A 144,179-nucleotide genomic window follows, 5' to 3' on the forward strand; every position below is an offset into this window, starting at 1 on the left:
GGTTTAACAGAGTAGATGTGAAGAGGTGGATTAGACTGGCTGGAGAATCTAAAATGTATAACCACGGTCAAGGGACCAATCATTTGATACTCAGAGGAGGAGGGATTTCTTTACTCAAAGGATTGTGAATCTTTGGAATTCTGCCCAGAAGATTGTGGATTTTCAAAGATTGAAATGGCTGGGATGGACGGATATTTGTCTCCAAGAGAAATAAGTGAAATAGGGGTGAGCAGGACAATGGAGTGGAAAGCCAAAATCAGCCATGATCGTTCTGAAAGTTAGAGCAAGCTCAGTGGGTTGTATGATCCACACCTGCTCCCCTCTCACCTTGTTGTGTACCTAATTTAAAAATATAAAGAGATGCAGATTGAGAGCATTTTACGCTGTTGCAGGTAAATTAATAACACAGGTAATTCACAACACAGAGCCGAGTGAGACACAATTAGTATTAGACCCATTTTCTGGGAAACCTACCCACACATTTTGATAAATGCTGCAGTCCTAAGTCTGCATGAGATGACAAGATGGTGTAGAAGGTCGTTCAAATCAAATCTGAGTGTGCAAACGTTAAGAATTCAGTGAAGTTGTTCGATTACAAGAACATTGGAATTGTGCGTAAACGTTCTGGCAACAATTGATTCTGTGACACTGTGATCCAGGAAACACTACACTTCATCGAACAGGCATGAAGGACAAAGAGTGCATTAAAACAGATTAACAACAAACAGATTACAATAACTCACCGGGAACACCAACAGCTGCGAGAATCGGGTAGTAAATCTCTTTTATCAGCAGAATAGTCGGCTGCCCCATTTTCTGTGACAGTGGATGAATTCTGTCCAAGCTGAAAGTCTTTGACTCGTACACAGGCAGAGGCACAGGAAGGGAGCTTTATATTTACCGCACATCAATCATCCGGGGAGTCAGTCACATTACATCATTAGTAGCATTAGTGACAGTCACTGAACAAATAGAATCAATTAATTGTTTATTCTGATTTCTGATATTTCAGAACAAATATATTTGAACTTGTAGTTGTGCAGTTTAAGAAAATAACCTAAAATGAAAAAAATAGATTGAATCATAGAATCATACAGAACAGAGCGATCAAGCCTGTACCGATAAACAACTCCTCTCAATCTGAGGTAGACAATTTCACAGGTTCAGCACACTCACCACTCGCTGGGTGAAGACATTTCTCCTCACCTCAGCCCAAAGTGGTTTCCCCAGATCCTGAGACTGTGACCCCTTGTTCTGGACTCCACCGCCATCGGGAACATCCTTTCTGCATCCGCCTTGCCTAATCCTGTCTGATAGCTCGAGACAACACACTGCAGACTCCCAGTAACAATAAAAATGGGCTTATTAATAGTCGGCAAAGTCAACAATAGACAGCCACAGAGATGGAGTGGGTCTGAAGGTAGGGCCAGTCTTTACCCTGGGTTGGTTCCACTTGAGAGTTCGGTGGGCACACCTGGTGGTTGGCTGCCGGCTTTTCTTCTGTCTTAACACCGTAGATCCAAGGTGTTCATTCTGACAGTTCTTGACCCTTCGTGTTCCTCATTTTCCTGCAAAGCTGGTGAGGTGTTCAGAGTGTTAACTATATTCTTTTTAGTTTTGATGCTGCTGTTGGCTAGTGTGGTTGTGTTGGAAGGTGGGCCGCCCAGGAGGAGGAGGAGGAAATGCAACGGAGGCACCGCATGCGGTCTCGAGTGTACCGACGTTGCCTGTCGTTCGAGGACCTGCCGGACCGGGCATGCCGTCGAAGATTCTTTCTGAGCAGAGAGACGGTGTGACATATCTGGCAGATCATGGTGCACCTGGCATCGTGGGGTTATGGGGGAAGTCCGTTAGCCATCAAGGTGACTGTCGCCCTGAACCTTTACCCCACAGGTTCCTTCCAGGCACTGAGTGGGGACCCATCCAGGATCTCACAGAGCTCAGTGCACAGGTGCATCCGCTCTGTTATAGAGGCCCTATCTGCCCAGTGAGCAGAATGCATCCATTTCAATGTGGACCAAGCTCACCAGGATTCCTGGGCAACGGAGTTCGCTGCCATCAATGGGATGCCCTGGGTCCAGGGGGTGATCAACGAGATGCATGTCCCCCTACATGAACCTGCAGATCACAGGCCACTCTGTACCTGCTGAAAGGTTGTCCCACTCGATAAACATGCAGCTGATATGTGACCATCAGATGCGCATTATGCACGTCTGCCCCTCATACCCCAGCGGTGTGCATGACGCCTTCATGACACTCAACGATTCCTGACATGTTCGAGACGCACCCCAACGCCCACCGCCCCCCACCCCCTCCCCCCACACCCTGGCCGGGGCGGCTGGCTCCTGGGCGTCACCGTTTATCCATTACAGTCGTGTCTGATGGCGCCTCTCCGGAGGCCATAGACCGACGCTGGGACCTGCTACAACGACGCCCATGCAGTGACCAGGGGCGTGATCGTGCAGCGCTTAGGCCTCCTGAAGATGCTGGGGGCGGGGTCACCATATGGATCCACCCCAGCTCCAGAAAGTCCTGCAAGACACAAGACAAAACGCATGATAGACCGCGGGCCGGGTTGGAGTTCAGAGGTAGGCGTGGTGGGGGTGAGGGTGAGGATGGTGGTAAGCGTGTGGGTGAGGGTGCTGTGGGGGTGGAGGTGAGGGTGCTGTGGGGGTGGAGGTGAGGGTGGTGTGGGGGTGGAGGTGAGGGTGCTGTGGGGGTGGAGGTGAGGGTGATGTGGGGGTGGAGGTGAGGGTGGTGTGGGGTGAGTGTGGGATTTAGGGTGAGGGGGTGTCAGGATGGTGTTGGGAGGGAGGTTGACTCAGGGGGCAGGAGAAATGCAACTCCGCAAGGCCTCACCCTCACCCACAGCCGACCTCCACTCCGGCGACCTCCCTTTCACCTGGACCACTGACCATGTCCAGGGCCCCCTGCTCAGCCACAGTGAGGGGCCACAGGTACGGCGGCCCCCCTCCAGTCTTCTCCCACTTTCGGTGGTTATGGGCAGCCTACTCCTCGCGGGGGAGGGGGGGGGGAACAGAAAACGACACTGTTACACAGTCCGCCACATGCAGCCCAGGGGGTGGATAGCTGGTGGCCAGGGCACCAGGCCATGGTGGCTGGTATGTGTGCCGGCATGTGGTGCAGGTTGGGTGTTCGACCGTCCTTCGGGTCACGGGGGTGTTACGGGTGAATGGGACAGGGTTAGTGCCGGGGCAAAGTGCTGCCTCCTCACCCTGGCCTCCTGAGGAGGTCGTGCAGTTTCTTCCTGCACTGCTGACCGGTCCAGACAATGGTGCTGGTGGCTCTGACCGCCTCTTCCACCTGTGCCCAGGGACAGCGAATGGCGGTGGCTGGCAGTCTCCTTCCTGGGCTGGGGTACAGGGTCACCCGCCTCTCATCCACCGTGTCCAGGAGAGTCTCCAGATCGGCGTCCGTGAAACAGCGTGCCACTCTCCTCCCGCCATCTTGTTGGCTGGGATGGTGTGTCGGGGGGAGTGAAGTGTGAATATGCAGCTGAAGCTTGTCATTCTCCTGAGTGTCAATCGCGAATCCAGGGAATACCACACAGTTTCTCATTGGAATCGATTGTGTTCCACGTGGTGCCAGTGTTATTCCCCCTGACAGGCACAGTTTCGGTATAGATGCGGCGACAGTTTTGCTGTTGTAGAACTCCGCAAATCCTGGCCCGGCATCAAAACTTAGTCTCAGGGACAGAGAATCCCGCCTCCTGCCTTTCACCTCAGATTGTACTTCAGCTACAGGTTATTCCACAGGTTTTAGTTGGAAAATACAGCCGGCTGGATTCTCCGATTTTCAGCCGAGGACCTGACGCTGGCGTGAGAACGGTGGCATTTTAAGACCGCAAAATTGGTGCAAAATGGCCACCGATCCTCCGTTTGGTTGGGGGGGCGAGGGGGCAGGCAGTGTGGAGCACCAGACTGCAGCTGCGGCCGGAGTATTTCTGGGTCCGTGGTCGCGCATGTCCACGGTGGCGGCCTGCAGCAGCCACGCCGTGCAAAATGGCGGCGGCCATGCGCGGATACAGGCTGCCAAATAATGCACCACTTTTGGCCAGGCTTGCCACCCCCGGACCACCCACCCCCCAGTGTCCCCATCCCCTGCCAAAGACCCCCTGCCCGCGGATCGGCTCTCCCCCGACTGTGGCAGCGCTGGTCTGAGTCCACAGCCGCCAGGCCGAGTTCCCAACAAAAAATAGCGCACGTGACCGACGGCGTCGGGAACTCGGCCGGTCGAAGGCGGAGTATCGGGGGGGTTGGGCCTCAGGTAACATCCTGAGGCCGTCGATACGGCGTGCGGCGGAGACCGGAGCATCCCGCCCAGCATCTCTTAAAGAAGAGGCATAAATATACAGCAATCCATTGTAAACGTGAGCTTGGAAGGGCAAAATTCAGCAGAATGGCACAACATGGCAGAGAGTGAACTCCAAGGTTCTCCATTGCTGCACGCTGCCAGCTATTCAACCATGGCAGCCACACCATCCAAATAGATGGCAGCAGACTCACTGAGACACTCCCCTCAATCTTCCTGCACCACATGGTGCACCCAGAGGGAATAGGAGGGAACTAATGAGGGATGAGCACATCTGCATATTCTTACCCCATGAAGGAGGGGATGCTGGCCATCATTGGGGCATCCGTTACTGCAGCCATGACCAGCAGTGGGGTTAAAGCCAGTGAAGAATGCTTTGACTGGCACAGTGGTTAGCACTGCTGCCTAAGGCGCTGAGGACCCGGGTTCGCTCCTGGCCCTGGGTTACTGACCGTGTGGAGTTTGCACATCCTCCCCGTGTCCATGTGGGTTTCACCCCCACAACCCAAAGATGTGCAGGTTAGGTGGATTGGCCATGCTAAATTGACTCTTAATTGGAAAAAAAAGGAATGGGGTACTCGCAATTGATATTTTAAAAATAGAACACATTGACACTGCTGTCAAGGCAACGGGGTATGGCATTCTGTCGGCATGATTTTGGCCTCACGACCAATTCTTCATCCAATCGCCTTTCTCGATTCTGACGTCAACCGACGGAGAATTCTGTCCAATGGGCTTCAGTTAAGTAAGATGATGTAACTAATGGGAGGAGCTGAAGTACCAGGCATCTTGCACAAACACAGTTTAGTTTTAGATTGGGATGTGATCAGAAGTCAAGCATCTGCTCCCAATGCAGATCTGTTGAAGATCTGTCTGTCGACAGACTAGCAGTTTCTTTTTAACACCTTAGAGAGTTGATTGTTTTAGACCTGGAAGTCAAGGTATGAAAGGTGTTTCATATGACTTTCGCTACAGATCGTACATTGTTCTGATAGGGTCAGATCTCTTTCTGTAAAAAAGTCAAAAGATCTCTCTTTCTCAAAGTGGAATATGCAGACATCTCTGCATCACAGGTTTTCCTGATTGCTAACTGTATTTAAAGTGGATTGAGATCTGAGATGTTTTGTTTTCTGAATAGAAGTAAATATAGCAGTGAAAGATTATCATGTCACTGTATTGATTAGCATTGTTTGATAGGTAACTGTAAGCATTTTTCTTGTTTAATGTTAATGATATTTTAATACTGCATCAGTAATAAAGTTAGTTTTAATATACCAGATCCCTATTTTGCTGTATTCACTCCTGGAGTGAGGTGCCTATTCCTGATGGTCTCGTAAAATTACCAAAAAAATTAGGTTTTCTGTCCCGTATCCGAGCCACTGTTGTGTTCCGGTCCACGATCCTAATAGGAGACAGAAAGTGATCAGACAGGAAATAAAGCTAATGGTGGCCTGTTTATGTGTTAAGGATGTTGTGTTAGGGTTGTGCCCAGAGTTAATGATCGCAATTGATAAGTTAATGGAAGTACTGACAGATGAAATAGCAGATCTAAGCATGAAAGCAATATCAGAATACAGGAAGAGGCCCTGGCTACAGAGAATAAAAAGAACGGACTTTGCGAGATTCTTTTCACAGATTTCAGGGAGACAGAGGGAGAAGAGATAAGGCACAGTGCACTGTCTGTAGCCACCAGAGACATTGGAAAGCAAGGACCATCTGAACTAAGGTATCAACTGCTTTCCTTTGTTATGTATAAACTTTGTTACCCAATTAAAGAGCTTTGTACCTGGGCCCAATCCTGCCCTATCCCCGTAACCCCACTTAGTATAGAAATGTAGAATCCCAACAGTGCAGATGGAAACCATTTGGCTCATTGAGTCTGCACCGACTCTCTGAAAGAGCATCCGACTTAGGCCCAATACCCTGCCCTAACCCAGTTACCCCATTTAACCTTTAGACACTAAGTGTCAATTTAGTATGGCCAATCCACCTATCTTTGATGACTGCTCACAGTGAAGACCAGAACAGTCACTCAAGGGGATGCGTCCAGTTAAAATGAGAAGACTCGGATGTGAGGAAGGGAAATGTTGAGTCAGGATTTTTGAATTGGATAAATTCTGGTTCCATGGGGATAGTCAACCAGTGGGAACCTCAGGGACCTTGGGAATAAGGACGAGATATAAACATTGTCTGGGGAAAATTTGAAGCAAATTTGCGGGCTTCGGGACTTAGATACATAAACCTCTCTGGTGGGTCTGACATTTTGGTCTCTCCTTCCAATCCTATCTTTCACCTGTCACTTGTACCCAGTTCAAATTTACGAATGATGTGAGTTGTTGTTTGAGGGGTTGTGGGAGTCTGAGAGGCCTTGAGTGAAGCAGAAGATTCAGGTACAGCCAATCCGCTAATAGCCAAAATGTGGCAAGAAGCGTAGGTTCGAGTCGGGGAGAGAAGGTGGGATAGAAATTATGTTATTTAGTAGGGGCGAACCACGACCCCAACTCCAGAAAAGAACGAGGTGATTGGGCACTTTACCCTGTCTTGATCAAGGATACAGAGCCTATTGGCAGCTTCTGTGGTGCACTGGTTATCACGTCCACGGGACATTGTGGAAGTTACCCAGTTTGATCCCAAGTGAATCACAGGTGTTGCAGTGCTTCCCTCCTCATTGTGCAAGACTGGATGTATGTCGCTCACAGGGAGGTGGGTGTCAGATGGGCTGGACATCCCTGGGGTCTCCTGGGCGGAGATCCCTTGGCTTTGTTCCCGTTGATCCTCTTCCCATCGGGTGCCCAGGGGCGCTGGGCCCCTCTATGGGATAGAGGAGCAGCTGAAGAGAGATCAAGGAGCCCCGCTGTCCTCTGGCGCTGACCCTTCTGGATTCCCACAAGTGCCTGCACAGTGCAGTTTGAAGCCCTGCACCATGGAACTCATGGCCTCAGCCATGAAGGTCATGAGTTGAGCCATGGAGCGGACATTCCCACCATTAATGCAGGTCCTGCAGCAAGGTCTCCACTGTGGATGTCACCCTCACAGTGTTGGTCTCATTGCATTGATGAAGGCACCACCTCCTCTGTCAGACAGGCAATAGACCTCCTCCAATGGTATTGCAGTCCAAGGAGAGATGCTATCGTTCTTTCCTGATCCTCATGACTCTGCCTTTACAGTTCCAGCAGTTCTGGGATGTACGGATCCAGGGGGATGTCATTGACCAGGGCTCGGCAGAGTCCGAGATTCTGGCATCACTCTGAGTGCCGGTTCCCTGGGATGTCTATGCCTCCACCTGCTGTGAATCATCAGGTGTGAGGTGACCCAGAACCCTGCCTGATAGCTATTCCCACTGTAAGGCTCCTGCCAAAATCCTTGCCCATTCTGTGTTTCAGTTTTGAACATATCTTGTTAGTTGCCTTCATAGATCATAGAAAAATACAGCACAGGACAGGCCCTTCGGCCCACGATGTTGTGCCGAACTTTTGTCCCAGATTAAAAACAAATTAATCTACACCCCATCATTCTACCGAGTCTGCAGTCTTATTGCTAGCTACTGCAATATTGATACTTTTGCTTAAGCTACAGACATTAGGCAAAATAATGAACTAAGCCAGGACTTCCCCTTTCTGATTTGTGGCAGAGCCCATGATGACAGTTTGATAGACTTGGCAAGCAGCCAATCAGAGCACTTAGATTCTGAGATGTCCCCTATTCTTGCTTACGATTGGTGGATCCATTCAGAGCATTCCAGAAGAAAAGTGGGTCATGGAATGAGCTTGAATTTGTCCTGAGTTCTGGAAAGCGATTCGGCCAGGTAGCAGCTTGAAGGCACTCTCCATCTGCTCTCTCACCCATGTGATTTAAGGGGCACCTAGCCAATCCTGTGGAAGGCACTCCTATATTAAAGACTGCAGCAGTAGCCAGAGAAGGAAACTACAGGGTTGAAAGGTCACAAACAGGTTCTCCTACCAGGTTTGTAATAATTTAATCAACTGTCTGCAAAGCTGGGAAAGCCCTGTCTGAGGATTTGATTCATGATACAGCCTGAATTCACTGGTATAGAGCTCCAGTAATATCTAAGAGAGATGGAGGCTCCATCTGGTGGTTGAGGGCTAGAATTACACTGACTTGAATCTCCTGTGTAAAGCTCCATCTATTGGCAAAGGATAATACTGCACTGACCTGAATCACCTGTATTAATCAATTCCCAGAGGGTCGGATTCAGGAAAGACAGGAGCCCACAGGGACCACAACCTCAGCAACAAAGATTCATCCCAATCCTTTCCCTTCATAGAACATAGAACATAGAACAGTACAGCACAGAACAGGCCCTTCGGCCCTCGATGTTGTGCCGAGCAATGATCACCCTACTTAAACCCACGTAACCCGTAACCCAACAATCCCCCCATTAACCTTACACTACGGGCAATTTAGCATGGCCAATCCACCTAACCCACACATCTTTGGACTGTGGGAGGAAACCGGAGCACCCGGAGGAAACCCACGCACACACGGGGAGGACGTGCAGACTCCACACAGACAGTGACCCAGCCAGGAATCGAACCTGGGACCCTGGAGCTGTGAAGCATTGATGCTAACCACCATGCTACCGTGAGGCCCCTTAATTTCCATTAATTTCATCCTTTACTGGCCCCTGCTCTATGTTTATCGTTTGTGCATCTGAGTGGAGGGTAGGATGGCGTTTTGCGAATAGGTAGACTGGTGGGTCATTGTTCCATTGTTTCCATTATCTGTCCATCTTTTACTCTTGTTATAAATAGAGTTTGTTAAAGTTTTACTTCAAAATCTGGTGTCTGTAACTCATTGGAGCAGTCAAGGGTTAAAGATCTCATAACCTATTGGTTAATTCACTTGTGTTGGGACTCAGGGGACTGTGGAGCCGGAAATGACCGCGCCCCCGCCCAGGGTGCCGTGATCACCACGGTGTGAGTATCTGGGCTGGTGGAGATGCGGTTGACATGGTGACGTCTGAGAATTCTCCCTCTAAGCTGCTCAGGTCAGTGGTATCCAGGGGACACAAGAATGGTTCTGGCTCCTCGATTGTTTGCCCTGTAAGAGAAAGGAGATGGCATTAGTACATTAGTATAGGGTCTTGGTGAGACCACATCTGGAGTATTGTGTACAGTATTGGTCTCCTTGTGTAAGGAAAGATACACAAGCATTGGAAATAGTTCAGAGAATGTTTCCTTGGCTAACACTTGGTATTGGCAGGTTGTCTTCTGGGGAAAGGTTTGACAGGCTGGACGTTTATCCGCTGGAGTTTAGAAGAGTAAGAGGCACCTTGATTAAAACATAAAAGCATGTGGGTTCTTGATAGGGGGGGATATAGAAAGGTTGTTTCCTCTTGCGGGAGAATCTAGATCTGGAGATCACTGCTTAAAAATAAGAGGTCATCAATTTGATACAAAGATGAGGAAATTATTTGTCTCTCAGAGGGTTGTGAGACTTTGGAACTTTCTTCCGAAAAGGCGGTGGAAGCAGAGTCTTTGAATATCTTTACGGAAGACGTAGATAAATTCTCGGTAAGTGAGGGGGGTGAAAAGTGATCGGAGGGTGGCACAGTGTCGCAGTGGTTAGTCCTGCTGCCTCACCGTGCTGAGGACCCAGGTTCAATCCTGGCCCCCAGTCACTGTCCATGTGCAGTTTGCACATTCCCCCCGTGTCTGCGGGAGTGTCACCCCCACAACCCAAAGATGTGCAGGTTAGGTGGATTGGCCACGCTAAATTGCCACTTAATTGGAAAAAAAAGATTGAGTCCTCCAAATATATTTTAAAAAGGTGAAAGTTGATTATGTGCAGGCGGGAATGTGGAGTTGAGGTTACAATTAGTTTAAGTATTTTTATTGGATTTTAACACAATATCAAACATAACACAAGACAGAACAATCAGAGAAAAAGGAAATAAATCGCAACAATTGAAATGGCGCATTATTTACAGGTTGTCACAATGTCTGTGACCCTTGTCCCAGTTGTCGCATTTACTTCTTTACAATGGAATACATACAAGGAATGTTAGGATGGATTCTCCGTCAGCCAATGCCAAAATCAGGAATCGCGACTGGGCGGCGAATCAGTCTTGGTGCCAAAATCGTGGCCGGTGCCAGGTTTCCACTAAATCACGATTCCCCGTTGTCTCGAAAGCGGGGTCAATGTGTTCCATTCGGCACGTACAGTAAACGCCGTTGGTATACCATTAGCGGGCCTGATCTGGTGCACATGGGGGGCGGGATTCTCCCAACGGGTGACTAAGTGCCGACGCCGGAGGGAAAACCGGAGTGTTTCACTCTGGCATGGGAGGCCACTCTTCTCCCTTATTCTCCCATATTCTCCCACCCCCGGGGGGCTAGGTGCGGCGCCGCATCATTTATGTGCGCCAGGCCTTTGCACCGCGTAAAAGCGGCACCGCGTAAATTATGCAGCCAGTGCCGCGTAAATAACGTCACCCGCACATGCGCAGGTTGTCCGCCACCAACCTGTGCATGCGCGATTGCCGTCCTCCCCGCGGGTGCCCCGCAAGAAATGTCGGAGTGATCTTGAGGGGCGGCAGAGGAAAGGAGTTCGGTGGGCACTGATCGTGGGCCATACCCCGTTTGATCGCCCCCCCGGTGCTCGATCCCGCTCCCCCCCCGAACAGGTTGCACCCGCAGCGTTCCCGAGCTGTTCACGCTGGCAGCGACCAAGTGTGGTTGGCGCCGGCGTAAACACGTCATATTGGGCAGGCCGCTCGTCCCTTCCGGGCCAGAGAATCGCCGCTCGCCTGTTACAAACGGCGAGCGGCGATTCTCCAAGCGGCCAGCCGTAAATCTCGGCGCGTTGGTTTGGGGGGTGGGAGAATAGCGTGCGGGTGCCGGAGCGGGACTCGCCCTGCGCCCCCGCGATTCTCCCACCCGGCGTGGGGGGGGGGGGGGGAGAATTGGGGCCGGGGAGTGGGAAATGGGAAAGGACATCGGTGACAGTCGCCATGAACCTTTATGCCAGGGGGTTCTTCCAGGACTCCTCCAACGGAGCTGACAGGTGCTGAATGCTCACCGCCTATCCCTCAAGCAGTCCCCGGCTCTGTGACCACATCCCCACAATCAATAGGACCGTTAGTTCCAGAAGTCAGAAACCCATGGTGGATTCGGACCGCGGAGCTGGACACAAAAAATAAAGTCCCCGATCGGCCGCACTCAACCCCTCAACAAACATTCCCCGGCCACCGATAAGACTCCCGCTCGCCTCTGATCGGCCCGAACCCCAACAAGGGCAGCCGCGGACTGAGTCCGCAGCCGCCATGCTAGTTTCCCGACCCATTTGGAGAGCTTGTGCAGATACGGTGGGCCAAATGGCCTCCTCCTGCACTGTAACAATGTCATTCTGCTTCATGGGTTATTTTTTCCCCCACACAGACTTCTTATGATTGGAATGCCTGATAGGGAAGAGGAAGTAGAATCTACCCAAACTTTCAAAAGGGCACCGAATAAATGCATGAAGGACGAATAATCATGGGGACAGAGCAGGGGAGTGGGGCTGATTAGATTGCTCTTTTGAAAGAGCCAGCAGGCGCAAGATAGACAAAATGGCCAATTCACCTTTTTATTTCTCTCTGGCTACACCATCGCAGTGAGAAAACTGCTGCACTGTTTCAAGGGGAGAGAAAGATCTTTGTCATCAGATTACAATTTTGTGCATGTTTTTCAAACTTTATTTCCCTGGGTCCACATTTGACAACCAGAAGTGTGAAAGGGGAGCCTTCTTGGTCCACGCAATCTCACTCCAATTAGGTTCACAGGAGAAGAGAGCAATGTACAAATCAGGTGGAGACTTCAGCCAGTTCCTTTGTTCCGTCTCCATCTTTTGAAAATGGAAAATCCAACCTTGTAGGTCACCATTAAGGGCAATAGGTACAAAATGCTTATTTTACTCAGCATTGGATACTCCTGGGAGATGCTACTCCAGAATGCTGACAGCCTCATGGGCTTTTTGGCATGTATTTAATGTGGTATCACAGGTCAGCTACAGCAGTCATATTTTCATTTGGAGTCAGCTATAAGATAATAACTGACTCTGGGATCTCAATCTCAAGAGGATTTTTTTCCCCCACCAATTCTCTTTCAACATCTGAAACTTCTCGTCTCATTTGCCAGCACTTGCTAGTCCAAAGATGTGGAGGTTAGGTGGATTGGTCATTTTAAAGTCTCCTTTGTCGGCTGTTCACTGGAGACTGGAGCTCTGTACAGAGCTAACACTAGCACTGCTCTGTCCTGCCCTGGACTTTCCTGGGCAGCTCTCTCCAGCAAATTCAGTTGTTCCATGAGTGTGATCCAGGAAATTCCGGTCACAATAACATAGGGGTGAATTTTACGCCACTCCGCCTCACGCAGCACATTTGGAATTGGGGGGGCTTTTAAAATTAAATGGGTGGCCTGCCCACCTCCCCAGCCAACCCTCCCCTCCGCAGCTGGGGTTTGTAGAGTCTGCCAGGCCAGCCGGCCCAAAATCCCCAGGCCTATCTGAAGTCCAGTATCCATGACCTTTCTCCAGTGACTGCATGTAGTTCCAGCAGTGGCCACAGCTCAATCCAGACACTGCTGAAACCAGAGTCTGCCACCAATTAGCCAGCAGCTCTCTGGGGCAAGGTTTCTTTCCAGATGGGGACAGATGTCCCACTTAAAATCAGATAAAACTGTCTGTAACATATTATCGGGCTGGCTGGACACCAAGGAGCTCTTCAGCCGAGGGAGTGAGGAGCGGGTGATCCACCATTCTGTAACAGTTTCAGGCTAGAGAAGGTCTTTGGTGCAACTTGTCCACCTGACAACACATCGTATTCCCTTTCTAATAATTCAATCCCATCTGCTGACAAGTACGCTAAATTGAATATTCCATGTTAACCCATCTAATTCCTTCTTGAGACAGATGAAGGTTATTTGTACTCATTTTGCACCCTTTGTGTTTAAAGTCTGTGCATGACAGACAATCTAAATTGTATCTAACTTGTCTAAAGCTTTCACAATTTAAAACACTTGTATCCTTTCTCCATCTTTTTCCACGAGAGAACAGACCCAGGATGGTCAGTCATTCCTCATATATTATTCACTTTAGTTACAGGATATGACATGTGGTTCTTCTCTGTGCACGTTCCGATAACTGAATATCCTTTCTGACATACACAGAATAAAACTGCACAGGCTAATCCTGCAGATGTGGACTCAGTCCCTGGATCTATATGTTATACCCCTTGCTACAATTCTACACCTGGTTAACATGCAACCTGCAGCAGTGTCTTAAGGATATCAGGGTTTAGTCCAGTGAAGGGGACAGAATGAGAATGATCGTAATGGAAAGCATGATGCTGTGTTGTGCCAACCCACATCTACCTTTCTCAGACCAGGAGACCTGGGAGTAGGGAGATTAAAGATAATGGGCTTGATTCTCTGACAGCGGGATCCTCCATTTACCAGCAGGACACTCGCACCCATGGATTTCCCAACAGCGAAGGATAATCCAGGGAGCTACAGGCCGGTGAGCCTTATGTCAGTGGTAGGGAAGTTACTGGAGGGAATTCTTCGAGACCGGATCTACTCCCATTTGGAAGCATGTGGTCATATGAGCAAGAGGCAGCATGGTTTTGTGAAGGGGAGGACTTGTCTCAGTAACTTGACAGAGTTTTTCGAGGAGGTCACAAAGATGATTGATGCATGTAGGGCAGTGGATGTTGTCTACATGGACTTCAGTAAGGCCTTTGACAAGGTCCCTCATGGCAGACTGGTACAAAAGGTGAAGTCACACGGAATGATAGGTGAGCTGGAAAGATGGATACAGAACTGCCGAGGTCATAGAAGGCAGAGAGTAGCAATGGAAGGGTGCTTTACTAATTGGAGGGCCGTAACTAGTGGTCTTCCGCAGGGATCAGTGCCGGGACCTTTGCAGTTCGTAGTGTATATAAATGATTTGGATGTAAATGTAACAGGTCTGATCAGTAAGTTTGCGGACTACACAAAGGTTGGTGGAATTGCGGAGAGCGATGAGGACTGTCAGAGGATACAACAGGATTTAGGTTGTTTGGAGACTTAGGCGACGAGATGGCAGATGGAGTTTAATCTGGACAAATGTGAGGTAATGCATTTTGGAAGGTCTAATGCAGGTAGAGAAAACACAGTGAATGGTAAATCCTCAATAATATTGATAATCAGAAAGATCTTGGTGTACAGGTTCACAGGTCACTGAAAGGAGCAACACAGGTGGAGAAGGTAGCGAAGAAGGCATTTGGCATGCTTGCCTGCATTGGCCGGGGCATTGACTATAAAAATTGGCAATTCATGTTGCAGCTGTATAGAACCTTAATTAGGCCACATTAGGACTGGAACCAATGTCCTAGGGGGTGCTTTTGCTAACACTGTTGGGGAGGTTTGAAACTAATATGGCAGGGGGATGGGAACCAGATTAGGAAGTTTGTGGTCAGTAAAGAAGCAGCAACCGAAGCCGGTAAGGTACGAGATAATAAACTCCATGTGACTAAGGGGAAGAGTCGACAGGGAAGAGATGATGAACACAATGGGACAGGTGGTCTGTCGTGCATTTGTTTTAATGCGAGAAGTGTAGCAGGTAAGGCAGATGAACTTAGGGCTTGGATCAGTACCTGGGAATATGATGTTACTGGTATTACTGAGACTTGGTTGAGGGAAGGGCAGGACTGGCAACTGAATATTCTAGGGTATAGATGCTTCAGGAGGGATAGAGAGGGAGGTAGAAGGGGTGGAGGAGTTGCATTACTCTTCAGAGATGATATCGCAGCTGTAATTAAGGAGGGCACGATAGAGGATTCGAGCACTGAGGCAATATGGGTGGAGCTAAGAAATAGTAAGGGTGCAGTAACATTGTTGGGACTTTATTACAGGCCTCCCAAAAGTGAGCATGAAATAGAGGTACAAATATGCAGACAGATTATAGAAAAATGTAGGAGCAATAGGGTGCTTGTGATGGGAGATTTTAACTTCCCCAACATTGAATGGGATTCGTGTAGTGTTGGAGGCGTAGATGGAGCAGTATGTAAACAGTCCAACTCGGGAGGGGGCCATACTGTACCTGGTATTGGGGAATGATCCCGGCCAGGTGGTTGATGTTTCATTCGGTGATGACTGTGGAAATAGCGATCACAATTCCGTGAATTTTAGAATACTCGTGGACAAGGACAAGAGTGGTCCGAAAGGAAGAGTGCTAAATTGGGGAAAGGCAGAGTATAACAAAATTCAGCAGGAGCTAGGGAATGTGGATTGGGAGCAGCTGTTTAAGGGTAAATCCACATTTGAAATGTGGGAGTCTTTTAAGGAAAGGTTGATTAGAGTGCAGGACAGACCTGGGGCGAAATTCTCCGACCCCCAGCAGGGTCGGAGAATCGCCTGGGGCCGCCGAAAATCCGCCACCTGGGAAGTGGCGGTGGCGGAATCTCGGCACTACTCGGCGAGGCCCCTGCGGTGATTCTCCGGCCTGGATGGGCCGAGGTCCCACTGCTGGGAGGCCTCTCCCACCGCCGAGGTTTGAACCACCTCTGTAACGGCGGGATCAGCGGTGCGAGCGGGCCTCCGGGGTCCTGTGGGGGAGGGCGGGGGGGGGGGGGCGATCGGACCACGGGGGGTGCCCCCCCAGTGGCCTGGCCCGCGATCGGGGCCCCCTGCTCAGACTCTGGGCCAGTGCCCTGGGTGCACTCTTTATCTTCCACGGCCGCCACGGTCTCCGCCATGGCGGAAGCGGAAGAGAAACCCACATCGTTGCCGCTGACGTCACCGCCGGCGCTTGCGCCGACCGGCGAAAACCTTTCGGCCAGCCCCGCTGCCGGGGGCGCCTGGTTTTTGCACCAGTCATCTGGTGCCAACCGCTCCGGCGCGGGAATGGCCCCCCTTTGGGGAGGCCCGACCCCTGAGTGGTTGGCCCGACCCCTGAGTGGTTGGCGCCACTCCCCTACTCCGGCACCCTCCGTCATGCCGGATAGGGGAGAATCCAGCCAATGTTCCTGTGAAAATGAGAGATAGAAATGGTAAGATTAGGGAACCATGGATGACGGGTGAAATTGTGAGACTAGCTAAGATGAAAAAGCAAGCATATGTAAGATCGAGGCAACTCAAAACTAATGAAGGTTTGGACGAATATCGGGAAAGTGGGATGAATCACAAACACGCAATAAAAAGGGCTAAAAGGGGTCATGAAATATCTTTGGCTAACAGGGTTAAGGAAAATCCCAAAGCCTTTTAGTCGTATGTAAGGAGGAAGAGGGTAACTAGGGAAAGGATTGGCCCACTTAAAGACAAGAGAGGGAATTTATGCATGGACTCAGAGGAAATGGGTGAGATTCTTAATGAGTACTTTGCATCGGTATTCACAAAGGAGAGGGACAAGACGGATGTTGAGGCTAGGGATGGATGTTTAAATACTCTAGGTCAAGTTGTCATACGGAAAGGGGAAGTTTTGGGTATTCTAAAAGACATTAAGGTGGACAAGTTCCCAGGACCGGATGGGATCTATCCCAGGTTCCTGAGGGAAGCGAGGGTCGAAATAGCTGGGGCCTTAACAGATATCTTTGCAGCATCCTTGAGCATGGGGGACTGGAGAATTGCTAATGTTGTCCCTTTGTTTAAGAAGGGTAGCAGGGAAAATCCAGGGAAGTACAGACCTGTGAGCTTGACGTCAGTGGTAGGCAAACTGTTGGAGAAGATACTGAGGGATAGGATCTATTCATATTTGGAAGAAAATAGACTTATCAGTGATAGGCAGCATGGTTTTGTGCAGGGAAGGTCATGTCTTACAAACCTAATAGAATTCTTTGAGGAAGTGCCAAAGTTAATTGATGAGGGAAGGGCTGTAGATGTCATATACATGGACTTTAATAAGGCATTTGATAAGGTTTCCCATGGCTGGTTGATGGCAAAAGTGAAGTCGTATGGGATTCAGGGTGTGCTCGCTAGATGGATAAAGAACTGGCTGGGCAACAGGAGACAGATATTAGTAGTGGAAGGGAGTGTCTCAAAATGGAGCAGGGTGACTAGTGGTGTTCCACAGGGATCCGTCCTCGGACCACTGTTGTTTGTGATCTACATTAATGACCTGGAGGAAGGTATAGGTGATCTCATTAGCAAGTTTGCAGATGATACTAAGATTGGTGGAGTTGCAGATAGCGAGGAGGACTGTCAGAGAATACAACAAAATATATATAGATTGGAGAGTTGGGCAGAGAAATGGCAGATGGAGTTCAATCCAGGCAAATGCGAGGTGATGCATTTTGGAAGATCAAATTCAAGAGCGGACTATATGGTCAATGGAAGGGTCCTGGGGAAAATTGATGTACAGAGAGATGTGGGAGTTCAGGTCCATTGTACCCTTAAGGTGGCAACGCAGGTTGATAGAGTGGTCAAGAAGGCATACAGCATGCTTGCCTTCATCGGACGGGTTATTGAGAACAAGAGTAGGCAGGTCATGTTACAGTTGTATAGGACTTTGGTGAGGCCACATTTGGAATACTGTGTGCAGTTCTGGTCGCCACATTACCAGAAGGATGTGGATGCTTTGGAGAGGGTGCAGAGGAGGTTCACCAGGATGTTGCCTGGTATGGAGGGTACTAGCTATGAAGAAAGGTTGAGTAGATTAGGATTGGTTTTGTTGGAAAGACGGAGGTTGAGGGGGGACTTGATTATGAAGGGTATAAACAGAGTGGATAGTCAGAGGCTTTTTCCCAGGGTAGGGAGGTCAATTACTCGGGGGCATAGGTTTAAGGTGCAAGGGGTAAGGTTTAGAGGAGATGTACGAGGTAAGTTTTTTACACAGAGGGTAGTGGGTGCCTGGAACTCACTGCCGGAGGAGGTGGTAGAAGCAGGGACGATAGAGACGTTTAAGGGGCATCTTGACAAATACATGAATAGGATGGGAATAGAGGGATATGGACCCCAGAAGTGCAGAAGATGTTAGTTTCGACGGGCAGCATGGTCGGCGCAGGCTTGGAAGGCCGAAGGGCCTTTTCCTGTGCTGTACTTTTCTTTGTTCTTTGCAGTGGGGTTGCCCACAGTGGGAAACCCCATTGGCCGGCTGCCGGGATGGAGGATCCGATGCCACACCAGAAAACGGGTACGGTGGGATGGAGAATCCTGACAATGTACAGAAATGCAAAGATTTACTCTATGACTCTATAAATGCAGGCAATTGGGATTAGCTTAGTGGTTAAAACAGGGCGGCATGGATAAGTTGGGCCGAAGGGCCTGTTTCAATGTTGTAAACCTCTATGAATCTATGACTCTATAGAAGTGAATTCTAGATTGGTTTGGCTTTATTTTTCAACAATCCTTCAATCAGTGTCCAGGGACATTTCAAAACCTTCTTCAACTCTTCCCTGAATTTCCTCTGGGTGGCTGCATAAATAAACGTGTTTATGCAGGAATTCAAAAGTTTCATCATGACTCCAGTTTCAGTGGCGATATACGCAGGCGCTGTGCGGTCACCTCGATAGTAAGTTGTGTTTGTCAGTCTTGTCGTTACAAAGCTCACATTGTCTGTCAGCCACAACAGTATAAAACTGCCCGAGATAGTGAAGAGTAAAATTATGGATTTCCTTCGGTTCTCCAGCTCTGAATCACTCTGATTCTCACTGCTGTGACCCCGGAGTCTCCTACGGGCTCTGCTGGCCACTAAAACACATCTGACTGTCAAAGAATTAAACAGGACAATTAAAGTAAACGGGATCCAGACACGCCAGATGCTGTGAAACAATGAATACCCAACACTGAAAGGTGAGGAAAAAAATGCCAGATTTGCTTGGCAGCCCCACCACAATTTGTTAATGATCTGTTCAGATTCATAGGCAAAAAATGCAGGGATGTTCTTTATGCTGATCAGGATAGAGACCATTGTTATAACCAGTGCCGCAGTCCTCTCGGTGCAGTATTTTGTTTTAAACGTCTGGCAGCAGATAATTATAAAACGGTCAAATGTGAAGGAAACAATGAACCAAACAGACAAATCGAGGCTGACAGCAGTCAGGTATAGAATGAACTTACACATGGGAGTGTGAGACAGGAATGAATGTGGAAAATGATAACTGAAAATATAATACACCATTCCATTGATGATCATAACTAGTAGATCTCCTGTTGCCATGGCCACCATGTAGATGGAGATACATTTGGAAAGGCCGCAGTTTCCTCGGAGGAGCGTCACAATCGTCATTAAGTTTGCTGAAAGTCAGAAAAGAGAATTTGAGTTCCAATATCGAAACTACTCAAAATGTTCAACAAAAATACATTCCATTAAAAAACATAAATTCAGCACGAAATATGACTTACTGACAAATACTATGTGTTGTGTCATGTTACTTCGAGTAACATAAGCTACTACTTGATGTGGGATTTGCTGAAGGATGCTCCAGACTCAATGTATTTATTGAGCGATTAACAATGCTCCAAATTGAGTTTGACACTCTGCTAATCTGATTCTAGTAACTCAGTCTACTCTGCTAACTATACAAGCTTGCTCTAGACCATGTGCTCGGGTCTAGATGTGATGTTGGTGTTCATCAACCCTGTCCTGCTCTCTTGGTTTCTGTCGGTGGAAGAGGCAGAGACTGTGTGCCTTGTCCTTTTTATAGTGGTCATGTACTGCCCCCTTGTGGTAATGCCACCTCTGGGTGTTCTGATCACTCATTGGTTGTGTCCTGTTCTGATGACCCATTGGTTGCGTGTCTGCATATAAGGAACAAAGAAAATTACAGCACAGGAACGGGCCCTTCGGCCCTCCCAGCCTGCACCGACCCAGATCCTTTATCTAAACCTGTCTCCTATTTTCCAAGATCTACTTCCCTCTGTCACTTGACAACAGCCCCTTCACAAACCATCTTCAAATAAGGCTGACCGCACTGCACATATGCAAATCTCCCCGGAACAACCAATCAGTAGCTCCGCTCTGCTGCCCTCTGCTGGATCTCATGACATCTCCCCTTTTTTTAACTATATACATGTGCATGTGCCTGTCTAATGTGGCAACGGGAGCTACTGCTGACAGTGTTAAGAATGACTGGTATATACAGTTGGCATAGAAAAAACAAATGTTCAAAAGTCCAGTCTCTGGGGTTTCCGTCTGGTCCTCGATGAGCGCTGGAGAGGTGGCGGAGGGGATGCCGGTGTCTTGATAGGTGTGTGGGAGGCTGGTGGATCCGTGGTTTGTGGTCTCTGGAGGTGGCACTTCAACTGGTGGACGTGGAGGGGGAATTGGTTGTGGGGGTATGATTAGCTGCAGTGACCTTTAATTTCTGCGAAGAATGGTGCCGTCAGACATTTTTAGCACATAGGATCTGGGCGCGGCCTGCCGAACGATGACAGCCAGGGCAGACCACCCATCATCAGCTGTAGCACGTCCAGATCAGTGGCATGTGCTTCATAGTTCTGTTTCTGACTGTTGCGCAGCTGTATCATCTTTTGTAGAATTGGTAGATGATCTGAGTTGGGCAGGTGTAGGGCCTGGAAGCTTTGTTCACAGGTCCCTGTTCATCAGCAGTTAAGCTGGTGACATGCCAGTTGATAAGGGAGTTGCCCGGTACGCTAGTTGTGCAAGGTAAATGTCGGAAGCGGAGTCCGAGGCCTTGTGGATGAGTTGCTTGACGATGTGCACCCTCTTTTCGACTTTGCGATTGGACTGCGGGTAATGCGGGGTGGAGGTGACATGTCTGAAGTTGTAATGCTTAGCAAACGTGGACCATTCTTGACTGTGGAAACACGGGCCATTGTCGCTCATGATGGTATTCGGGATGCCATGCCGCGAGAATGTCTCTTTGCACACTTTGATGATGGTAAGGTTGGACAGCTTCAGCACCTCCGGATAGTTCGAAAAGTAATCAATGAGTCAGATGTATTCGCAACCATTCACATGGAATAGGTCAATGCCGCCTTTGGACCATGGAGAGGTCATGTTGTTGGAGCGTCTCCTTGCTCTGTGCTGGTTGGAACCTCTGACAGGTTTTGCAGTCCAGGACCATGTCTGTGATGTCCTGGTTGATGCCGGCCCAGTAGGCTGCTTGTCGGGCCCTGCGTCTGCACTTCTCTATGCCCAGGTGCCCCTCATGAATCTGCCGCAGCACCATGCTCTGGAGATGCTGCGAGGTCATTATTCTGTCTATCTTCAGCAGGATGCCGGTAATCAGCGTTAGGTCATCCTTGGCGTTGTAGAATTGAGGGCATTGCCCTTTCGGCCACCCATTGTTGAGGTTGTGGATGACTCGCTGCAACAGGCATCTTTGGCCGTCTCTTTTCTGATGAGGCCGAGCTTTTCCTCTGTTGCAGGGAGGGTGCTTGCGCACATTTGCACCTGAGATTCAATGTGCTGGATGATCTCCAATGGCTCACTCGGTGAGGTGACGGAGCAGGACAATTAATCGGCAATGATGAGCTCCTTGCCAGCCATGTACAACAGATTGAAATCGTACCTCCGGAGTTTGAGCAGAATCCTGTGCAATCCAGGCGTCATGTCATTCAGGTCCTTTTGGATGATATGAACCAGAGATCTGTGATCCGTCTCAATGGTAAATGTCAGCAGACCGTAGACATAGTCATGGAATTTGAGGATGCCGGTGAGAAGACCTAAACACTCCTTTTCAATCTGCGCGTTCCTGCTCTCAGTCGGTGTCATTGCCCGTGATGTGTCAGCTACTGGGACCCATGATGATGTGTCGTTTTTTTGCAGCAGCACCACCCCAGTGCCATCCTGACTCGCATCGGTCGATATCTTAGTTCCTCGGTCTGGGTCAAAGAATGCAAGGACGGGTGCAGTGGTGATCTTGGTCTTCAGCTGCAAACATTTTGCCTGGTATTCCGTCTTCTTCTCGAAGGCTGTTGATTTCCTGATCAGTTTTCTGACGGCCATTGTGTGTGTGGCCAAATTCGGGATGAATTTGCCTCGGAGGTTTACCACTTCAAGGAAGCACAGCACTGCTTTCTTATCCTCGGGGACTTTCATTACCTCAATGGCTGTCATTTTGTCCATGTCCGGGTGTACACTTTGTTTCGATATCTGATCACCCAGAAACTTCAGCGTGGATATCCCAAAGCAGCACTTGGCTTTGTTTAGTTTGAGGCCATGTTCATGAATGTGTCAGAATACCCTCTTTGGTCGTGGTACATGTCCCTCCGGAGTTGAAGTCCAGGTTATGATATCGTCAACGTAGACACGAACCCCTTCTATTCCTTCCAGCATGTCTTCCAAGATGTGATTCAGTTGTAGCAGAATCTGCCAAAAGGCGTGTTGAAGGTGCAGAGCCTTCTGCTGGATTCTTCAAGTTGAATTTGCCAAAATCCTTGGGATGTGTCCAGTTTTGTGAAGAAGCGTGTGTCTGCCATCTTGCTCGTGAAATTTTCCTTTTTTGGGATTGGATAATGTTACCGCATCATGTTTTTGTTTTGATTCTTCGAAGGAAACTGAAAGAATTTATTAAGTAACAATAAATCGAATAACTGAGTTTGACATTCCACTGAACTAACTCTAGCAATAATGTAAGGATAAATCACTGTACAAACTCTATCTAAGCTACATGTGGTGTCTTGGCTGTGATCTTGCTCAACCACACTGCTGCTATCTGATTACTCCTGCGTGGATAGAGAACTGGAGCTTCTGGGAGCTCAGTTATACAGTGAGTCCTGTAATGCCCTATAGTGGTCGTGCCACAGCTGGGTGTTGTGATTAACCCTTTAGTTACATGTCTGTCTACATATCATGACAACACCAAGTAATATAAAGAACTTCAGTGGGATTATCCGTTGGTTGACGCAGAAATCGGGGAATGCAATTGGTTCCAACGCCAAAATTACAGCGGGCACCAATTTGACGCCGAATCACAATTGTCCATCACCTCAACAGCGGCGTCAATGCGCTCCAGAACGCACAGACATTAAACACCATTTGGATGTCATTAGGGGCCCGACTGGTATTCTCCCGGTCTCACTGATTCTCCGCCTCCGGTGGGGCGAGTTCCCAGCGGCGTGGATTATTTGTACTTTTCAAAATCATGAAACCGGCGTGTGGCTGGAGGGAGAGAGAGAAGGTAGGACACAGAGAGGCGCGATTGTGGGCTGCCAGGCTGGCCGGGGGTCTGGGGCCCTGCCAGGGCTGAGGGACGGGTGGCTGACGGGGGAAAGGTTGAGTAGCCGGGATGATCCCCACGGGACTGGGGCGGTGTCCAATCACAGACAGCCATTACCGCAGCCTGCAAGGCAGCCATCTTGCTGCACATCCCACTGACAACCCACCTTGGCCCCTGGTTCTGCAGAGTAACACCAGCCACATGTGTGCCCCCACCCCCACACCTAACCCTCCGCCATACCCGACTAACATGGTCACCACCCGCCAGCAGCCCACCCAGATCAACGCCCATTGTAGCCCCTACTGGGGCGCTGGGCAAAGGCCACCACTGGCAAGGACTGTGCCAGTCGATGGTACCCTAGCACCAGGAACTGGCGCCAGGAGAGCACCGCGCAACAGCAAAGCATGCCGCATAGGAACAGGAGGCAGCCGCCCAACAGGCCGGGGAGGAGATTGTGCCAAGGAGGTGCCGCATGAGGCCTCGTGTGTACCGGCAGCGCCTGTCGTTCGAGGACCAGCCTGACCAGGCATGCCGTCGAAGAATCGGCTGAGCAGGGAGAAGATGCGATATGTCTGTCCGATCATGGCGCACCTGGCACCGCAGGGGTATGGGGGAGCACACCCGCTCCCGGTGGCTGTCACGTTGACAGTCACCCTGAACCTTTATGCGACGGGGTCCTACCAGGCGCCAAGTGGGGACCTGTCAGGGATCTCAGAAAGCTTGGTGCACGGGTGCATCTGTGACATCACAGATGCCCTATATGCCCAGGCGGCTCAATACATCCACTTCAATGTGGACCAACCCCACCAGGGTGCCTGAGCAGCAGGGTTTGCCACCATTGACAGGATGCCCCGGGTCCAGGGGGTGATTGACGGGATGCCCCGGGTCCAGGGGGTGATTGACGGGATGCCCCGGGTCCAGGGGGTGATTGACGGGATGTCCCGGGTCCAGGGGGTGATTGACGGGATGCCCCGGGTCCAGGGGGTGATTGACGGGATGCCCCGGGTCCAGGGGGTGATTGACGGGATGCCCCGGGTCCAGGGGGTGATTGACGGGATGCCCGGGTCCAGGGGGTGATTGACGGGATGCCCCGGGTCCAGGGGCTGATTGACGGGATGCATGTCCCTCAATAGCACCTACAGATGACAGTCTGCTCTACACAAACTGACAGGGGTTCCACTTAATGAAGGTGCAGCTGATAAGTGACCATCAACTGCTCATCATGCACGTCTGCGGCCAATACCCAGGCAGTGTGTACGACGCCGATGGGGAGACCCGCTACAACAACACCCACACAGCAACCAGGACTGTGATCGAGCTGTGCTTCAGCCTCCTGATGATGCAGTTCAGGTGTCTGGACTGCTCTGGAGGGGCCCTCCAGTATCATGCTGAGGGGGTCGCCCGCATCGTGTTGTCCTCCACAACATCGTGCAGCAGGTGCAGATATGCCGGAGGAGGAACGCCAGTCCTCGCAAAATATTGACCCCAGGTAGGCACGTGAAGCCGCACCACGCGTGCGCCAGGGCCAACGTGCACGGGATGCTCTGATCGTGGGGCGGGACTGGTCAGGAGCATGGATACCGCATCCCACCCTCTGATGCCTCCCCCCCTCCCCCACCGGCCACCCCTTCTATAATACATAACTGTCACTACAAGGTGTGGGCCCTGGATCGGCAGTAACACCACGGGTCTGGTCCATGGGATGGAGAATGATGCCAACCCGCTTTGCGATGAGCTCTGGTGCTCCATTTCATTTGACAACGCCTGACTCCTGCCCATGGCAGTACTTTCCACCTGGGTAATCCCTGCATGCGAGCTGCCATTCCATCACACAGTGCCATCCAATCCCTGTGATGACGGTGGTGGGAGCGGTCAGAGGGTGAGGGGCAGGTGAGGGGAGCCCAGACAACCCACAACATCCACTCATAGCCCCATCAACGTCCGCCCATTTCCCCAGTCTCTGGCCAACCCAGCCCAGCCCATCCCTCGCACCCATCTGACAGAGCACCGAGGCAGGTTGTAACAGTGACAGTTATTTAATGTGATAACGTACATACAGAGTTGTGACCGAGCCCCTATAACTAAACTGTGCCCTGCACCCATGCCAACTTAACTAGTGTCTAACGTTCTGCCCTTATGGGCCCTAACACTACTTGGTGGATCCCCAGATGGTGCTGCAGGAGTGGAGGCGACCTGCTGTGACTCCGCTCTGCAACCTGGGTCCCCATTGACGGCTGTCTTCTGGAGCGCCCGGGGCTGGATGGGCTTGGCTGCTGCTCGGGCGTCCCAGGAGGTATGGTGCCGCCCTGTGTTTGCCCACTGCTTACTAGATGCGCCGGGGCAGGAGTGGGGGGAGTCCGAGGTGCTGCTGTGATCCACTTCCTCCCCTGCGGGAGACACCGGCATAGACCCCATCACCCCCTCCTCCCGCAGGGTGCACAATGGGTTTGTGTCACATCAGCAGTGACTGCGCCATCTCCCCCTGGGACTGGGCCATCTCCCTCTGTGTCTGCGCCACATTGGCCAGCCCCTGGGCAATGCCACTGATGGTCCCAGCCATGGCCTGTTGTGACTGGGTCACGCTCTGGAGTACCACTGTTATTTCTTGGCGTCTCTCGTACATGGCTGCCTGTGAGGCAGAAACCCTGTCCTGGGCCTCGGCCACTGCCTGCACAGAATGCCCCAGGCCTTGGACATGCTGATCCATAACCAAAATCATCGCCCCAATGTCTCCACAGCGGATGCCACATGTGTGGTGTTAACCTGGGTGGCACGCATGGTCAGCATCACCTCTACCTTCTGCATACAGTTGGACTCCTCCTTGATGTTATGAGCACATCAAGTGGAAAAAGAACTGCGCAATCACTCAATAGATTCCCGGTAGGCGATCGTCACCATCTTGTGCGGCGACACATAAGATATATTAACCAAGTTCAGTTCTATCATAGAATTTACAGTGCAGTGCATTCGGCCCATCGAGTCTGCACCAGCCCTTGGAAAGAGCACCCTACCCAAGCCCACACACCCCCCACGCTATCCCCATAACCCAGGAACCCCACCTCAACACAAGGGGAAATTTTGGACACTAAGGCAATTTATCATGGCCAATCCACCTAACCTGCACATCTTTGGACTGTGGGAGGAAACTGGAGCACCCGGAGGAAACCCACGCACACACGGGGAGAACGTGCAGGCTCCGCACAGACAGTGACCCAAGCCGGGAATCGAACCTGGGATCCTGGAGCTGTGAAGCGATTGTGCAAACCACTATGCTACCGTGCAATCAGTCCCCCTACGAGCACTGAGAGATGACACTTGGAGTGGGCGACTACCAGGATCAGAAACGTCGAACCCAGGAATGGACGGGTGAAATTGGTATGTATGTGAGACTAAGTTTTACTCACAAGGGTTTTGGGGTGCTGCCGCGGGGAATCTCTGATTCTCATGACAGAGTGAGCACTGTTGAGCTAACCTCGAATTCTATGTCCATACAGAGCCTCCAGACATAACTCCTCGCCAACATTTTGGACACTCTGGAGTATCCGTTGTGAAGGTCCTTCAATACGATTCCAAGGCCCTTCGCCGGAACAAATGCCTTCCTGCCCCACAGAAGGACACCATCTTCCATAGTCAGCTCGGAAAGCATCGAGGAGAAAGCATTGAATTCCCCTTGTTGCTGTCTTTGCCGGCCACTGTGTAGCACCAAATGTCACACCTTGGCAAGGATGGGGTCTGTTTGCATGCAGTCATGAATATATGATGCAGAGATAGGCAAGGAGTCCATAAAATTCAGCACAGCGACCACTTTACCTGCCGTGGAGGGGATTGTGGATTCAGTCTGCAGGGGAAGGGGTCTCAACCCATCAGCCTGTGCAACCTGGGCCCCTGGGCGGTGATCAAAAGAGTATTCGAAAGCAGCCAATAACAAGGCCCAGTGCCGGATCCTTGTGGAAGCAATTGGTGGGATCAGCTTGGCTTCACGGAGGAAGCTCAGCAATGGCATGATGATAAAGAAATGGTGGCCACAGCCACAGCCATACTTGGGAAAACATCTCACACCAAATATGACCACCAGACCTTATTTTTCAATGTGAATGTACTTTTTCTCAGCCATAGCTAGCGTCCGTTAGGCAAAGGCAATTGGATGTTCACGGCCATTTCTCATCCGCTGAGACAGGCTGCCCCAACCCCATCCTGTGATGCATCACATGTGACAAGGAATCGTGACGAAGGATCGAAATGTGTCAACATCCCGAAGCGGACAATCTCCATTTCACTTTCTTAAACGCCTCATCCTGGGCCTGGTAAAGGCTGGTGCTTCTTGAGGAGCAAGGGAACGGGGGTCAGGACGGTTGTCAAATTCAGAATGAATCTGTCATAACAATTGACCAGTCCAAGAAAAGAGCAAAGCTCTGTGGTTCCTCGGGGGTCTGCGGCCAGTTTTATGCTCTCACATTCTCGGTGACTGGGTTCAGGCCATCCCTGTCCACCCAATATCCCAAATAAACAACATATTTCATGTGAAACTCACACTTCTTGCATACCGTGGGCCCCATACCGTGAAAAACACTTGAAACTCGAGGTTCTCTAAATGTTTCTGGTCCGTGTTGATTGTTGTAAAGAGAGGTTAAAGATGTCTGCGAATACCCCCGCCAGCTGATCCGCGCAAGACTTGAGTTCTCGTCCGGGTACCCAATCCGGGCCAGTAGCTTTCCATGGGTTGACCTTCGAGAAGGCTGCTCTGACGTCTGCAATGGTGATCTCAGATACAAGTTCATCTGAGACTTCTGTGGTGCAGGGCTTGCTCTCGCTGACCTCTTGTTCAAAGCGGGCAGAGAATGTGTTGAGCTCATCAGGGAGGGGTGCTTTGGAGCCAGCGATTTTACATGCCTTCATCTTGCAGTGATCCTGAGTAGTGATCTTCATCCTGAGTGATAATGATAGCTTCTAAGTCCTCGCCTGCCATAGCCTCCTTGCCAACAATCATCAGCATGTTATTTATGCCTTCCACTGTGAAGACCCACACAAAAGGTCTGTTCAATGCTTCAGCCATTTCCTCATTTCCCATTATTATATCCCCTTCTCATCCTCTAAAGGACCAATGTTTACCTTAGCTACTCTTTTTCATTTTATATATTTGTAGAAATGTTCTCTGTTGTTATATTTTGAGCTAGTTTACTTTCATAATCTATCTTAATTTTCTTTATAGCTTTTTTCGTGGATTTCAGTTGACCTTTAAAGTTTCCCACTAATCTTTGCCATTTTGTGTGCCTTTTCTTTCAATTTGATACTCTCCTTTATTTCCTTCGATAACAACAGCTGATTATCCTTGTTCCTACAGTCCTTCCTTTTCACTGATATATACTTTTTCTGAGTACTGTGAAAAATCTATTTGAAAGTCCTCCACTGTTCCTGAATTGTCCCACCATAAAGGCTTTGCTGCCAATCTACCCTCGCCAACTCCTTCCTCATCCCATTGTCGTCTCTTTTGTTTAAGCACAGGACACTGGTATTGGATTTCACAATCCATCTGTATTTTAAATTCAGCCATACTATGGTCGCTCCTTCCGAGAGGATTGCTAACTATGAGATCATTAATTATTCCTGTCTCATTACACAGGACCACATCTAGGAGAGCTTGCTCCCTCAGAGGCTCCATTACATACTGTTCGAGGAAACTATTGCCGATACATTCTGTGAACTCCTCCTCAAGGCTTCCCTGACAGATTTGGTTTGACCAATCAACATGTAGATTAAAATCCCCCATAATAATTGCCATATCATTTTTACATGCATCAGTTATCTCTTTGTTTTATGCCCATCCCACCGTGCTGTTATTCTTTGGTGGCCTATAAACTATGCCTATCAGTGATCTTTTCTCCTTCCTATTTCCAATTTCCACCCAAATGGATTCAATCTTTTTCTCCATAGAACCTATATCATCGCTCACTATTGTCCTGATGTCATCCTTAAATATCAGTGCTTTACACCACCGCAAACATCTCATTTTTCTTTTGGAGTGCAATGCCGATCAAATTGCTTTACAACTTCCTCGAAGTTGTTGCTATCCACCTCGCTATTGAAAACGAACGTAGTAAATATTTCTATCGCTTGTCGATCTGCTACAGCGAGCAGCAACGCTATGTACCTCTCATCAGGCTGTGCCTGCAGACCAAGGCCGCAACATAGAGTGTGAATTTCTGTTTGAATAAACGGCAATTCTCATCTACATTACCAGTGACTCGAAGCTGACGTGGTGCCTTCAGACCTTTCATCCTGAACTTAGAAGTCTTACCGTCCGTTGTGTACCAGGAGTTAATGAGGTTAGTCGAAGATTTTTCCTTTTTTACCTCCTTCTTGTTCGGAGTTATCTTTAGTTGTTTGGATATTGAAAGAATCTTGTTTTCTTAGTAGATCTTCAGATCTGATACCGTGTTACTGATGCTTGGCCGGTAGGAATGATGCACAGGATAATGACTAGATCTTGACGAGTTAAAGTATTTTATTATAAAATAAATGCGTGGTAAAGATAACTACAAGGAATATATCACGAACAACTAATGCTGATAAATTATCCTAGAGCTACTGCAAGTATGATGATCCACCAACACGACTATCTCCCAACTCTTCGATGTACAGAGTCATGTGTTAGATTTCCACTCCCATCTGCTGGTCGGAGGTCAATTACATCATTATATACATGATTGCTTATGCACATCATCACATGTCCTTTTGAATAGTCTGATACCCTTGGATATTTACCTCTCAGTTGTAACCATCCTGCAACCATGTCTCTGTGGGTGGCACGGTAGCACAGTGGTTATCACTGTTGCTTCACAGTGCTCATTGCGAGCTGCAGTAACCACATCTGGCAAAGCAGCAGGTTAGCATGTGGGAAGGTGGGTTCAAATGCATTGAAAGTTATGAAAAAAGATCAAGGAAGAGGAATTCAGGAGATGTTATTAATTGAAGTGTGAGGATTTAAAAAGAAGGTATTAAAACTAGCAGAAAGGCACTTTATCTGAATGCTCGTAGCATTTAAAACAAAATAAATGAGTTGACGGCACAAAACATCACATGTTGATTGGTCAAACCAAATCTGTCAGGGAAGCCTTGAGGAGGAGTTCACAGAATGTATCCGCAATAGTTTCCTCGAACAGTATGTAATGGAACCTCTAAGGGAGCAAGCTCTCCTAGATGTGTAATGAGACAGGAATAATTAATGATCTCATAGTTAACAATCCTCTCGGAAGGAGCGACCATAGTACGGCTGAATTTAAAATACAGATAGTTTGTGAAATCCAATACCAGTGTCTTGTGCTTAAACAAAAGAGACGACAATGGGATGAGGAAGGAGTTGGCGAGGGTAGATTGGCAGCAAAGCCTTTGTGGTGGGACAATTCAGGAACAGTGGAGGAATTTCAAAAAGATTTTTCACAGTACTCCGAAAAGTATATACCAGTGAAAAGGAAGGACTCCAACAAGTGCCTTGGGCTTTCCTCGCAACTTCCAACATGCTGAACGAACGTGTCTCACCTTATTGCAATGATAGCACCTACACGTTTGAGTCTCACTGTCAATCTCAATGCCTTCCTTTCTGGTCTGAGGAGGAGATCTCAGAGTATTCACAACTATCCATTCTTTACCTTGACTAGCTGCCTATCTTTCACTCTCCCATTTCCTATCTTTCTCAAAATTGTGGTTGTCATGGTACAAAGACTTACATTCATGGATTTGCTCAGAATCATCAGCCATCTTTGATGTTTGTCGAGTATTATCACCCTTTGGTCTTCAACATGGGTTCTTATCATAGAAGGTAGCGAATTTGTAAATTCCTCAAAGAGAATGACCTCTCTTAGCGCCTCATTGATAGTTGCAACTCCAACACTCGTATCCATGTATCAAAATTGTTCTGCTTAACCCTTCTGAATTCTGCATGCATCTGTCCCGGCTGTTTTCTTATTGATGCACTATCAATGGCCACAAAGACGAGAGTAGTGGAATAATCGAGGCTTTATTGAGCGAAGATGTTGTGCCTCCTGTACTTGGAACCAGAATGGCTGCAGCACCGGCCTGTGGTCTAACATTGCCCAGTTAGATTTACTATTGAACCTTCACCCAAAAGCTTGTCTGTAAACTCCTAGCTAGGTGCTGACTGATATTCTTAAAAAGTAAATAACGTTGGTGCTGAGTTCTGCTGATATTAAGACCTTGAGCATTTGACCAGAATGTGATTTTACTCTAATGCAGGGGTGTTAGATCTATTCCCTCTTTTATTTAACCTATTAATTCACTCTTACATTGACTCACTTCAATGTCCCTTGTTTCTCCTGCTGCGGCCTCTCCTATCACATTTTGACTACCTTACAATTCTCTCTGTGACAAATAATGTCTTAACTATCACCCTATCATCATCAATATGACAGGATTTAATCTGAATATATGCCGTCTCTTAAAGAAGAGGTGTAAAGGCTCAGGAAGCCATTGTAACATTGAGCTTGGCAGAGCAAATGGCACAAGAATAGTTGACAGTTAGCTCCAAGGTTCTCCATTGCTGCACGCTGCCAGCTATTGGTCATGTCAGCGATACCATCCAAATAAGTGACAGCAGACTCACTGAGACACTCCCCTCAATCTTCCTGCACCAAATGGTGCACCCCAGATGTAATAGGAGGGAACCAATGAGGGATGAGCACATCTGCATATTCTTACCCCATAAAGGGGGGAGTACTGGCCATCATTGGGGCATCCGTTGCTGCAGCCATGACCAGCAGTGGGGTTAAAGCCTGTGAGGATGATATTTCCCTTACTCTTACCCTTGTGAATTTTTGCAGATATCCAATAACTGCCAGATATCCAAGTTGTGCAGCAGTGATAGAAGAGCAAAAAGGTACTGAGTGGTGAAGTATCGCCATTACGGTATTTCACACTCATGGCCGCCAGGTCCGATACTGATTCGGGGATGGGGAAAGCGGTTGTGCCTGTGCCAGTTTGGCTGCAGAGGACTCACATGATCAGATCAATGGGGCATTTGGCAGAAGACTGATGGGTACACACAATACAATGCTTAGTACATTGGCAAGCCAGCCAGAAAGCTTGCATGTGAAGTGTGGCAGAATGGAACAGCCCAACACCACTTTGCACAGGGATTTGCACAGAACTTGGAGCTTATTCATGCTGGCATGGAACCCAGTTTGAATCTCAATTTCTGCCGGATGCCTAATCCTCCGTCCAATCGCGATCTGCATTGCTGGCATCGCAGCTCGGAGAATCCAGGCCGATATCACTGATCAGCTTGAGGGGGTGATGGCTACTCACAGTGAATGCCAGAACAGTAACTCAAGGGGAGGAGTCCAGTTCAGGTTTTGTCAATATATTAATGGTAAATGGTTAGTTAAAGGAAAAGTGGGACCTATCAGAGATGAAGAAGGAAACTTGTGTGTCGAAGCAGAGGCTGTGGGAAGGATTTTAAATGAATATTTTGTCTCCGTGTTTACAACGGAAATGGATGATGTAGATATAGTTGTCCACTCCTGCTCCGAATTTGTATCTTCTTGTGTTGTGATTCTCTTTAACTCAAGATCACTCTCTTTGGTCTGGAGTAATGTGAAAGCGCCTGCGGGGGACCTGGAGGGAGGGAGCTGGTCACACCAGGACTTGGGATGCTCACTGACATCAGACACAATTCTTGGAGGAGTGTCTGAGCTTCGAAACTTTCTGTCTCAAGATAAATGAAGACTAAGTATTGAAACGTCTGACTGTAAAAATAAATAAATGGAGTTACTGTGGCTGGACGAGCAATCTTTGGTGTTGTGCCTGCTAAAGAAAGAGAAATTTGACTCTCTACCTATGAATATTGTGAAAAACCAACATCAATTTCCAAAGGAGAGAAGATCAGTCTGATCAAAAACAGGAACTGAAACTCATTCTAATGTTCCAAAGTGAATTCTAGATTGGTTTGGATTCATTTTTAAACAATCCTTCAATCAGTGTCCAGGGATATTTCAACACCTTCTTCAATTCTTCCCTGAATTTCCTCTGGGTGGCTGCATAAATAAATGTGTTTATGCAGGAATTCAAAAGTTTTGTCATAGCTCCAGTTTCTTTGACGATATATGCAGGGGCTGCGCGGTCACCTCGATAGTTATTTATGCTAATCAATCTTGTCGTTACAAAGCTCACATTGTCTGTCAGCCACAACAGTATAAAACTGCCCGAGATAGTGAAGAGTAAAATAATGGATTTCCTTCGATTCTCCATCTCGGAATCACTCTGATTCTCACTACTGTGACCCCGGAGTCTCCTACGAGCTCTGCTGGCCACTAAAACACGTCCAACTGTCAAAGAATTAAACAGGACAATTAAAGTAAATGGGAGTCAGACACGCCAGATGCTGTAAAACCATTTGTACACTGTACCAAAAGGTGAGGAAACAAATTCCAGATTTACCCGGCAGCCCCAAAACAACTTGTTAATCATCTGTTCAGATTCATAGGCAAATAATACGGGGATGTTCTTTATAATGATCAGGATAGAGATCATTGTTATAACCAGAGCCGCAGTTCTCTCGGTGCAGTATTTTGTTTTAAACTTCTGACAGCAGATAATTATAAAACGGTCAAATGTGAAGGAAACAGTGAACCAAACAGCCAAATCGAGGCTGACACCAGTCATATATAGAATGAACTTACACACGGGAGTGTGAGACAGGAATGAATGTGGAAAATGATAACTGAAAATATGATACATCATTACATTGATGATCATAACTAGTAGATCTCCTGTTGCCATGGCCACCATATAGATGGAGATACATTTGGAAAGGCCGCAGTTTCCTCGAGTGAGTGTCACAATCGTCATTAAGTTTGCTGTAAGAGAGAGAAGAAAAACTTGAGTGCCACTATCTAAAAGCAATGGAAATAAATTGTTACGCCACCCTGGGAAAGTGCACAGTCAATTCCAGCTCCAATTCCAGCCCCACGTGCCACGGAGTCACAACACAAGTGAGTTAACAAATAACTCTCATAAAAACTCCAGAAGTGAAACTAAAATGGAATCTCATGATGCTGAAAAACAATCCAGAGGAATAATATCCAATCGCCGTCTGTTACTGGGCAGAGCACAGCCTTTACAGCCAATTCATTGACCACCAGACACATCAATCAACCGAGTCATCACTGAGGCCATCCAATCTCCAATAACTATTCTGAAGTAGCACAACCTTCTGAATCCTACTGTTTGTATTAACGGCACAGGCCATCCTTTTCTTCCGCTTGATGTAAAATGGCATGTTGCCTTAAAGACAAATGTCCATAAATCATCCATATATCAAAAGTGTTACGGGAAAAATAAATTCACGTGAGGAAGGAGCAGTGCTCCGAAAGCTAGTGATTTGAAACAATCCTGTTGGACCTTAGCCTGGTGTTGAAAGACTTCCTGCGGCAAAAATAAAAGTAAATGAAAAGCAAGGGAATAGGCAGAGAATGAAGAATAAAGAGCAGGAAGGACACAAACCAAATAAACACTGGGAAATATTTTTTTTTTAACTCAAAATGTTCACAAAATATATATTCCAGGGACTTTTAGCCTGCTTTTCAATGGAGTTTTGAAGCTCAAACACCCTCGGTGGGTTGAGAGAGTTGTTTCCCTGTGGAGGCATGTTGAAATCATCTGTGAAAGAAGCTCAGTTCGAGATTAACTCATCAAAAGAATTTGAAGGAGGGAAGATGGACCAGGCGTCCATTAAACTAGACACATTGACAGTGGCACTGCCGCAGGAACTGGAGTAATTTGGTGAACAGATGGGTGGGCAGTTCGAGCGGCAGGGAAGGAGATACAGGAATCCTTTAAAGTCACTGTTGAGGAGACTTTGTGCCCAATTTGTGAACAGTGAATACCTTGAATGTGTAAAAGCGCTGGGCGAGATGTTGAGAGGAATGGAAGAAGCCTTGTCACAGCACGAGAATCGGCTTGCCTCATTGGAGCAGAGTGGCTGATGGAGGGTGGTGGAGGGCAACAAATTTCTATGGTTGAAAGTGGAGGATCTGGAGAACAGGTCAAGGCAGCTAAACATCAGGGTAGTGGGGCTGCAGAAGGCTATGGAGGGCTAGAAACTGAACCAGTATTTTTCAAAGGCATTTTCTCGGCTGGTGGAAGGAGAGGAGGTGTTTGTCCCTCAGGTGTTGGAGAGAGTTCATCAGACGCTCAGGTAAAAGCCAAGGCCAAATGAGCCACCGCTGGCGGTGATTCTCCACTTCCAAAGTTGTCAATGGAAGGAGTGAGTCTTGGAGTGGTTGTTGACTGTGATGGTTACATGGTGCAGCTATATCAGGAAATTGGGACTGAGCTGGCGAAGAGATGTTCAGCCATTTATCAGGGCGAAGGTGGTGTTTTACAGTAAGGACGTGCAGCTTGGGGTGCTGTACCCAGCAAGGCTGCAGGTCACCATGGACACAAAAAATTATTATTTTGACAGGCCGGAACAGGCAGAGGCCTTCACCAGAGAGAATAATTTGCAGCCAGTGTGAAGAGGAATGTTTGGGGCAATATGAAGGGGGGTGGGGTTGCGTAATCTACTTATGCCTTTGTGTGTTATTTATCTTTGGCTCTGCTGGGGCTGGGGGAGATAATAATAAGAAATAGGGGGATTGTTGAGTTTGGCGTAGAGTGGAAAGAGGCCTATTAATGTAGTGGGGTGTTGGGCGCGTTGAAGGCAAGTGTGGGCCAGGAGGGATGGGGTGGTAGTTGTTCTTGAGAAGATATTTGAGGGGGACCCTGCTGGGGCCACTGCGCTGGCAACAGGGAATGGGGTGGCGAGCGGATGGGAGTGGAGTGGAAGGAGAGGCTGCGCCCTGATGGGTCAGGTGGGGTGGGGCAGAATGGGCCTTGTTTTTCATTTGTGTGTGGCCTACTAGGGGTGTTGTGGCGGCAGACGGTCTGGGGGGCTGGCCGGGTGGGAGGTGTGGGAGGTGGGGGTGGGGGGGGGGGTGTTCCGGGGCTGGGGAGAACTAACAGTGACCAGGGATTTGCTTTGTCTCACTCTGGGGATGGAGCTGGTGGCCATCTTGGGTGGGCCGGGGATACAGGAATTTGGGTACGAACATAGAATCATGGTGCCAAAGGCTGACTTGAGGGGAGGGAGGTGAGAGACGTCCGACAACGTTCATCATCTGGAACATGCAGGACTTGGCAGGGGGTGGGAGTGGCCTGTGAAGATGGAAAGGGAATGGCAGAGTTCTTCGAGGGTTTGGAGTCCCCGAGGTGGGAGAGGAACTGTGAAGGGAGTTGGAGGCACCTTTGGGGTTAGAGGAGGTTCACACAGCCTTGGGAAAGAGGTAGATGGGAAAGGCACCAGGGCTAGATAGGTTCACAGTAGAATTCTATAAGAAGTTCACAAATCAAATGGCCCGATTGGTGCTGGGGATGTTCAATGAGTCATTGACACGGGGTCCCCTCCTGGCGACATTGGGGGAAGTGTCCATTTCCTGCCTTCTTAAGAAGGATAAGGACCCCACACAATGGAGGTCAGACCAGCCAATTTCTCTGCTCAATGTGGATGTGAAACTTTTGGCTAAAGTTTTAGCGTTAAAGTTATAGTCCTGACTCCCAGAGGTCGAGGGGGAAGACCAGGCAGACGAGTTGAAGGGCAGGAAGCTGGCAGCCAATGTGAGGCTGTGGCTCAGTATGGTTGCCATATCAGCAGTGAGACTGGAGCCGGAGATAACTGTATTGTTGGATGCAGAAAAAGCATTCGATAGGGTTGAATGGAGCTACTTGTTTGCAGGTTCTGGATAGTTTGGGATCGGTCCTGGTTGTGTTTTGTGGGTGTGGCTGCTATATGAGGCTCCGCCTGCTGGTGTGTGAACAAACACCATGATCCTTTACGGGGCATAAACTAAACTTTGGGAAGAGTGAGTATTTTGTGGTTAGGACCCCGAGGGGATGAGCTGGGTTGAAGCGGCTGCCGTTTTGTGTTCGCTGAGAATGGTTTCCGCTCCCTGGGGGCCCAGGAGGTACGGGAGTGGGCACAGCTTCACAAATTGAATTTCACTAGCCTGGCCAGTAGTGTCCGGGTGGATTTACAGAGGTTGGACAGCCTCCCATTGTCACTGGCGGGCTGGGAACAAGCTTTAAAGGTGGATATCTTGACAAGATTTGTGTTTTTGTTTCAATGCCTCCCAGTCTTTCTGCCCTAAACATTTTTTTGTGAGTTGGAATGGCTCATAATGGGATTAATATGGACGGGGGGAACTCCTCGGATTCACATGGGGGTCTTGCAGAGGGAGGGGCAGGTGAGGGTGGGGGATTTAGCACTGGCCAGCTTGATGTTTTATTATTGGGCTGGATTGGTTTGGGATCAGGAAGTAATTTGGGTGCAGATAGAGTCGGGGTCATGCAAGGGCATGCAAGGGGTCGTGCTTGGAGGTGCAGGTGACGACATCTCTGGTGTTTGCCCCAGCGAAATATTCTTTGCATTCAGTGGTCATCTCCACGTGAAAGATATGTCAACAACTCCGCCAGCATTTTAACGTGTAGACAGTATCAAGGTGGGCTCCAATCAGTAAAAACCAGCTGTTTGTACCGGCACAATTGGATTACCAGGCTTGGGAGGTGGAAAGGCAAGGGGTTGGAGAGGGTGAAGGACTTGTATTTGGAGGGTCGGTTCGCTGGCTGTGAGGAGCTGAAGGAGAAAGCAGGACATGGTGGGGAGGATACGTTCAGGTATTTTCAGGAGCGGGATTGGGTTCGGCGGGCTTTTCCAACATTTCCGGAGGCGCTGGAAAGGTAACTCTCCTGTGTGGATCCAGAGGAGGGAAGCACGTCCAGAATATATGGATGGATCATAGAGGAAGGGCAGGTGTTGGTTGAGGAGGTGAAGGCCAGGTGGGAGGAGGAGCTGGGACCCATTTTGGAGGAGGAGCTGTGGAGTAAGTCCCTCCGTAGGGTGAACGCTTCGTCATCTTGTGCGAGGTTAGGTTTGATGCAGCTCAAGGTGGTGTTCAGGGCACATCTCACCAAGGCCAGAATGAGTTGATTTCCTGAGGGTGTTGAGGATAGGTGTGAGCGATGCTCGAGTGGGCCTGCGAACCATACATACATGTTCTGGTCCTGACCCAAGTTGGTGGGTATTTGGGTCTTTTTAAAAACATATCGTCAACCTTGAACGTGGATCTGGAGCCCTGTCCATTAGTAGGCATATTTGGGGTGTGAACCAGCGAGAATTAAGGGCAGGGGCAGGGGCTGATACTTTGGCAATCGCCTCATTGTTGGCTCAGCAGCGGATTCTGCTGAGTTGGAGGCAGGCGACACCGCACAATAGCACATCGTGGCCGGGTGATTTGATGGAGTTTTTGAAGGTCAAGTTCACTGTGAGGGGGTCGATCAATGGGTTCAATTGTAGATGACGGCCGTTCACATTGCACTTTTAGGATCTGGTCACTTTTAGCTCTGAGCGGGGGGGGGGGGGGGTGGGGTTCTCCGTTCTCTTCAGTGGGGGGTTGTTATAGTTGTTGGGATAGGAATTTGTCATTTTTGGGCATTGATACACATGTTACTGACGTTTTGTTTCAATTTATATAAAATATTAAAAGTTCAATCCGAATATTTTCAACAAAAATACATTCCATTGAAAAACTAAAATTCAGCAAGAAATATCTTTCCATGACTTACTAAGGATAATAATTGATTAAAAGAAGAGGCTTCTAATTCTCCAATGAATAGTAGCAACACTGAAGATCTAGAATGTTTTAAAAAGCAGCAAAGGATCAGCAAAATATTTATAGACAGGGAAAGAAATAGAATACTTGAGTAAATTAGCCAGTCATCTAAAATCAGATCAGAAGAGTTTTTACGAGGACATAAAAGGGAGAGTGCAGTAAAAGTGAACATTGGTCCATTGAAGCAGAAACAGGAGAAATTATTATTGAGAAGGAGGAAATATGAAAGATATTGAACAAATATTTTGTGTCTGATTTCACAGTAGAAGGAACAAGTTTCACACCAGATATAAAGGGCAACCTAGGGGTTTAAAATAATAAGGAAATTAAGGTAACTAATATATATATATATTTTTTAAATTTAGACTACCCAATAATTTTTTCCAATTAAGGGGCAATTTAGCATGGCCAATCCACCTATCTGCACATTTTTTGGTTGTGGGGGCGAAACCCACGCAGACACGGGGAGAATGTGCAAACTCCACATGGACAGTGATCCAGAGACTGGATCAAACCTGGGACCTCAGCGCCGTGAGGCAGCTGTGCTAACCACTAGGCCACTGTGCTGCCCTAGGTAACTAATATTAACTGAGAAACGGTATTCAAGAAAATTAAGGGACTAAAAACTGAAAAACCCTCATGACCTGATGGTTTATACCTCGGTCTATATCCTAGGTTCTAAAAGAGGTAGCTGCAGAGACAGCTACACACAGTATTCAGGGACTCCGCACGGACAGTGATCCAATCCGGGAATCGAAGCTGGGACCCTGGCACTGTGAAGCAACAGTGCTCACCACTGAGCTAGCATGGAAAAAGTCAGCATAAAGGGGGCATTTTCAACTTGGCAGGCTGTGACTAGTAGAATGACTCAAAGATCAGTGCTGTGGCCTTAGGTATTACAAGGCATATGGGAGTGTGTAGGAAATTGGAGCTGGAGCCCAAGATCATCCAGGATGATTATTAATGACAGAGACAAAGAGGCAGAGAGTAAAGTGACTGCCCTTGGGTATGGGTGCACTGCTGGCAAACCAGAAAATCCCACCAATGGAGAATTCTGCTGAGAAAGTTAGCATGGAGGTACAGCAAGTAATTAGGAAGGCAAATAGTATGTTGGCCTTTATTGCAAGGGGTTTTTCGTACAAGAATACAAAAGCCTTGTGACAATTGTACAGGGCCTTGATGAGACCACACCTAGAATACTGTGTGCTATTTTAGTCTCCCTATTTAAGGGAGTATGTGCTTTCACTGCATGCAGTGCAGTGAAATTTCACTGGATTCCTCCCTGAGTCAGAGGGTTTCCTATGATGAGAGGCAAAATAAATTAGGCGTCTCTGGAGTTTTGAAGACTGAGAGGTGACCGTATTTAAATATTTATGGTTCTTAACAGAGTAGATGTGAAGAGGTAGGTTAGACTGGCTGTAGAATCTAAAATACATGACCACGGTCATGGGACCAATCATTTGACACTCAGAGGAGGAGGAATTTCTTTACTCAAAGGATTGTAAATCTTTGGAATTCTCCTGCCCAGAAGATTGTGGATTTTCAAAGATTGAATAGATTTAAGGCTGGGATGGACGGATATTGGTCTCCAAGAGAATTAAGTGAAATAGGGGTGAGCAGGACAATGGAGTGGAAGGATAAAATCAGCCATGATCGTTCTGAAAGTTAGAGCAAGCTCAATGGGTTGTATGATCCACTCCTGCTCCCATCTCACCTTGTTGTGTACCAAATATAAATATATATGAAGATGCAGATTGAGAGCATTTTACGCTGTTGCAGGTAAATTAATAACACAGGTAATTCACAACACAGAGCCGAGTGAGACACAATTAGTATTAGACCCATTTTCTGGGAAACTGCCCACACATTTTGATAAATGTTGCAGTCCTAAGTCTGCATGAGATGACAAGATGGTGTCGAAGGTCGTTCAAATCTGAGTGTGCAAACGTTAAGAATTCAGTGAACTTGTCCGATTACAAGAACATTGGAATTGTGGGTAAATGTTCTGGCAACAATTGATTCTGTGACACTGTGATCCAGGAAACACTACACCTCATCGAACAGGCATGAAGGACAAAGAGTGCATTAATATAGATTATCAACAAACAGATTATAAAAACTCACCGGGAACACCAACAACTGCGAGAATCGGGTAGTAAATCTCCTTTATCAGCAGAATAGTCGGCTGTCCCATTTTCTGTGACAGTGGATGAATTCTGTCCAAGCTGAAAGTTTTTGACTCGTACACGGCAGAGGCACAGGAAGGGAGCTTTATATTTACCACACATCAATCATCCGGGGAGTCAGTCACATTACATCATTAGTAGCATTAGCGACAGTCACTGAACAAATAGAATCAATTAAATTGTTTTTCTGTTTTCTGATACTTCAGAACAAATATATTTGAACTTGTCATTGTGCAGTTTGAGAAAAACACCTAAAATGAAAAAAATAGATTAAATCATAGAATCATACAGAACAGAGTGATCAAGCCTGTACCGATAAACAACTCCTCTAAATCTGAAGTAGACAATTTCACAGGTTCAGCACACTCACCACTCGCTGGGTGAAGAAATTTCTCCTCACCTCAGTGCAAAGTGGTTTCCCCAGACCCTGAGACTGTGACCCCTTGTTCTGGACTCCACCGCCATCGGGAACATCCTTTCTGCATCCACCCTGCCTAATCCTGTCTGATAGCTCGAGACAACACACTGCAGACTCCCAGTAACAATAAAAATGGGTTATTAATAATCGGCAAAGTCAACTATAGACAGCCACAGAGATGGAGTGGGTCTGAAGGGAGGGCCAGTCTTTACCCTGAGTTAGTTCCACTTGAGAGTTCGGTGGGCACACCTGGTGGTTGTTTGCCGGCTTTTCATTTGTCTTAACACCGTAGATCCAAGGTGTTCGTTCTGACAGTTCTTGCCCCTTTGTGTTCCTCATTTTCCTGCAGAGCTGGCGAGGTGTGAAGAGTGTTAACTATATTCATTTTAGTTTTGATGCCACTGTTGGCTAGTGTGGTTGTGTTGGAAGGTGGGCCTTCAGGCCCAGGAGGAGGAGGAGGAAATGCAACGGAGGCACCGCATGAGGTCTCGAGTGTACCGACGGTGCCTGTCATTCGAGGACCTGCCGGACCGGGCATGCCGTCGAAGACACTTTCTGAGCAGAGAGACGGTGCAACATATCTGGCAGATCATGGTGCACCTGGCATCGTGGGGGTATGGGGGAAGTCCGGTAGCCGTCAAGGTGACTGTCGCCCTGAACCTTTACGCCACAGGCTCCTTCCAGGCACCGTGGGGACCCATCCAGGATCTCACAGAGCTCAGTGCACAGGTGAATCCGCTCTGTTATAGAGGCCCTATCTGCCCAGTCAGCAGAATGCATCCATTTCAATGTGTACCGAGCTCACCAGGATTCCTGGGCAACGGAGTTCGCTGCCATCAATGGGATGCCCTGGGTCCAGGGGGTGATCGACGGGATGCATGTGCCCCTACATGAACCTGCAGATGACCGGCCACTCTATACCTGCTGAAAGGTTGTCCCACTCGATAAACATGCAGCTGATATGTGACCATCAGATGCGCGTTATGCACGTCTGCCCCTGATACCCCGGCAGTGTGCATGACGCCTTCATGACACTCAACGGTTCCTGACATGTTCGAGACGCACCCCAATGCTTCCCCCACCCCACCCCCCACCCCCATCCTGGCCGGGGGGGCTGGCTCCTAGGCGTCAGCGTTTATCCACTGCAGTCGTGTCTGATGGTGCCTCTCCGGAGGCCATAGACCGACGCTGAGACCTGCTACAATGACGCCCATGCAGTGACCAGGGGCGTGATCGTGCGGCGCTTAGGCCTCCTGACGATGCTGGGGGCGGGGTCACCATATGGATCCACCCATCTCCAGAAGGTCCTGCAAGACAAAAGGCAAGACGCATGATTGACCGCGGGCCGAGAGGGAGTACAGAGGTGGGGGTGGTGGGGGCGAGGGTGAGGGTGCTGTGGGAGTGAGTGTGAGGGTGATGGTGAGTGTGGGTTGGTGGTGGAGGTGAGGGTACTGTGGAGGTGGAGGTGAGGGTGGTGTGGGGGTGAGTGTGGGGTTTAGGGTGAGGGGGTGGGGGTGGTGTTGTGGGGGGAGTTGACTCAGGGGACAGAAGAAATGCAACAAGGCCAGCACGGTAGCATTGTGGATAGCACAATTGCTTCAAAGCACCAGGGTCCCAGGTTCGATTCCCGGCTTGGGTCACTGTCTGTGCGGAGTCTACACATCCTCCCCGTGTCGGCGTGGGTTTCCTCCGGGTGCTCCGGTTTCCTCCCACAGTTCAAAGATGTACAGGTTCGGTGAATTGGCCATGATAAATTACCCTTAGTGTCCAAAGTTGCCCTTAGTGTTGGGTGAGATTACTGGGTTATCGGGATAGGGTGGAGGTGCTGACCTTGGGTGGGGTGCTCTATCCAAGAGCCAGTGCAGACTCGATGGGATGAATGGCCTCCTTCTGCACTGTAAATTCTATGTAAACTCAGCAAGGCTGCACTTCCTCACCCGCTGCCAATCTCCACTCCGGCGACCTCCCTTTCACCGAGACCAGTGACCATGTCCAGGGCCCTCTGCTCAGCCACAGTGAGGGGCCACAGGTCCGGCGGCCCCCCTCCAGTCTCCTCCCACTTTCGGCGGCTATGGGCAGCCTACTCTTCGCGGTGGGGTGGGGGGGGGGGGGGGTGGAAACAGAAACCGACACTGTTACACGGTCCGCCGTATGCAGGCCAGGGGGTGGATAGCTGGTGGCCAGGGCATCAGGTCATGGCGGCTGGTATGTGTGCCGGCATGTGGTGCAGGGTGGGGGTTTCGACCGTCCTTCGGGTGGCGAGTGTGTTACGGGTGAATGGGACAGGGTTAGTGCCGGGGCAAAGTGCTGCCTACTCACCCTGGCCTCCTGAGGAGGTTGTGCAGTTTCTTCCTGCACTGCTGACCGGTCCAGACAATGGTGCTGGTGGCACTGACCGCCTCTTCCACCTGTGCCCAGGGACAGCGAATGGCGGTGGCTGGCAGTCTCCTTCCTGGGCTGGGGTACAGGGTCACTCGCCTCTCATCCACTGTGTCCAGGAGACTCTCCAGATCGGCGTCTGTGAAACAGCGTGCCATTCTCCTCCCGCCATCTTGTTGGCTGGGATGGTGTGTCGGGGGGAGTGAAGTGTGTATATGCAGCTGAAGCTTGTCATTCTCCTGAGTGTCAATTGCAAATCCAGGGAATACCACATAGTTTCTCATTGGAATTGATTGTGTTCCACGTGGCGCCAGTGTTATTCCCCCTGACAGGCACAGATTCGGTATGGATGCGGCAGCAGTTTTGCTGTTGTAGAACTCCGCAACTCCTGGCCCGGCATCAAAACTTAGTCTCAGGAACGGAGAATCCCACCTCCTGCCTTTCACCTCAGATTGTACTTCAGCTACAGGTTATACCTCAGGTTTTAGTTGGAAAATACAGCCGGCTGGATTCTCCGATTTTCAGCCTAAGACCTGACGCCGGCGTGAGAACGGTGGCATTTTAAGACCGCAAAATTGGTGCAAAATGGCCACCGATCCTCCGTTTGGTTGGGGGCGAGGGGGCAGGCAGTGTGGAGCACCAGCCTGCAGCGGCGGCCGGAGTATTTCTGCGTCCGTGGTCGCGCATGTCCACGGTGGCGGCCTGCAGCAACCACGCCGTGCAACATGGCGCCGGCCATGCGCGGACACAGGCTGCCAAATAATGCACCACTTTTGGCCAGGCTTGCCACCCCCGGACCACCCACCCCCCAGTGCTCTCAACCCCTGCCAAAGTCCCCCCTGCCCGCCGATCGGCTCTCCCCCGACTGTGGCAGCGCTGGTCTGAGTCCACAGCCGCCAGGCCGAGTTCCCAACAAAAAATAGCGCACGTTAACGACGGCGTCGGGAACTCGGCCGGTCGGGGGCGGAGTATCGGGGGGGTGGGCCTCAGGTAACGTCCTGAAGCCGTCGATACGGCGTGCGGCGGAGACCGGAGAATCCCTCACAGCATCTCTTAAAGAAGAGGCATAAATATACAGCAATCCATTGTAAACGTGAGCTTGGAAGGGCAAAATACAGCAGAATGGCACAACATGGCAGAGAGTGAACTCCAAGGTTCTCCATTGCTGTACGCTGCCAGCTATTCAACCATGGCAGCAACACCATCCAAATAGATGGCAGCACACTCACTGAGACACTCCCCTCAATCTTCCTGCACCACATGGTGCACCCAGAGGGAATAGGAGGGAACCAATGAGGGATGAACACATCTTCATATTCTTACCCCATGAAGGAGGGGATGCTGGCCATCATTGGGGCATCCGTTGCTGCAGCCATGACCAAAGTGGGGTTAAAGCCAGTGAAGAATGCATTGACTGGCACAGTGGTTAGCACTGCTGCCTAAGGCGCTGAGGACCCGGGTTCGCTCCCGGCCCTGGGTTACTGACCGTGTGGAGTTTGCACATCCTCCCCGTGTCCGTGTGGGTTTCACCCCCACAACCCAAAGATATGCAGGTTAGGTGGATTGGCCATGCTAAATTGCCCCTTAATTGGAAAAAAAAAGGAATGGGGTGCTCGCAATTTATGTTTTAAAAATAGAACACATTGACGCTGCTGTCAAGGCACCGGGGCATGGCATTCTGTCGGCATGATTTTGGCCTCACGACTGATTCTTCGTCCAATCGTCTTTCTCGATTCTGGAGTCAGCCGACGGAGACTTCTGTCCAATGGGCTTCAGTTGAGTAAGATGGTGTAATTAATGGGAGGAGTTGGAGTTCCAGGCATCTTGCACAAACGCAGTTTAGTTTTAGATTGGGATGTGATCAGAAGTCAAGCATCTGCTCCCAATACAGATCAGTTGAAGATCTGTCTGTCGACAATCTAGTAGTTTCTTTTTAACACCTCAGAGAGTTGGGTCACTGTCTGTGCGGAGTCTGCACATCCTCCCCGTGTGTGCATGGGTTTCCTCCGGGTGCTCCGGTTTCCTCCCACAGTCCAAAGATGTGCGGGTTAGGTGGATTGGCCATGATAAATTGCCCTTAGTGTACAGAATTGCCCTTAGTGTTGGGTGGGGTTACGGAGTTATGGAGATAGGGTTGAGGTGTTGACCTTGGGTAGGGGGTAGGGTGCTCTTTCCAAGAGCCGGTGCAGACTCAATGGGCCAAATGGCCTCCTTCTGCACTGTAAATTCTATGTTTCTATGTATGAGTTGATTGTTTTAGACCTGGAAGTCAAGGTATGAAAGGTGTTTCATATGACTTTCGCTACAGACCCGACATTGTTCTGATAGGTTCAGATCTCTTTCTGTAAAGAAGTCAAAAGATCTCTCTTTCTCAAAGTGGAATATCGAGACATCTCTGTATCGCAGGTTTTCCTGATTGCTAACTGTATTTAAAAGTGGATTGAGACCTGCGATGTTTTGTTTTTTGAATAGAAGTAAATATGGGAGTGAAGGATTATCGTATCACTGTATTGATTAGCATTGTTTGATAGGTAACTGTAAGCATTTTTCTTGTTTGATGTTAATTATATTTTCATACTGTGTCAGTAATAAAGTTTGTTCTAATATACCAGATCCCTATTTTGCTGTATTCACTCCTGGAGTGAGGTGCCTATTCCTTGTGGTCTCGTAAAATGACAAAAATAATATGGGTTTCTGTCCAGTATCCGAGCCACTGTTGTGTTCCAGTCCAGGATCCTAATAGGAGACAGACAATGATCATACAGGCCTGTTTATGTGTTAATTATGTTGCGTTAGGGTTGTGTCCGGAGGTAATGACCACAATTGATAAGTTAATGGAAGTACTGACAGATGAAATAACAAGATCTAAGCATGAAAGCAATATCAGAACACAGGAAGAGGCCCTGGCTACAGAGAATAAAAACACTTGTATCCTTTCTTCATCTTTTTCCATGAGAGAACAGACCCAGGATGGTCAGTCATTCCTCATATATTATTCACTAGTTACAGGATATGACATGTGGTTCTTCTCTGTACACATTCCAATAACTGAATATCCTTTCTGACATACACAGAATAAAACTGCACAGGCTAATCCAGATGTGGACCCAGCCCCTGGATCTGTATGTCATACCCCTTGCGGATTCTCTTCCGCGTCCACCATGGTGGAGGCCGTGGCAGCGGCGGAAGGGAAAGAGTGTCCCCATGGCACTGGCCCGCCCACCGATCGGTGGGCCCCGATCGTGGGCCTGGCCACCGTGGGGGCACCCCCCGGGTTTCGATCGCCCCGCGCACTCCCCAGGACCCCGGTGGCCCGCTCGCGCCGCCGATCCCATCGCCACCAGAGGTGGTTCAAACCTTGGCGGCGGGAGAGGCCACCCAGCGGCGGGACTTCGGCCCATTGCGGGCCGGAGACTCGCTGCAGGGGGCTCGCCGCTCGGTGCGGCGCGTTTCACGCCCCCACCAATTCCCGGGTGGCGGAGAATTTCTGCCACGGCAGGGGCGGGATTTTCGGCGGCCCTGGGCGATTCTCCGACTCTGCTGGGGGTCGGAGAATTTCGCCCCTGGTTTACATGCAACCTGCAGCAGTGTCTTAAGGTTACAGGATTTAGTACAGTGAAGGGGACAGAATGAGAATGATCGTAATGGAAAGCATGGTGCTGTGTTGTGCCAATCCACATCTACCTTTCTCACACCAGGAGACCTGGGAATAGGGAGGTAAAAGATAATGGGCTTCATTCTCTGACGGCGGGATCCTCCATTCACCAGCAGGGCACTCGCACCCATGGATTTCCCAACAGCGAAGGATAATCCAGGGAACTACAGGCCGGTGAGCCTTACGTCAGTGGTAGGGAAATTACTGGAGAGAATTCTTCGAGACCGGATCTACTCCCATTTGGAAGCAAGTAGTCGTATTAGCAAGAGGCAGCACGGTTTTTGTGTCTCACTAACTTAATAGAGTTTTTCGAGGAGGTCACAAAGATGATTGATGCAGGTAGGGCAGTCGATGTTGTCTATATGGACTTCAGTAAGGCCTTTGACAAGGTCCCTCATGGCAGACTGGTACAAAATCTGAAAAGGTGAAGTCACATGGGATCAGAATATGGTGAATGTACATTGCGTAATTCAGACTGTATAGTATTGTGTCCTTGTGGGCTCTGCCTGTGAGCCGTTGCGCGGCTCTGTCCACAGGGGAAGATGAGGAGCTTGTTCAGGGCTCCACCCTTGGCTCCGCCCATGGCTCCTCCCATGGCCCCTCCCACTATCGGAAGTATAATTTGCTGCAGCCTTGTGAGGCTACCCTCAGTTTTACTGGTCACAGGCCAACTCAGTTGTAAGTCTATTAAAGCCACAGTTTACTTCCTATCGTGTCTCGAGTGAATTGATGGTCACATCACAGAGGTGAGCTGGCAAGATGGATACAGAACTGCCTAGGTCAAAGAAGGCAGTGAGTAGCAATGGAAGGGTGCTTTTCTGATTGGAGGGCTGTGACTAGTGGTGTTCCGCAGGGATCAGTGCTTGGACCTTTGCTGTTCGTAGTATATATAAATGATTTGGAGGAAAATGTAACTGGTCTGATTAGTAAGTTTGCGAATGACACAAAGGTTGGTGGAATTGCGGATAGCGATGAGGACTGTCAGAGGATACAGCAGGATTTAATTGTTTGGAGACTTGGGCGGCGAGATGGCAGATGGAGTTTAATCTAGACAAATGTGAGGTAATGCATTTTGGAAGGTCTAATACAGGTAGGGAAAAAACAGTGAATGGTAGTTCCCTCAAGAGTATTGACAGTCAGAAAGATCTTGGTGCACAGGTCCACAGGTCACTGAAAGGAGCAACACAGGTGGAAAAGGTAGTCAATAAGGCATTCGGCATGCTTTCCTTCATTGGCCGGGGCATTGAGTATAAGAATTGGTAAGTCATGTTACAGCTCTCCAGAACCTTAATTAGGCCACACTTGGAGTGTTCAATTCTGGTCGCCACACTACCAGAAGGATGTAGAGGCTTTAGAGAGGATGCAGAAGAGATTTATCAGGATGTTGCCTGGTATGGAGGGCATTAGCTATGAGTTGAGGTTGAAGAAATGTGGTTTGTTCTCACTGGAACAAAGGAGGTTGAGGGGTCACCCAAAAGAGGTCTACAAAATTATGAGGGGCATAGACAGAGTAGATAGTCAGAGACTTTTTCCCAGGGTAGAGGGGTCAATCACTCAGCGGCATACGTTTAAGGTGCGAGGGGCAAGGTTTCGAGGAGATGTACGAGGTAAGTTTTTTACACAGAGGATAGTGGATACCTGGAAATCGCTGCCGGAGGAGGTAGTGGAAGCAGGGACGATAGAGACGTTTAAGGAGCATCTTCACAAATACATGAATAGGATGGGAATAGAGGGATACGGACACCAGAAGTGTAGAAGATGTAAGTTTAGACAGGCAGCATGGTCGGCACAGGCTTGGAGGGCTGAAGGGCCTGTTCCTGTGCTGTACTTTTCTTTGTTCTTTGTTCTTTGGCGTGGGGGTGCCCACAGTGGGAAACCCCATTGGCCGGCTGCCGGGAAGGAGGATCCGATGCCTCACCAGAAAACGGGTGCGGCGGGATGGAGAATCCTGACAATGTACAGAAATGCAAAGATTTACTCTGTGACTCTATAAATGCAGGCAATTGGGATTAGCTTAGTGGTAACAACTGGGCGGCATGGATAAGTTGGGCCGAAGGGCCTGTTTCAATGTTGTAAACCTTTACGAATCTATGACTCTATAGAAGTGAATTCTAGATTGCTTTGGCTTCATTTTTAAACAATCCTTCAATCAGTGTCCAGGGATATTTCAAAACATTCTTCAACTCTTCCCTGAATTTCCTCTGGGTGGCTGCATAAATAAACGTGTTTATGCAGGAATTCAAAAGTTTCACCATAGCTCCAGTTTCAGTGGCGATATACGCAGGAGCTGTGCGGTCAACTCGATAGTAAGTTGTTTTTGACAGTCTTGTCGTTAAAAAGCTCACATTGTCTGTCAGCCACAACAGTATAAAACTGCCCGAGATAGTGAAGGGTAAAATGATGGATTTCCTTCGGTTCTCCATCTCTGAATCACTCTGATTCTCACTGCTGTGACCCCGGAGTCCCCTACGAGCTCTGCTGGCCACTAAAACACGTCTGACTGTCAAAGAATTAAACAGGACAATTAAAGTAAACGGGAGCCAGACACGCCAGATGCCGTGAAACCAGATGAACACCGCACCAAAAGGTGAGGAAACAAATGTCAGATTTGTTCGGCAGCCCCACCACAATTTATTAATGATCCGTTCAGATTCATAGGCAAAAGATACGGGGATGTTCTTTATAAAGATCAGGATTGAGAACATTGTTATAACCAGAGCCGCAGTCCTCTCAGTGCAGTATTTTGTTTTAAACGTCTGGTAGCAGATAATTATAAAACGGTCAAATGTGAAGGAAACAATGAACCAAACAGACAAATCGAGGCTGACAACAGTCAGGTATAGAATGAACTTACACACGGGAGTGTGAGACAGGAATGAATGTGGAAAATGATAACTGAAAATATGACACATCATTATATTGATGACCATAACAAGTAGATCTCCTGTTGCCATGGCCACCATGTAGATGGAGATACATTTGGAAAGGCCGCAGTTTCCTCGGAGGAGCATCACAATTGTGAGTAAGTTTGCTGAAAGTCAGAGAAGAGAATTTGAGTTTTAATATCTAAATGGTTCAAAATGTTCACCAAAAATACATTCCATTAATAAACAGAAATTCAGCACGAAATATGACTTACTCACAAATACTATGGATCGTGGTTGATGAAAAGAAGATTTGGGCAGCACGGTAGCATAGTGGTTAGCACGGTTGCTTCACAGTTCCAAGGTACCAGGTTCGATTCCCAGTTTGGGTCACTGTCTGTGCGGAGCCTGCACATTCTCCCCGTGTGAGCGTGGGTTTCCTCCGGATTCTCCGATTTCCTCCCACAGTCCAATGATGTGCAGGTTAGGTGGATTGGCGTTCCTAAATTACTCTTAGTGTCCAAAAAGGTTGGGTGGGGTATTGGGTTATGGGGGTAGGGTGGACATGTGGGCTTGGGTAGGGTGCCCTTACCAAGGGCCGGTGCTGCCTCAATGGGCCGAATGGCCTCCTTCTGCACTGTAAATTCTATGATTAAAAAAGAGGCATATAATGCTCCAATGAGTAGTAGCAAACCTGAGGTTGGCTGGGTTTTGGGGCTCCCTGCCAGGGTAAGAGGACGGGTGGCTGACGGGGGAACGGTTGAGTAGCCGGGATGATTCCCAAGGGACTGGGGCGGTGTCCAATCACAGACAGCCATTACAGCAGCCTGTAAGGCAGCCATCTTGCTGCACATCCAGCTGACCACCCACCTTGGCCCCTGGTTCTGCAGAGTAACACCAGCCACATGTGTACCCCCACCCCCGCACCCAATCCATCGCCATACCCACCCAACATGGTCACCACTCGCCGGCAGCCCACTCAGATCAATGACCATTGTAGCCCCTACTGGGGCGCTGGGCGAAGGCCACCACTGGCAAGGACAGTGCCAGCCGATGGTACCCTAGCATCAGGGACTGGCGCCAGGAGAGCACCGCGCAACAGCAAAGCATGCCACATAGGAACAGGAGGCAGCTGCCCAACGGGCCGAGGAGGAGGATGTGCCAAGGAGGGGCCGCATGAGGCCTCCTGTGTACCGGCAGCGGCTGTCATTCGAGGACCTGCCTGACCAGGCATGCTGTCGAAGAATCGGCTGAGCAGGGAGAAGATGCGAAATGTCTGCCTGATCATGGTGCACCTGGCACCGCGGGGGTATGGGGGAGCACACCCGCTCCCGGTGGCTGTCAAGGTGCTGGTTACCCTGAACCTTTATGTGATGGGTCCGACCAGGCGCCAAGTGGGGACCTGTCAGGGATCTCACAGAACTTGGTGCACAGGTGCATCTGTGACATCACGGATGCCCTATATGCCCAGGCGGCTCAATACACTTCAATGTGGACCAATCCCACCAGGGTGCCTGAGCAGCAGGGTTTGCCACCATTGACGGGATGCCCCGGGTCCAGGGGGTGATTGACGGGATGCCCCGGGTCCAGGGGGTGATTGACGGGATGCCCCGGGTCCAGGGGGTGATTGACGGGATGCCCCGGGTCCAGGGGGTGATTGACGGGATGCCCCGGTTCCAGGGGGTGATTGACGGGATGCATGTCCCCCAATGGCACCTACAGATGACAGGCTGCTCTACACAAACTGACAAGGGATTCCACTCTATTAACGTGCAGCTGATAAGTGACCATCAAATGCCCATCATGCACGTCTGCGGCCAATACCCAGGCAGTGTGCACGACGTCGATGGGGAGACCCGCTACAACAACACCCACACAGCAACCAGGACTGTGATCGAGCTGTGCTTCAGCCTCCTGATGATGCAGTTCCGGTGTCTGGACTGCTCTGGAGGGGCCCTCCAGTATCATGCTGAGGGGGTCGCCCGCATCGTGTTGCCCTCCACAACATCACGCAGCAGAGGGAGATATGCTGGAGGAGGAGGAGGAATGCCAGTCCTCGCAAAACATTGAGCCCAGGTAGGCATGGGAAGCCGCACTACGCATGCGCCAGGGCCAACGTGTACGTGACACTCTGATCGTGCGGCGAGACTGGTCAGGGGCATGGATACCGCATCCCACTCTCTGATGCCTCACCCCCTCCCCCACCGGCCACCCCTTCTACAATACATAACTGCCACTACAAGGTGTGGGCCCTGGATTGGCAGTAACACCACGGGTCTGGTCCATGGGCTGGAGGATGATGCCAACCCGCTTTGCGATGAGCCCTGGTGCTCCATTTCATTTGACAACGCCTGACTCCTGCCCATGGTAGTACTTTCCACCTGGCTAATCCCTGCATGCGAGCTGGCCATTCCATCACACAGTGCCATCCAATCCCTGGTATGACGGTGGTGGGGACGGTCAGAGGGTGAGGGGCAGGTGGAGTACGGGGAGCCCAGGCCACCCACAATGTCCGCACATTGCCCCGGCAACGTCCGCCCATTTCCCCAGTCTCTGGCCAGCCCAGCCCAGCCCATCCCTCACACCCATCTGACAGAGCACCGAGGCAGGTTGTAACAGTGTGACAGTTATTTAATGTGACAACGTACATAGCCTTAGCCCCTATAACTAAACTGTGCCCTGCACCCATGCCAACTTAACTAGTGTCTAACGTTCTGCCTTTTTGGGCCCTGGCACTACCCGGTGGAACACCAGATGGTACAGCGGGTGTGGAGGCGACCTCCTGTGACTCCATCCTGTGACCTGGGTCCCCATTGATGCCTGTCTTCTGGAGCCCCCGGGGCTGGATGGGCTTGGCTGCTGCTCAGTTGTCCCAGGAGGTGTGGTGCCCCCTGTTTACCTGCTGCCCACTAGATGCACCAAGGGCAGGAGTGGGGGGAGTCCAAGATGCTGCTGTGTTCCACTTCCCTGCGAGAGACACCAGCATGGGCCTCATCACCACCTCCTCCCGCAGGCTGCACAATGGGTTTGTGTCACATCAGCCAGTGACTGCGCCATCTCCCCCTGGGACTGGGCCATCTCCCTCTGTGTCTGCGCCACATTGGCCAGCCCCTGGGCAATGCCACTGATGGTCCCAGCCGTGGCCTGTTGTGACTGGGCCATGCAATTTCCAGGTGTCTCTCGGACATGGCTGCCTGTGAGGCCGAAACCCTGTCCTGGGCCTCGGCCACCGCCTGCACAGAATCCCCCAGGCCTTGGACATGCTGATCCATCGCCTAAACCATCGCCCCTGATGTTTTTGGTACTCTGGATCTGTGAAGACTGCGTTTACCCAAGCAGTAACATGGACAGGCTACCAACACTTGTACAAGTACAACTCTATTTTATTTAACTATGAGCTGTTAAACATACTTGCACTGTGGGTCGACACTATGTTAGATTGACTGAAGACCTATGCCTAACCTGACCAGCCTATACTGCCAGCACATGGTAGAGGTTTGTGCTACTGACTACGGGCTCTGTCTGTCTCAGAGGCTGCATCCCGAATGAATGGGAAAACTAGTGCCCTCTGGCTTTATAGTGACCGTGACCTAACTGGTGATTGGCTGCTGTGTTGTGTGTGTTGATTGGTCTTGCAGTGTGTCAGTCAGTGTGTGTCTCGGCACCATTGTAGACTGATGTGTATATTATGAAATCGTCCCTTTTTTAAAAAAAATGTGTGTGTACGTGGCAATAAATAATGTAATATGTGAATGTTCCTAACTCTGTGGGGCAGATGTGAGCATATTTACAGGACTATACACATAAACTCTAATCCATTTACAGAGGAAGGTGCCTAGTGCGGATAGACAGTATGTAACACAAAGCATAACTAGAATAACAGTATGTACAAACCAGTGAGTTAATAAACAGGGTACCGAAACAATCAGTTCAAGAGTTCAAAGAGTCCATGAATTTAGGCAACTCAGAAATTCAGTCTCTGAGGTGGGCGGCGAATTCTGTTTGACCGCCTCAAGGGTGGGTCAGGGGCCGCCTGCTCTGGAATGGGCAGGAATGTGTCAGTCTCAGAGGGTGGCAGAACAAAAGGGAGATTTGCAAACTGTGTGACGGGCTCGTCCTGAGGGCGAGGCAGGACATGACGATCTGACGGTGAGCGTGGATGGAGTCGGAGTGCCCCCCTATTTGGCGAAGAAGAGGGCCGTCTTGTAGACAAACAAAAAATGACCTGGGGGCCACTTGTCTGAGTACCACAGCGGCTGTGGACCAGCCACCTTCAGGAAGTTGGACACGAACATTGTCATCAGGAGCAAGAGCAAGGGGATTTCAGTACAAGAATACAGAAGCCTTGTGACAATTGTACAGGGCCTTGATGAGACCACACCTGGAATACTGTGTGCTATTTTGGTCTCCCTATTTAAGGAAGTATATGATGCATTGGATGTAGTGCAGCAATAGTTCACAGGATTTATCCCTGGGTAAGAGGGTTGGCCTATGAGAGAGGCAAAATAAATTAGAGCTACATTCTCTGGAGTTTACGTTAATGAGAGGTGATCGCAATTAAATATATCAGATTCTGAAGGGGATGTGAAGAGATAGATTACACTGACGGGAGAATTTAAAATATGTGACCAGGATCAAGGAGTCTATCATTTGACACTCAGATGAGGCGGAATTTCTTCATTCAAAGGATTGTGAATCTTTGGAATTCTCCAGCCCAGAGGATTGTGGATTTTCCTAGATTGAATATATTTAAGGCTGGGATGGATGGATATTTGGTTTCAAAGAGAATTAAGGAAAATGGGGAGTGGGCAGGACAATGGAGTGGAAGCCCAAAGTGAGCCATGATCGTTCTGAAAGTTAGAGCAAGCTCGATATGTTGTATGTTCCACTCCTGCTCCCATCTCACCTTATTGTTTACTTAATTTAAATATATAAGGAGATGCAGATTGAGAGCATTTTACGCTGTTGCATATAATTAACAAAACAGCCGTGTGAACCAGAGTTAGTATTAGACCCATTCTCTGGGAAACCTCCCCACACATTTTGATAAACTGCTGCAGTCCTAAGTTTGCATGAGATGACAAGATGGTGCCCCTTCACCCAGGTGACCCGTCTCAAGTGAGCTGTTGATGTCAGGCAAAAAGACCCTTCCCTCTCAGGGACCACATGTCCATATCTCGCTTCATCTTCATTTGATGGAGCCAGGCCATTTGGAGTCATGCCCCCTCCTCTGAGTAAACCCCCATCGAGGTGTCACAGCTATCACCCCAAGTTTCTGTCAGTGCAGAGACACACACTTCAGTGGCTACATTAGTGGACAGGACTGGGGCTCAATCTGCTGAGCACCACATAGCTGCTGATGGACGCCTGCCAAGGGCATCAAAGGCCACATGCTCAAAAAGCAAAAGGTTGCCTCCACCTCTAAAGTGCATCCTGGGGACACACCCAGACATAGCAATAGACCCCAAACAATCAAGAAGATTGAGTATCACTGATTGGGCAGGGGGAGATAAATGCACAATCTGTACCTAGAGGAAATGGAAATGTCAAATATTCAGAAATAAAACATGTACACCTGGTACATGTGAAGCCTCAGTCAATTTAATCTTCACAGCGGGCCTGCCTGCACCCCCACCCCATGTTGACCTCCGATCCCCTCACCCCGCCTTCCCCGGACAAGTGGTCCAAGAACAAACACCCCTTCAATCATCGGTCTCCACGGGTACCTCTTATCACCCAAAGCATCATCCTGGGGTAGTTCCAGAAGATGCCATGGATCTCCCAGAATCCCAGAATGCTCCCTGAGAAGCGTGCACACACATGCATGATCTGGAGGTGGTGGTCACACATGAGTTGAACATTCAGGGAGTGGAACCCCTTCCTGTAAATGAAGGAAACTCCCAGATGTCCCGGTGCACACAAGGCAACATGCATGCCCTCAAATACCCCCGGACCTGCAGTATCCCGGTGCTGGCAGAGAATCCTGCAGCAGGGCATCTTGGTGAGCTTGGTCCAGCTCAAATGTGGTAGAGGAAGCTGCGTGGGCAGACAAGGCATTGGTGACCTCACGGATGTACTTGTGAGCTGTAGCTTGTGAAAAGCTGCACAGGCCCCTGCTCGAGCCCTGGAATGAACAGTCGGCACAGACATTTGGGGCTGCGGGTGCCCTCCTTCGCCATGGGCTGTCTAGTCTGTTACCCATGGCACAGGTGCCACACTGTCTCTTTGTTGAGACAAAGTCTCCTGCAGCACATGCTTTCCGTCATCTCCTCGAATGCCTGATGACGCCTGTACACCTTGGACGATCTCTGGCATCCCCCTCTGGGTTCTCCTCGGCCTGATAGGCGGCCGGGTGTTCAGGGTGTGCGGCGACCCCCTGCACATCGGGTGCCGCCTCTGACCTGTGTCAACACTGCTGCCTTCTCTGGCGTCTGGCCGCCTGGGCTGCCACCAGCACCGCGAGGGCATCCTCTGTGGGTCCGACACCGCCGTCCATTTTTGTATCGGTGAGGAATTGGAGAAGGAGGGAGACTGAGATTCAGTGAGAGCCTCCACCCCGGGACCCTCAAATCCCCCAAGCCTCCCCCGCCCTTACTGTTCCCGCCTTCTCTCAGAGTGTCACCCAGTGAGCCAGGTGTGCTGGAGATCCTCACTCTGCCATATCACCCCCCAGGCCACATCAGGAGCCCCGAGACCCCAGACCCCTGCCGGGAACATTAGGCAGGCCGTGCTCAGGGTGCCTTCCCCTGATCAACACACTAACCCTTTGGTGGTGAGGTTGTCCCCAATGCTGAAGCCCAGCTCTTGAGTGTTTGATTGTTGGCTGCTGCCTCTATGGTGCTGACGCTTCTCGAGGTCAGGCAGACTGTTCAAGCTTCAAAGTTTGATTTAAATGCAATGCAACAATCTTCATCTGAAACCTGGGGTGGCATTCTCCCCTATCCAGCGTGACGGAGGGTCCCGGAGTAGGGAGTAGTGCCAACCACTCAGCGGTCGCGTCTCCCCAAAGCTGGGGAATTCTCCGCACCTTTGGGGGCCAGCCCTGCGCCGGAGCGGTTTGCACCAGAAGACTGCCGCAAAAAACCGGCGCCTCCGGCAGCGGGGCTGGCCGAAAGGCTTTCGCGGTCGGCGCATGTGCCGACAGTGACGTCAGCGGCCAGCGGCGCATTCGCGATGTGGGGTTCTCTTCCGCTTCCGCCATGGCGGAGGCTGTGGCGGACGCGGAGGAAAATAGTGCACCTAGGGCACTGGCCCGGAGTCTGAGCGGGGGGCCCCGATCGCGGGCCAGGCCACCGTGGGGGCACCCCCTGGGGTTCGATCACACCCCGCTCCCCCCCAGGACCCCGGGGGCCCGCTCGCGCCACTGAGCCCGCCGTTCCAGAGGTGGTTTAAACCTCGGCGGCGGGAGAGGCCTCCCAGCGGCGGGACTTCGGCCCATCCGGGCCGGAGAATCACCGCAGGGGCCTCTCCGATTGGAGTGGCGAGATTCCGCCGCCGCCGCTTCCCGGGTGGCGGAGAATCTCTGCCACTGCGGGGGCAGAATTTTAGGCGGCCCCAGGCGATTCTCCGACCCTGCTGGGGGTCGGAGAATTTCGCCCATGGTATGTGTACCCATGAGAATCCAGTTGAGAATATTTTGTTTCTTAAATGGCCAAAAGTAACAAAGATTTGAAAATAAACTCTGTCATGTTCCCCAAACCACACTAACCACAAAACAAGGGAACGTTACTGTTACAAAGAGGTGACAAAACAAAGCTATAGCAGCTCATTTTCACAAGAAACCAAACACGCAGTAACAGGTTCCTCAACAGAAATGGAGGATAAAACTTGAGAATGTGTTGCCAGAACTTTGTTGTAGAAATGATCTGTACATCAATGTGTTACTTGTTCCACGTATCAGTGCCATTCTCCGCCCAGGAGCCGCAGCTGTGCAGGCCCTCCCACACGGTCCAATCTCACCGGAACCAAATCCTGACACCCACATATTCCACTGGCTCTTAAGGTGCAGTGGAACATCCTTGACCTCCAGTGTGTTTAACTCATGGTGATGAGCCAGTTACTCACCACACCGGCAACAAAAGCATCAGCAATCTGCGCAAACATTTCTTCAATGGCGGCATCTGATGCGCATCAGGTTCCGCAGTGTCTTTTTGCTTCAAATCATTTTGCTTCAAATCCTTTTGCTTCTGGACTCATACATCCCACTAAACCCGATGTTCTATGACTCAGGAATCTGAGAAAAAGTTGTCCTTTTTTCCGGCTACAGAAACGGAAGGAAAAAGCAACAGCAGCCTCCAGGTATCTGCAGCCACCAGCAGGAGCAAGCAACAAACACAACATGTAGCTGTGAAATGCTCTCATATCTAACAAGGCCAATTCCTTCGGAGCAATATCCTTCAGCTGTGAAGCTAGAGGCTGCTCATGATCAAAGGGAGTTAGAGCAACATTCAACATATAACCAAGAACAGAGACCTGTCCTCAGAAGCGTATGGTAGAACGGACAGACAGAAGCTGTAGTTGCCCCTATTATGGGTATCCACCATATTTACAGCTGACCGAAGGCCTCACAGACAATAATACCCTCAATGCTTCCACCCCCAGCCCATTGGCGACCCCCCGACCTGGAAAACATCAGCACCCCCGACCAAGCCCAACGCCCCTGAGGGGTCCCCCTGCCCGAGCACTGGGGAAACAGCTCCAATGCCCTTGAACTGCCTGCTAGAAAATCAGATTGGCCACTCACCTCCTCAGTTCCCCTCAGCAGCCATTGCACCAGCTTCACGTTTCGAAAGGAGTATGAAACAACATCTGCGTGATTTCCCATTGGGGAGCTATTTAATTCCCAGGCTACATTTGACTTCAATCTCACTGATGAGATTGAAATGAATGCAAATTGGGGTTAATGATAGGCTTGTCATATTTGGGCGAGTTCCAGAACTTGCCGTCAGGAGCGGCCACTGAGATTGCAGACTGATTGGCGTCCGGATTGAATCTCGATTCTGACCTTACCCATAATTTAACCAGCACGCCGGGGGTTACGTGGTGGTCAAATCACAGCCTTGATCGCTATCTGTTCTAAATCACCTCATAAACTTCCAAATTCCAGGAATACAACCATAGTTTGTGCAATCTCTCCTTGTTATTTAACCCTTATTTAACCCATGTTACACTCCCTCCAAGTCCAATATATTCTTCCTGATGTATGGGGCCCAGAACTACTCACAGTCCTCCAGATGAGCTCCAGCCAGGGTTTTAATTATCTACATAGGGCGACCACATCGGCAGCAAAGTAACACAGTGTTTAGCACTGCTGCCTCACAGCTCCAGGGTCCCAGGTTCAATTCCGGCCTCGGGTGACTGTCTGTCTGGAGTTTGCACTTTCTCCCCGTGTCTGTGTGGTTTTCCTCTGGGTGCTCCGGTTTCCTCCCACAGCCCAAAGATGTGCAGGTAAGATGAATTGACCATGCTAAATTGCCCTTTAGTGTCCAAAAGTTTAGTTTAGGTGGGATTACTGGGTTAAGGGGATATGGTGGGAGCCTGACTATATGTAGGGTACCCTTTCAGAGTGTTGGTACAGACTCAATGGTCCGAATTGTCTCCTTCTGCACTGCAATGATTCTCTACAGCATGACTTCTACCCCAGTGTATGCTAACCACTGGATATAGAGTTCAGTATTCCATTTGCCTTTTTCATTATTTTCTGTACTGGCCCACAACATATTTAGATAAGCTATTTAAAAAATGAGCATTTTAATCCACGTTAGTTCGAGAATTGATTGCAACACATTTGCCATATTGAAATCTATTTGACACCGTTTTGCCCATCCACTGAATCTATTCACATCTCTCTCAGCAATTTGTTGCTCCATCCACAATGGCTTACAATGGTGCCTACCTCTGTGTCCTCTGCATGTGTGGCTTTTTAATAAATATGATAAATAGTCGAGGCTCCACAGAGTCTTGTCGGACACCATGAGCTACATGCTGCCAATTAAAGTATTATCCTTCCTCTCTGTATCCTGTCCCATTCAGCCTTTTTTCGAATGAGATCGATAATTTCCCTTTAACTCCATTACCTTCAACTTCAACTTTAACTAACAGTCTCCTATGAGGAACAATATCAAATGCTTTCTCATTGCTTGTCCACTATGTTCGTCACCTCTTCAAACTATTCAATCATGTTAATCAGTCATGACGTACCCTTTTACAAACCCTTGCTGCCTCTTTCTGATCAGCTGGAGAGTTTCGACAAGTTCTCTCACCATATCATTTATTATAGACTCTGGTCATTTCCTAACCACAGGTGATCGCTAACTAGTCTGTGATTTCCAGGTTTCCTGGGAATGAACAGTTCCTGAATCGGTGGAACTTAATGGTTCGGGCACCTGCAATGTTCTGTGTTTAAAATTCTGTGTTCTAAACCATTTTGTCTTGGTGTGAAGATTTTCTTCATCAATGTTATATTGTTTATTTTGGTGAGACACCTCTCCATCCCTCACCTTCCCGCCACCTGTCTTTGGCCTTGACTGCCTAATAATTACAGTCACCAGGGGCGGGATTCTCCGTTGCCTGTCGTAACGCGGGTTTCCGGCTAGAAAAATCGGTGTTAATCACTCCAGCGTCGGGGCCTTCTTTTAAGCTGGCAATCTCCGTTCCCGGAGTGGCCAGCAGCTGACTGACGCGATACGCGTTAGTTTCACCAGCTGCGGAAGTGGTGAGACCCGGCGTTTTTTGGAGGAGGAGGAGGAGAGAGACAGACCCGGCATTTGGGGGGGGGGGTGTTCCGGCATTTGGGGGGGGGGGGGTGTTCCGGCATTTGGGGGGGGGGTGTTCCGGCATTTGGGGGGGGGGAGAGGGGTGTTCCGGCATTTGGGGGGGGGGGGGTGTTCCGGCATTTGGGGGGGGGGGGTGTTCCGGCATTTGGGGGGGGGGGTGTGTTCCGGCATTTCGTTGGGGGGGGTGTTCCGGCATTTGGGGGGGGGGTGTTCCGGCATTTGGGGGGGGGGGGTGTTCCGGCATTTGGGGGGGGGGGGGTTCCGGCATTTGGGGGTGGGGTTTGGGGGAAGCGGCGGGCAGAGAGGGGGGGGCGACGGATGCCCGGGGCCAACGCACCGTCGCCCCCCCCTCTGTACGCCGCTGCCACTACCCCAACCCCCCCCACCACCCCTACCTCCCCACCACCACCCCTACCTCCCTCCCCACCACCCCTACCTCCCTCCCCAACACCCCTACCTCCCTTCCCACCACCCCTACCTCCCTCCCCACCACCCCAACCTCCCTCCTCCCCACCACCCCTACCTCCCTCCCCACCACCCCTACCTCCGTCCCCACCACCCCTATCTCCCTCCCCACCACCCCTACCTCCCTCCCCACCACCCTACCTCCCTCCCCACCACCCCTACCTCCCTCCCCACCACCCCTACCTCCCTCCCCACCACCCCTACCTCCCTCCCCACCACCCCTACCTCCCTCCTCCCCACCACCCCTACCTCCCTCCCCACCACCCCTACCTCCCTACCCACCACCCCTACCTACCTCCTCACCACCCCTACCTCCCTCCCCACCACCCCCCCTCCCTCCCCACCACCCCTACCTCCCTCCCCACCACCCCTACCTCCCTCCCCACCACCCCTACCTCCCTCCCCACCACCCCTACCTCCCTCCCCACCACCCCTACCCCACTCCAACGCCGCACCCCCCCACCCCCCACCCCCCACTAACGCCGCACCCCCCCCCCACTAACGGAGGAAGGAAGGGGGGGAGGAGGAAGGAGGGGGGACGGAGGAAGGAAGGGGGGGAGGAGGAAGAAGGGGGGGGAGGAGGAAGGAAGGGGGGGGAGGAGGAGAGAGGGGGGGTGTGTGTGGGTACCGGCCTTCAGAGGGAGGGGGACGGGGTGTGGGTACCGGCGTTGAGGGGGGGGTGTTGCGGCGATGAGGGGGGGTTGCGGCGTTGAGGGTGGGGGGTTGCGGCGTTGCGAGAGATGGGGGGGCGGCATTGGAGCGGGGTAGGGGTGGTGGGGAGGGGGGTAGGGGCATTGGAGGGAGGTAGGGGTGGTGAGGGGGGGTGGTGGTTGGGGTAGGGGGCAGCGGCGTACAGAGGGGGGGCGATGGTGCGTTGGCCCAGGGCATCCATAGCCCTCCCTCTCTGCCCGCCGCTGCCCCCAAACCCCCCCCCGATGCCCCCCCCCGCCCCGATGCCGCAACCCCCCCGGATGCCGCAACCCCCCCCGATGCCGCAACCCCCCCGATGCCGCAACCCCCCCGATGCCGCAACCCACCCCCCGACACTGAACGGCGTCAACCATCATCAATGGTTGACGCCGTTTTAAAGCAACTTTGATTTGCGCCGACGTGACCCGTGGCCACGTCAGCGGGACTTCGGCCCATCCAGGCCGGAGATTTGAGGTAAGTGAAAAAAAATTGAAATCCCGCCGGCGCCAGCTGTTTTCAGAGGCTGCCGGCAGGATTTGCACAACGCCGGTTTTTGGCCGGTGGGAGATTTCAAAACCCTGCGGGAGCGGAAATAACGCCGCTGCCCGCCGCTTCTCCGACCCTGCGTGGGGTCGGAGAATCCCGCCCCAGGTTTGTAAATTTCAACACAATTACATTTTATTGATAACAAATCCTTGAAAGAAATATGCAGCAAATACAACTGGTGAACTATTGTCTAATTCTCAATCCCCCACTAGCATGCCCCCGCCCCACTCTCTGCATACATACTCACAGCAAGACAGATAAAAACAGAGGGGAGGAGAGGAGTGAAAATAATAAGTAAGAGGAATGATAGTCTTCGTTTCAGATGTTTACCCTGAAGCAGACGTTCCATCAAAGTAAACTTTCAGATCCCACCTATTACTGGTCAGAATACGGCCTTTTGGCCAATTCATTGGCCACCTGGCAATCAATCGTACCGAGTCCCACCCCATCTCTCAGGTGTCGAGAAGTCTGGGCCTTGCTATACAAAGCTGGTAACACCATGGGGCTGGTTTCTCCGAGCCTCTGCACCAAAATCGCGATTGGTTCGGGGGCGGAGAATGGCCGTCAATGACGAAATCCGGTCCGACACCGCTCCTACGATTCCCCGGAGAATCACCGCAAATCGCGTATGCGCGGTCTACGCAGCGTGGGTCGGGGGCCATTGACAGAGGCCCCCGCGACGATTCTCCCAGGAAAACTATCTGACTTCCCGAGGGCGTGGCTCCCCCTGGTGGGAGGAGGAGTGATCCTTTACCGGGGGTTGGCCTCACAGACAGTCAGGCAAGCGATCGGCCAGCACCAATCCGCGGGCACGCGTGATCTCGGGGGGACCTACCTCGTTCATCTTGGTCTGCGGTGTGAGTCCGCCATGTCGCAGGGGGCGCCTGCCGCAGGCCGACCGGAAGTGCAGGATACCGTATCCCCAGCCAGAGCTGCGAGGAGCACACCGGGCCCAGCAAGCCCCCTTCAGGTCGGAGAACACTCTGGACTTAAAGCCCAGAGTGAAACGCCCGCGTTTTGATGCTGGCGTGGGGACATGGCCCCATTATTGCAGAATCCCGCCCATCATGTACTATGTCACAACTTTTTGAATTCCTCACTCTTTCTGCTGCTTGACTTAAAGATACATGTCCATTAAGAATCCATGGATTAAAATGATAACAGAAAAAATAAAAAAAGGGAACTAAGGGAATCCATAAGAAGGGCTCGTATTGTAGCCACCTAAGATGGACACTGGGCTAACAAAATGAAGAACTGCTAAGACTGTAGGGAGAAAACAGTTTAGCCAGGACAAGCAGTCTGCAAAGGCTAATTAGCATTCTGCACGTAGCAAAACTAGTTTATGGCCAGGTGGAAGATCTCAACCAAAGGTGTAAATAGCAAAACGCTTTGCATAGTAATGAGGCAATCCAGATCTGGGCACACACAATAGCAACATTTGGTTTTGAATGGATACTTTGAGTGGACGCCCAGACGAAACGGCACCAAAAGTATCCATCACAAAAGACCCTAGAGACCGCCCCACCCATCGAGAAGAGACCCTCAGATTGGGGGATTTGTAAGACATCGATTGGGAAATGATCCAATCGATACATGGCAGGTAAAGGCCCGCCCCGAAAAGGCACGGACATTGGGGGCCCTATAAAGATAGACCCCGCACATGGTTCTGTCTGTTTTGCTCCGGCTCCGCTGTTTTGCTCCGGCTCCGCTGTTTTGTGCTCCGGCTTGGACTGCTGTTTTGACTTCGACCCAGATCTGCTGTTGTATCCTGACTCCGACTCCAGCCGTTGATCCTGTCTTCCATCACCAGCCGTTGAGCACCAGCCATCGTTCAGTAAGTGCCAAAACGACGCTCGCTACGTGAACCCAGCATTGCCTATACATTAATCAACTAGTAACGAACAGAAGGTGCAGCCCAGAAAGGAACAAAGGCCTTGTCCCCTGACCTTGCTGGTTCCCACTTAGATAAGTATTTAGTCGTTTAATAGTAGAAATAGGTATTAGTCTTTAGCATGTGCATGCGTATTTATTATATTTGTATAATAAATATTGATCGTTGGAACTTACTAATCGGTGTATAGTTTTATTACTTTGAACCTGACCTTGAGATACTTGTGAGGTGTCTATATACGGCACCTGGTGACTCCGAGCTGAAAATACACACACAGAGCTGTAGCAGTGTTAAGCACACGGCCTTTGAACGGAGGCGTGTTAATACACTCCAATAAACGCGTAATACACTCAAGTAAAACGTGCAACATTTAATAACTCGCTCCCGAAAAGGAATGAAATGTCAGGGAATAGCGTGTCTGTGGAAGGGAAATGAAAGTGAGGATCAGCTGCCCGATTAGAGCATATATTAATATCTGTCCCGATTTTTATGTCGTCCTGATTGGTTTGGGTGAGTTTCAAATACTTTTGATTGAATAGTTCATTGTCAATACTCAATGTGCAACATAAGTTTCAAATGTTTCGGGCGGAATTCTCCGCTCCCGGGAAAAATCGGGAGGGCCGTCGTGAACTCGGCCGAGTTTCACGACGGCCTCGGAGGCCGCTCCTCGCCTCCTATTCTCCCCTCCCAGATGGGCTTGGAGAGGCGCTCCGTAAATCTCGGCCGCTGGGGCTTCGCGCCGAGAATGACGCGGCCGGTGCGCCTAATGACGTCAGCTGTGCCTGCGCAGGTTGGCCGGCTCCAACCCACGCATGCACGGCTGATGTCATGACGCTGACAGCTCGAATCCCCGCATGCGCGGTGGCCGTCTTTCCCCTCAGTTGCCCCGCAAGATGTGGCGGCTTGATCTTGCGGGGCGGCGGAGGGGAAATAGTGCGTCCGATTTGGACGCTGGCCTGATGGTCGGTGGGCACCGATCGCGGGCCTGTCCCCTCCCGAGCACAGTCGTGGTGCTCTTGCCCCAAACGGCCCCCTAGAAGCCCCAAATGGGCATCTGCCGCCCGTTTAACGACTGCAGCGACCAGGTGTGTTTGCCTCCGTCGTGAAACAGTCGTGAAGCTTACTGTAGGTCCTTGACAGGGGGGAAGTGGAAAGGTTGTTTCCTCTTGTGGGAGAATCGAGTTCTGGGAATCACTGCTTAACAAACAAGAGGTTGATAATTTAATACAAAGGTGAGGAAATTATTTTTCTCTCAGAGGTTTGTGCGACTTTGGAACTTTCTTCCTGCAAAGGCGGTGGAAGCAGAATCTTTGAATATCTTTAAGGAGGAAGTAGATCGATTCTTGGTAAGCAAGGGCGGTGAAAGGTTAGTGGTTGCAGGCGGCAATGTAGAATTGAGGTTACTATTGGGTTAACCATGAGCTTATTGAATGGCGGAGCTGGCTGCTGGAACCAAGTGGCCCAGTCCTGCTCCTAATTCGTATCTTCATGTGTTTTGATTCCCATTAACTCGAGATCACTCTCTTTGGTCTGGAGTAATACACAAAACCCTGCTTGGGACCTGGAGGGAGCTGGTCACACCAGGAGGTGGGATGGTCGCTGACATCAGACAGAATTCTTGGAGGAGTGTCTGAGCTTAGAAACTTTCTGTACCAAGATAAATGAAGACCAAGTATTAAAACTTCTTACTATAAACATACATACTGCATAAATCAGAAGTGGAGTTACTGCGACTGGACAGCCTTTGTTGTTGTGTCTGCTAAAGAAAGAGAAATTTAACTCTCTACCTGTGAATATTGTGAAAAACTATTATAAATTTCGAAAGGAGAAAGGCTGATCAAAAACAGCAGCTGTAACCTAATTCCAATGTTCCAAAGTGAATTCTAGATTGACCAGATTTTTTGTTAATTTAGAATACCAATTATTTTTTTTTCAATTAAGGAGCAATTATAGCATTGGCCAATCCACCTACCCGCACAATCATCAGGTTGTGGGGTGAAACCCACGCAGACATTGGGAGAAAGTGTGAACTCCACACAGACAGTAACCCAAGGCCGGAATTGAAGCTGGGCCCTCAGCACTGTAAGCAGCAGTGCTAACCACTGCGCTACCATGCCACACTAGTTTTGGCTTCATTTTTAATCAACCCTTCAATTCGTATCCAGGGATATTTCAACACCTTCTTCAACTCTTCCCTGAATTTCCTCTGGGTGGCTGCATAAATAAATGTGTTTATGCAGGAATTCAAAACTTTTATCATAGCTCCAGTTTCAGCGGCGATATACGCAGGAGCTGTGCGGTCACCTTGATATTTATTTGTGTTTGTCACTCTTGTCATTACCAAACTCACACTGTCTGTCAGCCAGAACAGTATAAAACTGCCCGAGATAGTGAAGAGTAAAATGATGGAATTCCTTCGATTCTCCATCTCTGAATCACTCTGACTCTCACTGCTGTGACCCCGGAGTCTCCGACGGGCTCTGCTGGCCATTAAAACACGTCTGATTGTCAAAGAATTAAACAGGACAATTAAAATAAATGGGAGCCAGACACGCCAGATGCTCTGAAACCAGATGTTCACTGCACCAAAAGGTGAGGAAAAAACTGCCAGATTTGGTCGGCAGCCCCACCACAATTTGTTAATGATCTGTTCAGATTCATATGCAAAAAATATGGGGATGTTCTTTATAATGATCAGGATCGAGAACATTGTTATAACCAGAGCCGCAGTCCTCTCGGTGCAGTATTTTGTTTTAAACGTCTGGCAGCAGATAATTATAAAACGGTCAAATGTGAAGGAAACAGTGAACCAAACAGCCAAATCGAGGCTGACAATAGTCATATATAGAATGAACTTACACACGGGAGTGTGAGATAGGAAGGAATGTGGAAAATGATAACTGAAAATACGATACACCATTACATTGATAATCATAACTAGGAGATCTCCTGTTGCCATGGCCACCATGTAGACAGAGATACATTTGGAAAGGCCGCAGTTTCCTCGGGAAAATGTCACAATCGTCACTAAGTTTGCTGTAAGAGAGAGAAGAAAACTTGAGTGCCACTCAAATAAATTCTTACGCCACCCTGGGAAAGTGCACAGTCAATTCCAGCCCCACGTGCCCCGGAGTCACAACACAAGTGAGTTAACCAATAACTCTCGTAGAAATTCCAATAGTGAAACTAAAATGGAACGTTGTGGCCCTGAAAAACAATCCAGAGGGATAATATCCAATCACCACCGGATACTAGGTAGAGCACAGCCTTTACGGCCAAATCATTGGCCACCAGTCACATCAATCAACCAAGTGATCACTGAGTCCATCCAATCTCCAATAACCAGTCTACGTAGCACAGCTTCTGGATCCTGCAGTTTGAATTAAAGGCACAGGCCCTTCCCTTCTGCTTGAATTAAAATGGCACGCTGCCTGAAAGACAAATGTCCAGAAATCACCCATGTAGCAAAATTGTAACAGCAAAAACAAAAGTAAAGGAAACTGCAGGGACTCGGCAGAGAATGAAGAATAAAGAGCTGGAAGGACCCTTACCGAATAAACACTGGGAAACATTTAAAATAAACAACTTAAAATGTTCACAAAATATACATTCCAGGGACTTCCGGTGCCATCATGTCAAGAGGTATGAAAAGTGCCTCGCGGCACCAACTTTATTCCTGATCCCTTTTAGCCGTTTCTTTGCGGGGGATGGGGGAGCGGTTTGATGCTCAAACACCCTTAGTGGGTTTAGAGAATTGTTTCCCCGTGGGGGCATGTTGAAATCATCGCTGAAAAAGCTCAGTTCGAGAGTAGCTCATCAAAAGAAGGTGAAGGAGGGAAAATGGACCAGGCGCCCATTAAACTAGACACATTGACAGTGGTGCTGCTGCAGGAACTGGAGAGATTTGATGAACAGATGGATCAGCAGTTTGAGCGGCAGGGAAGGAGATACAGGAATCCTTTAAAACCACTGTTGAGGAGACTTTATGGGGAAAGAGAGGGAGGAAGACGAGGAAAGGCACACGTAACAGAAAGGGGCGGGGTGGGAGGAAGGGCAGTGAAGGGAACAAAGGGAAGCACAAAATTAAGCATGGGGACAAGGGAAAGAGGGGACACAGCACCCCCCCACCCTTCCCCGCCAACAATAAAAACTAAAAGCCCCAACAGAAAGAAGTGGAGCACAGTACGTGGTGCCCAGGGCAGATGGCAACACAAAGAGGGGGATAAAACTACCAAAGAGGGGGGGGTGGGGGGGGGTGGAAAACCTCATGTAAAAATCGTTGCAAATAAGAAACAAACTTGTTTGTAAATTACACTTGAGCTGTTACTCTGTAAAAACTGGAGAATACCAATAAAAATATTTTTCGGAAAAAGAAGAGGCTTTGGGCCCGATTCATGTTGAACAGTTGAGGACCTCGAATGTGGTAAAAATGCAGGGCGAGACGTTAACAAGAATGGAGGAAGCCTTGTCACAGCACGAGAATCGGCTTCCCTCATTGGAGCAGAGTGGCTGATGGAGGGTGGTGGAGGGCAACAAATTCCTGAGGTTGAAAGTGGAGGATCTGGAGAACAGGTCAAGGCAGTTAAACCCCAGGGTAGTGGGGCTGCCGAAGGATATGGAGGGCTAGAAACTGAACCAGTATTTTACAGAGACATTTTCTTGGCTGGTGGGAGGAGAGGAGGTGTTTGCCCTCTGCAGTTGGACAGAGATCATCAGGCGCTCAGGTGATGAGCGGTGATTCTCCACTTCCAGAATTATCAACAGAAGGAGCGGGTCTTGGAGTGGGCGAGGAGGATCCAGATTATTGACTGGGATGGGTACATGGTGCAGATATATCAGGACATTGGGACTGAGCTGGCGAAGAGATGTACGCCTATAGGGCTGGCTGGGGTGGGGCGCAATGGGCCTAGTATTTTGAGGGTAGGCCCCAAGGGGTGAGCTGTTTTGGGGCGGCTGCCGTTTCGCCTTGCTGGGAATGGTTTCCGCTACCTGAAGGTCCAGGAGGTACGGGAGTGGGCACAGCTTCACTAATTGAATTTCACTAGCCTGGCCAGTAGTGTCAGGGTGGATTTACAGAGGTTGGACAGCCTCCCATTGTCACTGACGGGCCAGGTACAAGCTTTAAGGAATGGATATCTTGACAAGATTTGTGTTTTCGTTTCAATGCCTCCCAGTCTTTCTGCCTGAAACATTTTTTGGGAGTTGGAGCGACTCATAATGGGATTAATTATCATGCAAGGGGTGCTGATGATAGCATCTCTGCCGTTTGCCCCAGCAAAATATTCTTTCAATCCAGTGGTCATCTCCACATTAAAGTTATGTCAACAGCTCCGCCAGTACTTTAACCTGTGGGCAATATCAAGGTGGGCTCCTAACTGTTGGCACCATCTGTTCATACCGGGAAAATTTGCTGCCACATTTGGATGCGGAAAGGCACGGGAATGGAGAGGGTGAGGGACTTGTATTTGGAGGGTTCCCAGGCCCAAAACACACATTCCAGGTTAAGCAGCGTTTCACTTGCACCTCTTCCAATTTGGTCTATTGCATTCGCTACTCCCAATGTGGTCTCGTCAATATCGGAGAGAATAAGCGCAGACGGGGTGATCACTTTGCTGAGCACCTTCGGTCTGTGCATTCAGGATTCCTGACCGTCCCTTGTTTGCCATTTCAGTACAAGACCCTGCTCCCATGCCCACATGCCTGTCCTTGGCCTGCTGCAATGTTCCAGTGAAGGTCGCGCAAACTGGAGGAACAACACTTCATCTTCCAGTTAGGCACGCTACAGCCTTCCGGTGTCAACATCAAATTCAACAACTTCAGATGATTAGCTCTACCCCAGCTCAACCCCTTTTGTTTTAATCCCATTTCATTTTAACTATCTTTTACCATTTCTTTTTTTTTTATAAATTTAGATTACCCAATTATTTTTTCTATTAAGGGGGCAATTTAGCGTGGCCAATCCACCTACTCTGCACATTTTTGGGTTGTGGGGGCGAAACCCACGCAGACACGGGGAGAATGTGCAAACTCCACACGGACAGTGACCCAGAGCCGGGATCGAACCTGGGACCTCAGCGCCGTGAGGCGGTTGTGCTAACCACTAGGCCCACCGTGCTGCCCTATCTTTTACCAAACACCACACTTCTTTCTTTTCTTTCTTCATATATATTTAAACCGCCCCATCTTATCCACCTTTCCTTACCTTTGCTTCCCCCTTCCCCTCTCCCCACATCTACATCTGTCACAAATTACCCTCTAATGTGAGTTTCTCTGCTGTTTGGACTTTCACATTGTTTGTTCTCTCTGGGGACTGCCATTAGCACTCTTTCCCCTTAGTTTCTGTGGCTATTAGCACCCTGTTCCGATGGTTTCTGTGGCTATGACTCATCTTTCATTCTCTCAGTCCACAGCATAACTTTTTCCCACTTTTTCTCTCTTTTAGCTTTGACAAAGGGTCATCTGGACTCGAAACATCAGGAGCAGGATTCTCCCGTACCCAGTGGGGCGGCGGGTCCCGGTGGGATGTCGTGGCGTGAACCACTCCGGCGTCGGGCCGCCCCAAACACCACACTTCATCAAACAGGCAGGAAGGACAAGGAGTGCATTAATACAGATTAACAACAAACAGATTACAATAACTCACCGGGAACACCAACAACTGCGAGAATCGGGTAGTAAATCTCCTTTATCAGCAGAATAGTCAGCTGCCCCATTTTCTGTGACAGTGGATGAATTCTGTCCAAGCTGAAAGTCTTTGACTCGTACACGGCAGAGGCACAGGAAGGGAGCTTTATATTTACCACACATCAATCATCCGGGGAGTCAGTCACATTACATCATTAGTAGCATTAGCGACAGTCATTGAACAAATAGAATCAATTAAATTGTTTTTCTGATTTCTGATATTTCAAAACAAAAAATAGTTGAGCTTGTTATTGTGCAGTTTGAGAAAAACACCTGATACAATTCGATAGAATTATACAGTAGAGAAGAGGCCAGTGAAGCCTGCACCGATGAAAAACTACTCTAAATCTGCACTAACCCCACTTCCCAGCACTTGACCCATAGCCTTTAATGTTATGACATTTCAAGTGCACATTTTAGAGTTTATGATGTTTCTTGCCTCAGTTACCCTCCCAGGCAGTTCCTCCTCCTCAAGGTATCTCGGGCTCTGGCTCCCCGGCACAGCTCCACCTCCGTTAATTATACCTCCTGTCCTGAGTTTTCCTTTCAGATTATTTTGTTACTCAATGGAGCCGATCATCGGCAGGCTTGCTGCATCAATTATGGAGTGGTCAATAAAATATCCTCACCCATGTTTGCAGAACCTTTCCAATGATCCAATACGAGTATCGAGCATCCTACGCCAAATTGTTGTTGTGAACTTTATCCAACTAACCACAAGAGACCCAGGGACAGATTACAAAGTTTATTCATGATTCATTCATGGGGGGAACTACCCCAGAAGAACCTCTGGTGCAGCCCCATCCTCTGGTACCGCACTCACAGCTCAAACACTAATCTAATACCACAATCACAGGGAGAGTATTTTAATACAACTCAGTCCAACAAGCCATTGATACAGACAGCCTATCCAGTTAGTCAGTACACAGAACATTGTTTTAAAATTCAGATGCTGCCTAGGTCGGTCTATTATTAAACATTCACCCAAAAGCTGTTGTAATCGCCTGGCTGGGAACTGAGTGATTTTCCAAAAGAAGTAAAAATGTTGCTGGAGAGTTCTGCTGACATTAAGACCTTGAGGTACTGAATTTACCAGAATATGATTTTACTCCAATGCAGGGGTGTGAGGTTTATTCCCTATTTACTAAACCTATTAATTTGATCTTACATCACTCACTGTGCTCACTTACATTTTCCTCTGATTCTCTCTGTTGGGGACTCTCATAACATAATTTCGACGAAGTCACAATTATCTCTACAACAAATAATGTCTAAACCATCTCCCTGTCATCATCTGTATGACAGGTTTTAATTTGAAAATGCTGCATATCTGAAAGAAGAGGTGTTAAAGGACAGGAAGCCATTGTAAAAGTAAGCTTGGCAGAGCAAAAGATACCAGAATGGAACAACATGGCAGAGAATGAACTCCAAGGGTCTCCAGTAATAAGAATAATCTTTATTAGTGTCACAAGTAGCTTACATTGACACTGCAATGAAGTTAATGTGAAAAGCCCCTAGTCGCCCCACTCTGGCGCCTGTTCGGGTACACAGAGGGAGAATTCAGAATGTCCAATTCACCGAACAACACATCTTCGGGACTTGTGAGAAGAAAGCGGAGCACCCGGAGGAAACACACACAGACACGGGGAGAACGTGCAGACTCCGAACAGACAGTGACCCAAGCGGGAATCGAACCCGGTTCCTGCCGCTTTGAACCAACAGTGCTAACCACTGTGCTCCTGTGTTGCCCAACAATGCTGCATGCTGCCGGCTATTCAACCATGTCAGCAACACCATCCAAATAGATGGCAGCACACTCACTGAGACACTCCCCTCAATCTTCCTGCACCAAATGGTGCACCCCAGAGGTGATAGGAGGGAACCAATGAGAGATGAGTGCATGTGCATATTCTTCACCAATAAAGGAGGAAGTGCTGGCCATCATTGGGGCATCCGTTGTTGTAGCCATGATCAGCAATGGGTTGAAGATGTGAGGAAGATATTACCCTGACTCTTACCCTTGTGCCTTTTTTTCAGACAACCAAGCTGTCCAGGCAGTGGTAGAAGAGCCAAAAGGTGAAGTATCACCATCACTGTATTTCACCCTCATGGCCACTAGTTCAGATAGCGACTCAGAGCATTATTTGAAGGGTAACATAAAGGTGACATCTGCTCCAGTCAGACAGTGGGCATAAGCAGCTTGCAACCGAGGCAGGGGTAAGGGGTTTGTGCATGTGCCAGATCGGCTGCAGAGGACTCAGGTGAGCAGGTCAGTGGGGCGTGTGGCAGAACACTGTCAGGTACACACAATGCAATGTTTAGTATATTGACAGGCCAGCCAGAAATCCTGCAAGTGAAGTCCAGCATCAATTTTGCACAGGGATTAGGTGTGTGATGAAAGTAGGAATTTCGGAGATATTGGTCAGGAATCTCGGTCGGCCGAAATCTAAATCAGGAAAGGCGATTGGATGGAGAATCGGGCTTGACACCGAAATCGTGGGCGGAGCTGGGTTTACAGCAAATCCCAATTCTCCAGTCCTGGACAGTGCTGTCAATGTTTTCCTCTCTGTATGTACTGCAATCACAGTTTGCATATCATTAGCGGGCCTGACCCGGTATTCTCCGGGGACGTTCACGTTGCCCCGCCTCTACTGGGGGGAATTTCCAACAGCGAGGCTCACTTGTGTATTTGAAAATTGGGAAATAGGCGCCGTGGCTGATGAGGGAGAATTTATTGGTCGGACACACAGAGGCACGACCGTGGGCTGCCGGTCCTGACATTGGGCAGGCTGGCTGGGGGTGGGGGTCCAGCCAGGGCCAGAGGTGCGAGTGTGCAGGTGGCGGTGGGTGACCAGGGGATTGGCTGTGGGGCTGGGGTGACCCCCCCCATATGATTAGACGTCATTGTAGCGGTTCTCTGCATTGATCAGTGGCCTCCGGATACTTCTCATCAGCCACAACCACAGTGGATCACCCCTGTCGCCATGGAGCCAACCCATCACCAGGCGGTGTGTGGTGAACCACTGTGCACCTGTATTAGGGGATGTACGGTAGGACCTGCACTCCAGGTATGCCGGTAGCTCCTGCCGGCTAGCTCCGCCCACAAGGAGCCGTATAAAATGCGTGACCTCGTCCTGATCAGCCATTTCGACAGCAGCAGCACCAGGCCACGCATCTGACTGTAATAAAGCCACAGTTGTACCAATCTGAGTCTTTCGTGCAATTGACCGTGCATCAATTTATTACAGTCAGATTTTTCTACATTATGGACATCAGGATAAAGCCAGAAAGGACTTTAATCACTGGCTGGCTTCCTTTGAGGCCTACATCAATGCTGCAACCCCCACGCCGATGGAAGCTCAGAAGATCCAAGTTCTATACTCCAGGTTGAGCTCCAGTGTTTTCCCGTTGATCCAAGACACCCCGGGTTACGCGGAAGCGATGGCACTCCTAAAAGAGAACTACGTTCAGAAGACAACCACACTCTTCACAAAGCATGTACTCTTCACTCGCGTACAACTACCTGGTGAGTCGATCGAAGACTTCACCCAGACACGGTAAGGCGCTGCTCCCTCGCAGTCCACCCCGCCAACCAACGGATCTCCCTGGCCTCCGGATCCCACTCTGTCTCGATCCGAGGGTTCTGTGTGGTCAATCTCACTGTCCAGGGCATAGAATTCAGCGGTTTCCGCCTCTATGTACTCCCCAACCTCTGCGCTGCACTATTGCTTGATCTGGATTTTCAGTGTAATCTCCAGAGCCTCACCCTCAAATTCGGCGGGCCTAAGACCATAAGACCATAAGACATAGGAGTGGAAGTAAGGCCATTCGGCCCATCGAGTCCACTCCGCCATTCAATCATGGCTGATGGGCATTTCAACTCCACCTCCCAGCATTCTCCCCATAGCCCTTAATTCCTCGCGACATCAAGAATTTATCTATCTCTGCCTTGAAGCCATTTAGCGTCCCGGCCTCCACTGCACTCTGCGGCAATGAATTCCACAGGCCCACCACTCTCTGGCTGAAGAAATGTCTCCGCATTTCTGTTTTGAATTTACCCCCTAGAAAAATTTGCTGCCAGACCTGCTGAGATTTTCCAGCATTTTCTCTTCTGTCTCGCTTTCTACCCACTGAAAGGTAGAATATCCAACCAGGGGTACGCAGTTCATCCTTCACAGTCAAGAGAGCCTCTGCCTGGTTTATGCCTGGAGGTTCAGTTTCATCTGCCAATGCCTGAGCCTCCAACAGTGGTGGAGCATCTTTGGCCTCCCTCATGGACATCACCAGTTTCAATTCTTCCACCATATGCTCCATTGCGGCCAGGCGCCATTCAATCTTGCCTGCCATGACCTAATGCGTGTGCTGTGGATTCCTACTTCTGACATCAAGATATAATGTGGGATTGAAGAATTTGGACTGCATGAAAGTAAAAAAATAAGGTTCTTATTACACCAGCATCAAAACCGTATACCTCTACCTCCACTCACCGTTTGCGGCCTCACGACCCTCAACGTTGACCAACCCTCCCTCTTTGCCAATCTAACTGCGGATTGCAAGCCCGTCGCCACCAGGAGCAGACGGTACAGCGCCCAGGACAAGGCCTTCATCAGGTCCGAGGTCCAGCGGCTGCTTCGGGAGGGTATTATCGAGGCCAGCAATAGCCCCTGGAGAGCCCAAGTGGTAGTGGTTAAAACTGGGGAGAAACACAGAATGGTCGTGGACTACAGCCAGATCATCAATCGGTACACGCAGCTCGACGCGTACCCCCTCCCACGCATATCTGATATGGTCAATCAGATTGCACAGTACCGGGTCTTCTCAACAATTGACCTGAAATCCGCCTACCACCAGCTCCCCATCCGTAAATCGGACCGTCCATACACTGCCTTCGAGGCGGACGGTCGGCTCTATCAATTTCTTAGGGTTCCCTTCGGCGTCACTAACGGAGTCTCGGTCTTCCAAAGGGAGATGGACCGAAAGGTCGACCGGTACGGTCTGCAGGCCACGTTTCCGTACCTGGACAACGTCACCACTCTGCGGCCATGACCACCAGGACCACGACGCCAACCTCTCTAAATTTCTCCGCACCGCCACTCTCCTCAAACTTACATACAACAAGGAGAAGTGTGTGTTCCGCACAACCCGTTTAGCCATCCTCGGATATGTAGTCCAAAACGGATTCCTGGGGTCCGATCCCGACCACATGCGCCCCCTCATGTAGCTCCCCCTTCCCCACTGACCCAAGGCCCTCAAACGCTGCCTTGGGTTCTTCTCCTACTACGCCCAGTGGGTCCCAAACTACGCGGACAAGGCCCACCCACTCATACAGTCCACCCAATTTCCCATCATGGGAAGCACAACATGCATTCCCCCGTATTAGAGCAGACATAGCCAAGGCCGGGATGCACGCAGTAGATGAGACACTGCCCTTTCAAGTAGAATGCGATGCATCAGATGTCGCCCTCGCCGCCACTCTAAACCAGGCAGGCAGACCCGTGGCATTCTTTTCCCGCACCCTTCATGCCTCTGAAATTCGGCACTCATCCGTTGAAAAAGAGGCCCAGGCTATCGTTGAAGCTGTGCGGCATTAGAGGCATTACCTGACCGGCAGGAGATTCACCCTCCTCACTGACCAACGGTCGGTAGCCTTCATGCTCAACAACACGCAGCGGGGCAAGATCAAAAATGCTAAAATCTTGCGGTGGAGAATCGAACTTTCCACCTATAATTACGAGATTGTGTATCGGCCCCGGCAAGCTCAACGAGCCCCCAGACACCCTCTCCCGAGGTACATGTGCCAGCGCACAAGTAGACCAACTCCGGGCCCTGCACGACAGCCTTTGTCACCCTGGGGTCACTCGATTGTACCACCTCAGTTAAATCCTGCATTCTGCCCTACTCCGTCGAGGACGTACGGACAGTCACCAGAGACTGCCATGCGGTGTGCAAGCCGCACTTCTACTGGCTGGACCCCGCGCGCCTGGTGAAAGGGTCCCGCCCTTTGAACACCTCAGCGTGGATTTCAAAGGGCCCCTCCCCTCCACCGACCGCCAACACATATATCCCAGTGCGGTCGATGAATTCTCCAGGTTCCCCTTCGCCATCCCATGCCCCGATATGACGTCTGCCACCGTCATCAAGGCCCTCAATACCATCTTCGCTCTGTTCGGTTTCCCCGACTACATCCACAGTAACAGGGGTTCCTCATTCATGAGCGTTGAGCTGTGTCAGTTCCTGCTCAGCAGGGGTATCGCCTCCAGCAGGACGACCAGCTACAACCCCCAGGGAAACGGGCAGGTAGAGAGGGAGAATGGGACTGTTTGGAGGGCCTTCAGCTAGCCCTACGGTCCTCAAACCTCCCAGCCGCTCGCTGGCAGCAGACCCTCCCTGATGCACTCCACTCCATCCAGTCACTACTGTGCACCACCACAAATAACACACCCCATGAACGTGTTTTTACCTTCCCCAGGAAGTCCACATCCGGGGTGTCGCTCCCGACTTGGCTCGCAGCTCCAGGACCGGTCCTTCTACATAGGCATGTCCGACTCCACAAGGCGGACCCCTTGGTGGACAGGGTACACTTGCTCCGTGCCAACCCCCAGTATGCCTATGTGGAGTTCCCCGACGGCCACCAGGAAACGGTCTCATTCAGGGACCTGGCTCCCTCAGGTTCCACTCCCACACACTTCCCCACCCATGCGCCACCCTCCCCTCCCCTGGCACGCCCAACATTAGCCCCACCAGGTCCATCCCTCCTTCCCCTGCCCACGCTAGTGGACGAGAAAGATTTTGGCACGCTCCCGGAGTCATCCGACTACTGGCCAGCACCAACATCGCCAGCACCAACATCGGCGACGCCAGCACCGACAGCACCGACATCGCCGCCAGCGTTACGTCGCTCCCAGCGAACCATCAAACCACCGGACCGACTTAACCTCTGACGGGCACCGGACTACCAAAACGGACATATTTTTGTTCACCTCCCCGCTGTAAATTATTTGTAAATCTGTATATAGTTCCACGCCACCCACGCCGGACTCATTTTTAACAGGGGGTGAATGTGGTGAACCACTGTGCACCTGTATTAGGGGATGTACGGTAGGACCTGCACTACAGGTTCACCGGTAGCCCCTGCTGGCTGGCTCCGCCCACAAGGAGCCGTATAAATATGCGTGACCTCCTCCTGATCAGCCATTTTGCCAGCCGCAGCAGGAGGCCACGCATCTGACTGTAATAAAGCCACAGTTGTACCAATCTGAGTCTTTTGTGCAACTGATCGTGCATCACGGTGCCCCACGCAGAGGTCAGGAACCATCGGGTGTGCCAGGATGAAGCCATCGTGCACACTGCCCGATTATCGGTCACACACCAGCTGCAGGTTCATCGAGTGGAAACATTTTTGGTTTGTGAAGAATGGTCCATCATGGACTGGTGCTGATAGGGCGGCATGCATCCCTTCGATCACCCCTTGCACCTGGGGCATCTTGACGATTACAGTGAACCCCACTGCCTGGGCATCCTGGTGGGCTCGGTCCACATTGAATTTGACGTATTGTGCTGACCGGGCAGATAGGGACTCCGTGACGGCGCAGATGCAGCTGTGCACCGAGAACCGTGAGATTCTAGACAGGTCCCCACCCATCGCCTGGGAAGACTCTATGCCATAAAGTTCAGGGTGACCATCACCTTGGCCACTAGGAGAGGGTATCCTCTCCCATACCCCTGCGGTGCCAGATGCGCTATAATCCGGCGCATATGCCGTATGGTCTCCCTGCACAGCAGGAGTCTTCAACAGCATGACCAAGTCTGAGAACACGCATGAACAGACTCAAAAACAGCTTCTTCCCTGCTGTTAACAGACTCCTAAATGACCCTCTTATGGACTGACCTCAATAACACTACAGCCCTGTATGCTTCACCCGATGCCTGTGTTATGTAGTTACATTGTATACCTTTTATTGCTCTATTATGTATTTACTTTTTATTTCCTTTTCTTTTCATGTACTTAATGATCTGTTGAGCTGCTCGCAGAAAAATTATTTTCACTGTACCTCAGTACGCGTGACAATAAACAAAATCCAAAACCCTTTCCAGCAGGTCCTCGAATGACAGGCGCTGTCAGTACACATGAGGCCTCATGCGGTTCCTCCTGCCCACCTCCTCCTTGGCCTATTGTACGGTGGGCTCTCTGTCCTCACCGACTGCCTCCTGTTCCTCGACGACAAGCTCCACTGCTTCAGGGTCCCCCTCGAGCAGTCACCTCAGCCCATCCCCCAGGGCTGCAGAGGCCAGGATAAAGGCCATCATTCCGATAGCCATTGTCTGCAGGGGGCGAAAGGCAGGGGATGTTAAGGATATCCTGTTAGTGCCATTCCCATGGGCAATGATCACAATCGATAAGTTAATGTAAGTATTGACAGATGAAATAAGATTTAAGCATCAAAGCATTAATAGAACACAGGATGAGGCTCTGACGACAGGGAATGACTAGGGGAGGTTCTTTGCACAGATTTCAGGAAGACATAGGGAGAGAAGAGATTCAGCATTGTGCACGAAGATTAAACTTTGTTACTCAATAAATTATCCCGAAACCACAACATCTAATGATTCCTTGTCCAAATGTTATTCAATGCTATTTACAGTGGCTGTCACAGTAGGTGAACAATCTATTCTCTAAAAGATTACATGTAGGCCAAGCCGCCTCCACAGGGGAGTGACAGTGGCTTTGTGAAGGACAAACCTGCTGCCCACTCTCAAGATTACAGCATTTGACATCCTACCACTGTCCCACCACCACTGTTGTGTGTCAGCCAGCCCAGGCTGCTGCTGCCCATGCTGAGGTGCTGCAGCCCAAAGCTGGCTTTCTCAGGCAAAGTTTCTCGGGACACCCTCTAAGGCCATCTGAAGTCTCTCCGATTGAACGTCAGCAGCCTTCCACCAACTGGGGTAGCACTGCACAGAACTAATAGGGAAAGAGCACATGGGAGACAGGAACAAGAAGAATGCACAAGCCTGGTTAGTTGGCATTTGTATGCAAAATTTAATAGTTTGATTTATAAATATGGCTACGAATGTTTATTTTGCATTTATTTTGATTTATTATATTGCGACCAAATCAGGAACAAGGTCAGTAACAAATGGCAGGTGAATACTGTTGGTGAATGGGGGATTGGAGTTTAACGTCCTCCTCCAACTCCTCCTGCTCCTCAGCTGATGCAGTGTCTGGATGAGCTGAAGGAAGCAGAACATGGAAATGGGATACCAGGTGGGGAATCCTTGCAGTAATCAAATCTCGGGGTGACAAAGATGTGAACAAGTGAGTCGGCAGATAGGACTTTGGGACAGGGTTGTTCATGGGCGCTGTGATGACCAATAAGCTTGACAGAAGTGAGGTAATGGAGGGAACTGGAGAGGTGGTGAAAATCCATGGCTGGTTGTTATTATCACTGATCAACCTGAAGGGATGATCATAGAATCCCTATGATCAGAAGAAGGTCATTCGGCCCATTTTGCCTGAACCAACCCTCTGAAAGAGCATCCTACCTCGGCCCAATACCCTGCCCGAACCCAATAACTCCACTTAACCTTTCGACACTAAGGGACAATTTAGTATGGCCAATCCACCGAACCTGCACATCTTTGATGACTGCTCACAGTGAAGACCAGAGCAGTCACTCTAGGGGTAGCGTCCAGTTAAAATGAGGAGACTCGGATTTGAAGAAGGGAAATGTTGAGACAAGATGTTTGAATTGGATAAATTCTGGATCTATAGGGATAGTCAACCTGTGGGAACCTGAGGCACCTTGGGAATAATGGGAGGATATAAACATTGCCAAAAATGTGAAGTCAACCAAAGGAGTTCGGGACTCTGATACATAAACCTCTGACATTTGGCCTCTCCTTCCAATCCTATCTTTCACCAGTCACTTGAACCAGTTCAAATTTATGAACAATGTGAGTTGGTGTTTGAGGGACTGTGGGTGTCTTAGAGGCCTTGAGTGATGCCGAAGATTCAGGTACGGCCTATCCCAAATGTGCACACTGTGGCAGGAAGCATAGTTTTGAGTCGGGGGCAGCGGCGGAGGGGGGGCCGACGGTGCGCTGGCCCCGGGCAGCCGTTGGATGGGGGCAGCAGCGAAGAGAACGGAGCGCGCCTGCGCACCGCGGTCGGCCGGAGCGCGCCTGCGCACCATGGTCGGCCGGAGCGCGCCTGCGCACCGCGGTCGGCCGGAGCGTGCCTGCGCACTGCGGTCGGGTGGAGCGCGCCTGCGCACTGCGGTCGGGTGGAGCGCGCCTGCGCACCGTGGTCGGCCGGAGCGCGCCTGCGCACCGCTGTCGGCCGGAGCGTGCCTGCGCACTGCGGTCGGGTGGAGCGCGCCTGCGCACCGCGGTCGGCCGGAGCGCGCCTACGCACCGCGGTCGGGCGGAGCGCGCCTGCGCACCGCGGTCGGGCGGAGCGCGCCTGCGCACCGCGGTCGGGTGGAGCTTTGGACTCGGCGGCTGGAGAAGGAGCAGAAAGGGCGCGAATTCTCCAGAATCGACGGCAATGCCACCATGGGTGAGTTTTATTTATTCTTTATCTTTATATTTTGATCTATTTTAAAACTCTTCTCTGCACCCTCTCTGTAGCTGTCAACTTACTAAACTGTCGTGCCCAGAATTTGACATTTGGGCCAGGGGCACCCATTTGGGCAGAACCAGTATTTTATAAAGATTCATCATGGCCTCTTAACTTTTGCCCTCTTACCCTTTATACTTAAAGCCCAGGGTCCTATAAATGGGAGATTCTCAGAGACTTGACTGCAAGCTGCTGGAGCTCGGATCTTGAACAGAGCTTTTATATCTGGATTTGGGGACCCTTTATGCACTGGCATAGTGCAAAAACAGGCCCCACATGACCAGGGTATTGTGAAGAAGAAGGGATCTGGAAATGTGTTGACTGTGAAAATTATATTTGTGGAAATTGGGTGAAGTAGTTTGATGAGACTTGGTGCTAAAGCTTTAGAGAAATGAAGATGGAATTTGATTTGAAGAAGTTCAACGTTTTGAAGGATATTGTGGCTGAAATGAAAGCGATACGTGCTGAATGAGCTGACCGAAATGTGTGAGATATGTCTTTGTATCTGCTATGTGTAATTTATCGGTCATATTATTGCAATTTTCCTGTTAATTCATGTTTAATTTACGTTGATTGTGGTGTGATTGCTAATATAAAAGTGAAGTCTTGTATATTGGTCTTAGTTGGGTTGTTTGTAGTTGTTTCCACAAGGGTCATAACAGTATTTCCATGACGTTGCTGCTCTTATCCTTCTCCATGGGGGTTGCAGAGGAGGGAGGCACAACTTTTGAGGCATAACATCTCACCCATTGCTGCAAAGCAAAATGACTGAAGAAGAGAACAATATCCCTAGAATCCCAGCGCTAAGGGGAAATTGACTAACTTACAGCGCAATTTATCCTCAGGCAGCCGTCCTATACCTTAGAGATGGCAAAGATAAAGAGGTCAGTGAATAGCTCTAGAACGGGTGCAACTACGTTTTTTATAGGTTTTTTGGTGATATTTAATGAAATATTTACGTGGGATGTAGTAAGAGTGAAGCCTGGATGATCAGAGGACTGCTATGGCATTTAATCTCGGAACAGGAGACATTTATTCCTTAACATGCTAATATTCGAATACAGATACCACTAATTTGCAAGTCTATGATATAAATTGCACAAAATTATCAGTGGAGAATCAGTGTGAAATAATTTGATACGAAGGAACAAAGAAATGACATATGGTTTATCCGTCTGCAACTGACCGATTGTTTACCATTTTCTTCCCATTTTTTTGAGATAGAAAATGAAATGTTAAGAGCATTTCGTGTACAACCGAGTGGAGCACAGAACAGGAAGAAAAAGAGGGCCAGAGTCGAAGAAGAGTCCCATCAAAGAAGGGCATTAGATGCATGGATAAAAAGAAGTAAAGAAGAAGTAGGAGAACCTGGAGAAGTAAAAGATGATGTGGGTGCAGAGAAGGATTTTTCTGCTACGGATTGAGCTATGTCAGAACATAATACTCTCTCTCCTCAGTCTCGTTGTCAGGATGATGATCCATGTGAAGAAAATAAAGAAGATTTTAGCATATTTTTTCAAAGAAGCGATTTTGGCTGTTTGAAGAAACCGATTCCAGATCATTTGAAGATGACAATATTACAACATGGTCCTGAAAGATATCAGAATAAAAGTGGTCCATTTGCTGAGAAGGATGGGAGATCATTTTCCAAACAGTGGTTTGATAAAGTTTCCACAAACGGAGAAATTGTGGAGAGAAAATGGTTGTTATACTCTCCATATCGGAAAGCATGCTACTGTTTTGTTTGCTTTTTGTTTTCAAAGGAGCATTTGTCGTCTGTGTCAAACTTTGGAAAGGAAGACGGTTTCTCCACTTGGAGAAAATTAAATCCAAGAATACCTGATCATGAGAAAAGCCCTTCTCATAGAGCTCACATGAGGGAATACCTGAACCTCGTAGTTCGACTCCATCATTCAACTACGATAGATGCTGAACTTCAACAGCAAATGTCTGCTGAAAAGAAAAGGTGGAAAGCTATAACTGAACGGATTGTCGAGGTTATATCCTTTCTGGCAAAACAGAATCTGGCCTATCGTGGACATCGAGGAGAAAGAATATCTGGGTTATCAGAGCCAGAGGAGACAGTCAGTGAAAATACAGGAAACCTTCTAGCAACAATCAGACTTTTGGCCAAATATGATGACATCTTAGCAAAACACTTGCAGAGCGGTAAAGAGAAACCAAAAAGTGTCACCTACTTGTCCAACAGAATTCAAAACGAAATAATCAATCTTCTTGGTGAAACTGTCAAGAAAAATATAATTTCCGAAATTAAGGACGCAAAATATTTTAGCATAATGCTGGATTCAACTCCAGATATTGCCCATGAAGATCAGGTTTCTGAAATTCTGCGTTACGTTCATATTGATGAAAACAGAAAAGTAGAAATAAAGGAGACATTTCTGGGATTTTTTCAAGTCAACAAGAAAGATGCAGTCAGCCTGGTAAATAAAATTCAGGAAAAATTGGAAGAAGACAAAATTTCCATGAATGACTGTCGTGGTCAAGCATATGATAACGCAGCAGTTATGGCTTTAGTGAGAGGAGGTGTTCAACAAAAAATTCTTGAAGTTAACCCAAAAGCTGTGTTTGTGAACTGCGAGAACCACAGCCTCAATTCGGCCTGTGTCCATGCAAGTGAGGTGCAACCTGTTGTTGTTACATTTTTTGGCATTCTAGAAAAACTCTACTTTTTTTTCTTCATCTACTTCTTGTTGGGAAGTCTTAAAATCATTTGTCACTCGGACTGTGAAAAGACAGTGTGACACAAGATGGAGTTCCAGCCATGATGCTGTGCAAGTAATCCACGAAGAGTGTGACAACGTTATTGCAAGCCTTCAACACCTGCTGGAAGGAGAATTTTCAAGGGAAACTAAATCTGATGCAGGATCGCTACTTAACTCTATTCAACAGTTCCCGTTTATAGCTTTATTAAATTTTTGGTACTCAGTTTTATCATCAGTGGAGAAAGTCTCAAAACGTTTGCAGGATCCGAAAATGGGGTTCCATGAAGCTTCTTGTGATCTGAGAGGACTTATTCATATCTTGAATTTGAAGAATGACGAAATTATCCACAATGCAATAGATTTAGCCAATGAATATTGTGAAAATTGGGGAATACCAATTGCACGAACAAGGAGAAGAAGAAGAATGCCTGGAGAGTCAGCAAGAGATAGTGGACTGACGGCACAAGAAGAAATGAATAGAGTAATGGTAGAGATTGTGAACAGATTAAAAACTGAAATTGAAGACCGCAGTGTCCGTCTTCAAAGACTCAGTGACCGATTTTCTTTTCTTCTGAACTTGAATTCAGTAGTGATTGAAGATGAACAAGAAAGAGATAAATTAAAAAAGGAATGTTCAGACTTTGCAAATTATTATGACAATGATGTGGTTGCAATTCAGTTATATGACGAAATTATTGATTTTGTGATGCTCCTTCGAGCTGGAGGGAATAGAGTTCCCCCTGATCCTAAAGATGCTCTGGAGTCTTTACTGCAGTATGGGAGGGATGTCTTTCCGACGCTGTGTGTTTCATACAGATTACTGCTTACAATTGCATTTTCAGTCGCAAGCTGTGAAAGGTCATTTTCAAAACTGAAATTAATTAAAACATATCTGTGGTCTTCTATGTCACAGGAGCGACTGACCAACCTGGCTTTAATAAGCATTGAAAAAGAATTTCTCACAGCTGATGTAAAAAGTGAAGTAGTTCAGGTGTTTTGTGACAGGAGGTATCATTTGGGGAAAATAACTTAATAAATTTGATTGATTAATATTAAAATCGAATAAAGCGTTTATTTCATGTTTCATCTGTGTTTATATATTCAAAATGTTTTCCTTTCTCATAATATTTCTCAGTATATTAGGCCTTATACTTGAGTCTTTGGGGCATATAATCAAGATTTTCCCCGGGCATCACCAGACCTCTGCACGCCGCTGGTCGGGGGAGACATGAAAGAGGTACTCCGGTCACTGTGGACATATGCAGGGAAGCCGAACAGGGTGAAAATGCTGTGCAGTGCCTTTATAACAGTGGCTGAGGTCATGTCGGGACATGGGATAGTGAAGGGGAAGCGGGAGTACTCGTCAATGACGGTCAGGAAGTATATATTGTGGTTGGTGGAAGGGAAGGTCTCTTTGAAGTCGATACTGAGGCGCTCAAAGGGCCAGGAGGCCTTTACCAGGTGGGCCTTGTCTGGCCGGTAGAATTGCGGTTTGCACTCTGCGCAGACTTGGCAATCCCTGGTCATGGCCCTGTCCTCCTCGGTGGGGTAGGGCAGATTGCCGGCCTTAATAAAGTGCATAGGCCGAGTGACCCCCGGGTGACAGAAGTCATTGCGGATAGCCCGAAGTTGGTTGTTTTGCGCGCTGGTGCATGTGCCACGGGACAGGACATCTGAGGGCTCGTTGAGCTCCCCAGGACGATACTTGATATCGTAAGTATAGGTGGAGAGTTCGATCCTCCACCTCAAGATTTTGTCGTTTTTAATTTTTGCCCCGTTGTGCGTTGTCGAACATAAAGACTACCGACCGCTGGTCGGTGACGAGGGTGAACCTTCTACCGGCTAGGTAGTGCCTCCAGTGCCGCACAGCTTCCACAATGGCTTGTGCTTCCTTCTCAACAGCGGAGTGTCCAATCATGGAGGCGTGGAGGGTTTGAGAAAAGAAGGCTATTGGCCTGCCCACCTGGTTGAGGGTGGCGGCCAGGGCGACATCTGTCGCATCACTCTCTACCTGGAAGGGGACGGACACGTCCACGGCGTGCATCGTGGCCTTAGTGATATCGGCCTTGATGCAGCTGAAGGCCGAGTGGGCCTCAGACGTCAGGGGGAATATAGTGGCTTTGATAAGTGGGTGGGCTTTGTCCGCATAGTTGGGGACCCACTGGGCGTAATAGGAGAATAGCCCCAGACAGCGTTTGAGGGCCTTGACGCTGTGGGGAAGGGGAAGTTCCATGAGGGGGCGCATGCGGTCGGGGCGGGCCCAAGGACCCTGTTTTCCACAACATAGCCGAGTTTGGTTCGCCGGGCTGTGCGGAAAATGCACTTCTTGTTATTTGTGAGGTTGAGGGATTGAGCGGTCTGGAGGAACCGCTGAAGGTTGGCGTCGTGGTCCTGCTGATCATGGCCACAGATAGTAACATTGTCCTAGCACGGGTATATAGCCCGCAGCCCGTACTGGTCCACCATTCGGTCCATCATTCTCTGGAAAACCGAGACCCCATGAGTGACGCCGAAAGGGACCCTGAGGAAGTGGAAGATCCGGTCGGCTGCTTGAAAAGCAGTGTAGTTGGGATCTTCCGGGCGGGATCGGGAGCTGGTGGTCGGCAGCCTTCAGATCTACCATGGAGAACACCAGGTACTGTGTGATCTGGTTGACCATCTCCGCTATGTGGGGGAGGGGGTACATATCAAGTTGCCTGAATCACTTTATGGTCTGGCTGTGGTCCACAACTATCCGATTCTTTCCCCCGGTCCTGACAGCCACCACTTGTGCTCTCCAGGGTCTGTTGCTGGCCTCGATGACCCCCTCCCTCAAGAGCCGCTGGACGTCTGACTTGAAAAAAACCATGTCTTGTGCACTGTACCGCCTGCTCCTGGTGGCGACGGGCTTACAGTCGGGGGTGAGGTTTGCAAAGAGCAAAGAGGGGGGACCTTAAGGGTCGCGAGGCTACATACAGTGAGAGGGGGTAGGGGTCCGCCGAACTTTCGGGTCAGGCTTCGGTGACTGCATTGGAAGTCGGGTCCAAGCAATCGGGGGGCTCAGAGGTGAGGGAGGACATACAGTTTAAAATGGGTGTACTCTGCACCCTGTATCGCGAGGTTCGCGATACAGTACTCCCGGATCTGTACCGAATGGGATCCGGAGGCAAGGGAGATTTTTGGGACGTGGGGTAGTTGTGGAGGGAGCAGTGCCTTAGCGTGTCGGGATGGACAAAGTTCTCTGTGCTCCCGGAGTCGAAAAGACAGGGGGTCTCGCGCCCATTGACCCAGACGGCCATCATCGAATTCTTCAGATGTTTTGGCCTCGATTGGTCGAGGGTGACTGCGCCGTGCTGCGGGTAGTCTGCATGGTCAGAGGTATCGGAGTCACAAGATGGCGGCCCCCATGAGGTGCACGGTGTCGGGCTGAATTGAAGATGGTGACCAAATGGCCGCCCCCATCTGTCACACGTGTCAGTTGGTGTTTAAGATGGCGGCCAATATGGCCGCCCCCATGGGGCTTACGTGTCGGACTGAGTTAAAGATGGTGCCCCTCACGAGCTGCACGAGGCGGATGACACGTCTGAAGTCGGCGGTACCGTCAGGCATGCAGCCACATTGTGGGGTCTATGGGCCTGTGAGTCCGTGCATCGGGCCTGGTAAGGTTTTGACTTCGGGGCTTTGGATTGGGCCAGAAAGACTGGAAAAATGTCCCTTTTCACCGCAGTCGCTGCATGTTACAGTGCGGGCTGGGCAATGCTGTCTGAGGTGTTGGCCCTGACTGCAGAGGTAGCAAGACAGTCCCCCGGGCTGAGCGGGCAGCCGCGCGGCACAGGCCTGGGATGTAGTCGGCTCTGGTGAAGGCAGCGTCTGTGGTACGACCGAGGGGTTTGCTGGATCTGCCGGGAGCGCGCTGAGGCTCTGGTAGGGCATCTCTAACGAGGTGGCTAATTTCACCATGTCCTGTAGATCAGTGTCCCCATTTTCCAGCAGTCACTGCCGGACATAGTTAGACCGGACCCCAGCCACGTAGGTGTCCCGGATCATCAGCTGCATGTGCTCCTCGGCCTTCACACCCCTGTAGTTGCAGTTGAGGGCGAGTGGAGTCATGTTCTCTAGATACTCGTCCAGCGATTCCCCAGCACATTGACAGCGGATAGCGAGGAGGTGCCGAGCGAACACTTCGTTCACGGGGTTCACGAACTGTCACTTTAGAATCGCGACCGCCGCTTTGTGCGTGACTGCGTCCTCAATCATACCTGAGATTCGGTGGCTTACCAAGTGTGGAGGAGGCGCAGCTTGAGGGCATCGGAGGGAGGCGTTTCAGAGGATTCGAAGTCGGTCTCAAAACAGCGGAGCCAGTGGGGGAAGATTTCCTTAGCTTCTGCTGCTCGTGCGTCGAGTTCCAGTTTATCAGGCTTCAGAGCGGCTTCCACAGTGATGTCTTTGGATAATAAATTGATGGACCATCAATTCACTACAAGACGATGAGAACGAGTGAATTTAGGATTTATTATCCAAGAACTTGCCTGCCTGTGAGTGCTGCAACAACTGAGCGCTGCCCCCAGGCGGCCGGTCTATATACCACCCGGGGGAGCGGAGCCAGAGGCAGAGCCCACCAGGGTTCCGGTGCAATACATGGAAGGAGATCATATTACCATTCCCTGGCCATCGGCCACATTACTATACAGACAACTTATATTATGGTGAATACATTCACCACATTCACCACACCCTGTCAGCTACTATTTCCCCCCTGATCACCACCTTCAGTGCCTGGCAGAACATGGAGGGTGAGATCGCCCCCGTTCTGTTTCCAGTTTTTTAACTGTCATTGGCTTGGGATATTTTTCATAGAATTTCCTATCGATGGTGAGGGCTGTGTACAGCCTCCTTGGAGGCCATTAGGCCCAGCCGTTCTCCACCTTTACATCCATATAATGAGGCATGTGGTCGGAGATCACGATCACAAAGTATTCTGCCCTTACAACCACTAAAAGCACTGTTTGTCCGATGATGAAAAAGTCGACACATGAGTAGGCCTTGTGCACGTGGGAGAAGAAGGAGAACTCTTTTTGGCTCGGCTGGTTGAACCTTCATGGATCTACTCACCTCATCTGCTCAATAAAGGAGTTTATCTTTCGAGACATTCCTGTTATGGATCTCTCCCTGGGGCGGGATCTGTCCATTTTAGGTTACAATTCGATGCACCATGAGCTTATTGAATGGCGGAGCTGGCTGCTGGAACCAAGTGGTCCAGTCCTGCTCCTAATTCAGGTCTTCATGTGTTTTGATTCACTTTAACTCGAGATCACTCTCTTTGGTCTGGAGTGATGGGAGAGAGCATGCGGGGACCTGGAGGGAGGGAGCTGGTCACACCAGGACTTGGGATGCTCCCTGACATCAGACACAATTCTTGGAGGAGTGTCTGAGCTTCAAAACCTTCCGTATCAAGATAAATGGAGACCAAGTATTGAAACTTCTTACTATAAAAATACATACTGCATGAATCATAAGTGAAGTTACTATGGCTGGACGAGCAACCTTTGTTGTGGTGTCTGCTGTAGAAAGAGAAATTTAACTCTGTACCGATAAAGATTGTGGAAATCCATCGTAAATGTCCAAAGGAGAGATCGGATTGATCAAAAACAGGAACTGAAACCTAATTCTAATGTTCCAAAGTGAATTCTAGATTGGTTTGGCTTCACTTTTAAACAATCCTTCAATCAGTGTCCAGGGACATTTCAACGCTTTCTTGAGTTCTTCCCTGAATTTCCTCTGGGTGGCTGCATAAATAAACGTGTTTATGCAGGAATTCAAAAGTTTTATCAAAGCTCCAGTTTCAGTGGCGATATACGCAGGCGCTGTGCGGTCACCTTGATATTTATTTGTGTTTGCCAGTCTTGTCGTTACAAAACTCACTTGGGCTGTCAACCACAACAGTACAAAACTGCCCGAGATAGTGAAGAGTAAAATGATGGAATTCCTTCGATTCTCCATCTCTGAATCACTCTGATTCTCACTGCTGTGACCCCGGAGTCTCCTACGAGCTCTGCTGGCCACTAAAACACATCTGATTGTCAAAGAATTAAACAGGACAATTAAAGTAAATGGGAGCCAGACACGCCAGATGCTGTGAAACCAGATGCACACTGCACCAAAAGGTGAGGAAACAAATGCCAGATTTGCCCGGCAGCCCCACCACAATTTGTTAATGATCTGTTCAGATTCATAGGCAAAAAACATCAGGATGTTCTTCAAAAAGATCAGGATAGAGACCATTGTTATAACCAGAGCCGCAGTTCTCTCGGTGCAGTATTTTGTTTTAAACGTCTGGCAGCAGATAATTATAAAACGGTCAAATGTGAAGGAAACAGTGAACCAAACAGACAAATCGAGGCTGACAACAGTCAGGTATAGAATGAACTTACACACGGGAGTGTGAGATAGGAATGAATGTGAAAAATGATAACTGAAAATATAATACACCATTACATTGATAATCATAACTAGTAGGTCTCCTGTTGCCATGGCCACCATGTAGATGGAGATACATTTGGAAAGGCCGCAGTTTCCTCGAGATAGTGTCACAATCGTCATTAAGTTTGCTGCAAGAGAGAGAAGAGAATTTGAGTACCATGATCTAAAAGCTATGGAAAGAAGAAACAGCGGCAAACATTTAAAGGAATGGTGCAAAATGTTCACCAATCAGGGCAGCACGGTGGCCTAGTGGTTAGCACAGCTGCCTCACGGCGCTGAGGTCCCAGGTTCGAATCCCGGCTCTGGGTCACTGTCCGTGTGGAGTTTGCACATTCTCCCCATGTCTGCGTGGGTTTCGCCCCCACAACCCAAAGAAATGTGCAGAGTAGGTGGATTGGCTACGCTAAATTGCCCCTTACTTGGAAAAAATAATTGGGTAATCTAAATTTTTTTTTTAAATGTTCACCAATTAATATTCCATTGAAAAACTAAAATTCAGCAATAAATATCCATCCGTGACTTACTCACGAATACTAAGAATGGTAGTTGATTAAAAGAACAGCCTTATAATGCTCCAAAGAATAGTAGCAAGCCTAATAATCAAGAATGTTTTCGAAACCAGCAAAGGACCACCAAAATGTTGACGTAAAGGGAAAGAGATAGAATACTTGAATAAATTTAACTAAAAACAGATTATAAGAGCTTTTACAAGGAGATTAAAATGAAGAGCGCAGTGAAAGTGAACATTGGTTCCTTGGAAGCAGAAACAGGAGAAATTATTATTGAGAAGAATGAAATATGAAAGACATTGAACAAATATTTTGTATTTGCCTTCACAGTAGAAAACACAAGTTTAATTCCAGAAATCGAGGGCAACCTAGGAACGTAAAACAGTTAAGAAATTAAGGAAATTGATATCAACAGAAAAAAAGTATGCGAGAAAATTAAGGGACTAAAATCTGATAAACCCTCGTGACCTAATCGTCTATATCTAGGTCTACACCATAGGATTCTAAAAGAGGTAGCTGCAGAAACAGTTCCCTCAATTCTGGAGCAGTCCCAGAAGATTGTAACTTATTAAAGTTACACCTCTGTTCAAGAAAGGAGAGAAAGACAAAGCCAGCTAATCTGACATCAGTTGTCAGGAAAATGCTGGAATCTATCATCAAGAAAGACTTAAAAATGCACTTGAAAAATTATAGAATGATTTGAAAACGGCAAATTTATTGTACTTTTCACAAGATGTAACTTTTAGGTTAGATAACGGGGAACCAGTTGATGTAGTATACCTAGATTTCCAAGACATTCAATAATAAAAGTTTAACATACAAAAACACATCGCGTTGGGGATATGATATTAGGAAGGATAGATGGTTGGATAATGGACAGGAAGGATAAAGTAGGCATAAAGGAGACATTTTCCACTTGGCAGGCTGGCTGTGACTAGTTGAGTTACTCAATGATCAGTGCGTTGGCCTCAGCCATATACAAGGAAGTGGGCAGTAAATTGGAGTTGGAGCCCAAAATCAGCCATTATCATTCTGCAAACTCAATGGGTTGTATGGTCTACTCCTGCTCCCTTCTCGCCTTGTTGTGTACCAAATTCAAATATATATGGAGATGTATGTTGAGAGCATTTTACTCTGCTGCAGGTAATTAACAACACAGAACTGAGTGAGATACAATTAGTACTGGACCCATTTTTTTGGGAAACCTACCCACACATTTTGATAAACTGCTGCAGTCCTAAGCCTGCATGAGATGACAAGTTGGTGCAGAAGATCTTTCAAATCCGAGTGTGCAAACATTAAGGATTCAGTCAGGTTGTCCGATTCCTGGAACATTGGAATTATAGGGACACGGTTCATGATTTTGTTCTGGTAACAATTGATTCTGTGCAACTGTAATCCAGGAAACACCACACTTCATCAAACAGGCAGGAAGGACAAGGAGTGCATTAATACAGATTAACAACAAACAGATTACAATAACTCACCGGGAACACCAACAACTGCGAGAATCGGGTAGTAAATCTCCTTTATCAGCAGAATAGTCAGCTGCCCCATTTTCTGTGACAGTGGATGAATTCTGTCCAAGCTGAAAGTCTTTGACTCGTACACGGCAGAGGCACAGGAAGGGAGCTTTATATTTACCACACATCAACCATCCGGGGAGTCAGTCACATTACATCATTAGTAGCATTAGTGACAGTCACTGAACAAATAGAATCAATTAAATTATTTTTCTGTTTTCTGATACTTCAGAACAATAAAATAGTTGAGCTTGTTATTGTGCAGTTTGAGAAAAATACCTAAATAGAAACAATTAGATCGAATCATAGAATCATACAGTACAGAAGAAACTCCATCAAGCCTGCACTAACAAAAAAAGACCCTAAATCTACACTCACCCCACTTTTCAAGCGCTCGTCCAAGCATTTTTATAAGATTTTGAGGTTTGCTGCCTGAACTGTACACAGTATTCCAGCTGTGGCCTAACTAAAGTCCTGTACAGCTGCAACATAATCTCCTGTTCTTATAATCAATGCCTCAGCTGATAAAGGCAAGTGTCCAGTATGCTTTCTTAACTGCCCTATTCACCTGTCCTGCCACCTTCAGGGGTATTTGGATAAGCCCCCCAAGGTACTTCCATTCCCCCTGCTACAACCCCTTCATGTCCAGTTATGATGCCCACACATGCCACCACAGCACCGCACACCCTAATCCATCAGGTGCGCGTCTCACAAAGCCCTTTCTTTGCCCCCACAGAACAACCTTTAACCTGGTGTTGTAAGACTTCTTACTGTGCTCACCCCAGTCCAACGCCGGCACCCACAGAACAAGACAGCCCATAAGGCGTAGGAAACAGCCAAGACGTGGTGGGGGGAGTGGAGTACCAGAGATCTGAATCCTCCCCCCCTATGAGGAACAGGCCCTGGCAATCGCAGGGTTAACCAAGGAGACATCTGTCGCTGACCGCAAGGTTGGGATGCACCGCAATGGTGAGCATCCATTGCCCCTTCACCCAGGTGACCCGTCTCAAGTGAACTGTTGATGTCAGGCAATATGATCCTTCCCTCTCAGGGACCACATGTCCATGTCTCCCTTCATCTTCATTTGATGGAGCCTGGCCATTTGGAGTCATGCCCCCTCCTCTGAGTAAACCCCCATCAAGGTGTCACAGCTATCACCCCAAGTTTCTGTCAGTGCAGAGACACACACTTCAGTGGCTACATTAGTGGACAGGACTGGGGCTCAATCTGCTGAGCACCACATAGCTGCTGATGGACGCCTGCCAAGGGCATCAAAGGCCACATGCTCAAAAAGCAAAAGGTTGCCTCCACCTCTAATGTGCATCCTGGGGACACACCCAGACATAGCAATAGACCACAAACAATCGAGAAGATTGAGGATCACTGATTGGGCAGGGGGAGATAAATGCACTATCTGTACCTAGAGGAAGTGGAAATGTCAAATGTTCAGAAATAAAACATGTACACCTGGTACATGTGAAGCCTCAGTCAATTTAATCTTCACAGCGGGCCTGCCTGCACCCCCACCCCATGTTGACCACCGATCCCCTCACCCCGCATTCCCTGGACAAGTGGTCCAAGATCAAACACCCCTTCAGTCACCAGTCTCCACGGGTACCTCTTATCACCCAAAGCATCATCCTGGGGTGGTCCCAGAAGATGCAATGGATCTCCCAGAATCCCAGAATGTAGCTGTCATGCATGCTCCCTGGGAAGGGTTCACACACATGCATGATCTGGAGGTGGTGGTCACACATGAGTTGAACATTCAGGCAGTGGAACCCCTTCCTGTAAATGAAGGAAACTCCCTGATGTCCTGGTGCACACAAGGCGACATGCATGCCATCAAATACCCCCGGGCCTGCAGTATCCCAGTAATGGGAGAGAATCCTGCAGCAGGGCATCTTGGTGAGCTTGGTCCAGCTCAAATGTGGTAGAGGAAGCTGCGTGGGCAGACAAGGCATTGGTGACCTCACAGGTGTACTTGTGAGCTGTAGCTTGTGAAAAGCTGCACAGGTCCCTGCTCGAGCCCAGGAATGAACAGGCGGCACAGACATTTGGGGCTGCGGGTGCCCTCCTTCACCATGGGCTGTCTAGTCCGCTACCCATGGCACAGGTGCCACACTGTCTCTTTGTTGAGATGGAGCCTCCTGCAGCACATGCTGTCCATCATCTCCTCGAATGCCCGATGACGCCTGTACACCTTGGACCATCTCTGGCATCCCCCTCTGGGTTCTCCTCGGCCTGATAGGTGGCCGGGTATTCAGGGTGTGCGGCTGCCACCTGGACATGGTGTGCCGCCTCTAACCTGTGTCAACCTGCTGCCTTCTCTGGCATCTGGCCACCTGGGCTGCCACCAGCACTGCGAGGGCATCCTCTGTGGATCCGACACCGCCATCCATTTTTGTATCGGTGAGGAATTGGAGAAGGAGGGAGACTGAGATTCAGTGAGAGCCTCCACCCCGGGACCCTCAAATTCCCCAAGCCTCCCCCACCCTTACTGTTCCCATCTTCTCTCAGAGTGCCACCCAGTGAGCCAATTGTGCTGGAGATCCTCACTCTGTCACATCACCCCACAGGCCACATCAGGAGCCCCTAGACCCCAGACCCCTGCCGGGAACATTAGGCAGGCCGTGCTCAGGGTGCCTTCCCCTGATCAACACACAAACCCTTTGGTGGTGAGGGTGTCCCCAATGCTGAAGCCCAGCTCTTCAGTGTTTGATTGTTGGCTGCTGCCTCTATGGCAGTGTTCTTCAAACGTTCTTTCCGGGGACCCATTTTTACCAACCGGCCGACCTTCGGGACCCAACTTGGCCGACCAGTGCGACCCACGCCGGCCGATCTTCGCGACCCACGCCGGCCAACCTGTGCGATTCACCGTTTTCTCTTACCTTGTTTGCTGCTGGCAAAAATGGAGGAAATGGTTTTGGGTCCCTTTGGCCCTCGTACACGCTCCTCCAATGGAACCTGCTGGATGAAGGTTAAGCCTTCCGGTGTCGGAAAGTATGGAGTCTCCATCTGTCCAAGGTTCTGAATTTTCTTCCTGTAAAATTTTATTAAATAAACCACTCCCCCAAACTTGTAAAAAAAAATAAAAAATAAAATAAGTAAAATAAATGAAAACATAATAATTAAATGAATAAAATAAACGAATAAAAATCACTACAGTACTTGTAAAACAAAAAGTGGCAACCGTTTAAAAAAATAGCGGTCACACTGTGCATGCGTGCCCGATTATCAGCACAATGATTGGGCAATGCGGCCGATTTTTAAAAAAACATGTTCGCAGAATGCGCATTCGCGCCGATCATCGTGCGCACATGGGCAAAGCGGCCGACTTTTTTTAAAAACATGTTCGCGGCCCCTTGCAGCCGGCGTTGTGAAAAGCCGGCTGCTGCGCGGGGATTTGCACGACCGGGAGCGCAACGGACAACGGCTCCGCGACCCTCCCAACACCCTGCCCGCGACCCACCTGTGGGTCGTGCCACTGACTTTGAAGAACACTGCTCTATGGTGCTGACGCTTCTCGAGGTCAGGAAAACTGTTGAGGCTTCAAAGTTTGATTGAAATGCAATGCAACAATCATCATCTGAAACATGGTAGGTGTACCCATGGGAATCCATTTGAGAATATTTTGTTTCTTAAATAGCCAAAGGTAACAAAGATTTGAAAATAAACTATGTTACGTTCCCCAATCCACACTAACCATGACTCCATGACTCAGGAATCTGAGAAAATGTTTCCAGCTACAGAAAAAGAAGGAAAAATCAACAGCAGCCTCCAGGTATCTGCAGCCACCAGCAGGAGCAAGAAACAAACACAACACAGTAGCTGTGAAATGCTCTCACATCTAACAAGGCCAATTCCTTAGGAGCAATAGCCTTCAGCTGTGAAGCTAGATGCTGCTCATGATCAAAGGGAGTCAGAGCAACATTCAACATGTAACCAAGAACAGAGACCTGTCCTCAGAAGTGTTTGGTAGGACAGACAGACAGAAGCTGTAGTTGCCCCAATTATGGGTATCCACCACATTTAAAGATGACTGAAGGCCTCACAGACAAAAATACCCTCAATGCTTCCACCCCCAGCCCATTGGCGACCCCTCAACTTGAAAACATCAGCACCCCCGACCAAGCCCAAACCCCCTGAGGGGTCCCCCTGCCCGAACACTGGGGAAACAGCTCCAATGCCCTTGAACTGCATGCTAGGAAATCCGATTGGCCACTCACCTCCTCAGTTCCCCTCAGCAGCCATTGCACCAGCTTCACGTTTCAAAAGGAGTATGAAACAACATCTGCGAGATTTCCCACTGGGGAGCCATTCAATTCCCAGGCGACATTTGACTTCAATCTCACTGATGAGATTGAAATGAATGCAAATTGGGGTTCATGATAGGCTTGTCATATTTGGACGAGTTCCAGAACTTGCCGTCAGGAGCTGCCACTGAGATTGCAGTCTGATTGGCGTCCGGATTGAACCTGGATTCTGACCTTACCCATAATTTAACCAGCACCATGGGCGTTACGTGGTGTTCAAATCACAGCCTTGATCGCTATCTGTTCCAAATCACCTCATAAACTTCCAAATTCCAGGAATACAACCATAGTTTGTGCAATCTCTCCTTGTTATTTAACCCTTATTTAACCTATGTTACACTCCCTCCAAGTCCAATATATTCTTCCTGATGTATGGTGCCCAGAACTACTCACAGTCCTCCAGATGTGCTCCAGCCAGGGTTTTCATTAGCTGCATAGGGCGATCACATCGGGCAGCACAGTAACACAGTGTTTAGCACTGCTGCCTCACAGCTCCAGGTTCCCAGGTTCAATTCCAGCTTCGCGTGACTGTCTGTCTGGAGTTTGCATTTTCTCCCCGTGTCTGCGTGGGTTTCTTCCGGGTGCTCCGATTTCCTCCCACAGCCCAAAGATGTGCAGGTTAGGTGAATTGACCATGCTAAATTGCCCCTTAGTGTCTAAAAGTTTAGGTTAGGTGGGATTGCAGGGTTAAGGGGATATGGTGGGGGCCTGGCCATAGGAAGGGTTACCTTTCAGAGCGTTGGTACAGACTCAATGGTTTGAATTGTCTCCTTCTGCACTGCAGTGATTCTCTATAGCATGGCCTCTACCCCAGTGTATGCTAACCACTGGATGTAGATTTCAGTGTTCCAATTGCCTTTTTCATTATTTTCTGTATTTCCCCACAACATATTTACATAAGCTATTTAAAAAATGATCATTTGAATCCACGCTCGTTCTAGAATTGATTACAACACATTTGCCACATTGAAATCTATTTGACACCGTTTTGCCCATTCACTGAATCTATTCACATCTCTCAGCAATTTGGTGCTCCATCCACAATGGCTTACAATGGTGCCAACCTCTGTGTCCTCTGCATGTGTGACTTTTTATCCCATCAGTAAGTCATTAATAATATGACGAATAGTTGAGGCTCCACAGATTTTTGCAGGACACCATTAGTTACATGTGCCAATCTCTAAAAGGAATGAAATGTTAGGGCACAGCGGTTCTGTGGAAGGGAAATTAATGTGAGGATTAGCTGCCTGCTTGGAGTATACATTAATATCTGGCTGTAAAACTATTTCTTATTCCGATTTGCTGTCTTCTTTCTTGGACGGCAAAATCGCATTCGGCAACGGGGCGGAGAATCGCCGATGGTGACGAAATCGGGGGCAGCATTACTTTCACGATGCTCGCCCTCTGAAAAGCGGCGTACCCTAGGAGTACGCCACAAGCCGTATCCACGGCCTCCGAACGTTGGCTGTGTGTCTGCCCCGCGATGCTGCGTCTCCGACAGGCCATGTTCCCGACGGCGTGGGTCTGTCATGGTCTCACCGTCGGGAACGCAGCATGGTGGCTGCGGACTCAGTCCATCGCCGCCACAGTCGGAGGAAGGCCAATCAGCGGGCAGGGGGGGATTATTCGGGGCTGGGACACTGTGTGGTGCAGTTCGGGGTGCGTGTGCCAGCCAAAGGGGTGGCTATTTTTGTGGGCCGCCGCAGTGCGTTTGCGTGGCCACGGACCCGGGAACTCTCCAGGTTGTATCGACAGCTCGAGCTGGGAGGTCGATGCTACCTCCCTGCTAACCAACCCCCGGAGTATGGCAATTTTGTGGCAGTTGTTCTGGCGTAAAACACCACCGTTTTCAAGCCGGAGTAGGGACTTAGTCTGCAGAATGGAGAATCCAGCCCCTTATCTTTGGAAGAATCGTTTACTAACGGTTCAAGATCAGTTAGACACAATCTATTCAACAGCAGTTGTTTACCATTTCTTCATAATCAGAACACAGATCAGATTCTGAACTCTCATCTTCATTTCTCAGGACTACGTTCGGTCTTGTTATTCTCAGATTCTGATTCTCTACTAGATTTTATCTTTAACAAGATTCTGTGAGGAATCATTCTCATCGAGAAAATTTCATCAGTATCAACAGAAGCAGATTTACTACCATTGTCATTTGATATGTGAACCATGTCTTTCAACATTTCTTTCTTTGAGTCATTAATTTAACAATGGATTTTCCTAATTCCTACATGTCCTATCATTAGCAACTCATGTGCTATGCGCAATACTTCCCTCAGACTTTCTGTAATCGTGGCTGAAGCTACAACCTTCAGTTCTGTCAAATCATTCCCCATAGGTAAGTCTGCTCCATCCACTAAGAATTCCTACGAGCCATACCATTGGTATCTGATGAGCTATCTGCTGTACTTTCCTCGGACTCTCTGTAATCCGGGATAAAGCAACAAACTTCACTCCTGCCAATCACTCCCTAAAAGTAAGTCTACTCCAGCCACTGGGAATTTCTTAACCACGTCGACAACTCCTGGTCCGGAGCATTTCGCCAATGGAACTGGGATATAATCTCCACCTATCGCATTCACCAATACCATAGCTTTCATTCAAATCTCTGGAGGGAAAACCAAATCCTTCTCCAGTAAGAGGGTTTGTGTAGCATCTGTGTCCCGTAAAATATTTATGGGTTTTGCTACATCAGTTGAGAACAATGGGGTGATCTTCCCCTTAGACTCTGCATATCTCTCCTTTATGTTATTCATCACACCTGCTCCCACAGCAGTGTTTACCTCACGTCTCCTAAGTCCATTTAAAGCTACAGTCTGCCTTGTAGTATTCTCCATGAGATTGGATTTGTTTATTGTCATGTGTACCGAGGTACAGTGAAAAGTATTTTTCTGCAAGCAGTTCAACAGATCATTCAGTACATGGGAAGAAAAGGGAATGAAACAAAATTCAAGAAAATACATAATAGGGCAACACAAGATATACAATGTAACTACATAAGCATTGGCATCGGATGAAGCCAGTCCATGAGGTCAGTCCAGAAGAGGGTCATTTAGGAGTCTGGTGACAGTGGGGAAGACGCTGTTTTTGAGTCTGTTCGTGCGTGTTCTCAGACTTCTGTATCTCCTGCCCGATGGAAGAAGTTAGAAAAGTGAATAAGCCGGGTGGGAGGGATCCTTGATTATGTTGCCCACTTTCCCCAGGCAGCGGGAGGTGTAGATGGAGTCCATGGATGGGAGGCAGGTTTGTCTGATGGACTGGGCGGTATTCATGACTCTCTGAAGTTCCTTGCGGTCCTGGGCTGAGCAGTTGCCATACCAGGCTGTGATGCAGCCCGATAGGATGCTTTCTATAGTGCATCTGTAAAATTTGGTAAGGGTTAATGTGGATATGCCGAATTTCCTTAGTTTCCTGAGGAAGTATAAACGCTGTTGTGCTTTCTTGGTGATAGCGTCGACGTGAGTGGACCAGGACAGATTTTTGGTGATGTGCACCCCAAGGAATTTGAAACTGCTAACCATCTCCACCTCGGCCCCGTTGATGCTGACTGGGGTGTGTACAGTACTTTGCTTCCTGAAGTCGATGACCAGCTCTTTAGTTTTGCTGGCATTGAGGGCAAGATTGTTGTCGTTACACCACTCGACTAGGTTCTCTATCTCCCTCCTGTATTCTGACTCATCGTTATTCGAGATCCGGCCCACTATGGTCGTATCATCAGCAAACTTGTAGATGGAGTTGGAACCAAGTTTTGCCACGCAGTCGGGTGTGTCCAGGGAGTAGAGTAGGGGGCTAAGTACGCAGTCTTACGGGGCACCGGTATTGAGGACTATTGTGGAGGAGGTGTTGGTGTTCATTCTTCCTGATTCCGGGAGTATGGAGGTGATACACTTCATGATCAGCCTCTCGAAGCCTTCATTACAACTGACGTCAGAGCCACCGGGCAGTAGTTATTGAGGCACGTTGCCTGGTTCTTCTTTGGTACCGGTATGATGGTGGTCTTCTTGAAACAGGTGGGGACCTCGGAGTGGAGTAGTGATAGGTTAAAGATGTCTGTGAATAACTCTGCCAGCTGGTCTGCGCAGACTCTGAGTGCACGACCAGGGATCCCGTCCGGGCCCGTCGCCTTCCGCGGGTTCACTTTCAGGAAGGCCGATCTGACTTCGGAAGCTGTGATGGTGGGTATGGGTTAATTATGGGCTGCCGGGGCACTCGACAGCGGATTGTTGGATACCTGCTTGAACCGAGCATAGAATGCATTAAGTTCATCGGGGAGGGGTGCGCTGCTGCCAGAGATACTGTTCGGCTTTGCTTTGTAGCCCGTTATGTTGTTTAGTCCTTGCCACAGCCGCGAGAGTCTGTCTGTGCCTCTAGCTTAGTTTGATATTTCTCTCTTGGCATCTCGGATGGCTTTGCGGAGGTCGTACCTGGATTTCTTGTATAGGTCAGGGTCGTCTGACTAGAATGCCTCAGATCTGTCCTTCAGTAGGGAATCAATCTCGCGGTTGAGCCATGGTTTCCGGTTGGGGAACGTACGTACTGCTTTCTTTGGCACGCAGTCATTCACACATTTGCTGATGAAGTCTGTGACGGTGGTGGCAGACTCAGTTAAGTTAGTCGCTGAGTCAGTCGCTGCATTTTGTTTCCTTTTCAGATCCTCCTTATGAACTCCAACAAGTGCCTTGGGCTTTCCTCGCACCTTCCAACATGCTGAACGAACGTGTCTCACCTTATTACAATGGTAACACCTAGGCTTTTGAGTCTCCTTCCTGGTCTGCGGAGGAGATCTCGGAATATTCCCAGCAATCCATTCCTTACATGTTGCCAACCTTTCAATCTCCCATTTCCTGGGCGAAATTCTCCCACCGGGAGACTGTTCCGACGGCGGAGAGAAAACTGTAATGTTTCACTCCGGCGTCGGAGGCCGCTCCCCGCCCCCTATTCTCCCACCACCGGCGGGCTAGGAGCGGTGCCGCGTTATTTACACGCGCCAGGCCTTGGTGCCACATAAAAGCGGCTCCACGTAAATTACCCAGCCGGCACCGCGTAAATGATGTCACCCGCACATGCGCGGTTGCCGTCCTCCCCACGGCCGTCCCGCAGGAAATGTCGGATGGACCTTGCGGGACGGTGGACGAAAGGAAGTCCTCCTTCAGAGAGGCCGGCAAGCCGATCGGTGCCAGACCCCTTTTGAGCCCCCCCCCCAAGTGCTGGATCCCAACCTCCACCCCCCCACAGCCCCCTCCCCCCCCCCCCCCCCCCCCCCCCCAGCGTTCCCGCGCCTTTCCCGATGGCAGCAACCAGGTGTGGACAGTGCCGGCGGGAACCTGTCGTATTGGGCAGGCCGCTCGGCCCATACGGGCCGGAGAATCGCAGCTCGCCCATTACAAACGTGGTGGGGGGGGGTAGAATTCCGCCCCCTACTCTTTTCAAAATTATGGGGTTGATGGTGCAAAGTTTTACATTTATGGATTTGCTCAGAATCGTCAGCCATCATTGCTGTTTGTTGAGTCGTCTTTACCCTTTGGTCTTCAACATGTGTTCTTATCATAGAAGGGAGGGAATTTGTAAAAACCTCTGAGAATATGATCTCTCTCAGAGCCTCATAGGTAGTTGCAACTCCCAATCTGTCAAAATTGCTCTGCTCAACACTTTTGGATTCAGCATAGGTGTGTCCCAGCTGTTTTCTTATATTTCAGAGCACTTTGTTTATATGCTTCAGGAACCAATTTGTATGCACCCAGAATAGCTTTTTTTACATCGTCATAATCCTTAGACGTCCCCTCTGACAGGGAGCATAAACTTCCTGTCCCCACCCCATCAATTTACTTTGCACGGGCAATGTCCACTTTTCTTTTTGCCTCCTCATTTGCGTTGCTATTTTCTAAAAAGCCGGAAAAAACATTTCTGCCTCTGTCTCTTTGAATCTTACGAGGGCCTGTATGAATTTAAACATATCACCATTGTGCAGCTTTGACAAAGGATCATCAGAACTTGAAACATTAGCTCTTTTCTCTCCTTACAGATGCTGCCAGACCTGCTGAGATTTTCCAGCATTTTCTCTTTGGTTTCACCATTGGGTCCCTTTAGTTCCTGGCAACTCCCCTTTAATTTCCAGGTCCTTAATCTGGAACTCTCGTTCTTTTGCTTTGTCCTCTCTCTCTAATTCCAACCGCCACATTTCCATTTCTTTTCATTTTTGTTGCATTTCCATTTCTTTCCCTTTTTGCAACATTTCTAATTGTTTCATTTGTAACTGGGTTTTAGCTCATTCTACTGATGGTTGCTGTGACCCACAAGGTGTTTCTGGCACCTCTTTCAAATTTAAAAGTTGAGCAATTCTTCAGTTATCTCTACCTTCCTAGCTTTAGCTGGCACCTCTATTGTTAATTCACCTGCCAATTTGATTGGCTTGTCTTTCTGAAGATCTTTTAAATAAACCGAAGACAAGTGGTCCTGAAGATAGCATCCTGTTATATTGCTACAAACATGGGGCTGGACTCTATGCTCTGGAGATGGTCCCCAACCGGCGTGAAAACGGTGGTGTTTTACATCAGGAAAACTGGTGCAAAGCGGCTCCCGATTCCCTGCTCCGGGGGGGTTGGGGCGGGGGGGGGGGTCAGTTAGCAGCCAGGCAGCAGAGAGATCCCAGCTCTAGCTGCTGGTACGGCCCGGAGCATTGCCGGGTCCGTGGCCACCCATGCACACAGATGAGACCATGAGAGTCCCACGCCGTGGGGAACTTGGCCGGTCGGGGATGGAGCATCTCGGGACAGGCCTCAGGACCCGTGGTTGCGCTGGGCGCCTTGTTCCTAGAGTACACACTCAGCCATTACGCAGAACATGACTTTAAAATCCAGATATTGTCCTGCAGTGGGGTTGAAGCCAGCGAAAATATTACTGTGACCCTTGTGACATTTTTGCAGATTTCCAATAACTGCCAGATAGCCAAGATGTCCAGGCAGTGATAGAAGAGCAAAAAGGTACTGAGGGGTGAAGTATCGCCATTACTGTATTTCACAATCATGGCCGCCAGGTCCGATACTGACTCGGGGATGGGGAAAGCGGTTGTGCCTTTGCCAGTTTGGCTGCAGAGGACTCACACAATCAGGTCAATGTGGCGCTTGGCAGGAGACTGATGGGTATACACAACGCTGAGCTGGACAACCTCCTGGACACTGTGGAGGAGAGATGGATGACCCTATACCCTGGCCCGGGAGGAAATCCTCCAGGTGCCACCGTTCACCGTGCCTGGGCAGAGGTAGCGAGAGGTGATCAGCGCCTCAGGCAACGTCACACGGACTGTCACGCAGAGCAAGAAAAAACTGCACAACAGGGAGAGTCGGCTGCTCCGTGCCCTTAGCACTAACCCTTCCCTCCCACACCGGTAACCCGCCCCCTCCACCCTGGGGGACGACTGAAGCTCCACCCTGCCCCACATGCCAGCACCCATGCCATCCGCCAAGACATGGTGCCCTCACTACTGTGGCCACCGTCTACCCAAACCCTGGGCTGCATGCGTCGGACCATCTAACTGTGACGTTAGTTGCGTTTGCTCCCCCCTCCCCCGCGCCCCCACCGAGAAGACAGCGCAGAACTGCGGAGGATGACACTGACCTTCCATCACAGCTGTCTGCAACACCCTCCACCATCCCAGAGGCAATCACCTCGGTAGGGCACATTAGTGAAGACTCCTGGGACACTATCTGGTGCGCACCACACATCCCATCTGGTACAGCAGGGGGAGGTAGGTGCAGCAAAGGGACCGGACGGCCGGAGGGCAGGCCGGCCCCAGGAACCAGCTGTCGTCCAGACGCATCACCGGCATCTGGAACATCTCGACCCAGCCACAGTGCAGATGCAGTCAGAGAGCCAGGGACTACAAGAGTGGATGTCGGCGAGCACCCAGCACCTGCAAGTGTAGGTGGAGGAGTCCATCTGCGTGCAGGAGCAAGGGGTGGTGCCGGCCATGTGTGCCAACCAGGCTGACACTGCATGGTTGGCGTCCGCAATGGAGGCATTGGGAGCAATGGTTCTGGCTATGGATCAGCATGTCCAATGGTCTGGGGTATTCTGAGTAGGTGCTGGCCGAGGTCCAGGACAGGGCTGCCCTCTCACAGGCAACCATGTGCCAGAGTCACCTGAAAATTGCAGCAGTGCTCCTCAGCATGGCCCAGTCACAGCAGGCCATGGCTGGGTACGTCGGCTGCATTGCCCTGGTGTTGGTTGACGTGGCGCAGACACAGAGGGAGAAGGCCCTGTCTCAGGGAAATGGCCCGGTCCTGGCTGATGTGACACAAAGGTTCAGGGCAACTGTAACCTTGATGACCCCTGGAGCGGGTGACCCCCCTTACCCCCATGATACCAGGTATGCCATCATATGTCATGTCGCATTGTCTCTCTGCTGAGTGGAGTCTTCAACGGCATGCCCAGGTCCTCGAATGACAGGCAGTACCGGTACACGCGAGGCCCAATGTGGCACCTCCTTGGCACCTCCTCTCCTTGGACCACTGGGCGGCCAGCTCTCCATTCTGGGCGGCTGTCAACTGTCCGTTTGCAGCTGCCAGTCCCAGATGCCAGCACCTGTCCCAGATGCCAACTGTAGCATCGGCTGGCACTGCCCTTGCCAGGGGTACCGTGTGCGGCCCCGGCCGCAGTGCTCTCGTTGATGCTGCTGTTGGTGTTGGCCTGGATGGGCCGCCGGTGGGTGGTAGTGGGGTGGGGAGGTGTGCTGGAGGGTGGGGTATGGGACGTAGAGGCAACCATATGGCCAGCGTCACTCTGCAGAACCAGGGGCTACGGTGGGTGGTTAGTGGATGCGCGGAAAGGTGGGTGCGTTGCAGGCGGGGTAATGGCAGTCCGTGCCTTGGCACCACCCCCGTCCCGTGTGGGGTCACCCCAGCCAACCCGGCCAGTGCCTGGCCCAGCAGCCCACAGTCGCTTCTCTCTGTGTCCTCCTTATTCTCTCTCCCTCATCAGCCACAACGCCAGTTTCACGATTTTTAAAAGCACAAGTAAACCGTGCGGTCAGGAATCCGGCCCATTGGAGGCGGAGCATCGCGGAGGCCCAGGAGAATAACGGGTCAGGTCCGCTAATGATATGCAAATGCTGTTTACTGTAAGTGCATTCCAGAACGCATTGAAGCCGCTGTCGAGGTGATGAAGAATTGCGATTTGGCACCAAATTGTCAGCACTGCTGCCCCACAGGGCCGAGGTCCCAGGTTCGATCCCAACTCTGGGTCACTGTAGATGTGGAATTTGCACATTCTCTCCGTGTTTGTGTGGGTTTCGCTCCCGCAACCTAAGGATATGCAGGCTAGGTGGATTGGCCTCGCTAAATTGCCTCTTAATTTGAAAAAATTTATTGGGTACTCTAAATTTTAAAAGAAACAAGGAAAGATCTTTGCAGGAAGTAAGTTTAAAGAAACAGGAAAATTAAGCGAATGGACCTGACTGTGCAAGATGAGTTCAATTAGAAGATTCTTTCTTTGTCAATATAGTTGAAAGTGTAGACAAAGTTCATCAAGCAATTTCCGATGCAGACAGTTTAAAACAAATCTCCATCATTCACGACAATGAAGATTGGACGATTTCGTTAAAAATTAACGGAACCAATATTCAAATGAAACAGGATACTGGTGCACGACCTAATCTGATAAATTAATCCGCCATAGTGAAATTGAAAATACAACCTCAAATTGTAGAAATTGACTACAAGTTGCAGGACTACAGTGGCAATGTTATTATCACAATGGGGACCTGCTATCTAACGATTCAAGTCAAAAACAACAAGATACCTATCAAATTTAAAGTTGTAGAACCAAGGCAATCTTCATGGTTGGGTGCTCAGGCATGCGAGCGCATTCACAGCTCAGACAAGATCTCAGCCAATGGCAAAGACCAAATTGAAGCCATTCAAGTTTCCTGATCTTTTTCATGGAATGGATACATTGCCATTCAAATATAAAATACAGGTTAGAGAGAATGCAAGGCCAGTCATTCATCCAGCCAGGAGGGTACCAGCTCCTTTGAGGGAATGCTTCAAACTGGAACTTGACCGTATGCAGTAGCTGAAGATAATCACCAAAGTAGAAGTACCAACTGACTGGGTTAGTTCCATGATGTGCGTTAAGAAAGCAAATGGCGACCTAAGAATCTGCATTGATCGTAAGGATCGAAACCAAAATATAAAAAGGGAAAACTACCCAATTCCCAAACGTGAAGAAATCATGAGTGAGATGTCAGATGCCAAAGTATTCACAAAACTGGATACCTCCAGAGGCTTTTGGCAACTCAAGCTAGATGAAGCCAGCAGTAAACTCTGCACTTTCAATAGTCCATATGGAAGGTACTGCTCTAATCGAATGCCTTTCGGTATCATATCAGCATCCAAAATATTTCATCAGCCGATGGAACAAATGATAGAAGGTATTGCAGGTGTGAGAATATATGTTGATGACATCATCATATGGTCAGCGAACGAAGAAGAGCACAATGCAAGACTTCTTAAAATCATGCAACGAATCGAGAAGTTTGGTTTAAAGCTAAACAGAGCCAAATATCAATTTGGTATCTCCAAACTCACGATTTTCAGTGATCAAATCTCAGCTCAGAGTGTGCAACCAAACACTGAGAAATTTGCAGCCATCAACAAAATGTCTTCTCCTGAAGACAAAAAAGCGGTTCTTAGAATGCTTGTCATGTTCAAATTACTGGGAAAGTTCATTCTGAATATGTCATCATGGACCACGGCTCCGAGACAGCTAATACGAAAGAATGTTGTTTTCACTTGGTCTGAAGAACACAAGAAGGAGTGGTCTGACCTAAAGACAGCACTCACTACATCACCAATCCTGTCCTTCTTTGGTCCAAAGAGTAACACAAAGATATCCTAACTGTGGGAGGAAACCGGAGCACCCGGAGGAAACCCACACACACACGGGGAGGATGTGCAGACTCCTCACTGTCTGTGCGGAGTCTGCACGTCCTCCCCGTGTGTGCGTGGGTTTCCTCTGGGTGCTCCGGTTCCCTCCCACAGTCCAAAGATGTGCGGGTTAGATGGATTGGCCAGGCTAAATTGCCCGTAGTGTCCTAAAAAGTAAGGTTAGGGGGGTTGTTGGGTTACTAGTATAGGGTGGATACGTGGGTTTGAGGAGGGTGATCATTGCTCGGCACAACATCGAGGGCCGAAGGGCCTGTTCTGTGCTGTACTGTTCTATCTTCTATGTTTTATCCACAAATTCTGGCAAAGGTGGCATAGGAGCTGTGTTCCAACAGCAGACATGTGACAGGCAATGGCAACCGATTGCATATGCCTCAAGAGCGATGACACCAACCGAGCAGCGCTCTGGGCAAATAGAGAAAGAATGCTGGGGTCTCCTTACTGGAATGGACAAATTCCACAACGATGTGTCTGGTTAACCCACCTTCACAGTGGAAACTGACCATCGTCCTCTCACATCTATCAGTTTAAAAAAAAAAAAATTTAAAATACCCAATTCATTTTTTTCCAATTAAGGGCCAATTGAGCATGGCCAATCCACCTACTCTGCACATCTTTGGGTTGTGGGGGCGAAACCCACGCAAACACGGGGAGAATGTGCAAACTTCAGACGGACAGTGACCCAGAACCGGGATCGAACCTGGGACTTCAGCGGGTGAGGCAGCAGTGCTAACCACTGCACCACCGTGCTCTCCATTCTCGTATCTATCAGAAAGAACAACTTGCATGACATGCCTCCGAGACTCTAACGTCTGACAACGAAACTTCAGAGGTACGACTTTGAGCTAGTCTACATCCCGGGAAAATAAAATAATGTAGCGGATGCACTGTCGCGTGCAACTGAAGAGCTAGGGTCGACCAACATTGTCCAGGTCATCAAACCTCAAGCAATCCTGATTCAAGGAAGTCTACCTGTCTCTGATTAAAAGATGAAACTCATCAAAGAAGAAACATCCAAGAATGGAACAATCCACCATGTGTTGCATTGCATGCAAAATGGTTGGCCGAAAGGAACTTGTTCCAACTCCAGGAACATAAGAGTGGATCTAAACAGTATGGACGAATTCCTGCTCAGACAAGACCGGATTGTAATTCCAACCTCGTTAAGAAACATGATCCTCAGCAAGGTGCATGAGGGCCATCTGGGGATGGAAAAATGTAAACAAAGAGCGGGTCAGTGCGTATATTGGCCAGGCATTAATGAGGATATTAATAACCTTGTTGCAGCATGGTTCAGAAGAAGCAGTCCTATCAGCAGAAGGAAACAATTACAATGCATGAAATAGTCACAACATCATGGTCAAAGGTCGGCATCCATCTGTTTTTCTTCCATGGAAATGATTATCTGTCATAGACAACTTCTCGAACTCCCCCAAGGTGATCAAATTACCCAATGCCGGTTTGAAAGCGATCATAAAGGCTATAAAGGCCATCTTTGCAAGGCATGGAATACCATTCACTGTCATAAGAGGCAATGGACCATGTTTGACAGCTGTGACTGGACGGAGTTCTCACAACCAAATGATTTTTAGCATGTTGCCTCCAGCCCACTTCATCCACAATCTAATGGGAAGACTGAATAAGGTGTACATATGGCCAAGCAACTATTCAAAAAAGCATTGGATTGCAGAAGCGATCCATACTAAGCTTTGTTAAGCTACAGAGCGGCACCATTAGCGACTGGATTCTCACCAGCTCAACTGTTGATGAATCGACAGCTGCGTACGACACGGCCATGTTCAACTTCAGAAAATCCTGACAATGTGCAGAAAATCAGGCAAAACAAACAAAATCAGCAACTTTATTACGACTGGACAGTGAAAGATCTAGCAAAGTGAGTGCCAGGAGATAATATGCGTGTACAACTTCTGACCTGAGGGTGGTCTTTTTTTAAAAATTTATTTTATTTTTAATTTAGCATACACAATTGTTATTTTTTTCCAATTAAGTGGAAATTTAGCATGGCCAATCCACCTAACCTGCACATCTTTGGGTTGTTGGGGCGAACCCCCACATGCAGACATGAGGAGAATGTACAAACTCTGTATGGATTGTGACCCAGGGCCGGGATTCAAACCAAGTCCTCAGCGCCGCAGTCCCAGTGCTATCCACTGCACCACCGTGCTGCCCTGGAAGGTGGTCTTGAATGGCACGTGGTTTTTGCCTGGCAGCTCCACATTCAAACATTGTTCGAACAATTGAAGGTTCAATCCTATGAAGGAATCGTAGAGCACTTCTCAAAGTGAAGTCAGCTCAACCTGTATTTCCACACATAGAGCTTGACACAGAGCTACTAAAGGCAACGTTTACAACTTCTACAGCCCAACAATGAGATGCTGTTATTGCAATAAAGACAACAACATCTGTTGAACCAACATGGTTGAGAATGTCCACATGTATAAAAAATAAACCAGACAGACTTCATTTATGAACTTTGTAAATTTGTTAACACATGGACAGTAACAATTGATCCATGTTTGGCATACGATGATCATATCATGCAAATATGTTTGTATGAGTCTCCAAACAACTTCAAAGAAAGGGGGATGTGACAATATGAATATTATATGGTAAATGGAGTAGTTAACAATTTTATGTAAATGCATCTAACCACCAGATGGTGCTCAAGAGCAGTCATGTAGATCACGTGACCCCCTTGATTAATGCAGAAGGTGTTTAGGCGCGATAGAGAGTAGTTGTGTGTTCAGTAGATCTGCTGATAGAGTTGTAGCATAATTTATTTTGCACCCTTTGTTTCTTATTCAGACAGTCGAATCTAGTTATAAGTAGTGTTCATAAATTAGCTTTGTTAGTCAACATAGCTTGATGTTCTTTGTGCAACACTACACTTCAAAGCCATCCTTATCAAGAAAGCAGAGAACATCACACACTTCACCCCTGTGTTAAACAAGGCTGCAGAGCCTATTGGCTGCTTCTGTGGTGCACTGGTTATCACGTCCACTGCACATTGTGGAAGTTACCCAGTTTGATCCCAAGTGAATCACAGGTGTTGCAGTGCTACCGTCCTTGGGAAGGCAAGGCGAGAGATAATAGTAATAACAATCTTTAATAATGTCACAAGTAGGCTTACATTAACATTGGAATGAAGTTACGGTGAAAAACCCCTTGTTGCCACTCCTCCGTGGGATAGAGGGCAGCTGGAGTGAGATCCAGAAGCCCTACCATCCTCTGGTGCTGACACTCGTGGATTCCCAGAGTTGTCTGCACCGTGCAGTTTGAAGCCCTGCTCTGTGGAACCCATGCACTCAGCCATGGAGGTCATGAGCTGAGCCATGGAGCAGACATCTCCCACCATGGAGCGAAATTCCTGCACCAAGGTCTCCAATGCGGATGCCACCCTCGCAGTGATGATCTTTATATGTTTCAGTTACAGCATCCTTCCCTCGAACAGAAGGAGATGGGACTCCTCCAATAGGCCTTTCAGTCCAATGTGGGACATTGCCATTCCTTCCTAATGCTCATAACTCTGCCTTTACAGTTCCAGCAGCTCTGGGACATCCACACCCAGAGTCACAGCATCAGCTTGAGGCTCGGAAGACTGGGCTCCAGCATCCCTCTGAGTTCCGGTTCCCTGGGACATCCCTGCCTCCACCTGCTTTCGATCATCGGGTGTGAGGTGATCACCAGTGAGTTACCCAGAAGCCTGCCCTGTAGTTAGCCCCATTAAGGTGCGAGTATCTGCACTTGAAGAGGATGCGGTTGGCATGGTGATGTCTGGGAATTCTCCTTTCAAGATGTTCAGGTCAGTGATATCCAGGGGATGCGAAGATTGTCTGGGCTGCTCCTCGACAGCCCCGCAAGGGAAGGGAGATGGCATTTTTAGGGGGATAAATGATGCTGGATGTTTACTCATATGAGGCGTGAGGAACAACTGTGTATCTTGAGGGTTCCCACATTTGCTTCCAGCCCCCACATCACCCTCTGCACAAACACGGTCTTGCTCCTCCCCGGACAGCTCAATGGCTTTCATCATATGGTGTGAGAGTGTGGACCTCACGCATCACAATGGGTATTGTGGAGATCGACCTTGCGGTTCACGTGCAGTCTCGCATACACTTTAAAACTCAGTAGAAATTTCAGTTCCACTTCTCGGATGCAAAGTAAGAACCTTTTATTCCCTCTACTGATTACAATTGAGAGAAACTTAAATCTATTCTCAATAAAGCCTTGCCAGCAAAAAACTTAAAGAGAAGTAATTTATAAAAAGATTTTAACTTTCAAAAGTAATACAGAAATGGTTTCTTGCTTCAGGCACAGACAGCTTGTGCAGACTTCAAGAGTTTAAGAAGGGAAAATATGAAAATAAGCAAAGCGAATAGTCAAGTAAAAGTATAGATTGGTGCGGATAGAAAATGGCTGTCCGAACTCTCATGTTTAAGGAAAATGTTATCAGTAGAAGGCCATCTGTCCCTACCTTATTTGTCATCCTGATTGGTTTGGGTGAGCTTCACATACATTTGATTGAATAGTTAATTGTCAATCCTCAATGTGCAACCTAAGTTGCACAACCTATAGGGTAGCGTGGTGGTTAGCATAAATGCTTCACAGCTCCAGGGTCCCAGGTTCGATTCCCGGCTGGGTCACTGTCTGTGTGGAGTCTGCACGTCCTCCCCCTGTGTGCGCGGGTTTCCTCCGGGTGCTCCGGTTTCCTCCCACAGTCCAAAGATGTGCGGGTTAGGTGGATTGGCCATGCTAAATTGCCCGTCGTGTCCTAATAAAAGTAAGGTTAACGGGGGGGTTGTTGGGTTACGGGTATAGGGTGGATATCTGGGTTTGAGTAGGGTGATCATGGCTCGGCACAACATTGAGGGCCGAAGAGCCTGTTCTGTGCTGTACTGCTCTATGTTCTATGTTCTATAAGTTTTAAATGTTACATGTTTTAATTTTTGTGTGTGCCATGGAATGTGATTTTGTGCTGGAATCGAGTCTGGTTCTTACTGGTTTTCTGCTAACTCACATTTTATCCTCATTCTGAGTAATGGTGGATTCATTTTGCTCATTCCGACCTTAGAACATAGAACATAGACAAATACAGAACAGAACAGGACCTTCGGCTCACGATGTGCCGAACTTTTATCCTCGATTAATAACAAATTAATGTACATCCCATCAATCTACCGTAATCCATGTGCCTATCCAATAGCCGCTTGATGGTCCCCAATGTTTCCGACTCAACTACTTCCACAGGCAGTGCATTCCATGCCCCCACTACTCTCTGGGTAAAGAACCTACCTCTGACATCCCCATTATATCTTCCACCATTCACCTTAAATTTATGTCTCCTTGTAATGGTTTGTACACCTGGGGAAAAAGTCTCTGACTGACTAACTATTCCCCTGATCATCTTATAAACCTCCTTCAAATCTCCCCTCATCCTTCTCCATTCTAATGAGAAAAGACCTAGCACCCTTAACCTTTCCTTGTAAGACTTAGGGCGGGATTCTCCGACCCCCCCCCCCCCCCCGGCGGGTCGGAGAATCGCCGGGGACCGGCGTCAATCCCGCCCCGGCGTGTCCCGAAGTCTCCGGCACCAGAGACTCGGCAGGGGCGGGAATCTCCGGCCTGCAATGGGCCGAAGTCCCGCCGCTGTCGTGCTGGTCCTGCCGGCGTGGATCAATCCCCCTACCTTACCGGTGGGAGCAGGTGGCGCGAATGGGGCTCTGGAGTCCTGGGGGGGGCGAGGGGTGATCTGGCCCCGGGGGTGTGCCCCCACAGTGGCCTGGCCCGTGATCGGGGCCCACCGATCGGCGGGCGGGCTTGTGCCGTGGGGGCACTCTTTTCCTTCCGCCTTCGCCATGGTCTTCACGATGGCGGAGGTGGAAGTGACCCCCTCCCCTGCGCATGCGCGGGGATGACGTCAGCAGCCGCTGATGCTCCGGCGCATGCACGGACTTCCGCCGGCTGGCAAAGTCCCTTCGGCCCCGGCTGGCGTGGCGCCTAAGGCCGTTCCCGCCAGCTGGTGGAGCGCCAACCACCTTGCATGGCCTAGCCCCTCAATATTAGGGCTTGGCCCCTAAAGTTGCTGAGATTTCCGCACCTTTTGGGCGGCCCAACGCCAGAGCGGTTCACGCCACTCCATCACGCTGGCAGCCCCCCGCCCTGCCGGGTAGGGCAGAATCCCGGCCCTAGTCTCCACTCCAGGCAACCTGGTAAATCTCCTTTGCACCTTTTCCAAAGCTTCCACATCCTTCCTGAAATGAGGCAACCAGAACTGCACACAGTACTTCAAATGTGGCCTTACCAAGGTTTTGTACAGCTGCATCATCACCTCACGGCTCTTAAATTCAATCCCTCTACGAATGAACGCTCACTCACCATAGGCCTTCTTCACAGCTCTATCCACTTGAATGGCAACTTTCAAAGATCTTTCAAGACCTCTCTGCTCCTCCACATTGCCAAGAACCCTACCGTTAACCCTGTATTCTGCATTTGTATTTGTCCTTCCAAAATGGACAACCTCACACTTTTCAGGGTTAAACCATCTGCCACTTCTCAGCCCAACTCTGCATCCTATGTATGTCTCTTTGCAGCCAACAACAGCCCTCCTCACTATCCACAACACCACCAAATTTTGTTTCGTCTGCAAATTTACAGACCCACCCTTCAATTTCCTCATCCAAGTCATTAATGAAAATCACAAACAGCAGGCGAGCCAGAACTGATCCCTGCGGTCCGCCACTGGTAACTGGGCTCCAGGCTGAATATTTGCCATCCACCGCCACTCTCTGACTTCTATCGGTTTCGCCAGTTTGTTATTCAACTGGCCAAGTTTCCCACTATCCCATGCCTCCTTACTTTCTGCATAAGCCTACCATAGGGAACCTTATCAAATGCCTTACTAAAATCCATGTGCACAAACATCCACTGCTTTACCTTCATCCACGTACTTGGTCACCTCCTCAAAGAATTCAATAAGACTTGTGAGGCAAGACCAACTCCTCACAAATCCGTGCTGACGATCCCGAATCAAGCAGTGTCTTTCCAGATACTCAGAAATCCTATCCCTCAGTACCCTTTCCATTATTTTGCCGACCACCGAAGTAAGACTAACTGGCCTGTAATTCCCATGGTTATCCCTATTCCCTTTTTTGAACAGGGGCACGACATTCGCCACTCTCCAATCCCCTGGTACCAGCCCTGTTGACAGTGAGGATGAAAAGATCATTGCCAACGGCTCTGCAACTTCATCTCTTGCTTCCCATAGAATCCTTGGATATATCCCGTCAGGCCCAGGGCACTTGTCTATCCTCAAGTTTTTCAAAACGCCCAACACATCTTCCTTCCTAACAAGTATCTCCTCGAGCTTACCAGTCTGTTTCACACTGTCCTCCCCAGCAATATGGCTCCTCTCATTCGTAAATGCTGAAGAAAAGTACTCGTTCAAGACCTCTCCTATCTCTTCAGACTCAATACACAGTCTCCCGCTACTGTCCTTGATCGGACCTACCCTCGCTCTCGTCATTCTCATATTTCTCACATATGTGTAAAAGGCCTTGGGGTTTTCTTTGATCCTACCTGCCAAAGATTTTTCATGCCCTCTCTTAGCTCTCCTAATCCCTTTCTTCAGTTCCCTCCTGGCTATCTTGTATCCCCCCAGCGCCCTGTCTGAACCTTGTTTCCTCAGCCTTACATAATTCTCCTTCTTCCTCTTAACAAGACATTCAACCTCTCTTGTCAACCATGTCACTCGCCCATCTCTTCCCTGCCTGACAGGAACATAGATATCAAGAGCACGTAGTATCTGTTCCTTGAACAAGTTCCACATTTCAATTGTGTCCTTCCCTGACAGCCTATGTTCCCAACTTATACACTTCAGTTCTTTTCTGACAGCATTGTATTTACCCTTCTCCCAATTGTAAACCTTGCCTCTATCGCACCTATCCCTCTCCATTACTAAAGTGAAAGTCACAGAATTGTGCTCACTATCTCCAAAATGCTCCCCCACTAACAAATCTATTACTTGCCCTGGTTCATTACCAAGTACCAAATCCAATATGGCCTCCCCTCTGGTCGGACAGTCTACATACTGTGTTAGAAAAGCTTCCTGGACACACTGTCCAAACACCACCCCATCCAAACTATTTGATCTAAAGAGTTTCCACTCAATATTTGGGAAGTTGAAGTCACCCATGACTACTACACTGTGACTTCTGCACCTTTCCAAAATCTGTTTTCCGATCTGTTCCTCCACATCTCTGCTGCTATTGGGTGGCCTATTGAAAACTCCCAACAAGGTGACTGCTCCTTTCCTATTTCTGACTTCAACCCATACTACCTCAGTAGGCAGATCCACTTCGAACTGTTTTCTGTAGCTGTTATACAATCTCTAATTAACAATGCAAACCCCAACTCTTTTACCACCCTCCCTAATCTTATTGAAACATCTATAACCAGGAACCTCCAACAACCATTTCTGCCCCTCTTCTATCCAAGTTTCCGTGATGGCCACCACATCGTAGTCCCAAGAACTGATCCATGCCTTAAGTTCACCCACCTTATTCCTGATGTTTCTTGCATCCTGATCTGATTACTAGTACAGCTCATTTTTAACATGAAACTAATTTTGAATTCTGTTCATTCGAACAGTAGTCAGTTCGTATTGTCAGTAAAAATTTTGCATTTATCTCCAGCTAGTTGGTGGATGTGTCAAGTTCTGTATCTCTGTTCACGTTATGTGTTTTGTCATGACCTAAGGTTATGAACACTGAAATCCTTTTTAAAATTGGTTTTAAAGACTGGGCTTTAATATTTACATTACAATGGCCTTTTACCTATCAGAAATAGCTGATTGCCTTCAGGTAGCGATGCCCTCTCAAGTCTGTTTGCTCCATTTCGTCCTGCAGAGAGACAGAGGGGAAAGTGTAGACGGAGGTGCTGCCAGTTTGGGCGGCTGAGGAGAGCCTCAGTTGTACAGGGTCTTGGTGAGACCACATCTGGAGCATTGTGAACAGTATTGGTCTCCTTGTGTAATGAAAGATACACAAGCATTGGAAACAGTTCAGGGAATGTTTACCAGGCTAACACTTGGAATTGGCACGCTGTCTGATGAGGAAAGGTTTGATAGGCTGGACGTTTATCTGCTGCAGTTTAGAAGAGTAAGAAGCCACAAGATCTTTGTCCTTGATCTTTATGTCGTCTTTGTCGACAGGAACAGTGCCGGAAGACTGGAGGACAGCAAATGTTGTCCCCTTGTTCAAGAAGGGGAGTAGAGACAACCCTGGTAATTATAGACCTGTGAGCCTTACTTCGGTTGTGGGTAAAATGTTGGAAAAGGTTATAAGAGATAGGGTTTATAATCATCTTGAAAAGAACAAGTTGATTAGCGATAGTCAACACGGTTTTGTGAAGGGTAGGTCATGTCTCACAAACCTTATTGAGTTTTTTGAGAAGGTGACCAAACAGGTGGATCAGGGTAAAGCTGTTGATGTGGTGTATATGGATTTCAGTAAGGCGTTTGATAAGGTTCCCCACGGTAGGCTATTGCAGAAAATAAGGAAGTATGGAATTGAAGGTGATTTAGCGGTTTGGATCAGTAATTGGCTAGCTGAAAGAAGACAGAGGGTGGTGGTTGATGGCAAATGTTCATCCTGGAGTTGAGTTACCAGTGGTGTACCGTAAGGATCTGTTTTGGGGCCACTGCTGTTTGTCATTTTTATAAATGACCTGGAAGAGGGTGTAGAAGGATGGGTTAGTAAATTTGCAGATGACACGAAGGTCGGTGGAGTTGTGGATAGTGCTGAAGGATGTTATAGGATACAGAGGGACATAGATAAGCTGCAGAGCTGGGCTGAGAGGTGGCAGATGGAGTTTAATGCGGAAAAGTGTGAGGTGGTTCACTTTGGAAGGAGTAACAGGAATGCAGAGTACTGGGCTAATGGCAAGATTCTTGGTAGTGTAGATGAACAGAGAGATCTCGGCATCCAGGTACATAAATCCCTGAAAGTTGCCACCCAGGTTAATAGGGCTGTTAAGAAGGCATATGGTGTGCTAGCCTTTATAAGCAGGGGGATGGAGTTTCGGAACCACAAGGTCATGCTGCAGCTGTACATAACTCTGGTGCGGCCGCACCTGGAGTACTGTGTGCAGTCTGGTCACCACATTATAGGAAGGATGTGGAAGCTTTGGAAAGGGTTCAGAGGAGATTTACTAGGATGTTGCCTGGTATGGAGGGAAGGTCTTATGAGGAAAGGCTCAGGGAATTGAGGTTGTTTTCGTTAGAGAGGAGAAGGCTGAGAGGTGACTTAATAGAGACATATAAGATAGTCAGAGGGTTAGATGGGGTGGACAGTGAGAGTCCTTTTCCTTGGATGGTGATGACCAACACGAGGGGACATCGCTTTAAATTAAGGGGTGATAGATATAGGACAGATATCAGAGGCAGTTTCTTTACTCAGAGAGTAGTAGGGGTGTGGAACGCCCTGCCTGCAACAGTAGTAGACTCGCCAACTTTAAGGGCATTTAAGTGGTCACTGGATAGACATATGGATGAAAATGGAATAGTGTAGGTCAGATAGGCTTCAGATGGTTTCACAGGTCGGCGCAACATCGAGGGCCGAAGGGCCCGTACTGCGCTGTAGTGTTCTATGTTCTAAGAAACTGTGGGTTCTTGACAGGGGGGATGAGGAAAGGTTGTTTCCTCTTGTGGGAGAATCTAGTTCTGGGAATCACTGCTTAACAAACAAGAGGTCGGTAATTTAGTACAAAGGTGAGGAAATTATTTTTCTCTCAGAGGGTTGTGCGACTTTGGAACTTTCTTTCTGAAAAGGCAGTGGAAGCAGAATCTTGAAATATCTTTAAGGCGCAAGTGGATCGATTCTTGGTTAGCAAGCGGGGTGAAAAGTTAGCGGTTGTAGGCGGCAGTGTGGAATTGAGGTTTCTATTGGGTTAACCATGAGCTTATTGAATGGCGGAGCGGGCTGCTGGAACCAAGAGGTCCACTCCTGCTCCTAAATCGTATCTTCATGTGTTTTGATTCCCTTTAACCCGAGATCACTCTCTTTGGTCTGGAGTAATGCGCGGGACCCTGCGGGGGACCTGGAGGGAGGGAGCTGGTCACACCAGGAGTTTGAATGGTCGCTGACATCAGACAGAATTCCTGGAGGAGTGTCTGAGCTTAGAAACCTTCCGTACCAAGATAAATGAAGACCAAGTATTGAAACTTCTTACTATAAACATACATACTGAATGAATCAGAAGTGGAGTTACTGTGGCTGGACGAGTAACGTTTGTTGTTGTGTCTGCTAATGAAAAAGTAATTTAACTCTCTACCTATGAATATTGTGAAGAATTATCATAAATTTCCAAAGGAGAGAAGATCGGACTGATCAAATACAGCAGCTGAATGTTCCAAAGTGAATTTTAGATTGATTTGATTTTTTGTTTAATTTAGAGTCTCCAATTATTTTTTTTCCAATTCAGATGCCATTTTAGCATGGCCAATCCACCTACCTGCACAACGTCGATTGTGGGGTGAAGGCCAAGCAGACACTGGGAGAAAGTGTAAACTCCACACAGACAGTGACCCAATGTCGGGATTGAAGCCGGGTCCTCAGCACTGTAAGCAGCAGTGCTAACCACTGCGCTACCAGTTTTGGATTAATTTTTAAACAACCCTTCAATCAGTATCCAGGGATATTTCAACACATTCTTCAACTCTTTCCTGAATTTCCTCTGGGTGGCTGCATAAATAAACATGTTTATGCAGGAATTCAAAAGTTTTATCATGGCTCCAGTTTCATGGGCGATATATGCAGGTGCAGTGCGGTCACCTCGATAGTTATGTATGTTCAGCAAGCTTGTCATTACAAAACTCACATTGTCTGTCAGCCAGAACAGTATAAAACTGCCCGAAACTGTGAAGAGCAAAATGATGGATTTCCTCCTGTTTTCCATCTCTGAATCACTCTGATTCTCACTGCTGTGACCCCGGAGTCTCCTACGGGCTCTGCTGGCCACTAAAACACGTCTGACTGTCAAACAATTAAACAGGACAATTAAAGTAAACGGGAGCCAGACACGCCAGATGCTGTAAAACCAGATGAACACTGAACCAAAAGGTGAGGAAACAAATGCCAGATTTGCTCGGCAGCCCCACCACAATTTGTTAATGATCTGATTAGATTCAAAGACTGAAAATACGGGGATGTTCTTTATAAAGGTAAGGATCGAGAACATTGTTGTAACCAGAGCCGCTGTCCTCTCGGTGCAGTATTTTGTTTTAAAAGTCTGGGAGCAGATAATTATAAAACGGTCAAATGTGAAGGAAACAGTGAACCAAACAGCCAAATCGAAGCTGACAACAGTCATATATAAAATAAACTTACACACGGGAGTGTGAGACAGGAATGAATGTGGAAAATGATAACTGAAAATACGATACACCATTATATTGATGATCATAACTAGTAGATCTCCTGTTGCCATAGCCACCATGTAGATGGAGATACATTTGGAAAGGCCGCAGTTTCCTCGGGAGACTGTCACAATTGTCACTAAGTTTGCTGTAAGAGAGAGAAGAAAACTTGAGTGCCACTATCTAAAAGCTACAAAAAAAAATTGTTGCACCACCCTGGAAAAGTGCACAAACAATTCCAGCTCCACGTGCCCCGGAGTCACAACACAAGTGAGTTAACCAATAACTCATAAAAATTCCAATCGTGAAACTAAAATGGAACGTTGTGGCCCTGAAAAACAATCCAGAGGGATAATATCCAATCACCACCGGATACCGGGTGGAGCGCAGGCTTTACAGCCAAATCATTGGCCACCAGGCACATCAATCAACCGAGTCATCACTGAGGCCATCCAATCTCCAATAACCAGTCTACGTAGCACAGCCTTCTGGATCCTGCAGTTTGAATTAAAGGCACAGGCCCTCCCTCCCTTCTGCTTGAATTAAAATGGCACGCTGCCTTAAAGACAAATGTCCAGAAATCACCCATGTATCAAAAGTGTAACAGCAAAAACAAAAGTAAAGGAAACAGAAGGGACTCGGCAGAGAATGAAGAATAAAGAGCTGGAAGGACCCTGACCAAATAAACACTGGGAAACATTTAAATCAAACAACTCAAAATGTTCACAAAATATACATTCCAGGGGCTTCCGGTGACATCATGTCAAGATGTATGAAAAGTGCCTCGCGGCAGGAATTTTATTCCTGATCCCTTTTAGCCGTTTCTTCCTGGGGGGGAGCGGTTTGATGCTCAAACACCCTTAGTGGGTTTAGAGAATTGTTCCCCGTGGGGGCATGTTGAAATCATCGCTGAAAATGATATGAAATGAAGTGAAATTCGCTATTGTCATAAGTAGGCTTCAAATTAAGTTACTGTGAATAAGCCCCTAGTCGCCACATTCAGGCACCTGTTTGGGGAGGCTGGTATGGGAATTGAACCGTGCTGCTGGCCTGCCTTGGTCTGCTTTCAAAGCCAGCAATCTAGCCTTGTGCTACACAAGCCCCAGAAAAAGCTCAGTTCGAGAGTCGCTCATCAAAAGAAGGTGCAGGTGGGAAAATGGACCAGGCGCCCATTAAACTAGACACATTGACAGTGGCATTGCCCCAGGAACTGGAGAGATTTGATGAACAGATGGATCGGCAGTTTGAGCGGCAGGGAAGGAGATACAGGAATCCTTTAAAACCACTGTTGAGGAGACTTTATTCGGAAAGAGAGGGAGGAAGACAAGGAAAGGCAGACTTAACAAAAGGGGTAGAGTGGGAGGGAGAGCAGGGAAGGGGACAAAGGGAAGCACAAAATTAATCACGGGGACAAGGGAAGGAGGGGACACAGCCACCCCCCCCTCCCCCACCAACAAAAAAAACTAGAAGCCCCATCAGAAAAAAGCGGAGCTCAGTACGTATAGGGGCCTCACGGTAGCATGGTGGTTAGCATCATGGGGGAGGCGGGGGGGGGGGGGGGGAGGGGGGGGGGAGGGGGGGAGAGGGAGGGGGGGGAGGGGGGGGGAGGGCGGATAACCTCATGTAAAAACTGTTGCAAATAAGAAACAAACTTGTTTGTAAATACCAGATACACTTGAGCTGTTACTCTGTAAAAACTGGAAAATACCAATAAAAATATTTTTTTTTAAAAAGAAGAGACTTTGGGCCGATTCATGTTGAACAGTTGAGGACCTCGAATATGGTAAAAGCGCAGGGCAAGACATGAATGGAAGAAGCCTTGTCACAGCATGAGAATCGGCTTCCCTCATTGGAGCAGAGTGACTGATGGAGGGTGATGGAGGGCAACAAATTCCTGAGGTTGAAAGTGGAGGTTCTGGAGGCAGTTAAACCCCAGGGTAGTGGGGCTGCCGAAGGATATGGAGGGCTAGAAACTGAACCAGTATTTTACAGAAACATTTTCTCGGCTGGTGGGAGGAGAGGAGGTGTTTGCGCCTCTGGAGATGGAGAGAGTTCATCAGGCGCTCAGGTAAAGGCCAAGGCCAAATGAGCCACCGCGGGCGGTGATTATCCACTTCCAGAATTCTCAACAGAAGGAGCGGGTCTTGGAGTGGGCAATGAGGATCCAGATTATTGACTGGGATGGGTGCATGGTGAAGACACATCTGGACATTGGGGCTGAGCTGGCGAAGAGATGTACACCCATTCAACAGGATGAAGGCGGTGTTTTACAGTAAGGGCTTGCAACTTGCAGTGGTGTACCCAGCAAGGCTGCAGGTCACCATGGACTCAATAGCTTATTATTTTGACAGGCCTGAGCAGGCAGAGGCATTTATCAGAGATAGGAAGTTGGGGCTTGTGTGAAGAGGACTGTTTCGGACGAAACGAAGTGGGGGGAGGGGTTGTTGTGCAATCTACTTATGCCTTTGTGTGTTATGTATCTTTGGCTCCGTGGGGGGATAATAATAATAATAATAATAATAAAAATAATCGCTTATTGTCAGAAGTAGGCTTCAGTGAAGTTACTGTGAAAAGCCCCTCGTCACCACAATCCGGCGCCTGTTCGGGGAGGCCAGTGCGCATTGGGAGAAATGATAATAAAATTAAAGGGATTGTTGTGTTTCGCGTAGAGTGGAAAGAGACCTATTAATGTAGTAGGGCTTGGGGCATGTTGGAGGGGAGTGTCAGCCAGGAGAGGTGGGATAGTAGTTGTTCTTGAGGTGTTATTTGCTGGGGGAGGGCCTTCTGGGGCCACTTCGCTGGCGACAAGGAATGGGGTGGGGAGCGAATGGGAGTGGAGTGGGGGGAGAGGCTGCTCCCTGTTGGGCCGGTTGAGGTGGGGCACAATGGGCCTAGTATTTGGAGGGGAGGCCCCCAAGGGGTGAGCTGGGTTGGGATGTTGCTGTTTTGCCTTACTGGGAATGGTTTCCACTACCTGAAGGTCCAGGTGGCACGGGAGTGTACACAGGGTGGATTTACAAAGTTTGGACAGCTTCCCATTGTCACTGGCGGGCCGGGTACAAACTTTAAGGATGGATATCTTGACAAGATTTGTGTTTTTGTTTCAGTGCCTCCCAGTCTTTCTGCCTGAAACATTTTTTTGGGAGTTGGAGCGATTCATAATGGGATTAATATCATGCAAGGGGTGCTGATGACTGCATCTCTGCCGTTTGCCCCAGCAAAATATTCTTTGAATCCAGTGGTCATCTCCACATTAAAGATATGTCAACAGCTCCGCCAGTACTTTAACCTGTGGGCAATATCAAGGTGGGCTCCTATCTGTTGGCGCCATCTGTTCATGCCGGCAAAATTGGCTGCCACATTTGGGATGCGGAAAGGCAAGGGAATGAAGAGGGTGAGAGACTTGTATTCGGAGGGTTCCGAGGCCCAAAACACTCATTCCAGGTTAAGCAGCGTAACACTTGCATCTCTTCCAATTTGGTCTATTGCATTCGCTACTCCCAATGTGGTCTCGTCTATATCGGAGAGACCAAGCGCAGACGGGGTAATCGCTTTGCTGAGCACCTTCGGTCTATGCATTCAGGATCCTGACCGTCCCTTGTTTGCCATTTCAATACAAGACCCTGCTCCCATGCCCACATGTCTGTCCTTGGCCTGCAGCAATGTTCCAGTGAAGCTCAACGCAAACTGGAGGAACAACACCTCATCTTCCGGTTAGGCATGCTACAGCCTTCCGGTCTCAACATCAAATTCAGCCACTTCAGATGATTCTCTCTACCCCACCTCGACCCCTTTGTTTTCATCCCATTTCATTTTAACTATCTTTTACCATTTCTTTCTTTCTTGTCTTTCGTTATATATATTTAACCCCTCCATCTTATCCACCTTTCCTTACCTTTCCTTCACTTTGCTTCCCCCTTCCCCTCCCCCCACATCTACATCTGTCACAAATTACCCTCTAATGTTAATTTCTCTGCAGTTTGGCCTTTCACATCTTTTGTTCTCTCTGGGGACTGCCATTAGCACTGTTTCCCTGTGGTTTCTGTAGCTATTAGCACCCTGTTCCCTTGGTTTCTGTGGCTATGGCTCATCTTTTATTCTCTCACTTCACAGTATAAATATTTCCCACTTTATCTCTCTTTTAGCTTTGACAAGGGGTCATATGGACTTGAAACATTAGCTATTTTCTCTCCCTACAGATGCCACCTGACCTGCTGAGATTTTCCAGCATTTTCTCTTTGGTTTCAGATTCCAGAATCCGCAGTAATTTGCTTTACTTTAGTAGCAACACTGAAGATTGAGAATGATTTAGGAACCAGAACATGACCACCAAAATGTTTATCAATAGGGAAAGAAATAGAACATTGAGTAAATTAGCCAGTCATCGACAAACAGATCAGGAGAGATTTTACAAAGACATAAAAAGGGAGAGTACAGTGAAAGTGAACATTGGTCCCTTGCAAGCAGAGACAGGATAACTTATTATTGAGAAGGAGGTAATTGGAAAGATATTGAACAGTAGAAGACACAGTTTCATTCCACATATTGAAGATTTAATATAATCATGAAATTAATGTAATTAATATCACCAGAGAAAAAGTATTCAAGAACATTAAGGGACTGAAATCTGTCAAACCCTCGAGACCTGATGGTCTATACCTAGGTCCATATCCTAGAATTCTAAAGAGGCTGCTGCAGAGACAGTGGGTGCAATGGCTCTAATCTTCCAAAATTCCCTCAATTATGGAACAGTCACAGAATATTTGAAGTTAAAGTTACACCGGCGTTCAAGAAAGGAGAGAGGGTGAAAATGGGAAACTGCAGGTGAGTTAGCTTGACATAAGTTGTCAGGAAAATGCTGGAATCTATTCTTAAGTTAGTCTTAACAATGGACTTTAAAAAACCCTAGTATGATCAGGAAAGCCAACGTGGTTTTCCAAAAGGCAAATCGAGTTTGACAAATTTATTATACTTTTTTCAGGATGTAACGAGTAGGGTAGATAAAGAGGAACCAGTACATATAGTATACCTAGATTTCCAAAATTCATTTGATAATAAAAGTTTAACATACAAAGGTTCATGAAGTTGGGGATATGATATTAGCATACAGAGATGATTACATTATTGACAGGATGGAAAAACTAATCATAAAGTAGGCATTTTCCACTTGGCAGGCTGTGACTAGTAGAATGACTCAAAGATCAGTGCTGTGGCCTCAACTATTTACAAGGGATATGGGAGTGGGTGGGAAATTGGAGTTGGAGCCCAAGATCAACAATTGAAATGAAATGAAAATTGCTTATTGTCACGAGTGGCTTCAGTGAAGTTACTGTGAAAAGCTCCTAGTCGCCACATTCCGGTACCTGTCCAGGGAGGCTGGTACGGGAATTGAACCGTGCTGCTGGCCTGCCTTGGTCTGCTTTAAAAGCCAGTGATTTAGTCCAGTGTGCTAATCCAGCCCCTTTGAATGTACTTGAAACACAGAAAGCTAGCATATTGGTACAGCAAGTAATTAGGAAGGCAAATGGTATGTTGGTCTTTATTGCAAGGGGATTTCAGTACACGAATACAGAAGCCTTGTGATAATTGTGCAGGGTCTTGGTGAGACCACACCTGGAATACTTTGTGCAATTTTAGTCTCCCAATTTAAGAACAACGGACAAAGAACAAAGAAAATTACAGCACAGGAACAGGCCCTTCGGCCCTCCCAGCCTGCACCGATCCAGATCCTTTATCTAAACCTGTCACCTATTTTCCAAGGATCTACTTCCCTCTGTTCCCCACCCGTTCATATATCTGTCTAGAGGCATCTTAAATGATGCTATCATGCCCACCTCTACCACCTCCGCTGGCAAAGCGTTCCAGGCACCCACCACCCTCTGCGTAAAAAACTTTCCACGCACATCACCCTTAAACTTTCCCCCTCTCACCTTGAAATTTTGACCCCTTGTAATTGACACCCCCACTCTTGGAAAAAGCTTGTTGCTATCCACCCTGTCCATACCTCTCATAATTTTGTAGACCTCAATCAGGTTCCCCCTCAACTTCCATCTTTCCAACGAAAACAATCCTAATCTACTCAACCTTTCTTCATAGCTAGCACCCTCCATACCAAGACAACATCCTGGTGAACCTCCTCTGCACCATCTCTAAAGCATCCACATCATTCTGTTAATGTGGCGACCAGAACTGCACGCAGTATTCAAAATGTGGCCTAACCAAAGTCCTATACAACTGTAACATGACCTGCCGACTCTTGTACTCAATACCCTGTCTGATGAAGGCAAGTATGCTGTATGCCTTCTTGACCACTCTATCGACCTGCGTTGCCACCTTCAGGGTACAATGGACCTGATCTCCCAGATCACTCTGTAATAAATTTTCCCCAGGACTCTTCCATTGACCATATAGTCCGCTCTTGAATTAGATCTTCCAAAATGCATCACCTCGCATTTGCCTGGATTGAACTCCAACTCCCATTTCTCTGCCCAACTCTCCAATCTATCTATATTTTGCTGTATTCTCTGACAGTCCTCCTCATTATCTGCAACTCCACCAATCTTAGTATCATCTGCAAACATGCTAATCAGACCACCTATACCTTCGTCCAGATCATTTATGTATATCACAAACAACAGTGGTCCGAGCAAGGATCCCTGTGGAACACCACTAGTCACTTTTCTCCATTTTGAAACACTCCCTTCCACCACGACTCTGTCTCCTGTTGCCCAGCCAGTTCTTTATCCATCTAGCTAGTACACCCTGAACCCCATACAACTTCACTTTTTCCATCAACCTGTCATGGGAAACTTTATCAAACGCCTTACTGAAGTCCATGTATATGACATCTACAGCCAATCCCTCATCAATTAACTTTGTCACTTCCTCAAAGAATTCTATTAGGTTTTTAAGACATGACCTTCCCTGCACAAAACCATGCTGCCTATCACTGGTAAGTCTATTTTCTTCCAAATGTGAATAGATCCTATCCCTCTGTATCTTCTCCAACAGTTTGACTCCCACTGACGTCAAGCTCACAGATCTATAATTCCCTGGATTATCCCTGCTACCCTTCTTAAACAAAGGGAGAACATTAGCAATTCTCCAGTCCTCTGGGACCTCACCCGTGCTCAAGGATGCTGCAAAGATATCTGTTAAGGCCCTGGCTTTTTCGTCCCCTCGCTTCCCTCAGTAACCTGGGATAGATCCCATCCGGTCCTGGGGACTTGTCCACCTTCATGCCTTTTAGAATACCCAAAACTTCCCCCTTCCTTATGACGACTTGACCTAGATTATTTAAACATCCATCCCGAGCCTCAACATCCGTCATGTCCCTCTCCTTGGTGAATACCGATGCAAAGTACTCATTAAGAATCTCACCCATTTCCTCTGACTCCACACATAAATTCCCTCTTTTGTCTTTGAGTGGGCCAATCCTTTCTCTAGTTACAATCTTGCTCCTTATATACGAATAAAAGACTTTGGGATTTTCCTTAACTCTGTTAGCCAAAGATATTTTGTGACCCTTTTTAGCCCTCTTTATTGTGCATTTGAGATTCATCCTACTTTCCCGATATTCCTCCAAAGCTTCCTCAGTTTTGAGTCGCCTCGATCTTATGTATGCTTCCTTTTTCATCTTAGCTAGTCTCACAATATCATCCATGGTTCCCTAATCTTGCCATTTCTATCTTTCATTTTCACAGGAACATGTCAGTCCTGCACTCTAATCAACCTTTCCTTAAAAGACTCCCACATTTCAAATGTTGATTTACCCTTAAACAGCAGCTCCCAATCCACATTCCCTAGCTCCTGCCGAATTTTGTTATACTCGGCCTTTCCCCAATTTAGCACTCTTCCTTTAGGACCACTCTAGTCTTTGTCCATGAGTATTCTAAAACTTACGGAATCGCTATTTCCAAAGTAATCACCGATTGAAACTTCAAACACCTAGCCGGGATCATTCCCCAATACCAGGTCCAGTATGGCGCCTTCCTGAGTTGGACTATTTACATAATGCTCTAAAAAACTCTCCTGAATGCTCCTTACAAACTCTGCTCCATCTACGCCTCCAAAACTACACGAGTCCCATTCAATGTTGGGGAAGTTAAAATCTCCCATCACAACCACCCTATTGCTCCTACATTTTTCTATAATCTGTCTGCATATTTGCACCTCAACTTAACACTCGCTTTTGGAAGGCCTGCAGTAAAGTCCCAACAATGTCACTGCACCCTTCCTATTTCTTAGCTCTACCCATATTGCCTCAGTGCTCAAAACCTCCATCGTGTCCTCCTTAATCACAGCTGTGGCATCATCTCTGACTAGTAATGCAACTCCTCCACCCATTCTACCTCTCCCTCTATCCCTCCTGAAGCATCTATACTCTGGGATATTCAGTTGCCAGTCCTGCCCTTGCCAACTTCCTAATCTGGTTCCCATCCCCCTTTCATATTAGTTTAAAACCTCCCCAACAGTGTTAGCAAAAGTACCCCCTAGGACATTGGTTCCAGTCCTACCCAGGTGTAGACCATCCGATTTGTAATGGTCCCACCGCCCCCAGAACCGGTTCCAATGTCCCAAAGATCTGAACCCCTCCCTCCTGCACCATCTCTCAAGCCACGTATTCATTCTGACTTTCCTTGAATTTCTACTCTGACTGTCTCGTGGCACTGGTAGCAATCCAGAGATTACTACCTTTGGAAGTACATGATGCATTAATGAGAGGCTTGTCCTAAAATCAGAGGCGAAATAAATTAGATCTTTGTTCTCTCGAGTTTGGAGAATGAGTGGTGATCACAATTAAATGTATAAAATTCTGAAGGGACTGAACAGAGTAGACGTGAAGAGGTAGTTTACACTGGCTGGAGAATCGAAAATAGATGAACGGTCAAGGGGTCAATCATTTGACACTCAGAAGAGGAGGAATTTCTTCACTCAATGAATTCTAAAACTTTGGTGATTTTCCGAAAGTGAATAGATTTAAGGCTGGGATGGATGGATATTTGTCTCCAAGAGAATTAAGGGACATAGGGGTGGGCGGGACAATTGAGTAGAAGCCCAAAATGAGCCATGATCATTCTGAAAGGTATAGCAAGCTCAATGGGTTGTATGTTGCACACCTGTTGCCATCTCACCTTGTTATGTACCTAATTTAAATATATATGAAGATGCAGATTGAGAGCATTTTACTCTGTTGCAGGTAATTAATAACAAAGAGCCGAGTGAGACACAATTAGTACTGGACCCATTTTCTGGGAAACCGACCCACACATTTTGATAAACTGTTGCAGTCCTGAATCTGCATGAGATTACAAGATGGTGCAGAAGGTCATTCAAATCCTAGTGCGCAAACGTTAAGAATTCAGTAAAATTGCCGGATTACAGGAACATTGCAATTGTGGGTAAATGGTTCATGAATTTGTTCTGGCAACAATTGATTCTGTGGCACTGTGATCCAGGAAACACCACACTTCATCAAACAGGCAGGAAGGACAAGGAGTGCATTAATGCAGATTAACAACAAACAGATTACAATAACTCACCAGGAACACCAACAACTGCGAGAATCGGGTAGTAAATCTCCTTTATCAGCAGAATAGTCAGCTGCCCCATTTTCTGTGACAGTGGATGAATTCTGTCCAAGCTGAAAGTCTTTGACTCGTATACGACAGGGGCACAGGATGGGAGCTTTATATTTACCACGCATCAATCATCCGGGGAGTCAGTCACATTACATCATTAGTAGCATTAACGACAGTCACTGAACAAATAGAATCAATTAAATTGTTTTTCTGTTTTCTGATATTTCAAAACAACAAATAGTTGAGCTTGTTATTGTGCAGTTTGAGAAAAACACCTGATACAATTCAATAGAATCATGGAATCTTACAGTAGAGAAGAGGCCAATGAAGCCTGTTTTTCCTGAATGCAACCCTTCAGCACCGCTCTGCCTCCTCCTCAAGGTATCTCGGGCTCTGGCTCCCCTGCACAGCTTACTAAACCTACACCCTCTTACTAAACCTATTAATTCACGCTTACAATCACTCACTGTGCTCACTTACATTTTCCTCTGTTTCTCTCTGCTGGGGCCTCTCATATCACCATTTTGACTGATTTACAATTCTTTCTGTAACAAGTAATGTCTAAACTATCTCCCTATCATCTTCTATATGACAGATTTTAATCTGAAATACAGCATTCCTCAAAGAAGAAGTGGGAAGGAACAGGAAGCCATTGTCAAATTGAGCTTGGGGAGCACAAACATATAGATGGCACAACATGGCAGGAAGTGAACTCCAAGGTTCTCCACTGCTGCGCATTGCCAGCTATTCAACAATGTCAGCCACACCATCCAAATAGATGGCAGCACACTCACTGAGACACTCCCCTCAATCCTCCTGCATCAATTGGTGCACCCCAGAGATAATAGGAGGGAACCAATGAGGGATGAGTGCATCTGCATATTCTTACCCCATAAAGGGGGGAGTGCTGGCCATCATTGGGGCATCCATTGCTACAGCCATGACCAGCAGTGGGGTTAAAGCCATTGAAGATTATATTTCCCTTACTCTTATCCTTGTGACTTTCTTTCAGACACCCAAGAACTACCAGCTACTCAAGCTGTACAGACAGTGATAGAAGAGCAAACATGTACTGAGGGGTGAAGTATCACCATCACGCTCATGGCCACCAGCCAGATACTGATGCGGAGCATTATTTGAGGAGTAACATAAAGGTGAGATCTGCTCCAGTGAGACAGTGGGCATAAGTAGCTTGCAAACAAGGCAGGGGCAATGGGTTGCGCAAGTGGCACATCGGCTGCAGATGACTCAAATGATCAGGTCAGTGGGGCGTGTGGCAGAAGACTGATGGGTACACTCAATGCAATGATATCTGTGAGCAAGAAAGTCTGTATGTAAAATCAAGCAGAATGGAGTAGTTCAGCAGCAATTTTGCAAAGGGATTTGCACAGACCCTGGAGCTCATTCATGCTGGCATGGAACTGGTGGTCAACTCAATTCGCACATGTGGAATCTGATGTCTCAGCTTCCAATGCAAGTCAAACACAAGCCATTCAAACTCAGACTGCGATCATTGTGTCCGTGGAGAACAGCGTGAATAGCAGTTTGTAGGTCTGGGAAATGTGCACGTTTTATACTTTTGGTGCTTTTTCATATTTTATATTATGAATTTATTTTTTTGTGTGACATCCTAGTAAATGAAGGAATGATTTTAGATGTTTGAGAAAATATTGCCTGCGTGACGTTAGTTTGATCGGAATCACAAAGAAACAGGAATTGATGGTGTGAATGGATAAAGTGAATAGGAAAAGGAAAGTAAAAAAAAATGAAAAATGAAAAATGAAAATGGCTTATTGTCACAAGTAGGCTTCAAATGAAGTTACTGTGAAAAGTCCCTAGTCGCCACATTCCGGCGCCTGTTCATCGAGGTTGGTATGGGAATTGTACCGTGCTGCTGGCCTGCCTTGGTCTGCTTTAAAAGCCAGCTCTTTCGCCCTGTGCTCCAAGTAGAGAATAAATGTCTCAACTATGTTATCAGTTGTGATCAAAGGAGATTCTTTGCAATGCACAAATTAGTGGCACTTTGGGGCTATAATTAAATGAACTAGGCATGTGATGAATGTAGGAATTCGAAATGGATTTGGTGCAGTAAGGGTTAAAAGCTTGGGTTAGTGTTGAATGACTGCTGCAGTACTGTTTTTAAAAATCTTGGTTTGCAAGACATCTGAGCTTTTGGGAGGTGCAATGAAAGCAATGTAAAAGTTTGGACTAATGGATGTTTGTTTGGATTAGGAGGGTTCTCTGTGGAGTAATTCATTAGAAACATTGGGTTTGAGCTGAGTAAGGTGATGTAACTAATGGGAGGAGCTGGATTACCAGATATTTTGCAGAAAATCAGTTTCATTTTAGATTGGGATGTGAACAGATATAAAGTATCTGCTCTCAATACAGTTCAGTTGAAGATCTGTCTGTAGACAGATGAGCAGTTTCTTTACAACACTTCAGAGAGTTTCTTGTTTTAGACCAGGAAGTCAAAATATTGTTCCAGATCTCTTTCCTTAAAGCAGTGAAAAGATCTCTCTTTCTCAAAGTGGAGTATCCAGACATCTCTGCACAGCAAATATCTGTGCTTGCTAACTGTATTCAAAGTGGATTGACATCTGAGATGGTTCTGTTGTTTGAGTGGAAGTAAAGATAGCAGTTAAGGGTTATTGTGTCCTTGTATTGATTAGCATTGTTTAGGGCTAATTATATGCAATTTTCATGTGTGATGTTAAAGATATTTTACCACTGCGTGAGTAATCATGTTTGTTTTAATATACCATATACTTATTTTGTGTGGCATTCACACCTGTATTAAGGTGTCCTTTCCTCACAGTCTTACAAAAGTACAATAAAATATTGGAGTTTCTGTCCAGTATCGTAGCCATTGATGGGGTCCAGGATTGTAATGGGGGCCATAAGTCAGACATTATGCAGGAAAAATACAAATGATGTCCTGTTTACATAGAATGAGGCCATTCGACCCATTAAGTCTGCACTGGCCATTGGAATGAGCACCATAGTGTAAACCAGGGGCTGGTTTAGCTCACTGGGCTAAATCGCTGGCTTTTAAAGCAGACCAAGCAGGACAGCAGCACGGTTCGATTACCGTTCCAGCCTCCCCGGACAGGTGCCGGAATGTGGCGACTAGGGGCTTTTCACAGTAACTTCATTGAAGCCTACTCGTGACAATAAGCGATTTTCATTTCATTTCATTTTCATACTTAATGCCGCGCCTCCACCCTATCCCCATACCCCAGTAATTCACCCTAAACTTTTGGCAATTTAGGGGCAATTTAGCATGGCCAATCCACCTAACCTGCATATCTTTGGACTGTGGGAGGAAACCAGAGCACCCGGAGGAAACCCATGCAGACACGGGGAGAAAGTGCAAACTCCACACATAAAGTCACCCGAGTGCAAAATTCAACCTGGGACCCTAACCACTCTGCCAACTGTAACGTTCCTTGTATTGTTCCAAGATAGCCAAAGTCATAATGTTTACAAAGAACATTGAGCTATATATTTAAACCAAAGCTAGTTTATTTTACACTCCTTGAAATGGTTTTCACACTCGACTGAGTAATCGCTAACAAAATAATAGGATTGAATCGATGTTACACTAATTAATTATCACTCTCTGATATAACCAACTCTCTAACTCAACCTCATACTATCCTTTTCCATCAGCTTCTCCCAGAATGCTCAGCGACGTAGCATTTTATAAGACTGCTCAGTGTTGATCTATATGAACATCATCTTGTTAACCCTTTACTCTCCTTACATTATACATGTCATTACACCACCGTGCCACCCAAGATTTCTGTAACCGACAGGTTTCCACTCTCTATTCAGCCAAGCAAATGCCAGGCAAATTGCTGTTCCTTCAGCTCCATTTCCCATGGCTCAAGGCATGGTCATTATTAGATTTTTAATTCCAGATTTTGTTTGCATTCAATTTCCACCACCTGCCATGGTGGGATTCTCTGACTCACAGTGAAGACCAGAACAGTCACTCAAGGGGAAGCGTCCAGTTAAAATGAGAAGACTCGGATGTGAGGAAGGGAAATGTTGAGGCAGAATTTTTGAATTGGATAAATTCTGGTTCCATGGGGATAGTCAACCAGTGGGAACCTCAGGGACCTTGGGAATAAGGACGGGATATAAACATTGGGGAAAATTTGAAGCACGCCCGAGGACGTTGGGATTCTGAGACATAAACCTCTCTGGTGGGTCTGACATTTTGCTCTCTCCTTCCAATCCTATCTTTCACCTGTCACTTGCACCAGTTCAAATTTACGAATGATGTGATTTGGTGTTTGAGGGGTTGTGGGAGTCTGAGAGGTGCAGAAGATTCAGGGAGGGCTGTGGTGATCCACCACTGTCTATATATGTGTGTGCCTGTGTTAGGGGATGTACAGCAGTACCTGTATTACAGGTTTGTCGGTAAGCCCCTGCCGGCCCACAGGGAGCAGTATAAATATTCATGAGTTCTCCTGAGATGCCATTCTATCAGCTGCAGTCGAAGGATAACATCTCATGGTAATAAAGCCTCTCTTGTACCGGTTCGAGTCTTTGTGTGCAATTGTTAGCGCATCAAGGGCCAATCTGCTAATATCCAAAATGTGGCAGGAAAAATAGTTTGTGCCGGGGAGAGATGGTGGAACAGAAATGATGTTTTTTAGTTGGGACTCACGACCCCCAACTCCAGAAAAGAGCGAGGTGACTGCTCACTTCAGCCCTGTCTTCAACAAGGCTGCAGAACCTATTGGCTGCTTCTGTGGTACACTGGTTATCACGTCCACTGCACATTGTGGAAGTTACCCTGTTTGATTCCACATGATTCACAGGTGTTGCAGTGCTTCCATCCTCTGTGTCCAAGGCTGGGGGTATGTCACTCAGAAGGAGGTGGGTGTCAGATGACCTGGTCACTCCCAGGGTCCTTGGGTGCAGGGGCCCCAGGCTGCACTCCTGCCGATCCTCTTCCCATCGGGTGCCCGGGGGCCCTGGGCCCCTTTGTGGGATAGACGACAGCTGGAGTGAGATCCAGGAGCCCCACCATCCTCTGACGCTGACCCTTCTGGATTCCCACAAGTGCCTGCACAGTGCAGTTTGAAGTTCTGCACCATGGAACTCATGGCATCAGCCATGGAGGTCATGAGTTGAGCCATGGAGTGGACACTCCCACCATTAATGCAGGTCCTGCATCATGGTCTTCACTGTGGACGCCACCCTTGCTGTTTTAGCATTGTTGTGTTGATGTAAAGGCACCATCTCCTCCGACAAACAGATGATGGGCCTCCTCCAGTCAGACGTGCAGTCCAAGGAGACTATAATAATAATAATCTTTATTGTCACAAGTAGGCTAACATTAACAATGAAGTTACTGTGAAAATCCCCCAGTCGTCACTTCCGGCCCCTGTTCGGGTACACGGAGGGAGAATTCAGAATGTCCAAATTATCTAACAAGCCCGTCTTTCGGGATTTGTGCGAGGAAACCGGAGTACCCGGAGGAAACCCACCTAGACATGGGGAGACTGTGCAGACACTGCATGGACAGTGACCCAAGCGGGAATCCAACCTGGGACCCTGGCGCTGTGAAGCTATGGTACGAACCACTATGCTGCTGCCATTCCTTCCTGATCTCGATATTCTGCCTTTGCAATTCTAGTAGCGCTGGAACGTCCGGATCCAGGGGCACACCATTGGCCTGTTGTTCAGCAGACTTCTGGACTACGGCATCCTTCCAAAGGCTGGTTCCCTGGGACATCCGTCTCTCCACCTGCTGTGGATTCAGCCAGGAAGCAGCTTGAAGTTACTCTCCCTCTGCTCTCTCTTTCCCAGGTGATTTAAGGGGCTCTTAGCCAGACCTGTGAAAGGCACTCCTATATTAAAGACTGTTAACAATCGCCAGACCTGTGAAGGAAACTTTTGGTTTGAAAGGCTGCAAGCAGGGCCTCCTAATAGGTCTGTAACAATTTATATTAAAGGCTGGGAAAAGCCAATCTGAGGATTCTCTTCATGATACAGCCTGTATCTCTGCACAGAGATCAGACCAGAAGGAAGGTCTGTACATTTTCAGGAACAAAGCATCAGTAATATCTCAGGGAGATGGAGGATCCATCTGGTGGTCAAAGGTAGAACTGCACTGACCAGAAAGTCCTGTGTCAGGCTCCATCTGGTGATCGAAGGATAGATGTGTACCCACCTCAATCTCCTTTGTAACTTTCCAGCTGGTGGTCGAAAAATTGAATTGCACCAACCTGAATCACCTGTATAAATCAATTCACCAGAGGATCCCATTTGATGAAGACCACCACCCAGAGACACCACAACCTCAGTCGTGAACATTCATTCCTAATGTTCCCCTTCTATTCCCATTATTCTAATCTTTTACCCACCCCAAATGTATGTTTGTCTAATGTGCGTCTGGGTGGAAGGTAGGACGGGGTTTTGGGAAAAGGTAGCCGAGTGGACGATTGTTCCATTATTTTATTATACGTTCATTTTTACTCTTGTTATGAATAAACAGTCTGTTATAGTTTTACTTAAAAACCTGGTGCCTGTAACTCATTGGAGCAGTCAAGGGTTAAAGATCTCAGGAAAACATACGTATTATTCTTTAATTCATTTACGTTGGGACGCTGGAGTCTGTGCAGCTGGAACTGACCGAGCACCCACCCAGGATGTCGTGACATCACCGCGGTCTGTGTAGCTATGCTCGTGGAGTTGCAATCGACATGGTGACGTCCGAAAATTCTCCCTCCGAGATGCTCGGTTCAGTGGTATCCAAGTGACAGCAGAATGGTCTGTGCTGCTCGATTGATTCCCCTGCAAGGGAAGGGAAATGGCATTCGGACATTACGGGGGATAAATGATGCAAGATGATTACTCACATGAGGCTTAGAGTCAGAGAGTAATAGCTGTTTACAGCATGGAAACAGGCCCTTTGGCCCAGCTTGTCCTTGCCGCCCAGTTTCTCTCACTAAGCTAGTCCCACTTGCCCGCATTTGGCCCATATCCCTCTATTCCCACCCTGCACATGTAACTGTATAACTGCTTTTTAAAGGCAAAAAATGTACCCACCTCTACCACTGCCTCTGGCAGCCCGTTCCAGATGCTCAACACCCTCTGTGTGAAATAATTTCCCCTCTATTCTCTTTTGTAGCTCTCCACTCTCACCTTAAACCTATTGCCTCTACTTCTAGACTCCACTACCTTTGGGAAAAGATGTTGACTATCTGCCTTGTCTATGCTCCTCATTATTTTATAGACCTCTATAAGATAAACCCCTAAGCCTTCTATGCTCCACGACAAAAGTCCCAGCCTATCCAGCCTCTCCTTATAACTCAGACCATCAAGTCCTGGTAGCAACCTCGGAAATCTCTTTGGCACTCTTTCTAGTTTAACAATATCCTTCCTATAATAGGGTGGCCAGAACTGAATACAGTATTCCATGTGTGGTCTTACCAATGTCTTGTACAACTTCAACAAGACATCCCAACTTCTGTATTCAATGCCCCCCCCCCCTCCCCCCCCCGACACCATTTGCATTCTCCTTCCACCTGCAGGAAGAATCCGTTCATGCATGACCTGGTTAGGTGGGCTCTGTGCACCACCTTGAGCTGCACCAGGCTTAGCCCCGCACATGAGGAGGTGGTGTTGACCCTGTGCTGCACCTCGATCTAGCATCCTCCCCCTACCCGCACACCCAGTGTCTCCCCCATTTCTATCATGTGTTATCCAGTAGGATCCTGGTCCCTTCTATGCGCTGTCCGTACATGTCGCCACATTTTACTTGACCCAGCCAGTCCAGTGCTACCATCTTGTCTATACGTGTGTGTCTGGGTAACTGGGTGAATGTCTTTATCTCCAGCGGACAAAGCCGCACAGCTGCAAGTACCAAAGGTCACTCCCTTTCAGGAGTTGGAGCTGCTCCGATAGTTCCCCCAGGGTCACTCTCTGACCATCCACATACATGTCCTTCAGTCTCAATATCCCTCTGTCCTCCTTCCAAACCCTAAAACTGGAGTCCATCTTCGTCGGGCCATACCTGTGGTTGTTGCGGATGGGGCTCCAGAGAGATACAAGTTTGAAATGGCAGCAGGATTGGTTCCAAGTCTTTATTGTGGCTGCTACCACTGGCTCCTTGAGTGTGTGTGTGGGGGTGCAGGGAGTGAAGGGATGACTAATGCCTGGAGACATCCCTGTGAAGGAGTCCTCCTCAATGTGGACCCATTCAGCCTCCAGCTCCTTCAGTCACCCCCTCACCCACTCTGTGTTTGCTGCCCAATGGTAGAATAGGAGGTCCAGCAGGACCAGGCTTCCCACGTGTCGCCCACTCTGCAAAATAGCATTTCATATCCTCCGGATATTCCCCCCCCCAGACAAAGGCCATGATTAGCTTATCAACCCCGGTTAAGCAGGATTTTGGGATGAAGATCGGGAGCGATCTCTTCCAGCAGACGAGAGACATGTGCAAGGTTCGATTCCAGGCTTTGTCACTGTCTGTATGTTCTTCCTGTGTCTGCGTGGGTTTCCTCCAGGTGCTCCAGTTTCCTCCCACAAGTCCCGAAAGACGTGCTGTTAGGTGAATTGGACATTCTGAATTCTCCCTCTATGTACCCGAACAGACGCCAGAGTGTGGCGACGAGGGGATTTTCACAGTAACTTCATTGCAGTGTTAATGTAAGCCAACTTGTGACACTAATAAATGTTATGGAGCCTCATTCAATTGTGAATCATCTGTATTCCCTGAACTTGATCTGGGTTATCTTAAACGGTAACTCCTCCACCTTCACTCCTCTGCCTCGAGGGTTCACCAGGGAGAATTCGCTCTTCCCCAAGTTGTGTTTGTAACCTGAGAAGGCACCAAACTCTTTAAGGAGTGCAAAACATAAAGGAGCAGGTCATCTGCGGAGTGAAACTCTGTGCTCCCTGCCCCCTCTCCAAATGTCCTTCCACCGCTTTGCCAATCTAAGAGCTGTGGCTCAATTGCCGGTGGGAACAGGAGCAGGGACAACGGGCAACTCTGCCTCGTTCCCCTATGCACTCGGAGATGGTGCCTCCATCCGCACGCTCGCCATGGGTGCGCTGTACAGGGGATTCACCCACGTAGTGAACCTTAATCCAAGCCCAAAGTGTTCCAGCACCTCCATGAAGTGCCTCCATCGTACTCGATCAAAGAACTTCTCAGTATCCAGGGAGACGATCACATCAGGTGTCTCCTCCCAGGTGGAGTCATTATTACATTCAGCAGGTAGCAGATGTTCACTGTTAGCTGTCTGCCCTGACAAACCCGGTGTGACCTTCTGCGATCACTTCTGGCAGGCAACTCTCCAAGCGCATCACCAGTGCTTTTGCTGGGACTACTGCATCAGTATTTGAGAGAAGGGCTGCACAGTGGCCTAGTGGTTAGCACAACCGCCTCACGGCGCTGAGGTCCCAGGTTCGATCCCGGCTCTGGGTCACTGTCTGTGTTGAGTTTGCACATTCTCCCCGTGTCTGTGTGGGTTTCGCCCCCACAACCCAAAAATGTGCAGAGTAGGTGGATTGGCTACGCTAAATTGCCCCTTAATTGGAAACAATAATTGGCTAATTTAAATTTTTTTAAAAAAGTATTTGAGAGAGATATGGGTCTGTATGGTCCACACTCTGTCAGGTCTTTGTCCCTTTTGGGGATCAGTGAGATCGAGGCCTGTGCCAGTCTGGGCAGGAAGGCCCCCTTCCACGGTGAATTGTTGAACATTATCCGCAAATACAGGGCCAATGCTGTTGCAAATTATTTGTAAAATTCGTCCGGGAAATCCTCTGATCCCGGCGCCCTGCCTGACTGCGTGAAACTATTGCATTCCATGATCTTCTGCAGCCTCAATGGCCCTTCCAGCCCTTGTCTCTTTTCCTCCCCCATCACCAGAATTTACTTTCTGTTGAGAAACTGTTTCATCTCTGAGTCCCCCTCCGGGGCTTGCAGGTGTACAGGCCCCGGTACAAGTTTGCAAAGGCCTCGTTAACCTTATTCGGAACTGCCACCACCCTACCGAGTGCTAGCGAGTCGAGGAATAGGGAGAGAGAGCAGTTGAACACGTGGCTGCAGGGATGATGCAGGAGGCAGGGTTTCAGATTCCTGGACAATTGGGGCTCATTGTGGGGTAGGTGGGACCTCTACAAACATGATGGTCTACACCTGGACCAGAGGGGTACTAATATCCTGGGGGGCGGGAGGTTTGCTAATGCTCTTCTGGAGGGTTTAAACTAGTTCAGCAGGGGATTGGGAACCTGAATTGTAGCTCCAGTATACAAGAAGCTGAGAGTAGTGAGGTCATGCGTAAGGTTTCAAAGTTGCAGGAGTGTACCGGCAGGAAGGAAGGTGGTTTATAGTGCGTCTACTTCAATGGAAGGAGCATCCAGAATAAGGTGGGTGAGCTTGCGGCATGGGTTAGTACCTGGGACTTCGATGTTGTGGCCATTTCGGAGACATGGATAGAGCAGGGACAGGAATGGTTGTTGCAGTTGCCGGGGTTTAGATATTTCAGTAAGCTCAGGGAAGTTGGTAAGAGAGGGGGAGGGGTGGCATTGTTAGTCAAGGACAGTATTACGGTGGCTGAGAGGACATTTGATGAGGACTCGAATACTGAGGTAGTATGGGCTGAGTTAATAAACAGGAAAGGAGCGGTCACCCTGTTAGGGCTTTTCTATAGGCCTCCGAAAAGTTCCAGAGATGTAGAGGAAAGGATTGCAAAGATGATTCTGGATAGGAGCGAAAGTAACAGGGTAGTTGGGGACTTTAACTTTCCAAATATTGACTGGAAACACTATAGTTCGAGTACTTTAGATGGGTCAGTTTTTGTCCAATGTGTGCAGGAGGTTTTCCTGATGCAGTATGTAGATAGGCCAACGAGAGGCAAGGCCGTACTGGATTTGGTACTGGGTAATGAACCAGGACAGGTGTTAGATTTGGAGGTGATAGTGACCACAATTCGATGACGTTTACTTTAGCGATGGAAAGGGATAGGTATACACCACAGGGCAAGAGTTATAGCTGGAGGAAAGGCAACTATGATGCGATGAAGCAAGACTCCGGATGCATCGGTTGGAGAGGAAAACTGCAGGGGATGGGCACAATGGAAATGTGGAGCATGTTCAAGGAACAGCTACTGCGTCTCCTTGATAAGTATGTACCTGTTAGGCAAGGAGGAAGTGGTCGAGCGAGGGAACCACGGGTTACCAAAGCAGTTGAAACACTTGTCAAGAGGAAGAAGGAGTCTTATGTAAAGATGAGACGTGATGGTTCAGTTAGGGCGCTTGAGAGTTACAAGTCAGCTAGGAAGGCTCTAAAGAGAGAGCTAAGAAGAGCCAGGCGAGGACATGAGAAGTCTTTGGCAGGTAGGATCAAGGATAACTCTAAAGCTTTCTGTAGATATGTCAGGAATAAAAGAATGACTAAGGTAAGAGGAGGGCCAGTCAAGGACAGTAGTGGGAAGTTGTGCTTGGAGTCCGAGGAGATAGGAGAGGTACTAAATGAGTATTTTTTGTCTGTATTCACACAGGAAAAAGACAAAGTTGACGAGGATAATACTGAGATACAGGCTACTAGACTAGAAGAGCTTGAGGTTCATAAGGAGGAGGTGTTAGCGATTCTGGAAAGTGTGAAAATAGATAAGTCCCCTGGGCCGGATGGGATTTATCCTAGGATTCTCTGGGAAGCTTGGGAGGAGATTGCTGAGCCTTTGGCTTTGATCTTTAAGTCATCTTTGTCTACAGGAATAGTGCCAGAAGACTGGAGGATAGCAAATGTTTTCCCCTTGTTCAAGAAGGGGAGTAGAGATAACCCCGGTAACTATAGACCAGTGAACCTTACTTCTGTTGTGGGAAAAGTCTTGGAAGGTTTATAAGAGACAAGATGTATAATCATCTGGAAAGGAATAATTTGATTAGAGATAGTCAACATGGTTTTGTGAAGTGTAGGTCGTGCCTCACAAACCTCATTGAGTTCTTTAAGAAGGTGACCAAACAGGTGGATGAGGGCAAAGCAGTTGATATGGTGTACATGGATTTCAGTAAAACGTTTGATAAGGTTCCCCACTGTAGGCTATTGCAGAAAATACAGAGGCATGGGATTCAGGGTGATTTAGCAGTTTGGATCAGAAATTGGCTAGCTGATAGAAGAAAAAGGGTGGTGGTTGATGGGAAATGTTCTGACTGGTGTCCAGTTACTAGTGGTGTACTACAAGGATTTGGTTTGGGGCCGCTGCTGTTTGTCATTTTTATAAATGACCTGGAGGAGGGCGTAGAAGGATGGGTGAGTAAATTTGCAGATGACACTAAAATCAGTAGAGTTGTGGACAGTGCAGAAGGATGTTACAAGTTACATAGGGACATAGATAAGCTGCAGAGCTGGGCTGATGGGTGGCAAATGGAGTTTAATGCAGAAAAGTGTGATGTAATTCATTTTGGAAGGAATAACAGGAAGAGAGTGTACTGGGCTAATGGAAAGATTCTTGGTAGTGTGGACGAGCAGAGAGATCTCGGTGTCCATGTCCATAGATCCCTGAAAGTTGCCACCCAGGTTGAGAGAGTTGTTAAGAAGGCGTATGGTGTGTTAGCTTTTATTGGTAGAGGAATTGAGTTTCAGAGCCAGGAGGTCATGTTGCAGTGGACAAAACTCTAGTGCGGCCGCATTTGGAGTATTGCGTGCAGTTCTGGTCGCCTCATTATAGGAAGGATGTGGAAGCACTGGAAAGGGTACAGAGGAGAATTACAAGGACGTTGCCTGATATGGAGGGGAGATCTTATGAGGAAAGGCTGAAGGACTTGAGGCTGTTTTCGTTAGAGAGAAAAAGGTTAAGAGGTGACTTAATTGAGGCATACAAGATGATCAGGGGATTAGATAGGGTGGACATTAAGAGCCTTTTTCCTCGGATAGTGATGTCCAGCACGAAGGGACATAGCTTTAAATTGAGGGGAGATAGATATAGGACAGATGTCAGAGATAGGTTCTTTACTCAGAGAGTATTAAGGGCGTGGAATGCCCTGCCTGCAACAGTAGTGGACTCGCCAACACTAAACGCATTCAAATGGTCATTGGATGATAAGGGAATAGTGTAGAGGGACTTTAGAGGGTTTTCACAGGACAGCGCAACATCGAGGGCCAAAGGGCCTGTACTGCGCTGTAATGTTCTATGTTCTATATTCTCCCATCCTGCCCCGAACTTGCACTATTTTGTTTGCAGCAGCTGCTTTCTTAGCTAAAGTGCCAGCACACAGCTGGCATGGTCTCCATGTTCGTAGAAGACCCCCCGTGACTGGTGGAGCTGGTGGATTACTTTCCCCATGGAGAGCAGATCAAATTCAATCTGCAGCTTTTTCCTCTCTGGCAGCAATTCC

The 144,179-nt window shown here is 48.5% G+C and overlaps 3 protein-coding genes across 5 annotated transcripts in view; all 3 read right to left on the reverse strand.

Annotated features, from left to right (window-relative positions):
* LOC119967957 (probable G-protein coupled receptor 139) overlaps window positions 1–856 on the reverse strand; it is a 7,225-nt gene extending 6,369 nt beyond the window's left edge. The window contains exon 1 of the mRNA XM_038801057.1: window positions 744–856. Within this exon, the coding sequence (XP_038656985.1) occupies window positions 744–813 (70 nt within the window). The 5' untranslated portion in view covers window positions 814–856. The remainder of the gene's footprint in view (window positions 1–743) is intronic.
* Window positions 857–18,619: 17,763 nt separating this feature from the next.
* On the reverse strand, window positions 18,620–71,873 carry LOC119967657 (probable G-protein coupled receptor 139). 3 transcript variants are annotated; one of them, XM_038800463.1, is made up of 3 exons: window positions 41,272–41,488; window positions 34,123–34,299; window positions 18,620–19,541 (listed from the first exon to the last, which is right to left on the reverse strand). In XM_038800463.1, exons 1-3 carry the CDS (start codon window positions 41,339–41,341, stop codon window positions 18,622–18,624), a joined length of 1,167 nt encoding a protein of 388 aa, XP_038656391.1. In that variant the 5' UTR covers window positions 41,342–41,488; the 3' UTR covers window positions 18,620–18,621. The 3 variants fall into 3 exon arrangements, with proteins under 3 accessions (XP_038656391.1, XP_038656392.1, XP_038656393.1); XM_038800464.1 differs by lacking the exons at window positions 34,123–34,299; window positions 41,272–41,488 and adding an exon at window positions 71,660–71,873; XM_038800465.1 differs by lacking the exon at window positions 34,123–34,299.
* Window positions 71,874–90,711: 18,838 nt separating this feature from the next.
* Window positions 90,712–93,661, reverse strand: LOC119967958 (probable G-protein coupled receptor 139). Its single transcript, XM_038801058.1, has 2 exons — window positions 93,500–93,661; window positions 90,712–91,631 (listed from the first exon to the last, which is right to left on the reverse strand). Exons 1-2 carry the CDS (start codon window positions 93,567–93,569, stop codon window positions 90,712–90,714), a joined length of 990 nt encoding a protein of 329 aa, XP_038656986.1. The 5' UTR covers window positions 93,570–93,661.
* Window positions 93,662–144,179: the final 50,518 nt, after the last annotated feature.

Source organism: Scyliorhinus canicula, chromosome 6 (genome assembly GCF_902713615.1).
Source record: "Scyliorhinus canicula chromosome 6, sScyCan1.1, whole genome shotgun sequence".
Taxonomy (NCBI): domain Eukaryota; kingdom Metazoa; phylum Chordata; class Chondrichthyes; order Carcharhiniformes; family Scyliorhinidae; genus Scyliorhinus; species Scyliorhinus canicula.

Bases quoted from the DNA above. Each gene is read 5' to 3' on its own strand.
- LOC119967657 (XM_038800463.1), bottom strand. From the start codon at position 41,341: ATGGGACAGCCGACTATTCTGCTGATAAAGGAGATTTACTACCCGATT. The intron at 34,300-41,271 runs GTGAGTTTTTAT...TCTCTCTTACAG, and splicing joins CGCAGTTGTTGGTGTTCCCG to CAAACTTAATGACGATTGTG. The intron at 19,542-34,122 runs GTAAGTTCATTC...TCTGACTTTCAG, and splicing joins CCTGTCTCACACTCCCGTGT to CAAACTTAATGACGATTGTG.
- LOC119967958 (XM_038801058.1), bottom strand. From the start codon at position 93,569: ATGGGGCAGCTGACTATTCTGCTGATAAAGGAGATTTACTACCCGATT. The intron at 91,632-93,499 runs GTGAGTTATTGT...TCTCTCTTGCAG, and splicing joins CGCAGTTGTTGGTGTTCCCG to CAAACTTAATGACGATTGTG.